Source organism: Triticum urartu, chromosome 5A (genome assembly GCF_056163025.1).
Source record: "Triticum urartu cultivar PI428250 chromosome 5A, HENAU_Tu73, whole genome shotgun sequence".
NCBI lineage: Eukaryota > Viridiplantae > Streptophyta > Magnoliopsida > Poales > Poaceae > Triticum > Triticum urartu.
Genome location: NC_141877.1, coordinates 146,726,147 through 146,870,325, shown reverse-complemented (window position 1 = coordinate 146,870,325; position 144,179 = coordinate 146,726,147). Strand labels below are relative to the sequence as shown.

Genomic DNA, 144,179 nt, shown 5'->3' with positions numbered 1-144,179 from the left:
GCATGCCAGTCTTATGCCAGGCTATATGACTTCAGTGTCAACCCGTATCAGTCCAGTTCCTTCCATTTTCCTTCCCTGTACTACCACATGTTTTCCGCAAGGAATATGTCTTAGTAAGTTGCAAACCGCTTTCCTGGTACACACCAAAAAGGAGAGGCCGTGATGATGGTTCCATGGCCCTGGATTAAAGCCAGTCATCCGGTCAGGGGGCATGGGTGTTTCCGGTTGGGACCGAGAGGGGGGCACCCCTTAGAGCGCGCGTATATAAATTTGATCCCATGCTATTCGAGATTGTGATCTCCCCGTCTCAAAAGTTTTTCTTGGATGATGTCTAGGGTGATTCCTAGCATCGAGAGGTAGGATGGGTGTGTACTGGTTAGCTGTGTTTTCTTCCGAAATACCGTAAACGGAACTAGTCCTTCGTGACTACGGAAATCCGTTGGCTGTGGGAAAATTTTGTACAAACTATGCAGAGTCATACATTCCTTTGAATCATCTATTCCATGTCCAAGTTCGGTATTATCTTATCCTGACAACTGTCAGTTTTGATGACAGAGACTCCGGTGAATCACAAGAGTGCTAAGTCCAGTTAAATGTTTATTCCTGTGGATGGACTAACCCGTTTATTCTCATGAATTGAATATTTATTATGAGTATTATTTACTTGTGAATAAAAGCCCTTTCTGCGATGTCGCTCAGACGTCCGACTGTGGCATTTCTTTTAAAGCCCTTTATGTGGCGTCGCTCAGACGCCCGACTGTGGCATTTCTTTTAAAGCCCTTTATGTGGCGTCGCTCAGATGCCCGACTATGGCATTTCTTTTAAAGGCCTTTATGTGGCGTCGCTCAGACGCCCGACTGTGGCATTTCTTTTAAAGCCCTTTATGTGGCGTCGCTCAGACGCCCGACTGTGGCATTTCTTTTAAAGCCCTTTATGTGGCGTCGCTCAGATGTCCGACTGTGGCATTTCTTTTAAAGCCCTTTATGTGGCGTCGCTCAGACGCCCGACTGTGGCATTTCTTTTAAAGCCCTTTTTGTGGCGTCGCTCAGACGCCCGACTGTGGCATTTCTTTTAAAGCCCTTTATGTGGTGTCGCCTAGACGCCCGACTGCGGCGTGCTTTATTTATTTATCTTCCTATCGAGGTGTCGCTTCAGACACCCGATTGGGTTTACAGTTATTTTGTTGGGTTTTCAAGCGGACTACCGCCGACCCCCTTTTTACCTGTCTTGTTTTTACGAATTAATAGGCCGCTGTTAAGATTAATCATGACGCATCCATGCATTGATTTGTTATATCTTACGTCCGAACTGTCTTGCGAGTACTTTCAAAGTACTCACCTGGCTTGTTGATTTGGCCAGATGCTGACGAAGGCGATCTCATGGATGAAGAATTTGATAGCGAGTCCGACGCCTAGAGGAATCCCAGTCAGTCTCGTGCGACCCTGGATTTGGTCACTGTATTATATCCGCTTCCGCTACCAAATAAATTCATCGAGCCTCACCTCGACGCTCAATGAGACGCCAGTTTTAGAGTCATGTATCTCACTCCCCGCTGTGTTTTTCCACCACCACCCTATCCTCGAGTCAGTAGTATGCCTCCACACCACTGTGTCATGTCCGCCATTATGTATAATTATTGGCGTGCTTGTAATAATTTGGTTGAGCAACCGTAGCTCGACCCTGTAATATATTTTATGCTACTGGCTTATTGTATCAAGAATTTGTCTACCGGTAAGGAGGACTTTTCTCATACTGGACTCAAAAGATTGGTTTCTCAATAAACATTTTTATTGGAAAACCGGCCGTGACACCTAGTTTCCGTCATACTGGTGTTATGTTCCTTGATTTTGCGTTCCTTACGCGGTTGGGTGTTATGGGAACCCCTTGATAGTTCGCTTTGAATAAAACTCCTCCAGCAAGGCCCAACCTTGGTTTTACATTTTCCTAACAACATATAACCTTCCCTTGGGTTTTCGCGAGCCCGAGGGTCATCTTTATTTAACCCCCCGGGCCAGTGCTTCTCTAAGTGTTGGTCCGAACCGAGCCGCCTACAGAGCCACCTCGGGGAAACTCGAGGTCTGCTTTTACTCGTAGCTTGTCTCATCCGGTGTTGCCCTGAGAACGAGATACGTGCGAATCCTATCGGGATTGTCGGCACATCGGGTGGCTTTGCTGGTCTTGTTTTACCATTGTCAAAATGTCTTGTAACCGGGATTCCGAGACTGATCGGGTCTTCCCGGGAGAAGGAATATCCTTCGTTGACCGTGAGAGCTTGTGATGGGCTAAGTTGGGACACCCCTGCAGGGTATAAACTTTCGAGAGCCGTGCCCGCAGTTATGTGGCAGATCGGAATTTGTTAATATCCGGTTGTAGAGAACTTGCACTTGACTTAATTAAAATGTATCAACCGCGTGTGTAGCCGTGATGGTCTCTTCTCGGCGGAGTCCGGCAAGTGAACACGGTTCTTGTGTTATGGTTGTGTGTAAGTAGTTTCAGGATCACTTCTTGAGCACTTCTAGCTTCACGACTGCAGCGTTGCTTCTCTCCTCGCTCTTATTTGCGTATGTTAGCCACCATACATGCTTAGTGCCTGCTGCAGCTCCACCTCACTAGCCTTCCTACCCATAAGCTTAAATAGTCTTGATCTCGCGGGTGTGAGATTGCTGAGTCCTCATGACTCACAGATACTTCCAAACAGTTGCAGGTGCCGATGATACCAGTGCAGGTGGCGCAACCGAGCTCAAGTGGGAGCTCGATGAAGGTCTTGATCATTGTTTTGTTTCTTTTCCGGTTGATTAGTAGTGGAGCCCAGTTGGTACGATCGGGGATCTAGCATTTGGGGTTCTCTTCTTTTATTTTGGTTTCGTAGTCGGACCTTTGATTGTACTTTGGATGATGTATGAATTATTTATGTATTGTGTGAAGTGGCGATTGTAAGCCAACTCTTTATCCCTTTCTTATTCAGTACATGGGATGTGTGAATATTACCCCTCTTGCGACAAGCCTACCATGCGGCTATGCCTCTAAGTCGTGCCCCGACACGTGGGAGATATAGCCGCATTGTGGGTGTTACAAGTTGGTATCAGAGCCATCCTCGACTTGGGAGCCCCCTGCTTGATAGAATCGCTGACGTTGTTGAGTCTAGAACAAAATGTTTTGAGTCTTAGGATTATATATATATCAGAGAGTAGGATTCTTTTTACTCCTCAGTCCCTTCGTCGCTCTGGTGAGGCCTCCTGACATAGAGTTTTGACTCTTCTCTCCTCAAATTTCACGAATTTTTTTTAGGATCACGCGGGTATCTTCGAATCGTTCTGATAGTTTTGTGACGAGAACATTGTTCTTGGTGCCTCCTGACATTTATGGGTTGTGGTAGTGTCCCAGGGAGTTGAGCTCTGAGGTGTTGTCGTCACAATTTTATCGTTGCAGTTCTGGAATACCTGAGTTTCCCCGACATCGAAAATCTCTTTTATACAGTTGTTGGTGAGAGAACCTCGACGCCACCCAGTACTGGGGTGGGAGTTTGGGAGTATTGCCATAACTTGTATAACGAATGCTTTTCAAAGGTTGAGGTACATGATTTCCGAAGGTTTCTTGGTTATGTGTTGAAGGATGGATACAACTGGATGTAGGTATTGTTAGTTTGGGTGATATATTATGCTTCCCCTGCATCCCCAACACCTGATTGCATAACCAGAAAGTTTTGGGAGTTTATAAGTGGGAATTCAAGTAGCTCCTATGATATATTTTCGACAGGTGTATGATATGAAATTGGGGTTCGACGTCTAGTGGTCCGCCTATCCACGGTTAGTTTTACAATGGTCTAGTTGTGTCTTAAAGAGTCCTTGGGTATGCTGACTCGGGGACGCTTCGTATGTCATGTGCACTGCCTTGTACATGATGGTACTGTACGATCGAGCCTGTGTGGGCCCCACCACGAAAACTTCGGACGAAATCTCTATCATATGTTTGTTCCGGCTTATTCTACAAGCCAAATCCTTTGTTTTGTTTTGAGTTGTGGTATTCGAGTTACTTCAATGTCAAGTGTTGATTCCATACCTTTCCTAAACGGTGTTCTCATATTTCTATGTGGCTGCTAATCCTTCTTGATCATTGAGGTTGTCATGTCAACTCTTTTCCAACCGACGTGCTTCTCTTCAAGTGCATCCGATCATTTCAACATTCGCGAGATCAAATTTCAGTTTTCTCAACGGTGTTTGTTTCATCCGTCCCCAAGTTTCCTTTGATTTCCTGCCCTCCCACCCTTTTTATTCAAGGACTCAGATATATTCAAACCAACTATCCATTTTGTTCACACGAAGTCTCTTCATTCTTTTCCTTCAATGTTCTTATCCGGTGATTCTCAGGAAGATACCGAGGAAGCTTCGAGTCTATAATTCTTCATTCTTTTTCTTCTCCGGTGGATTCAATTCAAGCTTTGTTAATCATATCCATTTCCTTGTTACAAATGTTTTCTCATGCCGGTGCACCTCTTAATCATCCACTTCTCGCTATTCAATTGTTCCGGAGTGCTCAAGATATCTCGAAGATTCATGTTTCCATTCTTATTCCGGTCAAGCTAGTTCGAGGTTGTTATCTCATTCAAGCCATTTATTTCAACCTGTGCAATCTTCTTTTGAAGTAATCGTTCAATGGTGTATCTTTTGAGTGGGCCCTAACCCACAGGTCTTTTCCCAGGATCTTACCTAACTCTTCTAATTTTCTTGAAGCTATTCTAAAATTCATTTCAAAGTTTGACGTAAGAATGAGTTATCATCAGTCAAATGTCTTTCTCCGAGATCTTTCAAATTCTTTTCATCGTTGGTTCAACCTTTCTATTATTCATTCCGGAGTGTCTCAACAATTCATGATGGTGTTTCTCGTCCTCATTCTTGGATTGTGAAGACCGAAGAAGAGTTTTTCCTCCAAATCTTATCCGTTCTTCCAAAGATACAAAGTTCAAGATTGATGCCATCCTCTCATAATTGTTGTCGATTGTGAGAAGTCTTTTCACCCTTCCAGAGAAATTCATGAGTCTTTTCAGTTTGATTCTTCGAAGGCCATCATTTCGGGTTTATTCATTCTCAGCTTTCAGCTCTCGCTCTCAAATCTTATCGATGCATCATTCAAGTATTCTCTGATCAGCTCGTGATCTCTTCGTTCTCTTGTATCAAATTCTCTCAAGTATCTTCGTTCATTTTCAATCCTACCGGTGGATCGTTGAAGACCTTCCCAAGTTTGCGCCATGTCTATCTTTATCCTTTCTACGAGAATAAGTAGTATGCCAAATCCATTGCTTGTCATCAATTTAATTGGTGAAGGATGGGCATAATGTAATTCTTATTCTTGTTTCATCGAGTAAATTCAATTCCTTATTCCGGAGGTTCATCAAAATTCTTGATTTCATTTGTTCATCTTTTTTTTGGAGTTCCAAGTTTTCTCGGTTATATAATTTCAAAGATTCATCTAATCATTGCAAGGCTTCTCCCGCAGTTCTTTTCAACTTTCCTTTTGTTTGATCATTCTTTTATTACCAGAGTTCTTCATGGAGGCTCTACATGGTGGTTCGTCAAGGATTCTTGTCATTTTTCAATTGTTCTTCAGGATATCTCTTGAAGTTAAGATCCGCCAAGCTATACTCTAAAATAAACATGGTTTTCAGCACATGTTTTGTTTTGAGGAGTTCAAGTATTCTTCTTCCCGCATTCCAAAGTGCAATTCTTTCTACCTTATCTTTTGAGGTGGTGTTATGTCATTCTTGACAATTTCCCTTCGTGTTTCATGATTGCAAGTTGTCACGGATGAGATATGTAAACCCATCATTTTCTTTTCGTTCAGGAGATCCTTTGCAATCCATTAATCTCTTCGTTGGAGTTATCTTGGGTTATATTTCACCTAAAGCCTTCCCTAAGGATTGTTGCTATTTATGGTGCTCATAAATGACCCAAGTTCTTCATTTATCCTCCCGGTGAAATAAGCTTCTCGTCTCCTTGTTCATATCAATCCAACCTATTGTTTTCAGTGGCAGAATTCCACCTCAGTTTTGAGATGTTTCCTATAAGCCCACTACAAGTTTATCCGTTTTGTTGTTGGTTTTTTCCAACAACTTCTTGGAAGGGTGTTTTCCAGGCTCATTTGTGGCAGAAGTTGTCATTTTCTTCTCAATTCTTTCCTTCCCAGCGATCCAACTTCTATTCTTTCGTTCCGGAGGCATTGTGATGTTGCCCTCTTCAACCATCATCCCATTTTTGTCAAAGATCATGCCCTTTCCTTTTTTGTGAAGGTAAAGATAGTAGGAATGGTTCCTACTGCATATATATTAAAGAAACTATAGAGCTATTACATGGTGGTAATTACAAAAAAAGGGGGGGTGTTCAGAGCTATAATGCACAACTATAGAGAGTCCTGTTGTAAATTTTGCAAGATAGAAGAGACCACATGTCTCTTATGCTCAGGCAGTCTATATTGGATGTTACTAAAGTCACATTTGAACCGATCCCACCACGAGGCCACTGAAGGTGCAATATGTCTAAAGTGGTTATTGTTGTGTTCCTTCCATAGACTCCAAGCAGCAACTAGGAAGATGTCCATGATTATTTTGCGAGGATGATGTGCCTTCAGTTGTCCCACAAGATCCAGCCTGTTCCCAACAGCAGCCCAGCGGATGTTCAAGCACCGCCAGCACTCCTTGCTAAAGGTGCAGTGGAAAAACAGATGTTCCACCATTTCTTCTACGTGTAGACCACAGAGCAAGCAGTCGAGGTTTGAGCCAATGTTGCAATGCCTCCTTTTTAGCATGTTTCGTGTATTGAGGCGATCCGATAACAAGAACCAACCAAAGACTTTAATTTTTGGGGTGCACTTGGTGTGCCAAAGCGATCGGAAGGCCATATGAGCGACCACGTCACGAAAGAAGAATTGATAGTATGTGGCTGTTTTGAACACGGTCGCACCCTAGCAGTATGACCAAGCATCGTCATGCCCCTCAAAAGTCACAATCGTGACATCCAGTTGCAGCAGTTTGAGCTCCTCATGGGCTTGCATGGAGAACGGAAGTTGAAAGGGTTCATGCAGGGTGGTGGCTATCAAAAAGTCACGGACCGATAAATCTTCATTGTTGGGGTACGAAAAAGCTCTCGGGTACTTGTCAGCGTAGATAGCATTATTCCAGTCATCCTTCCAAAAAAGTGCAGATGTCCCTTGCTTTATTTGGACATGAGTGATCCCGCGGTAAATTGGCATTAAATGAACAAGATCGCGCCACCAGAAGCAACCGCATATCTCACTAGCATGGGGGATCGAGTCAACATAGTATGTTTCCCAAACCAACTGCACCCAGGGGATGTCCATTTTGTTGAAAAACTTATGAAGGAATTTCAGAAGCAAACCTTCATTTTGAACTTTTAAATCAAGAACCCCGAGGCCACCACTAGATTTAGGTCGACATACCATGGGCCAAGCAGCTAGCGAGTTATGTTTAACGCCATCCGCAATTTTTTTGTTCCAGAGGCAATGTCTTCGGATTTTGTCCAGCTGAGCAAGGATTTTTGGGGATAGTTGCATGGTGCCCATCGGATAGATAGCGAGCGATGTAATGAGCGAATTGAGTGAGGCCAACCTTCCAACATGTGACATGAGGGACATGGCCATAGTGATCTTTCTCCCAGCTTTGCACACAAAAGGTGTCATACCAAGAACCGAAGGGCGAGTGGTTCCTAATGGCAAGCCCAGGTAAGTAAATGGCACATTGGCTTGAGCACAACCAAAGAGAGTGGCCAGATCATTGCATGTGCCCGCCAATGTGTTAATAGGCACGAGAGTGGATTTGCGAAAGTTGATCTTAAGTCCAATGAAGGTGGTGTAGTCTTCAAGAATTTGTTTCATCTTAGCCTCTTGAAGAAGACACGCCGGCAAGACAATGATAGTATCGTCCGCATATTGGATCACCGGTGTCGGTGTCAAAACCGGCGGATCTCGGGTAGGGGGTCCCGAACTGTGCGTCTAGGCCGGATGGTAACAGGAGGCAGGGGACACGATGTTTTACCCAGGTTCGGGCCCTCTTGATGGAGGTAAAACCCTACGTCCTGCTTGATTGATATTGATGATATGGGTAGTACAAGAGTAGATCTACCACGAGATCAGAGAGGCTAAACCCTAGAAGCTAGCCTATGGTATGATTGTATGTTGTGGTTTTTGTCCTATGGACTAAAACCCTTCGGTTTATATAGACACCGGAGAGGGTTAAGGTTACACAAGGTCAGTTACAAAGGAGGAGATATCCATATCCGTATTGCCTAGCTTGCCTTCCACGCCAAGTAGAGTCCCATCCAGACACGAGACGAAGTCTTCAATCTTGTATCTTCATAGTCTAACAGTCCGGCCAATGGAGATAGTCCGGCTGTCCGGAGACCCCCTAATCCAGGACTCCCTCAGTAGCCCCTGTACCAGGCTTCAATGACGATGAGTCCGGCGCGCAGTATTGTCTTCGGCATTGCAAGGCGGGTTCCTTCTCCGAATACATCATAGAAGAATTTGAATACGAGGATAGTGTCCAACCCTGCAAAATAAGTTCCACATTCCACCGTAGAGAGAATAATATTTTCGCAGATATAATTTGCTGGCTTGTTTTGGCAGCATGACGTTACGTCATGGCCCGGTGATTATTCGAACCGTTTCTTTTAACCAGCCCCGCACATAACGCGAGGCAGTTTTTCGACACGTCTTGTCAAAGCAGAGATCGTGTCCCCTTATTACGGGATTCTCATCAATACGGGTGTGGGTAACCCAACCGCGCCATCAATTGCGGCGCTTGGGGGATAAGCAAGTTTTACCACGCAAGTGGGGACGCTTAGTTTTGTCCGCCCATATAACGGGATAAGGATTCACCTTTCTATCCACGCCTTCTTCCTCCCTTACTCATCCGTTTTCGCACACTCGAGCTCTAGCGCCCAGGTCCACACTTCCCACCTCAACCTTCTCCAACCATGTCCGGAGCGGGAGGCAGGTGGATGGTCTCCTCCGTCATGGATGGAGACATAAAGAAACTGAGGAGAGTCGGATACCTGCCCGACGACATCGCGCACCGGCTCCCAGATGAGGGGCGGCTCATCCCCACCCCCAGGCCCCATGAGAGGGTAGTATTCCTCACCCATTTCCTCCGCGGACTGGGATTCCCTCTCCATCCCTTCGTCCGGGGGCTCATGTTTTATTGCGGCCTGGATTTCCATGATCTGGCCCCGGACTTCATCCTCAACATCTCAGCGTTTATCGTCGTGTGCGAGGCCTTCCTCCGCATCAAGCCCCACTTCGGCTTATGGCTGAAGACCTTCAATGTCAAGCCGAAGGTGGTGGGCGGCCGCCAGGCGGAGTGCGGAGGCACCATGGTGGGCAAGATTCCCAACGTAACATGGCTCAAGGGCTCCTTTGTGGAAACCATAAAGGGGTGGCAATCGGGGTGGTTCTACATCATCGAGCCACGCGACCCTGCATGGGCAGCGGCCCCCGAGTTCCGATCTGGCATCCCCACGCGGCTCACCTCCTGGAAAGAGAAGGGCCTGTCCTGGGGTAGTTCGAAAGAGCTGACCGGACTCCAAACATGTATTCAAAACATGGTGAACAAGAAGCTCAAGCTTGTCAACATAGTCCAAGTTATGCTCATCCGCCGGATACTCCTGTGCCAACAACGGGAGTTCAACTTGTGGGAGTTCGATCCGGCGCAGCACCGAACTCTGAATAGGCTCTTCGACACGACTCATGAAGACGCCTGGAGGGTGCTGTTCAAAAGTGCCGAGGTCCCCCCCCTATTACTGAGGGTTGCGGATTCAGCGCGAAGCGCCAAGCCAGTGCGGTAAGCTGCTTTACCTTTCACAGGATACTTATTTTTTTATATAGATTGACTCTATGCTGGATCTAAACTCCCGCACCTTTGACAAGACTGGCAGAAGATGGCCGGACAGATCGACTGTCCGACTCCTTTGCCCGAAGGCCCCGCAGACGCTCTTCTGGCGAAGATGTTGACTCCGACCCCTTATACGGTGCCGGAGAAGACCAAGAAGGCCAAGGGAACCCAAAAGAGTTCCCGACGCCAGGCGTCGTCGGACTCACCGTTCGATGACTCTGCGGCGCAATCTTCCCCCGAAGACGAGGAAGAAGAAGAAGAAGATGCTCCCCCATCGACTGGGGGAGACAATAAAAGGAAGGCCGCCCCAACTGGGGAGGCCGGAGGGTCCTAGAAGGGAAGGACTCTCCTTCTGGACGGTTCCACCGCCGCCGACGAAGGCGAAGACGAGTGGTTGCCCAGGGTTAAGCCCCCGGGGAGATCGTAAGTATTCGGATACCAGAGTAACTCATAGGATTCCTTTGTCGCACTGATTTCCCTAACACCGAACACAATTATGCAGGCCACCACGAGCCAGTATCGATGTATCATCGGACGGCTCCTTGGGCTTGTCGGACATGGATAGCGATCCAGTCCCGACCGCCACCTCCCCTCATCCTGCCGACGACGCCGAGGTGTTGTCTCAAGAGGCACCGGATTGAGGGGAGATAGTCCCGGAGGCACCTCAAGGCGACCTTCCAGACTCCGGGAGCCGAGGGGACAGGGCCCTTGAGAGCTCTGAGTTCGGCCCTCAGCCGAACACCGCGCCAGAACCTCCAGCGGTTCCAGGCTCGGGCAGGCGGCCTCCTTCTAGAGGGGCAAGACGCCTGTGCCAGTGACCTCTGTCCATCCAGAGGCGCCGGACAATCTTCTGGAAGCGCTTCGCAGCGCTTCCATCGACGAGGAGCACCGCACTATCATGAGTGCGGTGATCCAGAAGGTTCAGTCCGCCAAGAGCGGATTGACTGAAGCCTGTGCCAGCCTTCTAACAGTCGAGGTAAGTGTTTTAAAATGTAGTAGAAATATTACCGCATAGACAGTAGCCCCTGATGCTTTGTTCGGTGTTCACAAAGAAAAGCCGAACAGAGGATCAAATAATATCACAGGAGTCTAATATAAGTATGTCAATATGCATATGCAGGCTTCACTGCTGGCGTCCGCCGCACTAACTGCGGAGGTCGCCGTACTGAAGCAGGACCTCGAGGGGTCCAGGAAAGAGCTCGGCCTTGCCAAGAGGCAGCTCGAGGAGAACAAGGGTAAGTAATACCCTGTCTTATGTATATATATAAAAGAGGACGCGATTGCAAAATGACAGGATCATCGTATATTTGCCAGGGGCCACGACCGAGGTGGTGACCCTGAAGCAAGCGCTAACCAAAGCCGAAGATACAGCGGACAAGGAGCGCACCGAGCGAGAGAAGCACGAGGCTCGGGTGGGCGAGGTGCAGCAAGAGCTCCAGGCTCTTGTGGCGAAGCACGAGGCGTTGGAGCTTGACTCCAAGACGCGGGAGTCTGAGCTTGCCGCGGCCCTCGAGAGTGTAAAAAGTGCCAAGGCCGAAGCCCAAAAGGCCCTCCAAGAGATCGACGCGATGAAGAAGATAGTGGCGGGTAAGGCTTTCTATATGCAAATCAAGCATGTAAAAGTAAATTACCGATTACTTACCCGGATCCGGAGCTCTTCAGGAGCATTCGCATATTTTCCCCGCAGTGTGTCCGATGCCGCACAATTTTACCAGGCCGAGGACGGAAGCTCGACGGAGAAGCTGTTCTAGTCTCAGTATGCTGAGGCCGAACATCCGGTGCCAATGAGCGACCAGCTGAAGAAGATGGTCGAGCTACATAAGGCGGCCGATCAGGCCATGAAGAGCTTTATAGTCCGACTGTGGCCCGGCGACGCCCTTCCGAACAGCTTCTTCGACCTGGTGAGGCGGCTTGTGGATGCCTGCCTGCGGCTGGTGGTCGTCAAGTGGTCTGTCTGCATTGAAGGTGCACGTCGGGCTTTCGCCCGTGTGAAATTGCAGTGGGTCAAGCTAGACGCCGTGAAGCTGATCAAGGAGGGGCTGCCATAGGGCAAGGAGCACCGCCACCCCAAGATGTACTACGAGGGTGTTCTGCCGGGTGCCCGTCTCATCGCGGACGAGTGTTCAAAAGATGTAATATTTGAATGAGACTTGCTCGTTTTATCCTGTATGTATGAAAACTTGTTTCATATGCGCTATGCAACGCTTGTTGGAATTTAAAATATTACCTTCTGTTTGGTTGTTTATCCAATCTGAGAGATGGCTAGTCCTCGGCTTCTGTCCCCATGCCAAAAGTGCTGGGGTGTTCGGGATAAACCTGAGCACTCTCGTTCCCATGTTTGGGTCCTTCGAGGGAGGTGCTCAGCACAACGAACAAGGCAACCGGACTAATGATGCTTTATCACTCTCACTTAGCCATAGAATTCTATAATTTTAAATTTCGGCGAAGCCCCTGGTATTCGGAAGGCTGAATTCGGGGCGCAATACACACCTTTAAGCCGGACAGGGTCGGCCCCTCGCTCTAAGCGGCATAACTCTTTAGGGACTTGAAAACCTCGCCAAACAGCGACCAGTCTCTCGCCTTATCATGACAGTCAGTTTTAGCTTTCTCTACTGAGGTGCTGAACCCAGCAGAACCGGGGCACAATCACAGTAGTTCTCCTAGCGCTACCTTAGCCGATAGAGCGGAACGTAAGGTACCAAAACATAGGAGCCAGGCAAACCCAACATTTGACCAAAGACATGATTCGGAGCTGATGCATATAATGCTATAAGTTCGGGGTGCCGCACTTGTGAAAGTGTTCGGACTTTTCACACCGCATTGTGGGGTACGTAAGCCCTTGGTGTATTGGCCGTACCATAGTGTACGGTTGCAAGGCGTCATTAATGAACACACACATACACACACACATATATATATAACAAGAATGCAATAATAGTCGTAATGTCATGCATTGTTTATTAAAAAATTGCGTTAAAGCAGAGTGATACAGATAGTGCGATAAGCAAAGAGTAGGACTATGTGCCTTCCAAGGGCAAGCTAAGGAATGATGTTAAATTGAATATTTCACTCGTTACTGTAATCAACCTGGGAATTCCGTGGTATAACGTAGCTGTCTGCCTCCTTGGTTGCTGCATCATGTGTTCGGCAATAGTGCTGCCGGACAGTGTTTCCAGAGATTAAGGTCCTGAAAGAAAAAGAAAAATAACCGAACGGGAAGCCCCTAGTGCGGTTTAGGCCGCGTCTTGGGGCGTGCCGCAGTTGTGCCCCCTCCCCACCTATGCCCATGGTATTTTTAATGCGTAATTATGTACGCGCGGCACGAGTTTCGCCGCTGGGCTGGGATTGGGGTGGCCGCCGTATTTCTACGCGAGCTCAGATCGTGCCAGGCGGTCTATTTGCCGATTGCCCCGAGTGCGCTTGAAGGTGTCCGGCCTGTGAAGCGCCGAACTGGTTGATTGCCTTGAGAGGCTGCTTTGCGTTTCTGCCGCGAGGGCTGCGGTGTGCTCCTCTGTTCGGAGAGAGCGCTCTGTGTTTCCATTGACTGTAATAACTCCACGAGGTCCTGGCATCTTGATCTTGAGGTATGCATAATGCGGTACCGCATTGAATCTAGCAAATGCGGTTCGCCCGAGCAGCGCGTGATAACCACTGCGAAACGGGACTATATCGAAGATTAACTCTTCGCTTCGGAAGTTATCCGGGGATCCGAAGACCACTTCCAGTGTAATTGAGCCTGTGCAATGGGCCTCTACACCTGGAATGACGCCCTTAAAGGTCGTTTTTGTGGGTTTGATCCTTGAGGGGTCTATAACCATTTTGCGCACTGTGTCCTGATAAAGCAGGTTCAGGCTGCTGCCGCCGTCCATAAGGACTCGAGTGAGGTGAAATCCGTCGATGATTGGGTCTAGGACCAGTGCGGTGAATCCGCCATGACGGATACTAGTGGGGTGGTCCCTGCGATCGAAGGTGATCGGACAGGAGGACCAAGGGTTAAACTTTGGGGCGACTGGCTCCAATGCATATACGTCCCTAAGCGCACGCTTCCGCTCCCTCTTGGGGATGTGGGTTGCATATATCATGTTCACCGTCCGCACTTGCGGGGGAAACCTCTTATGTCCTCCAGTGTGCGGCTGTCGGGGCTCCTCCTCGTCATCGCTATGCGGCCCCTTGTCCTTGTTTTCGGCAATTAACTTGCCGGCCTGCTTGAACACCCAACAATCCCTGTTGCTGTGGTTGGCTGGCTTGTCTGGGGTGCCGTGTATTTGACACGAGCGATCGAGTATACTGTCCAAGATGGACGGACCCGGCGTAGTTTGTTTGAATGGCTTTTTCCGCTGATCGGGTTCAGAGCCTTTGAATCCGGCATTGACTGCCGTATCCTCAGTATTTTCGCTGTTAATGCGGCGCTTATGCTTGTTGCGACGTGACCTGCTATTGCCGTCCTTGGTATCTGAGGTACCATGGTTCTTTGATATGTTATTACTGCGAGCCAGCCAGCTGTCTTCTCCCGCACAAAAGCGGGTCATGAGCGTCGTGAGAGCTGCCATAGATTTCGGCTTTTCCTGACCAAGGTGCCGGGCTAGCCACTCGTCTCGGATGTTGTGCTTGAAAGCAGCTAAGGCCTCCGCATCCGGACAGTCGACGATTTGATTTTTCTTTGTAAGGAACCAAGTCCAGAATTGCCTGGCCGACTCTTCTGGCTGCTGAATTATGTGGCTCAAATCATCGGCGTCTGGTGGTCGCACATAAGTGCCCTGAAAGTTGTCGAGGAATGCGGCTTCCAGATCTTCCCAACAGCTAATGGAGTCCACTGGCAAGCTGTTAAGCCAATGACGCGCTGGTCCTTTGAGCTTTAGTGGGAGGTATTTGATGGCGTGTAAGTCATCGCCACGGGCCATGTGGATGTGGAGGAGGAAGTCCTCAATCCATATTGCGGGATCTGTTGTGCCGTCGTATGATTCAATATTTATAGGTTTGAAACCTTCTGGGAATTGATGTTCCATTACTTCGTCTGTGAAGCATAAGGGGTGTGCGGCGCCTCTGTATTGGGCTATATCGCGACGCAGCTCGAATGGGTCTTGCCCGCTGTGTTCGGCCTGGCCGGATTTGCTTTTACTGTATCCGGCGTGACGTTTGTCGTCTCGCAGAGTGGTGCACCCTCGTGATCCGTAGATCGATCTTGAATGCTTTGCCTTGTCCTCCAATATGTCTCGTAGGTCTGGCGTATCTCCCCATGCCTTTTTATTTGAATGGCGTTGTGGTGGAGGCTGAGCTTTTGGCTGGAATGCCTCTCTATCACGGCCACGAGGTGGCCGATCAGCCATATCATACGCTTCTTCCTCCAATCGGGGTAGTAATCTGTGCCTTGGGTAACTCTTAGAGGGGCGCTCGAGTTTATATTTCTCGGCCGCGAGGACTTCAGTCCATTTGTCAGCTAGCAGATCTTGATCAGCTTGAAGCTGCTGCTGCTTTTTCTTCAGGCTATTTGCCGTGGCCATAAGCCGACGCTTGAAGCGCTCTTGTTCGACGGGATCCTCTGGTACGGCGAATTCATTGTCGCTGAGGCTTGCCTCGTCTTCGGAGGGGGGCATGTGATTGTCATCCTCCTCCTCTCCGTCTGCCGCTCTCTCAGGAGAGCTGGCTCCTCCATCCTCCTGCTCTAAATCTTGCTGGAGGGGTTTATTGTTTTCTTCGGCACTATCTGGAGTGTTATTATTTCCTGTGCCGGTATCACCACTTTTTCTTTGGCGGGACTTAGAGCGGCGCCGCTGTCGTCGGCGTTTGGGTTGCTTCTTGGAGGGGTCATCCTCCGCTATCCCGTCGCCATTGCCTTCTTTGGGTGTATCCACCATGTATATGTCATATGACGAGGTGGCTTTCCAGTGCCCTATAGGTGCTGGTTCATGTTCGTCTCCTACATCGTCGTCCATACCGTCGATGTCTTCGAAGTCGAAGTCGAGCATGTCAGTTAAATCATCGACAGTGGCTACGAAGTGGGTGGTGGGTGGTCGTCGAATTTCTTCATTGTCCGCATCCCAATCCTATTGGCCATAATCCGGCCAGGGCTCTCCTGACAAAGAGAGAGACCTTAGTGAATTCAGAATGTCGCTAAAGGGTGAGTGCTGAAAGATATCCGCGGCGGTGAATTCCATGATCGGCGCCCAATCGGATTTGATTGGCAGGGGCGCGGATGGTTCGGAGTCCGGAAAAGAGTCCGACACCTTGGAGTCATAGGCTGCGCAGAGGGTTAGGCTGGTGTTCGGCTTGATCGCTGTTGAGACTGCAGCCCCTGAGGCGGTGTCTAACCACCCGTCCTCGACTGGCACAGTTGGCTCCGAGCTAAGGGTTGGAGCTGATGCGGGCGCAACCTTTGGGTACTGTTTGGCGGCAGAGCTAGGTCATACCCATCGCGACAGTGCGGCGCGCCCGGCTGTGGCTCGAATCCGTCGAAGATCAAGTCTCCGCGGATGTTGGCCGTGTAGTTCAAACTTCCAAATCTGACCTGATGGCCAGGGGCGTAGCTTTGAATCTGCTCCAGATGGCCAAGCGAATTAGCCCGCAGTGCAAAGCCGCCGAATACGAAGATCTGTCCGGGGAGACAAGTCTCACCCTGGACTGCATCTCTATCGATGATAGTAGGAGCCATCAAGCCTAACAGCGACGACACAGAGGAACTCTCAATGAAAGCACCAATGTCGGTGTCAAAACCGGCGGATCTCGGGTAGGGGGTCCCGAACTGTGTGTCTAGGCCGGATGGTAACAGGAGGCAGGGGACATGAAGTTTTACCCAGGTTCGGGCCCTCTTGATGGAGGTAAAACCCTACGTCCTGCTTGATTAATATTGATGATATGGGTAGTACAAGAGTAGATCTACCACGAGATCGGAGAGGGTAAACCATAGAATCTAGCCTATGGTATGATTGTTGTTGTCTATATATTGTCCTACGGACTAAAACCCTCCGGTTTATATAGACACCGGAGAGGGTTAGGGTTACACAAGGTCGGTTACAAAGGAGGAGATATCCATATCCGTATTGCCTAGCTTGCCTTCCATGCCAAGTAGAGTCCCATCCGGACATGAGACGAAGTCTTCAATCTTGTATCTTCATAGTCTAACAGTCCGGCCAATGGAGATAGTCCGGCTGTCCGGAGACCCCCTAATCTAGGACTCCCTCAACCGGGTACTTGGCATTGCCCTTGGGAGGGATGGGGTGTTTGAGCAGACCTTGATCAAGTGCTTCATTAATGGCAGACTGCAAGAGATCGGCTGCAATGACAAAAATGAGGGGAGCCATGGGATCTCCTTGACGCATGCCACATTTGCAACGAAATTGCCGACCAGGTACGCCATTCAAGAGCACAGAAGACTTGCTGGAAGAGAAGATACTTTCCACCCAATCGAGCCATTTAGGTGGGAATCCCAATTTTCTCATGATGAGGAGCATTGCAGAATGTTCAATGGTATCGAAGGCTTTGTCAAAGTCTAGTTTCAGGAGGACAATTTCTTTCTTGGAAGCTTGACATTGGTGTATGCATTCGAAGGCCCAGGCCAAACAATCGTGAATGGATCTTCCATGAAGAAAGCCATATTGGTTTTGATGCACCACTTTAAGGATAATGTTTTGAAGGCGATTGGCCAGGAGTTTAGTGATCAGCTTCAGGCAGCAGTTCAGGAGAGTGATGGGCCGGAAATCATTGACAGTGTCAGGCGAGTTGGTTTTTGGGATCAGTGTGATATAGCCCGCATTGATGCTCTCCAGATTTAGGCCACCCCGATGAAACTCCTCACATAAAAGATAAAAATCCTCTTTGAGGATGGGCCAACATGCTTTCAAGAACGCCTCATTGAAGCCGTCAGGGCCAGGGCACGGTCAGGTGGCATAGCTACCACCACGTCATCAATCTCTTTATGTGTGAATGGAACCACAAGGTTGGTGAAGATCGCATCATCTTTGAGCAGATTGTCTAAGTTGAATTTCATGGGCAAAGGGTTAGCTTGTCCCATTCTAGACTTAAAGGCCTCAAAAAGTATAGATTCTTTTCCAACATGATCCTCCACAATCTCTCCATCGGCAGTTTTAAGAGAACTAATGCAATTCCTCCTATAATGTTCAATAGCTACAGTCTGAAAAAATTTCAAGTTCTCATCGCCAAACTAAGTCCATCGGATGGTGCATCGTTTCCTCCAGTAATCTTTTTGGCATTGAAGGAGTCTCAGAAGGTGCTTTTTGAGAATATTGTGGAAGTTTCTCTCAGGAGTAGTAATATGTCGGTGATCTTCAATGTTATCCAATTCTAGGAGGCTTTGTTAGTGTTCTCAATGGCAACAGTGAGGCAGGAGATTTTCTTACTCCAATGTTTGAGTGCATATCTCATAGCCTTGAGTTTTTGTTCAGTTTTCGCAGCCTGGTTGGAACGTTTATTGTGTTTAATGGGTTTGTTCCAAGCCTGTTCCACCACCTCCATGAAACCAGGATGAGCGATCCAATATGATTCAAACCTGAAAAGTTTACTTTTTGGGATCGTTGTTTGGATGATCACAGAGCAGGGAGTATGATCAGAGACGGGTTTCCCTAGCGGGTTCACCATTGTATTTGGAAAAGAAAGAGTCCAGTGGAGCGTGGTGAAAAACCAATCAAGCTGTTCAAGTAGTGGTTGTTGTTGCATATTGGACCAAGTGTACGCTCTGCCCTTGATTGGCAATTCAGTAAGGTTTTGCTCACGAATGAAATCGTTAAAGGTGAACATATCTTGAACATCGCCACCTGGCTTGTTGCGATTGTCAGGCGATCGGATGTAGTTAAAATCGCTAAGAATAAGCCAGTCTTCGGAACTAGGGATATTCAAGTCAAATAACCAGCTGGTAAAAGCAACTCGAGGCTCACCTTGACAAGGGCCGTACAAATTGACGAGTTTCCAACAGTGATTAGATTGCGTGGAAGTGAACTCTACTCCTAACGCAAAATTCTCAGACAAAAAGAGCATGCCCGTGAAAATGCTGGTATTCCAAATCGTAATGATGCCACCAGAAGCGCCATGTGAAGGAATAAACGCAAACTGATCAAAACGTCGGGGACATAAAGATTTTAGGGTAGCAGCATCAAAAGAGGGCATTTTGGCCTCCTGTAAGCAAATCACAGCGCATCCACTAGTCCGGATCGCATTACCAAGTGCTAAATGTTTCTCAGGCGCATTAAGACCGCGAACATTCCAGCAGAGTACATTCCAGTCGCGCAAAAGCATCGAGGAAATAAAAAGTTCAGATAACTGCAGAAACGCTAGAAAAAACCCACCTACTCTTCAGACAAAGCTGAAGTAGTAAGCTCTTCAGCAGGTACGGCGCAGAGATTAGTACCAATGGCCTGCAGAGTGGCAATGGGTGTTGGAGGGGGCAAAGCTGTAGCTGCATCATCATTGCTGGAGGCAACAGGTGTAGGTGCAGCAGGGTTGGCATCTTCAGAGATCTCCAGAGCAGCAGGTATAACACGAGGCTTGACCTTGGACTTGACTGGGCGCGCGTCCGAAGTATTAGTGACCCGGAACCCATCATATTTGTTGGTTCTATTGCTCCGACGCAGGGTAGCAGTGTCGATCGGGGCAAGCACCTTACCTTTGCGCTGTTTCAGAGCTTGAGCAGAGGTTGGTTGAGAGCTCGATCCCGCCTCAGGCAGTAGTAGAGGAACTTTAGCGGGTAGGGGCAGAGAAGCCTCAGCAGGTAGTGTCAGAGAATCCTTAGCAGGCAGTGACAAAGATGTCAACATGGGTTCAGACACAACAGTCTCCATTGGGGCAGGAGGTGGGAGTGCAACAGTAAGGTTCACATCATCAGAGCTGGTGATTTCCTCCAAGTGTGCAGATGACTCTGTAGGGAGTGAAGTCACCGCAGACTGCAAAATCATTGGCAGTGGAGTGTGTGCAGCAATCAGACTTGCCTTATCAGTAGAGGTCACCACTTGAGCCTGAGAAAGCTGAATGATTCCACCTGAAAGGGCCACTTGTATTTCCACCTGAACAGGTTCCTGTATGAAACCAAGACCTGAGGCCAATGGTCCAAACGCAGCCACTAGCAGGCGCAGAGCAGAGAACAGAGCCATATTAAGTTGTTGGCAAGGGACTGGGTTAGTCAGCAAGAGAGACATGAGCATATCACCTTGTGCGGACATCCCAAAGCGCAGACCCTGACTGTGAACTTCAACAGAAACTGTGAGAACATCATCATGAGTCTGAGAAACGTCCGGTTCATTGATCACAATCTTATCCACCGAATGCACTGAGTCAGAGTCCTCAGAGCTCGTGATTGAGTCGTGCGAAGCTTGCAACGCATTATCTGTGACATTGTTGTCAGGGACAATGCCATCCTACACTTGCAATCCCTGAGCCACGAGCCAAGCCTGAAAGTTCATGAGAAAAGGCGGTAGTTGAGGCAATGGTGGTGCTGGAGGCGCTGTCCATTCTCCCCATCCTCCATTATCTTGATTGTGCTGAGCTGTTGGTCCATTCGGTGCGCCATTGGGGGGAGCTGCGTTCTGCACTAGCCAGTTGTGCACCTGTTGCTGGTACAGTTGCTCCGCTGTTAGATGGGGCCAAACTGAGGATGTGGGTTTCTGTCAGGTGGCGATGGTTCCTCTAGAGCGAGATGGCGTCTCCCACCTCTCCTCTCCTCTCCCTCCCATCCTCCACCTGCTCCACCAACAACCATGGCGATCTCTAATCTGATTCAAGATGGAAGGACTCTTACATTGGGACTTTGCCCCTGGCTTAACCCTGGCGGATCAGGTGAGAAGGAAGTTCGGTTCCACGGTGCATTTCTCCCCCTCTCGAGACCCCAAGGAGTTCTTTCTTGTGGTTACGTTTTCGTGGGCCTCCTTCCCACTCACAGAAGAATCTGTGGGTCTTGCTCTCCAATGTTGTATTGGGGGGATTAGCGTGGGATTCAAAGTGCATAAGATTAATCCCCGAGCTTTTCGTTTCTCGGTGGCCAACAACAAGGTGGGACATTTCATCTACGGCCTTAAGGACCACATTTGGCCAGATTTCATTTACCACTTTCATCTGTTCAATGGTCATTTCAATCGTGTCCCCTCGTCTACTTTGAGTTGGCATGCAGATGAATTTTTATCGGAGTTAACTGCCAGACATCCTTTGGCTATTAAATCAAATTTGGAGTTTTTGAAATCGGGTTCCTTGGTATCTACCTCTTCTATGATTGAGCTAAACAAATTTGCTTTGAAGCCTATTGATCATATGGTTTTCTCCAATTCTCATGCTCATGAGGCTTCGTCATCCTCTGGTCCAGAAAACAATCATGGAATTCAAATTCAATTTGGCTCTTTTTTGGCAACGGACAAATTGCCCCCGATTATTGAGGAATCATCTTCATTATCCTTAATGGAGAAATATGCCCGTCAAGCGCAATTGGAGGATGCAAGAGATATAGAGTTTCTCTGTTTGGGCAGCTTTAATTGCCCCATTAATAGGTCCTATCCTCAACCGCCACAATGTTTTTTAAAATCGGCCTTCACGTATGCCCCAGCCCATTCTCATTGGCCGCCTTGTCTATCGGCCCATTATAAGATGGATTGGGCCCAGGCTGGATATACCGAGGAAGATATTGATCTGATTGACAAAAATTGGGCAGTTTTATGTTCACGTTGCCTACAATGGGGGCACCCGAAGACCATTGTCCGACTCGGGTGATTTGTATTCGTTTCTCCACTCCTAATCACAAGGCAAGAAATTGCCCGACCTGGATTCCTACAGCATATCTTGGACCAAATAAGGCAGCGAACCCGCCCGTTATCAATTCCTCCAGCTTTCCTGCGGCCGCTGTGTTGCACCAAAGGAAACCCAAAAATAAATCTAACGTTCGTTGTGTGGCTTGTGGGCACTATGGCCACGTGGCACAATCCTGTAGACGGAAGCAGTGGCTCGCGCGATGGAAATGGATCCCCAAAAATCCCTCTAATACCAAAAATACCCCTCACGCTTTCGCTTCTGCTCGATTTCCTCAATCGCCACCGCCCCGTGCCTGCCATTCGCCACCTCTGTCACACCCGCCACCCAAGACGCTCTCCCTCTGCTCCTCCGCCATGGCGAACTATCCCCTCAACCCTGTGCCATTCCTGCCGCCAGGCTTCGCCGTTGAACCGGGGCCGGCCGATCGTGTCGTCCGCAGCGGGATGGTGGTTGGCCCCATTCCATCGCTCAACCACGACTATCTGGCCATTGCGGAGACCAGTGAGTACGTTCCTCTCCATCGCCATGCTGCTATCCGTCAGGCAATCCAAGGTCTGCTCCACGAGGCCCAGCTTTTCACCATTGAAGTAAGTGACCACCCCTTTGGAATCGAAAATTTTGGATTTGTGGATTCCTTCATCCGCGATATTGTTGTTGCCACACCATTAGAACTTGAGGATGAAGATCTTCTTATCGCTTCCGTACCCCACCATGAAGCACTCAATCGTCGTACCACCACTTTTGAACCTGAGATTTGGTTGATGCACTTTGGATTTCCTTACGATTACCAAACTGATTATTACATCAACAAGTCCCTTGGTGGGTTTGGTGCTCTGGTCTCTTGGTACAATCCTCGCCAAGATCGCCGTTTCATGCTGATTAAGGCAAGAGTTCTGAACGTGCTTCTTTTGCCCAAAAGTTTTGTTGTTTGGCAACTTGGCGGTGCGAGATATTGCTGGACTGTACAGATTACGATCCTCAGGAGCAATGATTGGAATGGGCTCCTTCCCGAGGTGATGTCCTTTCCTTTTGCTTATCCATTCAACCGGAGTGTCGTGTCCTTCATTCAAGTTCTTTCCTCTTATCAAGTTTTGCCTCCCTTCTCAACCGGAGTGTTGTCTGGAATCTTTCTTACCCCTTGTGCCATTCTTTCAATAGTTCCGGAGGCAGTGTGTTTTTGATTTCATCAAGTATCCTCTCATATTGTCAAGATCATGTTCGATTCCTTCCATTTACAGTCGGAGTGCTGCCCAAATTATATCATTCTTATTCCTTCTCTATCTTGTTTCAACCGGAGTGTTGTTGTAATTGATCTTTATCGTTCCTTGTACATCTCGTTTCAACCAGAGTGCTTGCATGTACTTATTGTACATTGCAACCTTTTTCTTATGTCTTTCAACCTACACGGTTCTAGTAATGTTCCTTGTTCCTCTTTCCTAACGGAGTGTTTTCAATTTTGTTCATCTTCGTTGTATTTATTCTTTAAATTTGTTCAACCTCGCAAGGTTCTTTCACTTCACTCGTTTGTACAAAGAAGCAACTTAGTTTTACCTCTTCCCCTTCCTCTTCCGTTTCCCTCCGGTGCCATCCTAGATCTCGGGACAAGATCCTCGAGTAGTGGTGGAGTGTTGTAACGCCCCGAGACTGTTGCGCCAGGTGTCTTCCAGTTATTCGTTGTTGTTGCCTTGTCTTTCGCTTGCGTGTTGCATCTTGCCATGTCATCATCCGCATTGCATCATCATGTTTTTAAAACTTGCATCCGTCCTAGTCTCCTCGTTCTTTTCGTTGTCCGCTCTGAGCCCAGACACACTTGGACGCGCCCACGACATGTCCAAAGTAGTATTTTATAAGTGGCCGGAAAATGTTCTCGGAATGGGTTAAAACTTGGCATGCGGTGTTGTTTTAGTGTAGATAGGCCGCCTGCCAAGTTTCATAGCATTCGGAGTCCGTTTGACGCCCCAACGGATAACTATAGCGGCAATAGTAGTCGGTCCATCGTCGGATGTTTCCGGTCTCCGGAAATGGTTGCCGGCTTGCATTCCTCTTCTCTCTTCTCAGTCCAACCACACACTTGACCTTGTTCGCCTAACACCTCTTTGCACATCGCATAGACCCCTTTTGCGCATCCGAAACTCCCCCGAACCCAACCCGGACAGTCGTCACCATTGGGTCCGGATCATCCCCAAACATCTATAAAACATCCCCGTTTTCTTAATTGGACTCCCTAGCCTATTTTTTCTCAGCCGCCCGATTACGATCGTAGGGATGTGATAGCCCCTACCCTAATCTCTTTGCAATATAAATAGTGGATAACCCTAAAACCTTGGGACCTTGTCCCACCCATCCAATCCCTCCACCGTCGCCGCCAGTTTGTCCCTCCTCGTTTTTTTCGCTGCCCAACCGGTGCCCTCCACCTCTCAGCCAACCACCGAGACCACAGCCACCTCCTCCCACCTCGGGATCCTCCCAGATCCCCATCTTCAAACACACACATCTCGCCGATCTTCGCTACCTCGGCCGTGTGACCCCGCCAAGCCGCGCCATCCTCCTACCTACGCCCACGCCGAGCTTGTCCTCAAGCACGACGCCACCCTGTTGACCGCCGTCGACCAGGCCAGACCTCCCCTGCTCCTTTCCTTCTCCTTCCCTGCCTCTACTCCCTCCTCTCACATCTCTCTCTCCCAGTTCGTGCAACAGGAGCTCTGCCTCGACGCCATGGCCGCCGCCCCGCTTCTTCGAGACCACCCGCCGACGGCCTCGCCGGAGCAGCGCCACTGCATCAGGCCAGGGCCCTCACCACCGTACCGTTCGTCTTCCTACAGAAGCGCTACACCACCCCAAGCTGCTCCGCCTCCGCGCCATGGATGGCCCCGACAGCCGCCTGGAGCTCGCCTGCGCTGCGCCCCTCGCTGGACGTCCCCTGTTTCGCCTCCCACGCCGAGCTCCTCAAGTCCCGCGCCCGCCGTTTCCTTGGAGCACATCGGCGTCGTCCTCTCCTCCCTACAGGAACCAAACATCGCCGCCGCCCATGGAACTCCTCTGCCATGGACGCCTAGTCCCAAGGTCGCTGCGCCCGTCCTCATGGTACCCCGCAGCTTCTATGTCGTTTCGGAGCTCCTCGTCATCATTCGCGTTGGCGCCATGTCCGCCACCCCGTTGCGTTCGCTTCGATCCGGTAGGAAACGGGACCCGAAGACCTCTCGCGCTTGGATCCGGACGCCACCAAGCTCCCGCACCGACCCCTCCCCATCATGTCGCTCGCGGAGTCCTCAGCGCCGCCGTGCCTGCTGCTTGCTTCGTCGACCCAGCCGCCAAGTCCCACGCTGCCGCTGCTCTTCTTCCTGTCGAGAAGAGGAGGATGGCGCCTCTGTCTCGAGTCATTCGAGCGCACGCCACGCTCGTTGACTGCTCGCTGACCGCGCCTGGGCCTGCCTCGCGCGTCTAGATCCAGCTCCTCTTCGCCAGATCCAGCGGGCCTTGGCCCATGGTGGGTTGCCCCGCGCCCCTCCTTTTTTCCCTCCTGTTGGGCTAGCCTGGCTGTTTTGGCCCATAGACGTTTTTTTCGTTCTGCGAATTTATCTATTTTCCTGTGCATGCATAATTACAGAAAATGCCCTTGTTTCAAATTGTTAATAACTAAATAACCGTGCATCAGATTAAAGTGATCTATATATGTAAAATGCTTAGAATTTCATCTAGTTTCATGCCATGCAACTTTCAACCATGTTTAAAATGTTTAAAATGATGTTTGCATCTAATTTGCCTATTACCATGTTAAAATGCTTTATTTCATAACTGAACAACCATAACTCCAAATTTAATAAACTTTATATGTAAATGGGGTAGAAAAATGCGTAGATTAACATGGTGGCATTACTTTGCATGTTTGAAAACTCTAAAATATAGTTTAGGGAAGAACAGTACCAACTCTAAAATTTGCATATAAGGATTTTCCGGATTTGTTGTTTGTTGTTCCGGCCACATTTAAACTTGCCCAGATAGGTAGTTTTCATATGCTTCACCTCTTGCCATGTTTAACAACATTTAATATTGTTGGGGTACATAAATGGGAGAGAACTAAATATTTGATGTGGTGTTCCGTCAGTATGCAACTCGTTGCATATTGAGCTCCACTTAACTTGTAGTTTTGCTTGTGCACTTCGCCATGCCATGCATATGTAAATCGGACATGCATCATACTTGATTGTGCATCATACCATGTTTATGTGATGGTTGTTTACTATGTTGTTTGCTTCTTTTCGGGTTGCTTCTCTCGTTAGCTTCGGTTTCGTTTCAGGGTTGTGAGGATCCGTTCGACTACCTCTGTTTGTCTTCTTCATGGACTCGTTCTTCTTCCTTGCGGGATCTCAGGCAAGATGACCATACCCTCGAAATCACTTCTATCTTTGCTTGCTAGTTGTCTGCTCTATTGCTATGTCGCGCTACCTACCACTTGTTATATCATGCCTCCCATATTGCCATGTCAAGCCTCTAACCCACCTTTCCTAGCAAACCGTTGTTTGGCTATGTGACCGCTTTTGCTCATCCCCTCTTATAGCGTTGCTAATTGCAGGTGAAGATGAAGTTTATTCCATGTTGGAACATGGATATGTTGGGATATCACAATATCTCTTATTTAATTAATGCATCTATATACTTGGTAAAGGGTGGAAGGCTCGGCCTTATGCCTAGTGTTTTGTTCCACTCTTGCTGCCCTAGTTTCCGTCATACTGGTGTTATGTTCCTTCATTTTGCATTCCTTACACGGTTGGGTGTTATCACTACAAAAAAAAGACACATCTATGACATTTTGGGCCGAACGAATTTTTTTTCTGTCGTACATATGACACTTCTATGACGATAATTGTGACAAAACCCGGTATCATCATAGATGTGGTGGGCTCCTACTTCTATGACAAAAAATCTTGACAGAAAATGGGCTTTCGTCCTGGGCGGGCCGGAGACGCAGCTGCATGACATTCTTTGGGCCGTCCATGACGGAAAAAACCATTGTAGAAGCGAGGGCGAGGAAAATTTCGTGCAGTTCCCGGTTACGGTGGTAAGTCGGGGGACGAGCGATGCGCGTTTCTCTCATACACATACGCGCGTGTGTGCGAGGCGTTGGCTCTAACTGAACCCGAGCGAGGCGTTGGGCTCTAACTGAACCCGAGTGATTGCACTGCAGGCTACGCGTTACTGAACCCGAGCGATCGATCGATGGCTGTTAACTGAACCCGATCGAGTGATTCCTTCGCTACTGCTGCTAACTGAAGCCGATCGATTGGATGAACAGTGAGCGTTGCGGGGGGGGGGGGGGTGGATGAACAGTGAGCGGTGGCGCTGCCTCTGGATGAATAGGACCCCGTGGTGTGGTGGAGGGTTGGATGAACAGTAGACGGTGGAGGGGTGCCCGTGGAGGGGTGGTTGAACAGGACCCCGTGGTGTGGAGGGCTGGATGAACAGTAGACGGTGGAGGGGTGCCCGTGGAGGGGTGGTTGAACAGTAGCTGGTGGAGTAGCGCGCGGTGGAGGCTGGATGAACAGGAGCCCGTGGAGGCTGGAGGAGGTCGACGATAGCCCGTGGAGGCTGGAGGAGGTCGACGGTGGAGATGAACATTATCCCGTGGAGTCCCGTTTTGCGGTACGCCACACCCCTCCCGATGAACAGGACCCCCGTTTCGACTGTAGGAGGTCCGTTTCATCGGTTTTGTGGTACGCCACACCCCTCCCAATCAACAGGACCCCCGTTTCGACCGTAGGAGGTCCGTTTCCTTCGTTTTGCGGTACGCCCCACCCCTCCCGATCAACAGGACCCCCGTTTCGACCGTAGGAGGCCCGTTTCCTCCGTTTTGCGGTACGCCAGACCCCTCCCGATCAACAGGACCCCGTTCCGAATGTAGGAGGTCCGTTTCCTCCGTTGTGCGGTACGCCAGGCCTCATTTTCATCGCTTGTTCCGTCCAAGCCCTCCCGATGAACACGACCATGCATTCCATTCCGACCCAGCCGGATGGATCCCACGCGTTCCGTTGCCTCCTGATGAACACGACGCATTCCGTTGCCTCCCCATGAACACGACGCATTCTGTTGCCTCCCCATGAACACGACGACGACGTTGTTTCTCTGGTCCGACCCAGCCATGTACACGAGCCCTGGCCGTACGTATGCGCGAGTAGGCGTTCGAGACCCCGCCCGTATGTACACATACGTGGCCGTATTTTCTTTCTTGCACCCTGGCCGCTGTACGTACGTGTACATGCTACGTGCGCGCCTCTACTACGACACGTACACGCCTCTACTACGACACGTGCGTGCCTCTACATCCACCAGTATATATATACGTACACGTTCGCGACCAGAATGACAACGCTACGTACGCTTTGACCAGGTGGGTCCCGACTGTCAGGCACTTCCTTGCCTGCGAAGGTGTAGCTGGTGGGTCCCAGCAGTCAGGGGGGCGAATCATTTTTTTGTCCGGATGCACTTCCTTGCGTGCGAAGATGTAGCTGGTGGGTCCCATCAGTCAGGGGCAAACTTTTTTTTTCGTGAAATACGGTGGCCCGTCCGGTGGGTCCCCGCTGTCAGGTGGAGGAATAATTATTTTGCACGTAATAAGGAGGCACTTCCTTGCTGCGGTCATGGACCCAGCTGTCAGAATCTCCACGTACAGTCCACGTCCGATGGAAGCCGTTCCTTGACCATGTTGACCACGCCGCGCCGAGAGCACCAGAGCGGTGGACGACGGCAAGGCCTAGGAAGGGGACGACGCGGAGCCGGGGAAGACATGGCAGTGGATGCCCATGCGTAGAGGAGTACGAGGGTTCACTGGTTCGCTGTGGTGTGAGGCTGCCGTCGCCGCAGAATAACAGGGGGTGTGGGTGAGTAGAGGGATGTCCTGGCCAGCGGTGGGAGTAGTAGGGGGCGGTGAGGCCTCCACCGCATCGCAGCCGGCCACGGGAGGCAGGAGCACGAGGCACGACCGGCGCTGGTTTGGGCGGCTGGATCAAGAAGAATAGAGGTTGAATAAGCACTACGGCCGTTGGATGGACATCGTACGGTCACTGGAGCTAGAATCGTGCATATTGACTAAGTTGACAAAGCCCTCCGTCCCCGTCAACTTAGTAGGCCCTCAAGTCAGCCTGCCACTATACTCGGTCCCAGCTAATGGGGGGAGTATTCATTTTTCTTGTGCGTAATAAGGAGGCACTTCCTTGCGTGCGAAGATATAGCTGGTGGGTCCGAGATGTCAGCGGTGGTAACATTTTTTCGTGAAATACAAAGGCCCTTTTGGTGGGTCCCTGATGTCAGGTGGAGGAATCATTATTTTGCGCGTAATAAGGAGGCATTTCCTTGCTTGCGGCCATGGACCCAGCTGTCGGCCTCTCCACGTACAGTCCACTTCAGATGCATGTCGGTCATTGACCACGTTGATCAGGCCGCGCCGAGAGCACCAGGGTGGTGGACGACAACGAGGCCTAGGAAGGGAATGACACGGAGGCAGGGAAGACTCGGCAGTTGTTTCCCACGCGGAGGGGAGTACGACTGTACGAGGGTTTACTGGTTCGTCTGCCGTCGCCGGAGAATAACAGCAGGTGTGGGTGAGTAGAGGGATGGCTAGGCCAGCGATGGAAGTATGGTGGGACGGTGAGGCCTGCGCGGTAGCACAGCCGGCCGCGGGGAGGAGGGAGCAGGCTGTCCCGCCGGCGCTTGTTTGAGCGGCTGGAGCAGGAAGAGCAGAGATTGAAGAAGCACGACGGCCGTTCGATGGACATCCAACAGTCACTGCTTGTGCGTCAACCTTTTTTTAGGAAAGCCTCAAATCTGTGGAAAACAGCATACAACCCACCTGCCATTATTTCTAATAATTTACAGCCCATTTGCTAATTCTTAAGGTTTTTTTTGGAGCCCATATTCTTTTTGTTAGCATTACAACCCATATTGTGCGGTCCGAACTGTTTTTAATCCCGAAATTTCGACTCACATTCAAACTGATTTTAAAAATAGATGTATATCAATATAAAATCCAAAAAATTCTCCACGCATAAAAATTAATGTAATTTAAATCTCGAAATAAAAAAAGATATTTGAAACTAATTGTCGGTTTGATGTGTTTTAAAAATGTACAGCCCATTTCTCATTACTGATGGGCCATTTTCTCGGCCAGCCGAATGAAGGCTCTCCTCGTCTTGAAAGATTTGCAGCCCAACAGGCCTGACAAAGCGACTTACTTGGCAAATCACAAAAAAACTGGGTTGTGGCCGTGGACCCAGCTGTCAGCCTCTCCACGTACAGTACACTTCCGATGGAAGTCGTTCCTTGACCACATTGACCACGCCGCGTGGAGAGCACCATGGCGGTGGACGATGGCAAGGCCTATGAAAGGGACGACGCGGAGCCAGGGAAGACGCGGTAGTGGAAGCCCGCACGAAGAGGAGTACGAGGGTTCACTGGTTCGGCTGCGGTGTGAGGCTGCCGTCACCGCAGGGCCTGGCCAGCGGTGTGAATAGTAGGGGGCGGTGAGGCCTCCACGGCAGCACAGCCGGCCACGGGAGGCAGGAGCATGCGGCACGACCGGCGCTGCTTTGGGCGGCTGGAGCAAGAAGACCAGAGGTTGAAGAAGCACTACAGCCGTTGGATGGACATGGTACGGTCACTGGAGCTAGAATTGTTCATATTGACTAAGTTGACAAAGCCCTCCGTCCCCGTCAACTTAGTAGGCCCACAAGTCAGCCTCCCACAATGGTGGGTCCAAGCTAGCAGGGGAGTATTCATTTTTTTGTGCGTAATAAGGAGGCACTTCCTTGCGTGCGAAGATATAGCTGGTGGGTCCGACATGTCAGCGGGGGGAACGTTTTTTCGCGAAATACAGAGGCCCTTCCGGTGGGTCCCAGCTGCCAGGTGGAGGAATCATTATTTTGTGCGTACAGTCCATGGCCGATGGATGTCGTTCGTTGACCATGTTGACCAGGCCGCGCCGAGAGCACCATGGTGGTGGAAGACAACGAGGCCTAGGAAGGGAACGGCACGGAGCCGGGGAAGACTCGACAATGGTTGCCCACGTGGTGGGGAGTACGAGGGTTTACTGGTCCGGCTGCCGTCGCCGGAAAATAACTGGAGGTGTGGGTGAGTAGAGGAATGGCCTGGCCAGCAATGAAGTAGGGTGGGGCGGTGCGGCCTGTGCGGCAGCACAGCCGGCCACGGGAGGCGGGAGCAGGCAGTCCCACCGGAGCTGGTTTGGGCGGCTGGAGCAAGAAGATCAGCTATTGAAGAAGCTGCACGGCCGTTGGATTAACATCCAACGGTCACTGCTGCTAGAATTGTTTGTGGACTAAGTTGACAAAGCCAAAGTACACGTCAACCTAGTAGACCCACAAGTGAGCCTCCAAATCTGTCCCAAACAGCACACAGCCCGAAATTTCTAGCCAGATTCAAATTAATTTTAAATCTAAATATACCTTAATTTAAATTCAATGAAATTTTACCCGCACAAAAACAATGAAATTTAAAATATAAAAATCCGAAAGAAAACAGTATTTTGGAACTAATTGCATGTTTGCTGTATTTTTTCATTTTACAACCCATTTATTATTACTTATAGCCCATTTTCTGGGCAAAATGCATCCCTCCTCGTCTTGAAAGATTTCCGGCCCAGCAGGGCGTAGAAAAGCAAGTAGGCCTACATTAGTTATTCTGCAAAAAAACAAAATAGCCGGCTAGCCATTTTCAGAAAGGAAAAAACAAACTGGGCTGGTCATGTGCTAAACATATGAAATAAAAGCCTGGGCTAGACGGGCCACGGGTCCCGCACAACCCAGTTGATACCCTTCTCCGTCCCAAAAAAACAAAATTACTGCGCGCGCTGCTGGGTCCCTACTGTCATCCTCACCATGTACAGCCATCTCCTTTTTACTCTCGGTTGTTGACCATGTTGACAACACCGGAGGGCGGTGCCACGGTGAGTGAACCAAGGCGGAGGACGATGGTGAGGCCTCAGACGGGAACGAACAGGAGGCGGGGAAGATCACAGCCAGCCGTGGGAGGCGGGAGCAGGCAGTCCCGCCGGCGCTGGTTTGGCTTTGGCGGCTCGAGGAAGAAGAGACTGAAGAAACGCGACAGACGTTGAATGTCAATCCAACGGTCAAGGTTGGCACAATCGTTTGTTGACTAAGCAGACACCAAGTATCATACTTTTTTATATATAGAAAGAAAATCAAAGACTTGGGAAGGCATATAGAACAAGATAGTGTACCAGTAAACAGACGTTGCCGAGTTTTAGAAAAAAGAAAGACGTGCTCCTGTAGCTGGTTCAAATCCAAACCTAGACTATGACTATATATGGTGCTATGCTACTCTGCAAGTAATGAAACTGACATATCCAACGTTCGCTTCTCCTCTTCTCTACTTACTCTGCCTAGCATCAGAACCTCTGGCTGCAGCAACCATGTCCGCTGGCTGCTCGTCCACCTGCTCTTCAGCAGGCAACAACCAGATATGCGCCAAGTCGCCACCCATACCATCGCCTGTGGGTCTCATCACACCCCCGCCGGCACGCGCACTACAGCCGATCGCTCATCGCAACCCGCTGCCGTTGGTGTGGTGCCACTGCTGCAAATCACGCAGAGTCATTCGTCGCGTCTCAACCACAATCCGCAACCCTGGCCGAGTCTTCTACAAATGCCCGAATCATGGGGTAATAATATGTTTAAGTGTTGTTCTGCTGCTTTCAGTTGCTGATTTTTTTAATAGCTTGGTTGATGATCTTCCAATTTGATTCGTGCAGAAAAGGGAAGATTCGTGTGATTTGTATTTCTGGGAAGTTGCTGATGTGGGGGAATGCAACTACGCTGATTATTTGATTAGCCGAGGAATCCCAATACCAGCAGGTTGGGGTGTTGGACAAGTAACTGAAGGAACGGCAGAAGAGGAAGATGCAGAGCAGAAGGTTAAAGATGCAGTTCCTCTGATCATGGCCAAGCAACAGCTGCTGAACGACCTTGACAGCAATGAGGAGATGAAAGAGCTTGTGAAGATAATGGGAAAAATTGATGTTCTCCGTAGGATGATTGTCTCTTTATTTGCAGTGTATGTAGCACTCGTGATGTATTCAGTGGCTACGACATGAGCACTTTGCTGAAACTATTAATGAATGAAACCTGTGTAGCAGGCTGGGCGTAGTGTTGTGAACATCTAATGATTTCTATTAACGAAAATCAGGGGGTATCCCCTTTTGCTCATATAAATAAATAAATAGTAGAGGCCCTGTTGGGTCAGCTTTGTTGTCATTCGAAGACGTCGAGCAAATTGCAGCCCAACAACAAACTATGTCATCAAATTCAAGTTTCACAGCCAAATATGAGTACAACTAAACAACAATGTCATCATGTTTTAGTTTTCATACAATCACCAAACACAAATCAGCATACATAACAAGTGATGTCCTCACAGCAGAATACTAAACAACATGTTCATCAGGTTTCAGTTGTCATAGCAAACACAATTTCACATAGTAGATAAAAACGTCTTCTGACAGGCAAATACGACAAAAGCAATGTAATCACCATCCGCAACAGCAGTGTCAACATCTTCGCCATGTGTATCACTCTGAATCGTAATTCCCCATGGTGTCATCTTCTTCTTCGTCCTCGACGTCCTCGAACGTTGGCTTCTTCTTGGTCAACTCTTGTATGTCCACAGCACGACAGGCAATCTTTTCGCCGGCGTCATTGACATGATGGTTCTCAAAGATATTAGGAACATATGTGTTATCTTGTACATCAGGAGTCGTGTAAGCATCATCTTGTTGTGCAACTTCATTAAACGAATTCCTCTACTCAAACCTTTGCAATACTCTCCAGTCATCGCTACGTGCAAATGTGTCTTCCAATAAAAATATCTGTGTTGCTTGATTTGCCAAAATAAAAGGCTCGTTGGTGTAACATCCCAAAATTCTAAATTTTGGAATGTTATATTCAATAAATATTTATGATTGTTTGTTTGTTTGATTATTGTGTGACTGATTGTGTGCAATTGAGTGGCATTTGGAAATTTCAGAGGCATTTGAATTTTATTTGAATTTGGATTCAACTTGACATTCGAAATTTATTTCATATACCCCTGACAAATACTTGTTTAAAAGTATGAGAGGAGCTAATATGACACTCCAAAAAGTCAGGAGAAATTAATGCCAAAAGTTTTTGAATTCAAATTGGAGTTTATTTGGAATTTATAAAAAAATGATTTCTCCTAGTTTGGATTTTGCCTATGGAAAAATGTTCACGTTGTAGGGTTTATTTTTCTGATTTTTTTTGATATATATGTAATATATAAAAATATTATAGATTTATCTTATTTTAGATTTTTTTCCTCTGCCTTATTTCAAAAAAAAATCCGAACTGGCCAGGCCGACGGCCCAGCCAGCGAAGCCGCAGCCCACCAGCGCCCAGGGCCGCCAGCCCAGCGCGCCGCACGCCCGCACCCGCTAGGCCTCGGTCGCCCGATCCCTCTCGTCTCTCCCTCTCTCACTGGAGCACCGACCCCACCCCGTCTGCCTCCTCCCGCAAGCCACGCCCGCGCATCTCACTCACGCCCAATGCCCTCGACGTCCGCGCTCTCCTCAAAACCATAGCCCGACTCGACCTCCTCCCCAAGAAAGATGTCCTATAAATACCTATGCCTCTCCTCTCTCGATCCCCCTAAAACCCTAACCCTGAAACCCACCACCGCCCACGCCCTCGCCGAACGCATCTCGCCGCCGTCGCCTCGGTTCACCGCCACTCCCGACGCCGGTGAGCCCTCTCCGCCCCTCCCTGCACCTTCACCCGAACCTCCACCTCCTCCCGCACCTCTTTGACATCCTCTCCTCGCCCAGGGATCGCCGGAGCCGCCGCCTTGAGCATCACCGCCCGTCGCCGGAGTTGGAGCTCACCAGGAGCTCTGTCGAGCTCGTGCCGCTTGCTACCGTCACCATCGATCGCCACTGAGATCACCACCACCTCCGCCTCGCTCCACCGCATCTCCCCGACGTCACCGCCGTCGCCCCGGACCACCGGAGCCACTGCGCCGTCGCCGCCCGAGTCACCGTCGTCCGTCGTCGCCGACGAGTTCGCTGTAAGCCGCCAGACCTCCTCTCCAACGTTTGATCTACAGTCTACGGTGTAGATTAGAAGTAGTGAAGGGTTAGTTTGTTTATTAGACCGATTTTAGTTGGGTTTTGTTCCGGTTTAGTTACCTGGTTTAGTTGGATCGAACCGGTCGGTTTTTTGTTATTAAGCGCGTGTACGGTTTAGTTTATATATCACCGAGCGCTGTTTAGTTTCCGATCGCTCACCTTTTGGCACAGTAGCGCCCGATAGTTTCTTTTAGTTTTTTTTCGTTTCTGTTTTTAAAACAGAATAGTTCTGTTCTTGTAAAATCTATATCTTTTAGGTTGTTTAATATTTTTAGTTGATTCTTTTTTTGTTAGTTTAGAAATTTCTTGTAGTTTCTGTACAAAATAATTCCGGCCATGTTTGTAGTTTTAAAAATTGTGTTATTTAAGTTTTAGTCAGATTAGTATTTCTGCTATAAAGTGAGCTAGGATTAAATTTTTTAGTGTTTCTTTTTTACTACTTTGTTTTGACCTTGCCTAGTAGTAGGATTAAATTGGGCATTTATAGATTTTTTATAAAATTAGTTTATCACAAAAACAAGCCTGTTTTAGTTTAATTCATTTTGTTGCTGTTTTCTGTTGTTTTTATTACTTTCAATATTGTTTCCACCTCTGTTTTATTTTATTTCTGATTATTTTCTGTAGTTATAGAGGCTTGACCGTCTGAGGTCGGGTCACTACAGACATGGTATCAGAGCACATGTTGACTGTAGGACGTGACCCTAGAAATCAGAAAGCCCTAGGACAGGAAATCTCTGAAACTTTATTTTCAAAAGAATCTATTACTTCTCATCTTTTCTGATTTTATCAAATAACCTCTCTTACTTCAAATAGTTAGAATATACCCCTTTCCCTTTTGACCACACGGAGGATCAACTAAAGCCGCTCCAAGAGGGACAAGATATCGGACAACCGATGACCATTTCGGAGTAAAGAGGATTTCACCATGCATTAGAAGAGTTAAAGCTACAACAGTTGAAGACTCCGAAGACTTGAAGAATCTGACGAATTATTTGACCTTTAGAAGACCAAACCCATGTTATATACTTATGTTAGATGCGGCGATTTGTGAGCTATCATTTGTTTGATGTTTTTCCAACAGCCACAAAATAAAACTCATTTCTTCAAAACTATTGATTGTATTGTGTATATTCCTCCCACCTCTCTCTTATCTCACCCTAAAACCCTTGGACCCAGTAGATGATGAATGAAGTTGGACTGGTATTCTCTGGACCGAAAACCCAGCCGGAGGCAGAGCTATGGATTCAGAACATGGAGAATCACTTCGGGAGCAATTTGGTTTCAAGGAAGAATGAAGTATCGTATGCTCTTCAGTACTTTGAAGGAAGTGCTGCAACATGGTGGCATATGCATCAAGCTATACAGGGATGGAATAGAGCAAGGACTTGGGAAGAATTCAAGAAGACTCTGACAAGATCACGTCTTATCTGGAAGCAGCATGATACCCCAAGAAATAAACCTTCTAGCTGCAAGATTTGCGGAGAAATAGGACACACCCAGGAGAAACACAAGGATGGATGCCCTCATTGTAAGGAGAAACACCCAACTGAGGAATGCCCAACTAGTCAGGTGACTTGTTTCTTGCGTGAAGGAACTACCCACTACCCAGCTCAGTGTGACATTTACCCCACGGTGCAACAAACTATTCAGAAGCAGGAAGAAGGAATGAAAGAAGCCCTCCGAGAAGTTATGAAAGAACATATGATTAAGGGAAGTGTTGAAGACCCTAATGGAGAAAGCCTCAACAGATTTTACTCCAATGTCTGTTATTCATGTGGAGAAGAAGGACATTTTTCACAATATTGCACCAAGGAAAGAAAAGAGTATCTGGGATACTTCCCGACAGAAGCAGTGGAGTTTAATCCATAGGGAATAGAACGTTTGATCAGAACAAAGAAAACCAAGAAGAGAAAACAAAGACACCCTCGGAACAACCCAATTTCTGCAAAGAGGGACAAGAGTCATATTACCTGTTTTGAATGTAAGGGCGTCGGGCATTATGCCAATGATTGTCTTGAAAGGAAGCATGGTACTCAAGGAGCAGGCACCATCACCAAGAAGCCTCGAGACATGCCGAAAGTTATTTGTTTCCGTTGCAAGGAAGCAGGACATTTTTGCTAGGGATTGTTCAAATCATGAGAAAGCTAGAGCTGAGTAGTGGAGATGTTGATATCAGTAATAAGGGTAGTAAGGAAAACACTTTTTCATGAGAATGCGGGGTTGAGTTAATGTAATAGATTACTCAGATATTGTAAAAATTCATGACTCAATAAAGTTGATATTTCATATGCTGAAAGGCTTTAAGGAGTTGTTATGTTTTATCATGGAAATTAATATTCTGGGTGAACATGGAAGAAAATGAGTTGTGATGCATAAACTGGATATTGGAAATTGAGTTTGAAGTTCTGTTTGGATGATATGAATGTGTACCCAAGGAGATATGTACCTTATTCTGAGCACCATTTTTGTTTTACAACTGCAGATGACGACCCTTTATGAGTCTTTCCTTAAAGGTCCGGAAACGATCATGACCCTGACAAGTGATCATGATTACCCGAAGATCCTAAAGGACATGATGAAGCATATTCACCTTGAAGGAGATGCAGTCTACAAAGGCTACCCCTTCATGCAAAAGGGAGTGGAACTTTGGTATGTGGAGGTACACCTCCACCGTATGAAAGGAGTTTTTCCAAGGATGATGGGGCAGTACTTTTTCATCTCACGTGTACCACAAGCAACTTTCTTCGACGCTGTTCGTGAAGCAGCCATGGAAGCCATACGCCAGATCGGAGAAATACTTGAAGCAAGACTCCGTTATACTCAGGAATACCTAAGAGAAGTGCATGCAGAGATGATGGAAATGAAGCTCAAGGCCACCATGATGAAACAGAAGATTGAAGATTTCAAGGCGCATGTCGCACAATTCCAGTGGGACTGAAGAATCCTCAAGGAGGAAAAATGAATAAAGTAGGAAGTAATGCCTGACCATACCAAACCATGTGGGTGGCAGCATTTGTAACAAAGTACTTTTTGGAATTTGGATTTACGAAAAATGGTTAAGGATGTAATAAAAGATTTGATATGAAAATAATATGATTTATGGATAAACTAGTGCATTTTTTTGGTGTGGTAGTACTCCGTAAAGCCACAAGATCAATGAAGAAAGAAATGTGTTATTCATGACGGTCCATAGAAGGGAGCGGGACCAAATAAGTTGGAGTTTTGTATGATCGTCACCACAAGGGTATGAAGGAAGAAGTACTATTGGATTTAAAGGAGATGTAATGTTGGAATAAGGAATGATAATCCTCGAAAGGATGAGTTAAATTTTACAAGAGTTTAAGTGGGCCATAACCCACAGGCCCCGGAGTTAATAAGAAGCAAGCACACTCTTGCTGAAGGAAGATATTTTGGAAGAAAACTCTGAGTTAATCAACCGACATTTTTAGGAGGATACGAAAACCCGAGAGATGTCTTGTTCAGCTTGCAGAAACAATGGATTTATTCGAACTCAGTTCATCAACAAGAGAAATTCTGCAATGCTTGTGAGTATGCCCAAGTGTTAGAATACGTGATTCGATGTCTGCATATGTAGTAATGGTTCAAGTACGGGGTGGATTGGCCCCCATACCGGAGATTTCTATCATGAACTATCATATGTTGATGGAAAATCAAAGAGCCTTGAATACCTTAGAAGAGTGTCGACACGTCAAGCCATAAAACCATAGAATGGTAGGATGATTGATCCATGTACCAGGCACCCGTTGCCAATCGTAGGATAGACGGTGAGATTCAACCAAACCCATTTTTCTGCAGGAGAAACCATACATGGTTGACCACCATGAGAATTTCGATAGTTATTTAGTATTGGCGACAGACCAGTCAGCTACGAAGACCCAGACTCGGAAGAACGTCACCAGGATGAAAGGACACGTGTTTGAGGAAAAGGTTATGCCCCGACCGGAACAACACCCGTGAAAGAGCTATTCCGGAGTATATGAGAACACCGACACCAGCAACCCAAAATGATGAAGTACATGAGTTTTGTCTGAACCATACCCATGTTTTTTAAGTGTGGTAGCACACTAGACCCTTCCGACCAAAATATTTGCTAGAAGACCCCAAACCCTAACCTTTTCTTGCTAGCCTCTTCGAATCTCGAGGACGAGATTCATTTTAAGTGCGGTAGGTTTGTAACATCCCAATATTCGAAATTTTGGAATGTTATATTAAATAAATATTTATGATTGTTTGTTTGATTATCATGTGACTTATTGTGTGAAATTGAGTGGCATTTGGAAATTTCAGAGGCATTTGAATTTTATTTGAATTTGGATTCAACTTGGCATTCGAAATTTATTTCATATACCCCTGACAAATACTTGTTTAAAAGTATGAGAGGAGCTAACATGACACTCCAAAAAGTCAGGAGAAATTAATGCCAAAAGTTTTTGAATTCAAATTGGAGTTTATTTGGAATTTATAAAAAAATGATTTTTTTCTAGTTTGGATTTTGCCTATGGAAAAATGTTCACGTTGTAGGGTTTATTTTTCTGATTTTATATATATATGTATTATATAAAAATATTATAGATTTATCTTATTTTAGTTTTTTCCTCTGCCTTATTTCAGAAAAAAAATCCGAACTGGCCAGGCCGACGGCCCAGCCAGTGAAGCCGCAGCCCACCAGCGCCCACGGCCGCCAGCCCAGCGCGCCGCACGCCCGCACCCGCTAGGCCTCGGTCGCCCGATCCCTCTCGTCTCTCCCTCTCTCATTGGAGCACCGACCCCACCCCATCTGCCTCCTCCCGCAAGCCGCGCCCGCGCATCTCGCTCGCGCCCGATGCCCTCGACGTCCGCGCTCTCCTCAAAACCCTAGCCCGACTCGACCTCCTCCCCAAGAAAGATGTCCTATAAATACCTATGCCTCTCCTCTCTCGATCCCCCTAAAACCCTAACCCCAAAACCCACCACCGCCCACACCCTCGCCGAACGCATCTCACCGCCGTCGCCTCGGTTCACCGCCACTCCCAACGCCGGTGAGCCCTCTCCGCCCCTCCCAGCACCTTCACCCGAACCTCCACCTCCTCCCGCACCTCTTTGACATCCTCTCCTCACCCAGGGATCGCCGGAGCCGCCGCCTTGAGCATCGCCGCCCGTTGCCGGAGTTGGAGCTCACCAAGAGCTCTGTTGATCTCGTGCCGCTCGCTACCGTCACCCTCGATCGCCACTGAGATCACCACCACCTCCGCCTCGCTCCACCGCATCTCCCCGACGTCACCGCCGTCGCCCCGGACCACCAGAGCCACTGCGTCGTTGCCGCCCGAGTCGCCGTCGTCCGTCGTCGCCGATGAGTTCGCTGTAAGACGCCAGACCTCCTCTCCACCGTTCGATCTACAGTCTACGGTGTAGATTAGAAGTAGTGAAGGGTTAGTTTTGTTTATTAGACCGATTTTAGTTGGGTTTTGTTCCGGTTTAGTTACCTGGTTTAGTTAGATCGAACCGGTCGGTTTTTTGTTATTAAGCGCGTGTACGGTTTAGTTTATATATCGCCCGAGCGCTGTTTAGTTTCCGATCGCTCACCTTTTGGCCCAGTAGCGCCCGATAGTTTCTTTTAGTTTTTTTTCGTTTCTGTTTTTAAAACAGAATAGTTCTGTTCTTGTAAAATCTATATCTTTTAGGTTGTTAATATTTTTAGTTGATTCTTTTTTTGTTAGTTTACAAATTTCTTGTAGTTTCTGTATAAAATAATTTTGGCCATGTTTGTAGTTTTAAAAATTGTCATTTAAGTTTTAGTCAGATTAGTATTTCTGCTATAAAGTGAGCTAGGATTAATTTTTTTTAGTGTTTCTTTTTTTACTGCTTTGTTTTGACCTTGCCTAGCAGTAGGATTAAATTGGGCATTTATAGATTTTTTATAAAATTAGTTTATCACAAAAACAAGCCTGTTTTAGTTTAATTCATTTTGTTGCTGTTTTCTGTTGTTTTTATTACTTTAAATATTGTTTCCACCTCTGTTTTATTTTATTTCTGATTATTTTCTGTAGTTATAGAGGGTGAACTTTTATTTACAGAAAAATATAATGTTTATTTCTTTTTCTTGTTTTGTTTTAATCATAACTAGAGTTTAAAAAAATAGTTTTTAGCTATTTCTTTTTGCTAGTAAAAGTTTATGTAAAATACCTTCTGTTATTTTAATAAACACTATATTTCCTTTCCGTTAATTTACTTTAGTGTTTTAATTGCTATTAAGTTTTACTTAGAGCAAAACTATATTAGTTGTTTGTAGTAAAATTTTAGACTTTCCCTAGTAGTTTTCTATGTAGTTTTATTCGAGGGTTCTTTGGAATTTGTTTGAGTTTTATTATTGAGTTTCCTTGTTGTTTTGATTGTTATTTTGAGTGGTAGAATGATTGCTTATGTGAATGCCATGTTTATTATTATAGATTTCATCGGAGAGTTGCGTATAGTCTTATCAAGTTTCTGAGAGCGTTATTATTCTTCATCAACTTACCAGGCAAGTTCACTTTGACCATGTTTTCCATACCTATGTTTATTTGCATTTAGTATCACCCTTTTAACAGTCTCTCCAGTAGTGTTATTGAATCTTGTAGTTGAGTAGAATGCATGAGGTAGGAACCCATGTCCCTGTTACCAAACCCGGGAAGTTATATATTTTTAATGCTACGCTATAGTAGACGGGGTTTGGTATGGGTGCATGAGAGTGGTGTGAAGAAGGAGGACTCTACGTCAATGGCGACAACTTCATGATGGCACCGGCCAAGACTGCATATTCAGGACTCCTCAAGATTTCGAGACTCGAGACAAGAATTCAATACACACTACTGGGTGAAGGACGGTTGACGGGCACCCTGGAGAAACCAGTGGTTGGCCGGGATGCATGGAGAAGCGTCATGACATCTTGCGGAAAGCTTCACCTAGACTCAAAGAGACGCAAGGATACTTCATGCCCGGAAGCTTACCTGTGCAACTGCAAGTCACTATGGGCTCTGGCTTGGTTAACCTTAGTGGTGACTCTGGCTGGGACGGTGCTAGCAGATGTAGAACTACGGTAGGATTGGATGAGCACCGGACAGTGGTCAGAGGAACTCTTTGGAAGACCATGTTTCGGCCATCTTGTTCTCAAACACCCTGAAGTGCGAGAATGTAAAGAGAGGGATCGAGTCTTGCGGGTAAAGTGTACAAACCTCTACAGAGGGTTAAAACCTAATTAATTAGCCGTGTCCCCAGTTACGGACAATTTGAGTCTCTGGACTTGGATCTATCTTGGAACTCTCAACACCGGACTGATAATTTAATTGTGAGCAACTTATGATGATTTGGGTATGGGACATCGGTTGGCGGAACCATGTCATGATAGAAAACTCCGTAGTACAAACTCCTGATATTCCTTTGTTGTAGGGAAAATAAAACCAGCTTTTGCGCAAAAACTTCAGACACAGAGCCACAAAGCCATATTGCATATAGAATAGTTTTATCATCTGCTTTCCTCATATTGTGATCTTGCCGGTACATTCAATGTACTGACCTACACGGCTGCAACGTCTCATGTTGCAGATATGTTTCTTCCGACGAGTAAGAGTTACGTCATAGGGTTACGGTCTACACTCAACCTGCCGATGGCGTTGATGGGACTCCACATCCGATTGTTTGTTTCCGCTGAGACTTATGAGGTATATATATCAGTTTTACGTTATTTATACTTGTGATTGCACTTTGATATATACATTGATGTACTGTGTGTGCCAGCATACCGATCTAGGGATGGCACAGATACACAGAGGCTTGACCGTCTGAGGTCGGGTCGCTACAGTTGGTCTGGTACACTGCCTTGACATTGATGGATTTGAAATAATCATCAGCTCTGGGTTTTGTGATCCTGGAAAACAGGTTATACCAACGACAACACAACAGAACCACACACCAATGATCCTCGAAACTAGAGATATACTGCAACTGAACAATGTCTGTTATGTTAGCATACATTTTAGTTGTCTCTTTGTCATACGTATCCGTGCTCATGGTGGCACTGTTTTGTGTCTTCCTGCCTTCATCTCGTGCAAGGGTGTTGTAGCGCACATCTCCAACAACGCAAGATTCATAATGTCTTACCCGAGTATCAAGACCCATTGCTAGTGAGTAAAGGGCATCATCAACTGCCTGCCCATCCTCCCGCGTCTTCTTAACCTATGGTTAGAAAATAGACAAGCTGATCATCTTATGTACTCAATATATTAAAAAAACTGACAGTGCACTTCAAAAGCTTACATGGTTCTTGAACCATTTCGCAAATCCTGCCATAACTAGTTTGTCAATGTTTCTTGGATTTTGTGGCAGTAACTCCTCTTTATAGATGCTGCAAAACATAGTGATCGCGTCAAACATCTAAATATATAAGAATGTGCTGCAAGTTTAGTAGATTACGATGTATAAGCTGCAGTACTGCACTTACTTGATATAAGGTAGTATCTCAGGACAGTTATTCAACACATACCAAACCATTCTGTCCAAATCTTTAGGTTTGTCCTCTTGTCGACTCTTCCCTGCATCTCGAATAGAATAATCGAAAACATTGAGCCCGGGATTGTCTTCACCCACCTCTTTCCTAAGTTGATCAGCTGTTTCACTGTATTTTGAGCATAATGTCAATGCTTCTGTAGCAATGTAGGCCTCTGAAATGGAACCCTCGGGTCTAGCTCTGTTCCTAACATAGCCCTTGAAAGTGCCTATCCGCCTTTCAATAGGGTACATCCAGCCATACTGTACTGGACCTCTAAGTAGTGCCTCATCAGGTAGATGAACAGCCAAATGCACCATCACATCAAAGAAGGCTGGACGATATATCTTCTCAAGGTCGCATAGGATAGTTGGTATCTTGTCTCTAAGACGCTCCAAAGCATCTATCATGATATTCCTACTACAGAGTTCCCTGAAGAATTGTCCCAACTCTGCAACTGCTCTGTATAAGTCAGGGCGGCCCAATCCTCTAAGGATAACAGGTAAAACCCTTTGAAGTAGGATGTGGCAGTCATGCATTTTCAACCCTTGTACCTTGTTTCCATCTGCACTGACTCTCCTTTCAGGGTTGGAAGCAAATCCATGTGGGAATCTCACACGTGACAGGACCTCGCAGAATTCTTTTCTTTTTACCTTGTCCAAGACGTACACAGCTGGTGCCATATCCCGTGGTTTACCTTCATCTTGCACCTGCAAATCCTTTCTAATACCTAGGTGTGTCAAATCAATCCTAGATTTTAAGGTATCTTTCGTCTTGCCTTCAATATTAAGAAGTGTGCCGATAATGATGTCACATATATTTTTCTCGATGTGCATCACATCAATATTATGCCGCAGATCCAAATCTTTCCGATACTCCAAGTCCCACAAAGTGGACCTGCGGGTAAACAATAATCTCTCTTCTACCCTGCCACACTTCCTTTTCCCGCTACCATTACCAGGATGGTTTCCTGGTGTAATATGCCTGACCTTCTCTAATTCCACTTGCAACTCATCAGCGGTGAGCCTCTTTGGCACATCACGGTTTTCATGCTTTGCATTGAACACATGTCTTCGGTATTTTCTAGGACACGGCTTGTCCTTAGCAAGGAAATGGCAGTGTCCAATGTAACAGATCTTACTAAGTATTGCGTATGACAACGGATTCCTGTCACAGCGAACACATGCATTGTAACCATGTGTCGTTCACCCTAACATAGTGCCCAAAGCCGGATAATCATGAATGCACCAAATTATAACAGCACGCAGAAAGAAATCAGCTGGTGGGCTGCTATATAGGTCTCGAGTGAGAACACCCTTCCATAGTTGTTGAAGTTCCTCCACAAGAGGCTCCATGAACAAATCAAAATCCTTTCCAGGACTTTCTGGACCTGGGATGAGCAAGGCCATCATGTAGTTTGATTCTTTGGTGCAGACATTTGGAGGCATGTTGTAAGGGATAACAAGCACTGGCCACATGCTATATGTGGCGCTCTGGTGGCCAAATGGGTTAAATCCATCTGAAGCTAAGCCAAGTCTAATGTTTCTCGGGTCAACAGCAAACTCTTTGTGTTTATCATTGAAGCTTTTCCACTCACTACCATGAGATGGATGGCTCATTACATTCTGATCTCTGTACTCCTGGTTCCTAGAATGCCACAGTACATCCTCTCTTGTTTCAGCATCATGAAACAACCTCTGCAATCTTGGTGTAATTGGAAAATGTCTCAGAACATTATGAGAATCCTCTTCACAGCATCGCCATCTTTCCATCCTGATGATTTGCATTTCGGGCATTCACTTAAGTTGGCATAATCCTTCCGGAATAGAAAACAATTATTCTTACAAACATGGATCATATCATATCCAATTCCAACTGCACGAAGGAAATTCTTCATTTTACTGTAGGTGTGTGGCAGCTCAGACACATCTGGGAAAGATTTGCGGAAAGCAGCCAACATCGCATCGAATGATTTGTTGGTCATCCGCTCAGATGTCTTCACCTGAAGAATGGTGACCATAGCTGAGAATACTGATAGCTTATTTACTGGGGTGACAGCAACCTTGCATTGTTCCAACATGCGGGCCCACCATTTTTCTTCTGTAGGTGAAAGTTCACGGAATGCACGAGCATTTCGTAGCATTGTTTCAATGCTGGTCAAACTCACTGGCTCCGCCACCACCACCTCCTCCTCCTCTTCCACCTGAGCATCGGGCAGATAAAGATGGTGATCTGCTGCTTCCACGTAGTCAATAACATTGACGTTCACAGCATCACCATGATGAACCCACCTAGTATATGTGAACGACATCCCATACAAGTGTAGATGATTTTGCACAGTTGACTGGGGTCTTGTAACTGAATTCATACAACTGCTACACGGGCAGAGCACATCTGATTTTGGACCACCGAACTCAGTTCTGATAAAGTTCATGAAGTTTTCAACCCCCTCGACATATGCAGCGGAGAATCTTCGAGCAGAAGTTATCCAAGTCATGTCCATCTGTTAGACATAGAAATTAGTTCTTCTACTAGATATTACAGGAAAAACATATATGCTTTTTTATGAAGTCCAGAAAAAATACCTAGGTCGATGTCTAAAGCTATGGCAAGATATTTGGACGAGCAGATCTAAGTAACGAAATATATGTAAAGCTAATTCAGCAAACACATTTGAGTGCCAAATTATGGCAGGTTGTTTCAGCAGTCAATGAAGCCGAGCACACAACCATCGAACTATCGAAGGCCATCATAGCAACAAAGATCGAGTATAAAACGGTGTAGAGCTATTTCACGGTTTCACCTAACAGATTGGCTACTAGACCATGGCAATCTACGTCACAATAAATATATGGCAGGATATTTTAGCAACTAACCGGCCTTGGCATGCCATCTCAGCTAAGCAGATTGTGTGCAGAACAGGGCAAGGAAGCTTCTCAAGCAGAGCATATTGACAGTAAACTACTTCGGCAAATAGTGAGATTAACAACGTCTATCAGCTAACATTCAGCGCTACACCGACATGAACGGGGCCTCAGTCTAGAATGCGCGTACCGTGGGAGAAGCTGACCGTCGTGCGTCTCCACACGAACGTCGCCAGCGGTGGCGGCGCTGACCGCCGTGCGCCTCCACAAGAATGTAGCCAGAGGTGGCGGTGCGGCTAGAGGACGACAGTCTACGAGAGCGTACTGTGGGAGCGAGAGGATCATCGAACCGCGACGCCGACGTATCGGCGCGGCGGGGAGGGCGGCTTTGGCGGAGCGAATGGAGTGGAGGGGGACAGGGGGGAGGGGGGTTTGGGGAATATTATTGGCTAGTTGGCCGAAGGGCGGTTGAATCAGATTTGGGGGAAATTTTTGGGTGTGGGGGGGGGGGGATTTTCACGCGGTGGGCGGGGGGAGTTTGGCGCATGGTCGGTTTCTCCAAGTGCAGTCCCACATGTCAGTGAAGAGGCAAGCCGAAGCGCGTTCCGTTTGCGTGAGCCGTGTGCAGGACCGAACGTGTGTGGGGTGCAATGCGACCGCGACAGGAGTGTTGTGAGTGTACCGCCTTTTTTCCTTTTAAACTAGGTGCTTTGCCCCCTCAAAAAAAATTGTTGCTTCGCGCGATCCATCGATACTACTACTAGTAATCCGGTAATCCCGACTAAAACGGCGTGGCCGGGTCTTTTCCCGCGCGATATGCTGGGAGGTTGGCTTAGTTGGGTTTTTTAGGACGAGTAATGCTACACCTATGTAATCCCAGTTGCATAATTAACGTAATGTGAAACGTGTGAGCTGTTGATTATAGATTGGGGGGAGGGAGGGGACCACCACCATGAAAATTAGGGGAGGAGAGAGAGGCAATTTACGTTAACCCTTTCGTAGGTTCCCGTAGATGTAGAAAGATGTGAAATGCGTGAATGTGTAGTGGACGTACTATTGTAGTGCCTAAGATAATTTGTGTATGTATAGACCCTATGTGTTTATTTTACTTCGCATGTTAGATTTGTCCCAGTTCATTAAAAAGCAGAGTTGGTGATGTTGGTGTGCCTGTCATCCTGCAATATAGGCCGTCCGATCTATATCTAACGGATAGGAAGGAAACTACGACAATTTACCCGCACTCCTCTCCACATTTGCAGATAAGGCTTTCCCTCGTTCATCCTTTGCTCCCACAAGATCTTGATCTTCCGTGCAACGCACGGGCATCTTGCTAGTACTCCTACAATATGTATATTATTGTGAAAGTTCATATACACCGGCCGAGATTAATGCAAACACGGCCGATTTTCATTACATTTTGAACTTTTATAGGACAGAAAAATAAAAGAAACCCGACCCTAAACCTATTCTACGGCGGTGACCGACGTCCTCCATCTGCGATCTCTATGTACGGGGGCGGGGTTCAAGACCCGTGAAGTGAAGGTGCGGTCTCCGGCGAGGAAGAGTAGAACACGGGATACGGACCGACCAGTTGGCACACCATGCCCTGCCGCCTCCCATGACCTACTCATCCTCGGAGGAGTCCCCGACCTCGGCGGTGCCGGACGTTGGACGGAGGCAAGTAGGACGCGTGGCTGATGGTGCTCCCGTCCTCATCCGCTAGTGTGGCCACCGCTTGTGCGGTCGCGTCTGCGTCCGGCTACGCCGCTATTGCGTCGCAAGAGGCGACTTGAGCAAGGGCGGCGACCTCGAGCTTCATCCCCGAAGACAAGCTCTCCCGCAGAGCGTTCGCACTTGCGGTCATGGTGGATGTGGTGCCAGGTAGGAGGATGATGCGCTATGGTGTGGAGGTTAGCTGGGCGTTGCCGCTTTAAGTAGCGCATTCCGGTGAGGCCAAGCGTCCGGGTGCGTCATTAAGTCGCCGGAGTTGGTTCCTCGGGCACCGAGCCTCTTAACGACGACATACGAACGGATGTCATGAATGCGGGCAGCTGGCGCCGGCTGGGAACGCACCGCGCGACGGTGCGAGGGACGAGGGTTTTGGTGTGCCAGGGTAGTCAGCTACGGTCGTGGCAACGTTGGAGATGCTCTTTGCTCACATGCGATCCCCGCATGTCATTGAAAAAGCAAAGACGACCCGACATGGTCTCAGGTCCAGAGGATGCAGTTGGCCACGCTACACCACTCCGCGACGCGTCGCGGCACCCCGTGCATCCTCGACGAGCCGGGTGTTGGGGTGTGTTTGGATTGTGGCCAAAGTGCACCTTACCAAAATTTTGGTCATGGCCCAAAGATTGGTCTTTGTTTGGATGGTTGCCATTTTTTTGGCATAACAATGAACTCTAGACAACTCTAGTTCATTTTTCTTGCCAATGTCAACCAATCATGGGCAACCAATACCTCAACCAAAATTTTGGTCATGACCCAAAGATTGGTCTTTGTTTGGATGGTTGCCATTTCTTTGGCATGCCAATGAACTCTAGCCAACTCTAGTTCATTTTTCTTGCCAATGTCGGCCAAATCATGGGCTACCAATACCTCAACCAAAATTATGGCTACCCAATGCTTTGATGGGGCAATCTTGGGAACAAACCAAACATACCGTTGGTCGTGCCACAACACTAACGCCACCCTCGGCACACTGAAACCGACTGTGTCTAGCTACGATATGAGCGTGTCGCTCACCGCGGTCGCCGTGTCCAGAGGCGGTGCTGGAGCTGCGCCCTGTTGTTGGCCCCAACGACCTACATGAACGGTTGTCGGTGGCGAGGAGGTCGTGGGCCAGATCCTCCATTGGACTAGTCTGCCCCACATGTCGGTTTCCCTGTTTTCCCGGCCATATTCGAGCGTCAGTGCTCCGTGTTGCGCATTAGGCCTTTCACTATGTAGGCCAAGCGAGACAACTTATTGTTTATTTGAGCCGTTCAAGTATAATCATGTGGCGTTTGCTTATTTCTCATTCCTCTCCAACCCTCTTCTCCATCGATCATGTCGCCCTCCAGTCAAGTTCATCCTCCCGCATGCCTCATTTGAACATTCCGCCGAGTATCATTCGCATGTACCAACCCTAGTCCTCTTTCAATAGATCTCCGGACCCTGAGATGAAATCGAGAGGGAACGAGTGGGGGCACGTGATACCTAAGGTGGATTCAAAATTTTGAACCCGTGATCATAGCATCCGCAAATCATATATAAAGGGTATTCAATGTTCGTTTCATTTTTGAACGTACAATATACTCCCTCCTATCCTTTCTAGTTTACATATAAGTTTTATGTGTAGTCAAAGTATCTCTACTTTGATCAAAAAGGTATCAACATTCAACAACACCCAATCAATATTGTTAGATTCGTACGTACTCCTAGATTTGTACTCGAGATGGTTTCCAATTTGACTATTGACAAGATTAATAGTACATGAGATGTATAATGTGAAAATTATATCATTGGAAACTCCTTTCACATACGAATTTGACCGTATGCTTTGTGTAAGTTGCATGTCATATATTATTACTCTAACATTTGGTCAAAGTTAGCCTCGAAAAACGCATTAGACCCTGTATGCTTTGTGTAAGTTGCATGTCATATGTTATTACTCTAACATTTGTGTAAGTTGCATGTCATATATTATTACTCTAACATTTGGTCAAAATAGTATAGTGGAAGTGGATCCTCTGACGTAGGTATCCCTGCCTTACCCTCCCTTCTGGTCACTTACTGGCGGACCCCATGCTTGCTAGGCCCCGCATGTCAGTTACTCAATGGGTTCGGCCACGTCAGGGGATCCTCATCCGTAGTATACTCCCTCTGTTTTTATTTACACCGCATCAAACGGAGGGAGTGGTGGTATAATAAATGACGCGGGCGGGGGAGGGGGAGAGACGTCGGTTTGCTCTCAACTGCAGTCCCACAAGCGAGCGAAAACGCAAGACGAAGCGCGCTCCATTCGGTGAGCGACGTGGAGGGTCCAGCGTGCCGGGCTGCAACGCGAACGCGACAAGAGCGATGTACAGTCAAAACCGATTGTCCGGTCATCACCGGAACCACTATTCACACCAGAACCTTCGCTGCTCGGCCTACGCCAGCCACTGCCCTAAAACCACACCAAATCTCCAGCCCATCCCCCCACCTTTCGATCCCCTAGCCCGCATCAAGCATCCCCTAGTTTGCCAGAAAGCCATGGTGCGCCGCAAGATCACTTACTACAAGATGCTGACGCTGGAGCGCCGCGCAGAAATCGCGGCGACAGTCGGCGCCACAGACCTCATTTCCCAAGCTTGCTTTGCGACGGGCCAATCCCCGAGTTCTCTGGAGCCAAGCTAGGAGGAGGAGCAAGTCGATCCAATGTTCATGGCGGAGGTCGCGGCGCAGAAGGCCCCCAATGGGGATGAGACGATGGACGTCGACTTCATGCCGGCGTCCGAGTCCCCCATGGTGTAGGCGGACCAGCGGTTCAACATGGCGATACTAAAGGAGGACCGGGAGGCAGAGGCTCAACTCGACGCGGAGTGCGCGCATGCCGCTGCCATCAAGGCTCTCCTGCAGGCGGAACCGGATGTCGTGGATGTGAACCGGGCGGCGGAGGCTCAACTTGAGGCGAAGCGCGCGGATGCCGCTGCCATCGAGGCCCTCCTGCAGGTGGAACCGGACGTCCTGGACTTGAACCAGGTGGCAGAGGCTCGACTCGACGCAGAGCGCGCGGATGCCGCTCTCATCGACGCCCTCCTGCAGGCAGAACCAGCCGTCCTGGACTTGAACCGGGCGGCGGAGGCTCGACTCAACGCGGAGCACGCAGATGCCGCTGCCATCGAGGCCCTCCTGCAGGCGGAACCCGACGTCGTCGAATTGAACCGGGCTGTGCTCTCGTCCGTGCAGAGCACCCGCACGCTCCGCTTGAACGAGTAGCTGGAGGCCGAGGACAACCACGGTGCGGAGACACACGTCAGCAGCGACGGTTGGTTCGCGCCGGCAGCCAAAAACGACGAGGCCGTCTCTTTCCGCGAGCAGTGATAGTTTTTCTTTATGTTGTTGTTTTTATGGATCTTTTGCTGTGTAAAAACATATATTTGTTATGCAAGTCGCCTGACTTGGGATAGTCTACCATTTCAGGCGGTTGGATGAATATCTTACATCTCCTAAACCTTCTTTCCTTCTTCCTCACCTCTTCTTCTTCCCCAACAGACCACCGCACGGGCCGTACGGATACTCCCCAACATGCGGTTGGATAAACATACTCTATGAACAAAAAATATGTGTCAGCGATAGGATGGCTGAGTTTGGTTTGTTCACATGCGAAAGCACGTGTCAGTGAGGGTGCGTTCCCTTGGTTGGGTTTGCGGCGTGCAGGAGCGACTGTGTGAGGGTGCGGTGCGACCGCGATAGCCGTGCACAAGTGTACCTCCTTCTCATTTTGAAAACTTTAGGCATGCTTGGCAAAAATGTGTGGCGAAGTTTGGCAATGCAAGGCCTAGACCCAAACAGGATAAGTACGTACGTACTAGGAGTACTAGTGTTAAAAAAGAAAGGCGGGGTTTTCCTTCGCGGGATTTAATCGATACAAATCCCCGTTTCACGTGTCAATTAATGCGTATTTTTCCCTCCAAAGACCAAAGAGCTAACCATCTCATTCCTCATCGCTTGATTAATGCAGCGCCATGCAAACCAACCTTCTCACTTCCGCATGCATGCATGTCGTCTCTCTCTCTCCCCTGTCCATCTCTCTGCATGCATGCGCCTCTCGCTCTCTCTCCTGTTTCTGCATGCAAGCAGCTCTCTCTGCCTTGGGAAGATGCGAAGCACATGGGAAAGAGAGATGGGATTACTGCAGGCACGCATGCGGTGGAAAGGGATGGAGGGCCCGGTTGGAAAGAGCAGCGAAAAAATGCCAATGCGCAGAGCATTGCGGGGAAACGAAATTTTCTTAGACGCAGACAAAAAAGGACCGGAGGGAGTACTACTAGGAGTACTAGTGCGGTGAGATGGTTTCTCGAAGAATACGATGGAGAAGCAGAGTCAGCGAAGAATGAAATGATGGTTGCTTCATCCGTGCTTTTGTGATTTGACGCCCACTGCTTTGTGATTTGTGATAGAAGGGATAGGGGAGTAGACTCTGTGCTCTATACTATACTACATGCGTCCAAGCATGGGAGAAAGAGGAGACACGTTGCATTTTTCTATTCCTTCAATCAATCAATTAGGAAGCTTCGGTTCCATCTTTTTGGCTTGGCAACACCGTCCACAATGGTTCCCACGATGCCAAAAGCTATTTTCACATTTGGCTACACATTGTGGATGCCCTTAACCGTACCTCTTGATTTTGCTCATGTGTGCTATCTATACAAATCTCAATTATATTGATCTAAAAAATTATAGAATCAAGATTAGTAAAAAGGAGGTGATTTTGCCGTGCGGATGGCGGGGGAGGTTTCTTATTTGAGCAATGCTACATCCATGTAATGGTTTACATAAAGTTACAAACTGATGTGATGTGGGACTATTTGATTGGATTAAAGGAGAGGATTAGGCCCACCCCACCTGAAAATCAGGGGGGCATATATAGATTAGATGGAAAGTATATGTAGCAGCTACGTAGCCCTTTGTAAGTCTAGGATTAGGCTTCTTATTTTCGGAGGACATTGTCCTCGCGGTTTGCTAACATGCGGTCCCACGTGTCAGTGCTTTACCAAGCCGATCCGCGTCCCACATGAGGCAGAACAACGGCAGAAGCAACACGTGGTTAAGTTGAAGAAGATGAGGGAGAAGCGGATTCAGCAACGAGTGAAATGATGGTTGCTTCGTCCCTCCAACTTAACTGCGGGAAAGGTGCAGCTTTGTGATTTGATGCCTCATTGCTCATTACTACGCCGACGCCATGACTGGGGTGCTTCACCCCGGCTGCTCTGCACTGTATTCCGGTATGGCACGTGGACCTGGTAGCTTGATGTCCCACATGTCGGCGAAAGGGACTAGAAGATTTATGAAAGCGAGCGCTCCACTCTTACGACGGAGGAGTAGACGACACGACGGCCCAGTGAATTGTCACTTGTACTGTATAGTACTATAGTTTTGCTATTCGCACGATCCATCGATACAAACCCGATTAAACGGGAAAGGGCGGGATTTTTCCCGCGCGGTAGATGATACTGACCATACATTTCAAAGGCAATTTTAATGTATGCAAACGGAATAATTATAAGTAACAATATGATATCTAGTAAAACTAAAAACACATATGATTTATTATGTTAGAGTGTAGTAGTGGTGTTGTATTGCATACTTGTTAGATGTAACATGCGAGAACGTGTAGAGATGTAGTTTTGGAGGGCCTACAGAGAGAAAAGCGTAATACGGTCACCGAACTTCAGAATAAGCTGATTACGGTCACGATATACATTTTGCGGTGATTATACGGTCACTTGCTCACAGTTCAGCATCGGATTGCACTCTGTTGACCGGCCAAATAGTCTGAGTGGCGCCATGTTGACTAGTTAAATTGACCACGTTCCTTGTGGGTCCCACCTGTTAGTTCGCATAGGCAAAAGGTCAGATAAACACAAATTTACGCAGGCGCGGCAAGGCTCCAACCCGTGCGTGGGAATCACCTGGTTGTGTATGTGTCTGTCAGGGCCTGATGTGTGCGCATGCACGTGTAGGTTGAGCACTTGAGTGTGAGAGTGTGTGTTGGTCGTGTGGTGTACTGGTGTGTGCATGCATGCGTGCGTGCGTGCGTGTGAGTGTTGTGTGCGTGTGTACGTGTGAGTGTTGCGTGCGTGTGTGGCAGCATGTGTTGCGTGGATGCAGTTCGTGTGCATGCGTGCGTGTGTGTATAATCACCACACCAGCTCCTGTGTGTTAAAACAGACGGCTCGGCATACCAATACAAGGCCACCTTGTCCGCTGTGCCAGCGGTCATGACTTCGAAGCACCGTCCAAATATTTTTTTGTCGTTTATTTTCATTCTTACTAGCAAGATGAACGAGGGAAGGCCTTATTTGCAAATGTGGAGAGGTGTGTGGGTACCTTTTTGCAAAATTGCCATAGTTTCTTTCCTATCCGTCAGATATAAATCGGACGGCCTATATTGCAGGATGGCAGGTGTCGGTGTCAAAACCGGCGGATCTCGGGTAGGGGGTCCCGAACTGTGCATCTAGGCCGGATGGTAACAGGAGGCAGGAGACACGAAGTTTTACCCAGGTTCGGGCCCTCTTGATGGAGGTAAAACCCTACGTCCTGCTTGATTAATATTGATGATATGGGTAGTACAAGAGTAGATCTACCACGAGATCGGAGAGGGTAAACCCTAGAACCTAGCCTATGGTATGATTGTTGTTGTCTATATATTGTCCTACGGACTAAAACCCTCCGGTTTATATAGACACCAGAGAGGCTTAGGGTTACACAAAGTCGGTTACAATGGTAGGAGATCTGTATATCCGTATCGCCAAGCTTGCCTTCCACGCCAAGGAAAGTCCCTTCCGGACACGGGACGAAGTCTTCAATCTTGTATCTTCATAGTCCAGGAGTCCGGCTGAAGGTATAGTTCCGCTATCCAAACACCCCCTAATCCAGGACTCCCTCAGTAGCCCCCGAACCAGGCTTCAATGACGATGAGTCCGGTGCGCAGATTGTCTTCGGCATTGCAAGGCGGGTTCTCCTCCAAATTCCGTGTACCTGCTGAATAAAGTCTGGTTTCTTGTAAATGTTGCGCTCCTCGGCTTCTACGCCCAATAATGGCCGTCTCCCACGTGTCAAACGAATATGAAAAGTTTGAGTGTTTTTACATTGACACCCCTAGCCGCGTAAATGAGCCGCCCATTTAAGGGGACGAGGATTTAGATCCAAACCACATCTTCCTCCCTTCGCGAGTGTTCATCAGAGCGCATCCGACAAAGGTCCATTCCACCATGGCCAGCCATCGCGACTCCTCCTTTCGCCCTTCCAGCCCTCAGCCTGGATATTGGGAGAGATGCTCCGTCCCGCATAGCGAGCTAGTAATGCTCCAGACCAAGGGATTTCTCCCCCCGGCCTATATGATCCCGGTCCGAGCCGGTCTTGCCACCTATAACGGCGGAGAGCAAGCGGAGAGTGCCCCTAATCCCTCCAAAGGCGAGCGGGTATGCCTTGTCCCTTATCTAATAAGAGGGCTCGGATTTCCAATCCATCCATTTCTCTGGGGGATCCTGGAGTTCTACGGCCTCCAGCTACACAATCTCACGCCTGCCTCCGTATTGCATATCGCGGGCTTCGTAGCCCTCTGCGAGCTGTTTTTGGGCGTTGAGGCTCATTTCGGGCTGTGGAAAAGGCTATTCTGCCTCGTGCCCCGCTCTAAGAAGGGGTCAATATATCAAGTGGGCGGAGCCGAAGTGTGGCGCATCGCCGGGACCGGATATCTGAACCCCAAAGAAGGCATCCGAAGACTGGCCTTCAGAATGGTTTTACATAGAGGACGTCCCGCTGCCGGATCCTGTCCGGACCGACCTCCCTGAGTTCAGCAGTGCTCCCCTAAAGAAGCGCTTAAGTTGGCGTCCACGGAGCCCTCGGAGGGAAAGTGACAGGGATGTCATTTACCTGATGGGCCGGATAAGATTGCTAGCCCATTCCGGACTGACCATGATCGGGGTTATGGCTGAATGCATCATGCGGGGGGTCCAACCGCTTCAGTATAGAGGCCACCCCATGTGGGACTTCAACAGGGAGGACGACGCCACCCGCTACGGCCGTAAGGGGCCGGATTCAGCTGCCGCTCTACTGAAGATCTTGTCCACTTTGTACAAGGGAGAAGAGGAGGAATTTCTTCGCATCAACCCACAGGGTGGATTCTCTATGTACAATCCCCCAAGCTGGGTAAATGGTCACATTTACTCGCCCATCCGTTTTATATTCCCATTGTTAAATATTTAGTCTAACGACTTCAACGCAGGAACTACGCCAGGCTGTTAAGGAAATAAACAGCCCTCCTCCACAACTCGAGGACCTAGGACGGTCCCTTGACCCGGCCTCTCAAGAGGATCCGGACATATCAGTGGAGCTGATTAATGGAGTGTTCCATCAATTGAGCAAGGACAACGCCTTGGTGGCCATTACGGCCGATTACCCAGGGTTAACCCCGACCTCCCAGGTAACTGCGATCAAAGTCCCAGTACCCCGAATAGGGGTCTGCCCTCTCGTGTTCTCGGTTTCCTGATTACAATCGAGCTTTGCAGGGGAGGTTTTTGAGGCGGAAGGCCGAACCTGCGGCGACAAGCCAACGAGGGGCCGCAGGGCCCCGTGGGCAGAAAAGAAGTGCAGTCCGGACCGAGGCGTCAGTGCAAAGGTATGGCGTGTCCCCTTATCCCAGGTGTTATACCTTCGAGGCATATTAACACTCGTGCTCTCTTCAGGACAAAGAGACCTCGCCGGACTATATCCGGAGAGGCTGCCAATCGCGCCTCCACCAGCCAGGCTCCAAAGCCTGGTCCGGAGGCGGAGGCGAACACAAGGCGCGCGCCAGACGCTCCTCCGACGGAGGATGTGGACGGGTTGTCTGCCACCAACTCTGAGGTGGAGAGTGCCATGAACCACAGGTGTCGTCGGACAATTCTTCGTGATGCTTGTTTCTCCTGAGAGGCGTTAGATGCCTTCAATTCGGGAGATGCATTCCTCCATGCCGCTCAAAATGGTCTAGCCAGAGCCACGGAGCAATATGTAAAAGACATACGGGTAAGAAAATTTTGGTAATTATATATATATACCAATAGCCCCCAAGACTTGAAACAGTTAGAATAACTGATTTAAGGATCATTTGTTATGCAGGTTCTTACAGAAAAGAATTCCCTACTGTACAAGGAGCTGGAAGAGTGCAAAGCCCAACTTGAGGCCGCACTAGCCACGGCAGGGGAGCCCAAGGAGACCCCCTCTGGTAATATACACTTCGAAAAGTAAGTATTTTGCGAAGCGCGGCATGGGTGCGAATCTGACAAATGAAATTGCAGATGGTGCCGGATTAAATCCGGAAAGGCAGCACCTCCTACGTCAGCTAAAGGCTGGTGAGAAGGTGCTAACAAAGGTGAGGCGGGAGAAGAACAATCTCCAAGATGCCAACACCAAGCTGGGCGTCGAGCTGAAAGATGTTCGTGCCCAGCTGTTAGACTCCGTTAAGGAGAATCAGCGGCTTCGGCGCGACATATTTAGTAAGTGCTTGAACGAACCTTTGAAAGAAAGTTCGGCGGGGAAGTCGACTAACAGAGCAATGTATGTAGGTGTGCTAACAGGTCATCCTGCAGAGGAGATGCCCGGTTCCACGGGTGACCTTCTTCCCGAGCTCTCGCAACTGCTCGATCGAGTTAAGCAGGCGATGCAAGGCGTCGCCCAGGCCCTGTGGCCATCCATCTCCATGCCCAAAGGTCTTGGAGAGCTTGCGGAGAAGCTAAAGGGAGCACGGCGGCGCTTCCGATTGTGGAAGATATCGGCCTGCCGTCAAGGCGCTAGGGAGGCTTGGGCTATGGTGAAGACGTGGTACACAAAGGCTGACCCCAACCACATGGCTGAGGTCGGTCCTATGGGGCCAGATGGGAAGGAGATCCCTGTAAGCTTAGTATACGGCCAAGTAGAATTGGCCGCAAAGTATTCCCAGCAGGACTGTAAATTAGACAGCCTGTTAGATGGTATTGAAGAGGAATACAATCAGTCAAAATGACTATGTAATTTAATTGACATTTATAATTCCTTCTAGCCGGATTGTAGATCGTTTGTCATGGTCGACCTTTTTGCTTCAGCCTCGGGACCTGACGGTCCGGAGTGTGTCCGAATTCCCATGTGGTTATATAAGAACCGGGGAATGCATGGAGACCAGGCGTAGGGGTCATTAGTGCGTGAGCAGACAAGTGCCCGACTAGTTATATTATATTACATGGTTAGTAAGAAACATCTTCCAGGGAGAATAGTTCCGTTAGGGGTTCTTTCCCTGGGAGGCATGCCCTAAAGTGCATGGCTGTGCTGCGAAAAGAAACGCAGGAAAAACATCTGGGGGCATATAGATAAAATGAAAAAAGATCATCTTTAGTTCACCGACCGAATATTCCCTTAAGAACGCTAGCTTTCGGCTTCACCTAGTCTGAGGTACACATCCGGCTGACTCGGCAGTAACAATCGCAGAGGTGCTCCCTTTACCACCTAGCCGAACAATCGGGAACGTAGGGGTAAGCACAGGAGCCAGGCAACCCAGCTTGGCCAAAACTTAAGTCATATCGATGCATATAATGGTGAATAAAAGGTACATGCAGAAGTGTGACACATGTGTTGGGCATGAAGCCCGTATAAATAAGCTTCTGTTTAAAGAAGCCCCCAGGTTTAATGAGCGCGGATAGCACGTCACTTTATGAGCCTTTAAAGGCTATAAGAGAGAGAGAGAGAAGAAGAGAAATGTAAGACAGAAGTATATAAAAAATGGACAGAGGAAGGAGACGAACACAGAGTCCGGCGCTAGGCATAGAATCTTCGGAAACGGGCTGCGTTCCATGGGTTCGGCTCGAGTCGGTTATCCGATGCATCTCGCAGGCGATACGCTCCACCAGTCAGGACTTGGTCAATTATGAAGGGACCTTCCCACTTGGGCTTGAGTTTGTCCTTTTTCTTGTCCGGTAGTCGTAGAACTAATTCGCCAACATTGTAATTTTTTTGGCCCGTACTTCTCTGCTTTGGTATCTTCTAGCCTGCTGTTGATAGAATGCGGAACGGGCTTTTGCCACGTCACGTTCCTCCTCCAATGCGTCCAAGATGTCCTGCCGATCGAGCTCGGCTTCTCTTTCTTTGTACATGCACACTTGAGGTGAGTCATGAATTATGTCGCAAGGCAAAACTGCCTCTACGCCGTACACCATAAAGAATGGTGTGTATCCGGTGGTGCGATTCGGCGTGGTCCGCAGCCTCCAGAGTACGGAGTTGAGCTCCTCTACCCAGTGTGTGTTAAATTCCTTGAGGGACCACACTAATCTGGGTTTGACGCCGCTCATGATAAGACCATTTGCACGTTCGACCTGGCCGTTAGTTTATGGGTGATAGACGGAAGCGTAATCGAGCTTGATGCCCATGTTTTTGCACCAGAGTTTTACCTCGTCGGCCGTAAAGTTCGTGCCGTTATCAGTGATGATGCTGTGGGGGACGCCGTAACGGTGTACAACCCCGGATATAAAGTCTATCACCGGTCCAGATTCGGCCGTCTTAACAGGCTTGGCTTCTATCCATTTGGTGAACTTATCCACCATGACCAGTAAGTATTTTTGCTTGTGGGTTCCGCCTTTAAGGGGTCCAACCATGTCAAGCCCCCAGGACGCAAAGGGCCAAGTGATGGGGATAGTTTGGAGGGTGGTGGGTGGCATATGGCTTTGGTTTGCAAAGAGCTGGCAACCGGTGCATCGTTGGACTAAGTCCTGGGCGTCTGCCCGGGCCGTCGGCCAATAAAAGCCTGTACGGAAGGCCTTGCTTACGAGGGACCGAGCTGTCGCGTGATGACCGCCGAGTCCGGCATGAATTTCAGCCAGGAGGTTCCGCCCTTCCTCTTCGGAGATGCACCTTTGAAGGACTCCGGTAGTGCTTTTCTTATAAAGCTCTCCCTCGTGAACTTTGTAGGCTTTGGATCGCCGCACTATGCAGCGTACCTCATTTTGGTCCTCGGGGAGTTCCTGCCTAGTAAGGTAGGCGAGGAATGGTTCTGTCCACGGGGCGACGACGGCCATTATTACGTGGGTTGAAGGTGTTATTTCATTGGCAGAGCTGCCGATTGTGTCAGAATGTTCGGTGTCGGGCAGTGCGGTTGGGTCCGGGCTGTTGTTGTTCGGCTCCCCTTCCCATACTACGGATGGCTTGAACAGCATTTCCAAGAAGATGTTGGGGGGGACTACATCGCGTTTTGCGCCGATGCGTGCCAAGACATCTGCCGCCTGATTATTTTTCCGGGCTATATGGTGAAATTCAAGCCCTTCGAACCGAGCTGACATTTTTAGGACGGCGTTGCGGTAAGCTGCCATCTTTGGATCCTTCGCATCGAAGTCTCCATTTATTTGGGATATTGCGAGGTTCGAGTCCCTGCGCACCTCTAGGCGTTGAATGCCCATGGATACTGCCATCCGGAGACCATGTAAAAGGGCCTCATATTCGGCTGCATTGTTGGAGTCCGTGTACATAATCTGGAGTACGTATTGAACTGTGTCTCCTGTGGGGGACGTCAAAACGATGCCAGCCCCTAGTCCGGCCAACATCTTGGAGCCGTCGAAATGCATGATCCAATTTGAATATGTGCCGTACTCTTTAGGGAGTTCGGCCTCTGTCCATTCTGCGACGAAGTCGGCCAAGACCTGCGACTTGATGGCTCGCTGAGGTTTATAGGTTATGTCGAACGGGAGGAGCTCAATGGCCCATTTTGGGATCCGGCCCGTTGCGTCACGGTTGTTTATAATATCGTTAAGTGGTACTTCCGAGGCTACTGTGATTGAACACTCTTGAAAGTAGTGTCGTAGCTTCCGGGATGCCATGAATACCGTGTACGCAATCTTTTGATAATGCGGGTACCGTGATTTGCACGGTGTGAGGACAGTGGACACATAGTAGACCGGCTTTTGAAGGGGGAATTTGTGTCCGCCCGTTTCTCTTTCGACGACGAGCACTGCGCTTACAACCTGATGTGTTGCTGCAATGTACAATAGCATTGGTTCGCCAATGTTTGGCGCGACCAGGACTGGGTTTGTTGCCAATATGGCTTTTATTTCATTGAGTCCGGCCGTGGCTGCATCCGTCCATTCGAAGTGTTTGGTGCGCCGAAGTAGGCGGTAAAGGGGTAGAGCCTTTTCTCCCAAGCGGGAGATAAAGCGGCTTAGAGCCGCCATGCATCCGGTTAACTTTTGTATTTGTTTGATGTCCTTTGGGATATCCAGTTGCGATAGAGCTTGGATCTTGGCTGGATTTGCTTCAATTCCTCTACCGGATACAATGAAGCCCAAGAGCTTTCTGGCTGGAACGCCGAAAATGCATTTTTCCGGGTTGAGCTTGATGTCGTATGTTCGGAGGTTATCAAATGTGAGCCTCAAGTCGTCTACTAGAGATTCGACATGTTTTGTTTTGACGACCACATCATCTACATATGCCTCCACTGTTTGCCGATCTGGTTTGCCAGACATGTCTGAATCATGCGCTGATATGTTGCGCCGGCGTTTTTGAGCCCGAAGGGCATTGTGTTGAAGCAGAATGGGCCGTATGGTGTGATAAATATCGTTGCGGCTTGGTCTGATTCTGCCATCTTGATTTGATGGTAGCCGAAATATGCGTCGAGGAAACACAACGAATCGTGTCCTGCGGTAGCGTCGATAATTTGATCGATGCAGGGGAGGGGGAAGGGATCCTTTGGGCAAGCCTTGTTAAGGTCTTCAAAATCAATGCACAGGCGCCAGGATTTGTCCTTCTTTGGTACCATCACCAGGTTTGCTAGCCAATCCGGATGTTTTATATCTCTGATGAATCCGAGCTCCAATAGCTTTGCTAGCTCCTCTCCCATGGCATGTCTCTTAGGTTCGGAAAAACGCCGAAGAGCTTGTTTGACAGGTTTGCATCCTTTTAGGATATTTAAGCTGTGCTCGCCAGCCTGCGTGGGATTCCTGGCATGTCTGAAGGGTGCCAGGCGAAAATGTCCCAGTTCTCTCGTAGGAACTCTCGCAGTGCGGCGTCTACATCAGGGTCTAAATGTGCCCCGATGGAAGCTGTTTTATTGGGGTCCGTTGGATGGACCTGGAATTTGACTATTTCGTCCGCCGGTTTAAAGGAGGTGGACTTGGATCTTTTGTCGAGTACCACATCGTCCCTATTCACCGTAGAGCGCAGCGCAGTCAGTTCCTCGGCCACTAGGGCTTCGGATAGTGCCTCAAGGGCCAGTGCGGCTGTCTTGTTTTCGGCGTGGAGTGCTACGTCCGGATCACTAGCGAGAGTGATGATCCCGTTAGGCCCGGGCATTTTGAGCTTCATGTACCCGTAATGGGGTATTGCTTGGAAGATTGTAGACGCTTCCCGCCCTAGCAGAGCGTGATAACCGCTGCTGAATGGAGCCACATGGAACGTGACCTCTTCGGACCTGTAATTATCCGGCGTGCCGAACACCACATCTAGTGTGATTTTTCCTGTACAGCGCGCTTGTCGACTGGGGATTATTCCTCTAAAGGTTGTTCTGCTTCGCTCAATGCGGTTCCAGTCTATTTCCATTTTTTGAAGGGTTTCCTCATAAATGAGGTTTAATCAGCTGCCGCCGTCCATGAGTACCTTGGTAAGACGAAAACCGTCCACTATTGGACTGATGACCAATGCGGCTGGTGCTCGGGCTGTTCGGAATTTAGGTTCATCACTGGCGTTAAAGGTAATAGTCGTGTCACTCCATGGGTTTATTGTTGCTACTTGGTAGACTTTGGCAAGGCTGCGGAGTGTCCTTTTTCGCATATTATTTGATGCAGAAGTCTCAAAGACTGTTAATACCGTATTGGTGTCTCTGGGGTGGCTTTCTGTGGCCTCCGGAATTAGGAGATCTTCGCCAATTTTGGCCACTTGCCGGAGTATCCAACATGCTCTAAGGCTGTGAGTTGGTGTGGCATCCTCTGTACAGTGAATTTTACAGGGTCCATTAAGCCATCCTTCCAGTACGGTTCCATGCCTTGTAGAGGGTTTTTTCTTTTTGGAGTTTGACCCGGGTGTCTGGCGATGATGCACCCTTTTATTTCGGACTGGGTTTGTAATCAGGGCCGCATCATCCCAAAATTTTATTTCGGTTTTCCAGGCGCTTTCCATCGCACAGTATTTTCGTACAATGGACGTCAAGTCAGCGAAGCGTGTAATATCACGGTGACTTATGGCGTTGAGGATTCCCTTGTCCGTGCAATTATCGCAGAAGATTGAGATTGCGTCTTCCTCGCGGCAGTCCCTTATCATGTTCTTAACCAGGAGGAATCTGGCCCAGTAATGATGTACTGTTTCATCGGGCTCTTGCCTGATTTGGGATAGATCGCTTGTGTTCGGGTGGGTGGGTGGAATTAAATCTGAAGCCTCACCCCATCTGAGACTCAGAGGCCGAGGAATTTCCGAACTCGAAAATTTGGGTTCCTGGATGTTGTCCAATGAATCTAGCCCGTCGCCTGACTCTAAGTTCAGGTCTTGAGTGATATCATCCCCTCCGTGGGTATCCGGCTTGGAGGGATCGGTAATCCGGACGTAGCGCGTCCTTAAGATAGATGAAGGGTCGCTGCACTGCCCCTCTACCATGACAACGTGATGGGTGACTTGGGGAGAGTTAATCTCTCTCAGATCGGGTTAAGGCCCAATCTGGTCGTAATCCGTAGCGACTCCCAGGGCGGCGATGCGATCCGAGAGCTCGTTTATGGAGGAGAGATCCATTGGATCTAACTGCTCGACGAGTTCCGAGCTGACTTGAAGATTGTTTTCGATGGCTCGAGAGGTCATCATCAGCGCAGAAGCCGAACAGGCGGTCATAAGAAAACCACCTAGCCGGAGGGTTTGGCCGACAGCCAAAGCTCCCTTAGCAACGGTACCGTCTTTAAAGATGGGGCGAGGCATCCTTCCTGATGGCGACGACACAGAGGAACTCTCAATGAAAGCACCAATGTCGGTGTCAAAACCGGCGGATCTCGGGTAGGGGGTCCCGAACTGTGCGTCTAGACCAGATGGTAATAGGAGGCAGGGGACATGAAGTTTTACCCAGGTTCGGGCCCTCTTGATGGAGGTAAAACCCTACGTCCTGCTTGATTAATATTGATGATATGGGTAGTACAAGAGTAGATCTACCATGAGATCAGAGAGGCTAAACCCTAGAAGCTAGCCTATGGTATGATTGTTGTTGTCTATATATTGTCCTACGGACTAAAACCCTTCGGTTTATATAGACACCGGAGAGGGTTAGGGTTACACAAAGTTGGCTACAATGGTAGGAGATCTGTATATCCGTATCGCCAAGCTTGCCTTCCACGCCAAGGAAAGTCCCTTTCGGACATAGGACGAAGTCTTCAATCTTGTATCTTCATAGTTCAGGAGTCCGGCTGAAGGTATAGTCCGGCTATCCGAACACCCCCTAATCCAGGACTCCCTCAGCAGGCACACCATCATCACCAACTCTGTTTTTTATAAGAGTGTATTTTATGTATTTTATAAGAGTGTAGATGTAGAGTAGATACAAGTCGACAGGTGGGCACGATGGTAGTGAGATAATGTGATGTAACACTAGAGGTGCCACGTGGAGCGTTTAACTGTTCAACTAGTCATCTCATGAGCAAATACAGAGTTGTACGGTGAGCTCGTGACTGTATAATAACCACTAAACGTAAATGGTGACCGTAATGAGTGGATTCTGAAGTCCAATGTACGTATCGTGCTTTCGCTTCAAATACAATGATCGTCATTGCATATATCGCGAGAGAAAGATGAAACATGTGTGAATTTTATGGGGGCTTACTTTTAGAGGACCTGGAGATAGTTTTGTGTGCATACGTGAAAGGGACGTACAGGGGGGTATGTGATGGAGAGAGATATGCTCTTCATTTCTCTTTATTATGACTAACTTTGTATATAGTAAAAAAATATACAAATTCACAGTGCGGAATAAATATCATTCTGGGCACCATGCAATGCAAATTAGCATTCGTACTCCTCCATATAACTTTGTAATGTTGTATATATGTAGAAACTCTAAAATAATTTTTTGGACACACTTCATTCAAAAGGAATGTTGTATGTGAAATAAACATGAAGAGAGGGCTTTTTAGATCAATGGGGTACATGAGGGCATTTGGCAAGGCCTAGAGAGGTATGTGTGTGTATTACGTATTCGAGAGAGGCATGGATAGAGGGGCCGACGAGGGGGCATGGGAGAGATAGCACGAGAAATGAGAGTGGTCTAGAGAGACAGACAAATATGACGTCACGACAAGCGATTCCATTCCCTTGAGTGTGTATATGCAAGGGGGGAGGGAATAGAGGCACCAGGAGAAATTTTCTGTGTGTGTGGTGTTTGTGTTGGTATGTGTGGGTGTGAGAAGATAATGAGACGTGGGGGCAGAGGGTGTGTCACCGCGTGAGGTCCGGTGGGTCGAGGTGAGGCCCTTCGTTCGGTTCCGTCCTGCGCCACATTGGTCGACCCGGGACGCATTTAGGAAGACCCATGGATGACTAGTCGTACAAGACAAAAATAGCAGAATTGTGAAGGACTCTGTGTCCACTGAAAAAGCCGGCTAGGATTTGTAACCCTAGGTTCTCGGACTAAGGTAACCCCTTTATCTCTGATATTACTATTCATCCAACCTAACTTTAAGGGGCATCCTACAGAATGCTCTGCTAGAATCATACTCGTCGATTAGGAAGAGAGGTGTGAGACAATGCGTGAGAGACAGGCGTAAAGATAATGTGCGTACATGAGACACGTAGGCAGGTCCATGTATATAGAAAGGGTCGATGAGGATTGTGCGTGTGTATGTTTGCGAGAGGAAGAGTGCTTGTGATAAAGGTTAGTGGAAACAGTTGTAAATGGTTACGAGAGGGAGGGAGGGTTATATCTAGAGCATGTGTGCGAGAAAGACACCTCGGGAGAGAGTGTGTGAGCATGTGTGAGAGACCACCGATGGAGAGTGAAACTACATGTAAAAGACTGCTCTACACATTGATTAAAGATATAAATTGTATCCAAATATTAGGATGGGATCATGATATTTGCAATTCATGTAAGGAGCGGTCATTGATCCATCAGACATCTAGATTCTATCGAATTTGAGCATGTCTATGTTATTATTCGACACAATTGATCCACATAGTTAGTATTTTGAACTCCAGACGATGCATCGCTTTAGCAATCGAATATAAACGTGAGTATAGTTCATGTTGTGTGTGTAAAGCACATTATACATACGAAAGTTACACAATGGACATTATAAATAGCTACCTATGAACTAGCATACATTTGAATTCAACTTAAGGTGGTTTAAAAAATCGAATTCAACATGAAGTCCATTCAATTATTTGAATTTGATATCATGGCATTTGTAAACCATACCTAAATTATGGGGTCACCAATCTTTGCTCTGATTTTGTACATAATAGCATATGTAGTCGTGTACAAAATAGATTCAAATTTAGCTCCTCCATTCCAACATAATCGTAGTTATAGGATTTTCAAGTGTCAAAATTTCAAAAAGAAGTGGATAATTTAATGAGGTTTTCAACCATACAAGGTCAAATATAACGTTGTCTATTTAGGTCAATCCTAATAGTTCAAGAGTACTCTAAACGTGAATGCTTGTGTTTCAAAATTTCGAACGAAGCGCCAAAAGAGCCTCTACTCGCCCGAAACCACGTGAGACCAATGTTTGGTAGTACAAGGAAATTACTTTTCTAATAACTCCGACCCGTGAAACCTACCGGCCCGACGTCCAAAGGTCTAAACCGGGGTAGGTTTGTAGCTTCATCTAGACGCCACGCAACCACATCCGAAAAACATTCATACAAAATGGCCGCCTAAGCACACATGCGCGCAGCCGAAATCGCTCCCGCCCACTATTTGGGACACCTAGGATTACCATCCTACCCCCGACCCGCAGTAGGTCCGAAATTTAAGAGGGGGGCAAAGTTTGTACTTTCCCCAAATTTCAAACAAGCGCGTCCCATCTGTTCAAAAAAGCCAAAAACAAGCGCGTCCCAGACCGAAACATGGTTCCCCCCCACCCGCCCGATTCCCCATTCATACTCCGTGGGCGCCAAAACTACCTCTCCACCAGCTGCGAAACCCTAGCGTCCTCCATCCGCCACCCCATCCCACCCATCAACCGCCGCCCTCCTCCATCACGCCGGAGCCGATACCCCAACGTCGTCATCCACTGCAACCTCAACCGCAACGCCCTCCACAGCTAGTAGTTGAAGCCAAGGCCAAGCCGTCCGTACCCGAGCCAGTTCAACCACGCCGTCCTGCGCCTCACCGCTACCGCTCCAACTTCGCCACCCTCCACCACACCGGAGCTGTTCCTGCTACGCCGTCCTTCGCCGCCTCGGATCTGCTTCCCCTCCACCGACATACGGCCATGGCAACACAGTCGACAATTTGTCCATGGGTTCGTCCAAGCCTGCACCCTCTGGAACATCGGTTTCCCCGGTAAAAAGAAGAAGATCGGCGCGACATGTGGAGGTGACCACACAGGCAACCAAAAAAGGTAGTCCTCTTCCCTTATTCGTGCAAATCTTGCTTCTCTGCTTGCATGGTATTCATCCCACAGAAGACACTAGTTGACCGCTTCTTCTTGATACTAGATGTTCCTAGTAACTCGCGATGCACAAGGTTTCTCCTCATATACTATTTCACCTTAGCTAGAGGTCCGTCGCCCCCCTGAATTTCAATTTCTGGCTAGTTGATTCCCAATTAACAGAAGCATTCCCCAGCGTAACAGGCGCTAGTACACCGGGGAAGCAACGCCTTGGTATTTATCTTAGGGGCGTGTGCGGCCTAGAGCTACTGGCATCCGATCTGGAGGTCGACCAGGATTAAAGGGATGGCCTGGGGGTGCTGCCAAGCACGGCGGTGGTGTGAGGTCGATGGGAGGGCGGGGTGGCGGAGGCAGGGGTCTGGGCCAGTGGTCGCTGGCGGTTCGAGAAAGATCGTCAACAGTGACTGGCGGGAGGTAGACAAAGGCCATCTGCCCGTTCCTTATAGATCGGACGGTTCATTAAAAAAATCGACTGACCTATTTATTTTCAGTCGGCTGTTATCTTAGATATGACCACATGTGGTGGTGTGCTGGAGGAGTACCTGCATTTCCTGTGCTCATATATTACAAAATCATACGGAGTAGAATCTAATTTTGTTTGCCATGCAATGCTGTAGAGCTATCATATGTCTCCTGTCATTTATTTTTCAGCCACCTGCTATCTGCTACTTTTACAATGCACTAGTTCTGCACACACTTCACCCTTACTCTCGTTATTGTGTTTTATGCAAGGGTATTTCAGACTCTGCTGCCATGAGAGAAGCCAAAAAGAAAAGAGAGAAGTCGCTCCAGCTTCGTATGCGGGTAGGCAAGAGACGTTACAGCTCTATAAAGGGTGTAGTGTCAGCAGATGGAGATGGTAAACGTAGCTCTAGAGTTGATGACCTCGCTCGCGATGAACCACCATCCCAGGTGCTTGCTTTAACTTCGCGGTGTCATATGTGGTTGCATGTTCCATATGGTGTCTAGCTTGTATTCAAAAGGCCGAAGTCGGTAAGATAAGGAAAGATATTTTTTTACATGAACCACCATCCCATGAGCACCAGAAGACAAATAGCTAGTCAGGGCACTGGCCGAGCCAGTGACAAACCCAGCAAAGATAGGCATCACCTGGAAGCCAACTAAAAAGCTGCGATGGTGGCGAAGCAGCCCGCCTCCCACCAGGCTCTCAGGTCCTAGATGATCATGCTCACCACTCCAGCCGGATGTCTAGCTTGTATTGCTTCCAATTTGGTTAAATTGCATCTGCTTAGCTTACACATTATACCTTTGAATATGACACGCCTTTCTGTTTTTGGTACATACTAGTACATCTGTGTATTAACCATGTTCTTACATCAAACTAATGTTCTTGTGTATCCCTCATCAATCACTTATGACGAGGCAAGCAGGCAAGGGGACTACTCCTCATTTAAACTGCATGTGCTAGTCTGCTTAGCTTATACATTATACATGTTAATGTGACATGCCTTCCTGTATTTAGTACATAGTACATCTGTCTATTAAGCATGTCCTTACATAAAACTATTATTTTTTTGTATCCCGCATCAATCAACATGACGAGACACCTTTAGTATATGCAATGCGATATTAGTTGCATATTTCATATGATTTATAGCATGCGCTGCTTCTAATTTGTTGAAATTCCATTTATGATGGGACGCTTTTAACTTGGCAGAGTCATATTGGTTGCATCTTTCATGTGGTGTCTAGCTTGCATTGCTTCTTATTTGATGGAATGGTTTCTGCTTAGTTTACACAAACAGTTGTGAACATGCCATTCCATCCTGTTTTTCGTACATATTCCATCCTGGTATCATGTGTTTGCCTTACATCAAAGTAGTGATTGTCAGTATCATGCATGAATGAGTTCTGAAGAGAGAATTTTATTGCTTTTTCTTGTCGGTTTTACTTGACAATTCAAAATCAATAAAGCGGAAGGAAGTTAGCAAGGCAGCGGATAAAGGTGCTCCTTCTGAACGGAGGGCCTCTACAGTTTCTACTCCTCCACACCCCCAAGATGATTTCCAAGACAACACATGCATAGACACTCAACAAAGCTGTGTTTATGATGAGCACGTCTCCCCTAGTGCAGCATCAGCGGTGCTCCCTCTAACTTGGCACTGTTATATGTGGTTGCATGTTATGTGTGATGTCTAGCTTGTATTGCTTCTAATTTTGTTGAATTCCATCTGCTTACTTTACACATTATACTTGAATAAGACACGTGTTCCTGTTTCTAGAACATACAATATTTGTTTATCACACCATGTTCTTACATCAAATTACTACTGTTGTGTAACCTGCAACAATCACTTATCATAAGACACGTTTGACTTCGGAGTGTGATATAGGTTACATCTCACATTCTTTTCTAGCTTGTACTACTAATTTGTTGAAATGGCACTTATGATGAGACAGTTTTAACTTGGTAGAGTGATATTTGTTGCATCTTTCATATGGTGTCTAGCTTTCATTGCTTCTAATTTGTTGAAATGCCTTCTCCTTAGTTTACACATCATAAGCTGTGAATATCCAATGCTGAGAATATGCAATGGCACTAATGACGAGAGACCTCTAACATGGTAGTGTGATGTTGTTTGCATCTTGCATATGATTTATTTCTTGTACTGCTTCACATTTGTTTAAACGCCATTTATGATGAGACACTATTAACTTGGCAGAGCGATATTTGTAGCATCTTTCATATGGTGTCTACCTTCCAATGCATTGCTTCTAATTTGGTGAAATGTCTTCTTCTTAGTTTACACATCATAGTTCCGGTTATCTCTTCCGTCCTGTTTTTCATACATATTACATCCTCCTATCATGTGGTTGTCTAACATCAAAGTTCAGTTCGTCTGTATCACGCATCAATTTGTTCTGAAGAACTAAATTGTTATTCGTTTTTCTTGTCGGCTTGACTTAACATGGCATAGAGAAAGAGGAAGAAACACAGAATGGCAGGGAATGAGAAGCGAATGAATCCTGCAGATTCTGCTGGTACTGATGGTGCAATAGAAGGTCAAAGTCCAGCGGAAAATTCTACAAACACGACATCCCATGCTACACGAGTTGCAAAAAAAGCCAAACAGAAACAAATAGCTGCCACCAAACAAGCAGACACAGCCCTAGTTCTTGCAACACCTACCACAGTACTACCAGCTGCACGACTTACTCGTGCGTCAACTGAGCTAGCAGCACGTTCCCAAGCTCCCTTGCCACCTAACACAACTTCCCAAGCACTCTTGACACAAGACGAGTTGGCAATATCAGATGAACCTTGTGAGCTTCAACAGCAAGAAGGTAGTTGCTGGAGTCAAGTTACAGTTGCATGCTTCTTTATATGTAGTCTCACAGTTTGATGTACACTAACACTTCCTATGTTCGTTGTTGGACTAGCACCTAGGCGCAAGAGGAAACAAACATCATGGATAATGCTCGATAGGTTAACTAAATCTAGAGGGGGGAGAATGCAGAACCGTTTTGAGGCAGGTTTAAAAAGGCCATGTGATGCTACAGAGTCAGCCAAGTTAGTATCAGAGGCAGCAGTTGTTGTTAGGTGTCATGTACGTATCCTCCCTACATGGATTCAGTACAGGAATGACAAAGACGAAACCCAGTTCAACACCTTCCTCGACCATTTATCTGTAAGTATGGTTATGTATGGAAAGTAGTAATATCGTCTTGCTTTGTTCCATACTTTCTAGGTTCCTGATAATGAGACTCCCATAATTTTCAACAGATGAGGTTCAAGTTGGATAGCCAAGATGATGCAACCAGACAAGCTTGCACCCATGTTTTCAAGTCTGCTCTGCGACAGTATCGGTATAACTTGAGGAAAACTCACTTTGAAGGCAAGGCTAACTGTGAACTTTCCCAAACATCTCCAGTGGAAAATATCTCGGATGAAGACTGGAGGGGCCTTGTTAAACACTGGTCTGATCCGAAGTATTAGGTACATTATATATATGTGATCAGATCACATGTTGAAGTCCTATTTACGCATGTGCCACACAAATCTATCTTCTTGTATGTGAACTGTTCAAAGAACAAGGCCAACTGTACGAAAGTGAAATTCCAACAGACAACAGGATCTCGTAGCTATATTGCACACTGTGAGGCTCTTGTAATTAGCTGTTGTTTCACTCTTTTCGATGTACCATATTATCAGATCTATATTGACTTGTTCGAAATGCAGAGGAAAGCCCGCAAGGACCAAAAAGTACCTGAACCAAATGCTGTGGAAATCTTCAAGGACTGTCACACCAGCAAGAAGAAGGGCATGACTACACCAGTCAAAGCCGCTATTGTAAGTCCTTAATCCTCATGCCTTTTAACTACTACTTACTCTAACTTGTGCCTTGAACTTCATGGTTTGCAGCCAATGTCTATTACTCTTTTCAATTTTATACACAATTGTCTTAGCGTATCATTGCACCTTACAAGGTTTAAAAGAGAGGAGTGATGTTCCTTTGATCTTGACCCGTAATCTAGTTCTGTGCTGGACTTGCCCACACAACGTTACAATTGCCTGTTTGTTTGTTCTCAGTTGTTTTGTGATATGAATGATGTCATACTATGCTTACCGTATTATAAACTTCGTCTCTTTATCCTTAGCCCTCAATACAATGTGAAGAAATAGACAATACATTAGTGATGGTACATGGTCATATGTTTGGAACCTGGTTTTATTATGTACTTTGCAATAAAATACAACTAATATTTTACATGGGTTCACCAGAATAAGTTCTGTATATAGACCAAAGCTATTTTGTTTGGTTTTGATGCCTCCTTAATATCTTCTGTTCTGGTACTACTAATGTAAAACCTCAACTTTTCAGCGAGCTATGGAAAAAATGGTGGAACCGCCACCTTCTGAAGGTGGCGAGGCAACTATAACCGCAATGTCAACTCTTGCTGCAGTGGGTCAGTACCTGTCCACTAACAGTGCCAAAAGCACGTTCCTGCATAATGCTGGGTTGGTTGTTAAGGCAATATCGTCCAAACTGCCTCATGATCAAGATATGCAAGCTCAAAGCAATGTTGTATCTGCGCTCCAGACATAAGTCCATTCCCTAACAGAGACCCTTTGTGAAACAAGGAGAAACATTGCTCAATGTCGTCAAGATATGCATGGTTTTGAAACCAGACTATCAGACATTTGCTATGTTGTTCAGGAGCCTAGGGGAAATGAAGGCGAGGGTTATGGTGCTCCATCGGACAATACAACATGAAAACGTAACAGTCAGGTCAAATGAACTGAGCTTATGAATGCTTGGTGGTGCATTTATCTGCTAGACTGTTAAGTTTTATGGTAACCTTCCTTGTTTTATATAGTTGTAATTTGTTTTGGTGCGATACAAAATTTATTCTTAAGGTGCAGCCACCGGCTGAAGAAAACAGCAAGCCATTTTTGTATAGTGTAGGTTGTTCCCTATATTTGCACTGGTGGTGATCTTTGATGCCGAGTGGATGTAATCTGTGCAATCGCCTTAATAGCCTAGCATTAGTTTCGGCCTTATTTATTTCGTAGTCTTCTTTTCCCCTGGTTTGCTAGTGGCCGCAACTACCATGGGCCATATACGAGCCGTAGGATCCATGGGTCTTCTACGGGCCGTCGATAAATGGGCCTATAATCGGTGGGCCTCGGGCCATCGGATAAATGGGTCTACATGGGCCGTAATCGGGCGTAATTGGTATCGGTCCAGCACAGTAACAGGCCATTAACAGGCCGTAGGACAGCAAAGGCTTAATTCTGTCATAGGCATAACGGGTCGGTAATGGGCCAGAATATAGGACGGGCTGGAAATGGCGCAACGGGTTAACAGGCCAGAAATGGGCCGACTCTTGGCATGGGCCGAATTTGGCCCATTAGGGTAACAAGCCAGTAACGGGACGACTCTTGCCATGGGCTGAATTTGGCCCATTAGGGGAACATGCCAGTAACGGCCCGACTCTTGCCATGGGCCGAATTTGGCCCATTAGGGGAACATGCCAGTAACGGGCCGGAAGTAATCGAGGGCCGAAAAGGAGCCCAAGAACGTATGGGCCATCAATAGGCCGAAAGCTAACATGGGCTGGAAACGGCCCATGTAAATCATAGGCCGTTAACGGGCATAAAGAAAATTACTGTTCATTATGGGCTAGAGTCACTGTGGTCCTGTAAAGGGCCGAAAGATACGAAGGCCTCATATGGGCCGAAAGACGTCGTGGGCCATACATGGGCCGAAAGTGAAATGGGCTGGTGTTATATTCGACGGCCCACATGACGTTGTTGGGCCGATTTCCTTTAGGGCCTAACGGGCCGTGAGTTAACGGGCCGTAAAATGGGCTATTTGCGAAGAGACCGTTAACAGGCTTTTCATGGGCCAGCCCGTTAACTTTTGACCAAGTAAAATGGGCCGGCTTTGTAAGCCAAATGGGCCAGTGGTGGGCCGTGGCACGTGTCGACATATCATAGGCGCCTATCTGACCCACTGACGAGCTAACACGTGTTTCATCCGGCCAATAAGAATTTTACATGTGGAAATTTCCCATTGCTCGGGGCTGTTAACGGGTTATCGGATCCAAAACCCGACCCGATAGCTTAACGGCGTTCCGTTACGGTGGATGCCACGTGTCAGTCACCCTTGACGAAAGCACTTCTGTGACGCGCGAGTTATCGTCATGGAAGTGGACACTTCCGTGATGATAATTTTGGTAATGTCATGGAACACTTCTACGACAGCACAGGTATGACTATCTTGATTCTGTCATAAATTTGTCATGGATGTACATGCATGACAAAAAACGCGACCTACTGTGACAAACACGTATCATCACGGAAGTGTATTTTTTTGTAGTGTATGGGAACCCCTTGACAGTTCGCTTTGAATAAAACTCCTCCAGCAAGGCCCAACCTTGGTTTTACATTTGCCTAACAACCTATAACCTTCCCTTGGGTTTTCGCAAGCCCGAGGCTCATCTTTATTTAACCCCCCTGGCCAGTGCTTCTCTAAGTGTTGGTCCGAACCAAGCCGCCTGCGGGGCCACCTCGGGGAAACTCGAGGTCTGGTTTTACTCGTAGCTTGTCTCATCCGGTGTTGCCCTGAGAATGAGATACGTGCAACTCCTATCGGGATTGTCGGCACATCGGGTGGCTTTGCTGGTCTTGTTTTACCATTGTCGAAATGTCTTGTAACCGGGATTCCGAGACTGATCGAGTCTTCCCGGGAGAAGGAATATCCTTCGTTGACCGTGAGAGCTTGTGATGGGCTAAGTTGGGACACCCCTGCAGGGTATAAACTTTCGATAGCCGTGCCCACGGTTATGTGGCAGATGGGAATTTGTTAATATCCGGTTGTAGAGAACTTGACACTTGACTTCATTAAAATGTATCAACTGCGTGTGTAGCCGTGATGGTCTCTTCTCGGCGGAGTCCGGGAAGTGAACACGGTTCTTGTGTTATGGTTGTGCGTAAGTAGTTTCAGGATCACTTCTTGATCACTTCTGGCTTCACGACCGCAGTGTTGCTTCTCTTCTCGCTCTTTTTTGCGCATGTTAGCCACCATACATGCTTAGTGCTTGCTGCAACTCCACCTCACTACCCTTTCCTACCCATAAGTTTAATAGTCTTGATCTCGCGGGTGTGAGATTGCTGAGTCCTTGTGACTCACAGATACTTCTAAACAGTTGCAGGTGCCGATGATACCAGTGCAGGTGGCGCAACCGAGCTCAAGTGGGAGCTCGATGAAGATCTTGATCATTGTTTTGTTTCTTTTTCGGTTGATCAGTAGTGTAGCCCAGTTGGGACGATCGGGGATCTAGCATTTGGGGTTGTCTTCTTTTATTTTGGTTCCGTAGTCAGACCTTTGATTATACTTTGGATGATGTATGAATTATTTATGTATTGTGTGAAGTGGCGATTGTAAGCCAACTCTTTATCCCTTTCTTATTCAGTAGATGGGATGTGTGAAGATTACCCCTCTTGCGACAGGCCTACCATGCGGCTATGCCTCTAAGTCGTTCCCCGACACATGGGAGATATAGCCGCATTGTGGGTGTTACACAAGTGTTCAAGCATATCAGCATTGCGTTTTAATTCTCTACCAAAATAAGCATTGAAGTTTTCTTGTTTAACCATAAAGTCATCAAACTCATCCAAGCATGGGCTAGCAAACTTAGTAAATGTGATTTCAGCTTTATCATATCTATAGAGAGAATTTACCTTTACTACCTGTGTCAGTTATCAAGACCATGTATTTCTTCAATAGGCGGTAAATTAAGACCATGTATTTCTCCAATAGGAGGTAAATTCTTAACATCTTTAGTATTAATACCTTTTTCTTTCATAGGTTTCTTTGCCTCTTTCATATCTTCAGGACTGAGAAATAGAATACCCCTTTTCTTCGGAGTTGGCTTAAGAGTTGGATCAGGAATTGGATCAGGAAGTGTCCAATTATTTTCATTAGTCAACATATTATTCAGTAGTGTTTCAGCTTCATCTGGTGTTCTTTCCCTGAAAACACAACTAGCACAACTATCCAGGTGGTCTCTAGAAGCATCAGTTAGTCCATTATAAAAGATATCAAGTATTTCATTTTTCTTAAGAGGATGATCAGACAAAGCATTAAGTAACTGGAGAAGCCTCCCCCAAGCTTGTGGGAGACTCTCTTCTTCAATTTGCACAAAATTATATATTTCCCTTAAAGCATGTTGTTTCTTATGAGCGGGGAAATATTTAGCAGAGAAGCAATAAATCATATCCTGGGGACTACGCACACAACCAGGATCAAGAGAATTAAACCATATCTTAGCATCACCCTTTAATGAGAACAGAAATAATTTAAGGATATAATAGTAGCGAGTTTTCTCATCATTAGTGAACAGGGTGGCTATATCATTTAATTTAGTAAGATGTGCCACAACAGTTTCAGATTCATAGCCATAGAAAGGATCAGATTTAACTAAAGTAATTATCTCAAGGTCAACAGAGAATTCATAATCCTTATCAGTAACAAAGATTAGTGAAGTAGCATAAGCAGGATCATATTTCATTCTAGCATTCAGAGTTTTTTGTTTCAGCTTAGCTAATAATTTCTTAAGATCACTCCTATCATTGCAAGCAAGAAAGTCTCTAGCAGTTTCTTCACCCATAACATAGCCCTCAGGCACAACAGGTAATTCATATCTAGAGGGATAGTCTTCATCATCACTTTCATCAATATTATCAGTTTCAATAATTTCATTCTCTCTAGCCCTATCAAGTTGTTCATCAAGAAATTCACCAAGTGGCACAGTAGTATCAAGCATAGAAGTAGTTTCATCATAAGTATCATGCATATCAGAAGTGGCATCATCAATAACATGCGACATATCAGAATTAATAGCAGAAGAAGGTATAGGTGTTGCAAGCTTACTCAAAACAGAAGGTGAATCAAGTGTAGATCTAGATGTCATTTCCTTACCTCCCCTCGTAGCTAAGGGATAAATGTAACACCCACGATGCGGCTATATCTCCCACGTGTCGGGGCACGACTTAGAGGCATAGCCGCATGGTAGGTTTGTCGCAAGAGGGATAATCTTCACACAATCCCATGTACTGAATAAGAAAGGGATAACGAGTTGGCTTACAATCTCCACTTCACACAAATACAAGTTAACCATACATCATCCATAATACAATCAAGGTCCGACTACGGAACCAAAGTAAAAGAAGACAACCCCAAATGCTAGATCCTCGATCGTCCCAACTGGGCACCACTACTGATCAACCGAAAATGAAACATAGAAACAATCAAAGGTCCTCATCGAGCTCCCACTTGAGCTTGGTTGCGTCACCTGCACTGGTATCATCGACACCTGCAACTGTTTGGAAGTATCTGTGAGCCACGAGGACTCAGCAATCTCACACCCACGAGATCAAGACTATTTAAGCTTATGGGTAGGAGAAGGTAGTGAGGTGGAGCTGCAACAAGCACTAAGCATATATGGTGGCTAACATACGCAAATAAGAGTGAGAAGAGAAGCAACGCAACGGTCGAGAAGCTAGAAGTGATCAAGAAGTGATCCTGAAACTACTTATGTTCAAGCATAACACAAGAACCGTGTTTACTTCCCGGACTCCGCCGGAAAGAGACCATCACGGCTACACACGCGGTTGATGCATTTTAATTAAGTTAAGTGTCAAGTTATATATAACCGGACATTAACAAATTCCCATCTGCCACATAACCGCGGGCACGGCTCTCGAAATTTTATACCCTGCAGGGGTGTCCCAACTTAGCCCATCACAAGCTCTCACGGTCAACGAAGGATATTCCTTCTCCCAGGAAGACCCGATCAGACTCGGAATCCCGGTTACAAGACATTTGGACAATGGTAAAACAAGACCAGCAAAGCCGCCCGAATGTGCCGACAAATCCCGATAGGAGCTGCACATATCTCGTTCTAAGGGCACACCGAATTGTCCAAACTTCCGGTAGGCCAGCCCAGAGTTGCCCCTGGTGGCCACTGGCGGCTGACAGGTTGGACCAACACTCAAAGGAGCATTGGCCCGAGGGTTAAAATAAAGATGACCCTCAGGAGCGTGACTCCCAAGGGAAAAAGGCTTAGGCGGCAAATGTAAAACCAAACTTGGGCCTTGCTGGAGGAGTTTTATTCAAAGCAAACTGTCAAGGGGTTCCCATAACACCCAACTGCGTAAGGAATGCAAAATCAAGGAACATAACACCGGTATGACGGAAACTAGGGCGACAAGAGTGGAACAAAACACCAGGCATAAGGCCGAGCCTTCCACCCTTTACCAAGTATATAGATGCATTAATTAAACAATAGACATAGTGATATCCCAACATATCCATGTTCCAACATGGAACAAACTTTAGCTTCTCCTGCAACTAGCAACCGTATAAGAGGGGCTGAGCAAAAGCGGTAACTTAGCCAAACAACGGTTTGCTAGGAAATGTGGGTTAGAGGCTTGACATGGCAATATGGGAGGCATGATATAACAAGTGGTAGGTAGCGCGACATAGCGATAGAACGAACAACTAGCAAGCAAAGATAGAAGTGATTTCGAGGGTATGATCATCTTGCCTGAGATCCCGCAAGGAAGAAGAACGAGTCCATGAAGAAGACAAAGGGACCTAGTCGAACAGATCCTCACAACTCCAAAACCGGAGCTAACGAGAGAAGCAACCCGGAAAGAAGCAAACAACATAGTAAACAATAATCACATAAGCATGGCATGAGGCACAACCAAGTATGATGCATGTCCGGTTTAATGAGGCATGGCATGGAAAAGTGCACAAATAATACTACAAATTAAGTGGAGCTCAATATGCAACGAGTTGCATATTGACGAAACACCACAACAATTATTTTGTTCTCTCCCATTTAAGTACTCAACAAAATTAAATGTTGGTTAGCATGGCAATGGGTGAAGCATAATAAAACTACTTAAATAGGCAAGTTTAAATGAGGCCGGAACAACAAACAACAAGTCCAGAAAATCCTCATATGCAATTTATGGGTTTGGTACTGTTCTTCCCTAAAACATATTTTTGAGTTGGTAAACATGCAAAGTAGTGCTACCATGTTAATCTATGCATTTTTCTACCCCATTTACATATAAAGTTTATTAAATTCGGAGCTACGGTTAATTAGTTATGAAATAAATCATTTTAACATGGCATTATGCAAAATAAACATAAACAACAATTTAAACATTTTAAACATGCATGAAAGTTGGATATTATGGAACTAGATGAAATTCTAAGCATTTTTCATATTTAAAACATTTTAATCCGATGCACCATTTGTGAGTTATTAAATGCATGATCTAGGGGGACTTTTCTGTAAAACTGCAAAACACTGGATAAATAACAAATTCGTTCGGCAGGAAAAAATAGGACACAAGCCGAAACTGAAAGGTGCACTGGGGTGCTCACCATGGGCCACATGGGCCGGTGGTGGAGATGGGCTAGACACCGAGTGAAGGGAGGATGGCGCTGGGCCATGGCGCCCTCGTGGCCCACGCACGGGGCGACGAAGTCAACGGGCACGGCGAGCGGGATTTGGAGCTGCGTGCGTTCCAGGAAGACGAGTGGTGGCGGCGCTGGTGCTTCCCGGCGACGGTAGACGGCAGGACGACCACCAGAGGCGGGGCGAGATCGAGGGGAACCGATCCCCGGCGGTGGGAGGCGGGTCCGGCGAGGCAAGGTCTTGGCGGCGGCAATCTTGCCGGCGTCGGGGACGAGGTGCAGGAGAGCCGAGGGCCTACGAGCATCAGCGTAGTGAAGTAGATCCCGACGCGGGTCTTCAGCGGCCGAAAGCGGGGCGGGAGGGCAGTTTCGTCCAGGAACAAGGCAGAGGCGAGATGGGCGTCGAGGCACTGCTGTCGGCGAAGCTCCATGCCTCGGGCGGCCATGGTGGTCTCCTGTTGCTGCGGGTTACAGAGAGAGATGGAGATCTTAGGAGACAGGGAGAAGAAGGAAAAGAGAGATGGACAGAGTAGGGAGCAGGGGCGCAGCAGAGGCGGTGGTCCAGCGATCTGGCAGTGCTCCGACGTGGACGAGGCGGCGGAGGGGACTCGATCAGGAGCTCAGGATCGAGCTCCTCCCGAACTAGATCGAGGAGGGAACGAGAGACTCGGTTGCGGGTCGCCTGGTGGCCGTCGGATCTCCATCTGGCGGTCCCAGATGGATTGATCGGTGGTTGTGGATCTGGATCGAGGAATTTTGCAAGGAGGCGGCGGGATCGAGGGAGGGGATCCCGAGATGGATGCGGGAGAGTGGCGGCGGTAGGTGAGGGAACGGATGGATGGGACAACTAGGGGTTAGGGTTGGACTATATATGTGATAAAGAGGGGAGTTTGGATCATCTGATCGAAATCCGACGAACGAGAATGAATAGGCTAGGGAGTCCAAATACGAAACCGAAGATGTTTTATAGATGTTTGGGGATGATCCAGACCCAACGGTGATGACTGCCCGGGTCGGGTCCGGGACAGCTTTCAGACGCGCGCGCGAGGAGAGTTGCGGGCTGACGAGAGAGGTTATGTTGGGCCTGGCGGTAGGTACTGGACTGTGTAGACGGTCCAGGCAGTTAAGAGAGGGAAAACCCGGCAACAGTTTTCGGAGACCGAAAACGTCCGAGGATTTGACCGACTATGTTGTCGCTATAGTTATCCGTTGGGGCGTCAAATGGACTCCGAATGCGATGAAACTTGGCAGGCGGCCTACCTACACTATAACAACACCGCATGCCAACTTTCAACCCATTCCGAGAACATTTTTCGTCCACTTATAAAAATACTATTTCAGACATGCTGCAGGCGCGTGCGAGTGTGGTTGGGCTCAGAACGGACAATGAAGAGAACGGGGAGACCGGGACGGATGCAAGTTTTGAAAACATGATGATGCAATGCACATGATGACATGATGAAATGCAACACGTAAGCAAAAGACAAGGCAATAACAGCGAATAACTGGAAGACACCTGGTGCATCAGTCTCGGGCCGTTACAATAAATCTTGGTTTTAGTGTCTTTCAGGTTCTTCATAATGATAAGCAGATATAAATCCCAAGTAACTCACAGAATAGAGCTATGCTCCTCAACAACGGTGCGAGAAATAGTCTTGATAACCCACAAGTATAGGGTATCGCAACAGTTTTCGAGGGTAGAGTATTCAACCCAAATTTATTGATTCGACACAAGGGGAGCCAAAGAATATTCTCAAGTATTAGCAGCTGAGTTGTCAATTCAACCACACCTGAAAACTTAATATCTACAGCAAGGTATTTAGTAGCAAAGTAATATGATAGTAGTAGTAAAGATAGCAAAAGTAATAGTAGCAAAAGTAGTGTTTTTTGTTTTTTGTAGTGATGATAACAATAGCAACGGAAAAGTAAATAAGCTAAGAACAATATATGGAAAGCTCGTAGGCAATGGATCGAGGATGGAGAATTATGCTGGATGCGGTTCATCATGTAACAGTCATAACCTAGGGTGACACAAAACTAGCTCGAGTTCATCAATGTAATGTAGGCATGTATTCCGAATATAGTCATACATGCTTATGGAAAAGAACTTGCATGAAATCTTTTGTCCTACCCCCCCGTGGCAGCGGGGTCCTATTGGAAACTAAGGGATATTAAGGCCTCCTTTTAATAGAGTACCTGAACAAAGCATTAACACATAGTGAATACATGAACTCCTCAAACTACTGTCATCACCGGTAAGTATCCCGATTATTGTCACTTCGGGGTTAACAGATCATAACACATAATAGGTGACTATAGACTTGCAAGATAGGATCAAGAACTCTCATATATTGATGAAAACATAATAGGCTCAGATCTGAAATCATGGCACTCGGGCCCTAGTGACAAGCATTAAGCATAGCAAAGTCATAGCAACATCAATCTCAGAACATAGTGGATACTAGGGATCAAACCCTAACAAAACTAACTCGATTACATGATAAATCTCATCCAACCCATCACCGTCCAGCAAGCCTATGATGGAATTATTCACGCACGGCGGTGAGCATCATGAAATTGGTGATGGAGGATGGTTGATGATGACGATGGCGACGGATTCCCCTCTGGAGCCCCGAACGGTCTCCAGATCAGCCCTCCCGAGAGAGTTTAGGGCTTGGCAGCGGCTTCATATCGTAAAACATGATGAATCCTTCTTCTTTGGTTTTTCTCCCCGAAAGTGAATATATGGAATACAGGTTGAGGTCGGTGGAGCGTCAGGGGGCCCACGAGGCTGGGGGCGAGCCCCCACCCTCCTGGACAGGTGGGACACCCCCTGACGTGGATCTTCCTTCCAATATTCATTATATATTCCATAATAACTCTCCGTTGATTTTCAGGTCATTCTGAGAATTTTTATTTCTGCACAAAAATAACATCATGGCAATTCTGCTGAAAATAGCGTCAGTCCGGGTTAGTTCCATTCAAATCATGCAAGTTAGAGTCCAAAATAAGGGCAAAAGTGTTTGGAAAAGTAGATACGGCGGAGACGTATCAGGGATGAACACGACCCTCTCACCAGGCTCCAGAGTAGGAATGACCTGATCTTTGTCAGGGGTCCTATGTGCGATATCCACAGACAGATAGCCCATGCTCCGGAGATCCTTGACGTCCTTTTCGGTGACGGAGGCCTCCCACTTGCCCTTGGAACCGGACCCGACCATTGCTGAGGAGAGTGGCAGCGGAGGTAAATATCGGAGTTGCGGGCGCTGGAGCTTGGAGGTTGGAGGACAGGAGCTAGAGGAGCTAGAGGAAGGAGTGGGGAAAAAGGAGGGATCTTTGTCCTCTTATAGGCGATGAAAATACCAAACGTCCCCCTCTCAAGCCATAAATCTCGCCTGTTCCCAACGAGATCGTGCGTAATGCACGGTTGGGTTACCCAAACCATATTGATGAGAATCCCGTAATGTGCGGGCACGATCTCTGTTTTGACGAGACGTGCCAATGGAGGTTAGACCTCGAAACGCAAAATGGGAGGTGTGAAAATGGTTCAAAATATTGAAGAGTCAAGTGTGACGCTTCGCCAAAAAAGTTGTCAGTAAAAGACACTGTTCCTATTTTGATGTCTTGCCTTCATGGCTAAGGGTTGTATTGATTACAGAGCCATACACAGTTCCTTTATGCAGGAAGCTAACTTAAAATATTCAGGAGGAGGAACGTGCCTTGCAATGCCGAAGATAATCCGCTTGCCGAACACATCATCAGCGAAGACTGGTTTATGGGCTACTGAGGGAGTCCTGGATTCGGGGGTCCTTAGGTGTCTAACTTATCCGATATGGGCCAGACTGATGAACCGTGAAGATAAAACAGAAGACCTTCCCCCGTGTCTGGGTAGGACTCCTATATGCGTGGACGGCAAGTTTGGTGTCCGGATGTACTACTTCCTTCCTCTGCAAACCAACTCTGTACAACCCTAGGCCCCACTGGTGTGTATATAAATCGGAGGGTTTAGTCCGTAGAGGCTATCAGAATAAATATAGGCTAGACAACTAGGGTTTGGCCATTACGATCTCAAGGTAGATCAACTCTTGTAACCCCTATATTCATCGAATACAATCAAGCATGACATATGGTTTTACCTCCTTTAAGAGGGACCAAACTTGGGTAAATATTGTGTCCCTATTGTCCCTTATCACCATCGATCCTCAGACACACAGCTTGGGGCCCCCTACCCGAGATCTGCCGGATTTGACATCGACAACCACCTCATATATGTAATATATGAAGTAAGTATTCGTAGTACGCAATTATAGAAATGGGTGAGAGTTGGCTTTTGTCCGACATGAAGCCTTAGAAAAATGGTTTGAATGCTTTGAGGAATATTCACTGCTACTTTCAGTTAAAAAAGTAAGTTTATGAGTTTCAATAGGAAGTTCCATATGGTTCGCCGAGCTTCTCAATTGCATTTGTCCCTTGGGCTAGCTTCTCAGCTATGCAACACCTCCTGATGGCCTCCATTTGCTATATAACCGGATGGTGTATCTGATGTATCTTCCTGGAGAGTGTGGGCCTAGACATCTGGCGTAACATACATGCTCTTAGGTCGGCACTAACGTGACTACTAGTTTGACAACACTATTTCAAAAAAGGACGTCTAATTAACGCAATACTTAACAAGCAGTACTCAACGATTTTAGCAACCACACATATTCATAAGACAAGACTTAACATACAATACTTCGCAATCAACATTTGATCAAAGCAATGCTAATGACTGAGGGAGTCCTGGACTAGGGGGTGCTCGGGTGTCCAGGCTATTTGATATGGGCCGGACTGATGGGCCGTGAAGATACAAGCAGAAGACCTTTTCTCCGTGTCCGGGCAGGACTTCTGTATGCGCAGACAGCAAGGTTGGTGTCCGGATATGTTGTTTCCTTCCCCCACGAACCGAGTCTGTACAAACCTAGCCCCCAATGTGTATATAAACCGGAGGGTTTAGTCCGTAGGGGCTATTAGAATTCTCATAGGCTAGACGGCTAGGTTTTAGCCATTACAATCCCGAGGTAGATCAACTCTTGTAACCCCTATACTCATCGAATATAATCAAGCAGGAAGTAGGGTTTTACCTCCTTTAAGAGGGCCCGAACCTGGGTAAACATTGTGTCCCCTTTGTCCCTGTTGCCATTGATCCTCAGACGCACAGTTCGGGACCCCCTACCCGAGATCTGCCAGTTTTGACACTGACATTGGTGCTTTCACTGAGAGTTCCATTGTGTTGTCGATAGAAGGATCGATGGCCCGCCTTATCATCAATGATGATATCACTTCTGGAAGGGACCTAACTTCAGGGCAGGTCCTCCAGCTCGGTGGTTTCGTCGTGGGTGCACGCACGTCCGTTAAGCCAACGTCAGCCCATACAATCGCCAAACATCACCTCCACATCGACCTCGAACACTCCGGAAAGATGGATCCAGTGGAGATCTCGTCCTTGAATGAGCTGCTAGATGGCATCGCTGCCCTGGGGCTTGCAATAGACTATGATCGGGTTGGGCTCAAACTCGATCAGAGGGAAATCAAATCCCCACCGATCACCCATCTGGTAGCGGTCGTCGAGGAACGGCCCGAAAACACTTCTTCCACTAAGTTAATAACCAGCTATGTCCGGATCTCCGAGCCCCTCGAGGCGGACAGCCTCCCTCCGGATGGGACTTCACGTCCTCCGAACCCAGGGTCGGACATATAGCCCAGAAAGCGTCGGGATCTTCCCGGGCCCGAACTGGTGACCTCAGAGATTTTTCAAGCTCCAGATTCAATCTTGGGTCAGGATTCAGGTTTTTACCCACTCACCCACCACAATCAATACTCTCAAAGTAATTCAGGCCCTCCAGACATATGTGACCTAATGTATGTACGACAGCAACCTCGGGAAATAGTCCATCACTTCTGGGCCAGATTCCTCCTTGTTAAAAACAAGATCAAAGATTGTTGTGACGACGAAGCAATTTCGGTTTTTTATCATAATTGTACGAATGAGGGAATTCTGAATGCCCTCAACCACCGCCGCATACAGACCTTCACGGAATTATCACACTTAGTACAGAAGTACTGTGCGATGGAGAGCACATGGAAGGCCCAGAACGCCCGGTTGGAACCTGCTGCCTTTAAGCGGTCCACCACACGGGCAAAACTGATGCATCCCTACGAGGCATCCGACCATAAGCCTGTTGAAAAAAACAAACCCCTCAAGGGGCATAGAACAGTTCTTGACGAACTCTTCGATAAACCATGTCAGATACATGTGACGCCGAGTACCGAACCAACTCACAGCCTGCGGGCATGCTGGGTACTCCGGCAAGTGGCTAAAAGCGGTGAGGCTATCCTCACCAATATCACTCCAGAGAAGCATTCTTCGGAGGATGACGATCTCAACGTCTTTACGGTCTTCGAGACCTTCTCTTCAAATAATCGGCGCAAAAGGGCGCTCCGCGACCTCCTCGAAGTCAACCAAGTAACCGCAATGAACCCTTGGAACGACACGGCCATAACTTTCACCGCCGACGACAAACCAAGTGCCCGATCAGTCCGAGCACCAGTTGCCTTGGTCTTAAACCTGATTGTGGATGGCTTTCGACTCACCAAAGTGCTCATGGACGGTGGTAGCGGACTTAACCTCATCTATGAGGACACGCTCCAAAAACCTTTTGCTAGCCTTCACTTTGCACTAAGTATGATCACTACTTGTGCATCCAAAAACCTTAAAAACCAGTTTTGCCACATGAGTCCACTATATCTACCTATATGCGGTATTCTTTTGCCGTTCTAAGCAAATTTGCATGTGCCATCTCTATTTTTCAAAATAAACTTCTCTTTTGTGTGTTTGTTTCGCTCGCGGAGCGGTGAGGGGTGGCTAATATTTTCCATGCTAGATGTGTTATTCTCAAGATGAGTGTTTATTCACTTGTCATTGCACGAGAGTAAGGCAAAGGTATTAGGGATGCCCAGTCCTGAAATGCAAAAAAAATGAATTTACTTTATGTTGTCAAATAATAAATTCCTTGGAAAGTGTTGGTATGGAGGGCACCCGTGGATACAATTAGCCATGGAAAGTGAAAGTTATGGTGGAAAAAGGAATAAACTTTATTTTCTGTTTGGGAACCGCCTATGATACATCTATGCATGGAAAGTATTGGGAAGTCTAAGTCGTTTTCGTTGGTGGGATAGATACACCTACCAAAATGTTTTTATCTCTAAGTTTTTCACCTTGAGCTCTGGCACCTCTACAAATCCCTACTCCCCTCTGCGAAGGCCCCTTCTTTTACTTTATGCAATTTATATTTTGAGTCTCCATCTTCTCTTATAAAAGCACCAACTAGGAGGCAATATGATCGTACTTAAGCATTGGGTGTAGCTAATATTCGAGTGTGTTTCATGAATGGATCAATGTTTGAGCATGATGGGCTAGGGATAACTTATTTTAGCATTGATATTTTGAAACACATGGTTGCTTGTTGATATGCTTGAGTATCTAAATTATCATGTCAAAACTAGACTATTGCTTTGAATCACATAAAAAGTCCAAATGTCCATGCTATAAAGAAAAGAATATGATATGACATGTTAAACAACACTCCACATCAAAAATTCTGTTTTTATCACTTACCTACTCGAGGACGAGTAGGAGTTAAGCTTGGGGATGCTGATACGTCTCCAACGTATCTATAATTTTTATTGTTCCATGTTGTTTTATTATCAATATTGGATGTTTTATAATCATTTTATATCATTTTTTGGTACTAACCTATTGACATAGTGCCAAGTGCCAGTTCATGTTTTTTCCGTGTTTTTTACATCACAAAAAATCAATATCAGTTGGAGTCCAAATGCCACGAAACTTTACGGAGATTTTTTATGGACCAGAAGGAACATGTTGGGCCCTGGTTGCACCTGGGGGAGTCCTGAGGAGGGGACAACCCACCAGGGCGCACCAGGTGGCCCAAGCGCGCCCTGGTGGGTTGTGCCCACCTCGGGTGTCCCCCGGACCGCCTCTTTGCTCTATAAACACCCCAATATTCCAGAAACCCTAGGGGAGTCGACGAAATATTCATCCAGCCGCCGCAGAGTCCAGAACCACCAGATCCAATCTAGACATCATCTCGGATGGGGTTCACCACCTCCATTGGTGCCTCTCCGATGATGCGTGAGTAGTTCTTTGTAGACCTTCAGGTCCGTAGTTAGTAGCTAGATGGCTTCATCTCTCTCTCTTGATTCTCAATACAATGGTCTCTTCTCTTGGAGATCCATACAATGTAACTCTTTTTGCGGTGTGTTTGTTGGGATCCGATGAACTTTGAGTTTATGATCAGTCATATCTTTTTATATCCATGACAGTTATTTGAGTTTCTTTGATATCTTATATGCATGATCTCTTATAGACTCACATTTCTTCTCTGATATTTGGGTTTTGTTTGGCCAACTTGATCTATTTATCTTGCAATGGGAAGAGGTGCCCGGTAGTGGGTTCGATCTTATGGTGCTTGATCCCAGTGACAGAAAGGGAACCGACACGTATGTATCGTTGCTACTAAGGATAAAAAGAAGGGATCTATATCTACGCAATAGATAAAAGGATCTTGTCTACATCATGTCATCGTTCTTATTGCATTACTCCGTTTTCCATGAACTTAATACACTAGATGCATGCTGGATAGCGGTCGATGTGTGGAGTAATAGTAGTAGATGCAAGCAGGAGTTGGTCTACTAATCTTGGACGTGATGCCTATGTAATGATCATTGCCTGGATATCATCATAATTATTTGAGGTTCTATCAATTGCCCAACAGTAATTTTTTTACCCGCTGTTTGCTATCTTTCTTGAGAGAAGCCACCAGTGAAACCTACGACCCTAGGGTCTTCTTCCTCATATATTTGCTTGCGATCCACTTTTACTTTGCATTTTTATTTAGATCTATTAAAGAAAAAATACAAAATACTTTGCTGCACTTTATTTTATTTGCGATCTATTATTTCAATCTACTACAATTTTCTTGCATCGTTACCCGAAAGGGATTGACAACCCCTTTAACACGTCGGGTTGCGAGGTGTTGTTATTTGTGTGCAGGTGTTGTTTACGTTGTGTTGCTTGGTCCTCCTACTGGTTCGATAACCTTTGGTTTCTTCACTGAGGGAAATACCTACCGTTGTTGTGTTGCATCATCCCTTCCTCTTTGGGGAAATACCGACGTAGTCCTAGCAGACAGGAGCCTTTCTGGCGCTATAGTCAGAGAGCGATCAAAAGGAATTTATGGCACCGCTGCCGAGGAGGATCTTCTTCATAACCAGGTTCCTAATCACAAATCTCATCTCCTCGCAATTTACATTATTTGCCATTTGCCTCTTGTTTACCTCTCCCCAACTTCACAAAAATTTGTCGTTTTATTTGCCTCTCTTTCTCGTTTGCCGTTTTCTTGCCAGATCTGTTTTTGTGTGCATTCTTATTTGCGTAGTCATGATGCCTCAAAGAAAATATTATGATGTTCCTTACCCAAATATTATGCTTGAAATGGAGAAAAGTACGAAGGAGTATATGACTACACAACTTGAGCATAATAAGTATTTTACTAAAGAACTTAAGGAGCACTCCATTGTGCTTGATGCTATTACAAATCAACTTGATGATATCAGTAGAGAAGTTTTCAATGTCCAATCTAAGTATGATTTTTATGAAAGTTTGCTAGTAAAAATATCCGATGCACAAGCTACCTTAGTAAATCAAATGGCCGCTAAACCAATCTCATTAGAAGACAAAAGTGATGAAGATCTTAAAACGATTGGTGTTTATTCTATTGTTTCCTTGTTTAGTAAAGTTAATATTGATGAAAAAGGGACTAGAGAAGAGTCAACTTTAGGTATAAGGCATCCCAATATTTCGGAGGGCGAAAATCTTGTTGAAAAAATTGATGAAGGTGGGTTTGAAGAGGTCAAAACTTTAGCTAGTGATGTGCCCACTCTTTTGGATTACAAAGACTTTAATTATGATAATTTCTCTTTGACTGATTGTATTTATTTGTTGCAATCCATGATAAATTCACCCCATGCTTATGAACAAAATAAAGCTTTTACTAAACATATTGTTGATGCTATGATGAAAGCTCTTGAAGAAAAAAAGGAATTAGAAGTTTCAATTCCTAGAAAATTGCATGATGAATGGGAACCTACTATCAAAGTCAAGATTAAAAATTATGAGTGTTTTGCTCTGTGTGACTTGGGTGCTAGTGTTTCTACAATTCCGAAATCTTTATGTGATGTGCTTGGTCTTACCGATCTTGAATCATGCTCTTTAAATTTACACTTGGGGGATTCTACTATTAAAAAGCCTATGGGAAGATGTTATTATTCTTGCAAATAGGAATTATGTGCCCATAGATTTTACTATTCTTGATATTGATTGCAATCCATCTTGTTCAATTATTCTTGGTAGACCGTTTTAACGCACTACCGGTGCCGTGATTGATATGAAAGAAGGCAATATTAAGTTCCAATTTCCTTTGAGTAAGGGTATGGAACACTTTCCTAGAACTAGAGTTAAGCCACCATATGAATCAATCATGAGGGCATCTTATGGATCTCGAACCAAAGATGACAAAACTTAGATCCTTGCTTTATGCCTAGCTAAGGGCATAAAACTATAGCGCTTGTTGGGAGGCAACCCAATGAATAAAATTTATTTTTGCTTTTTGCTTCCTGTTCTTGTGTGTTAGCACAATTATGCTACTATTATGATTATGTTTTTATGAACTAGGGGCCGGTGTCATTTTGACATCCCCTATGGGGGACACAGTCCGCTACGTGCTGCAAATCATGTATACAAACTCCAATAATGCAGCCGAATAAGAGGCTCTTCTACACGGCCTCCGAATGGCTGTCTCCATGGCCATACAACACCTAGAGGTGCACAGGGATTCAAACCTCGCGATATCCCAAATAAATGGAGAGTTCGATGCAAAATATCCGAAAATGGCGGCATATCGAAATGACGTACTCAAAATATCGGCTCGGTTCAAGGGGCTCGAGTTCCATCATGTTGCTCGAGATAGTAACCAGGCAACGGACATCCTCGCTCAAATGGGCGCCAAGCGTGATCTCGTCCCGCCTAACACCTTTGTGGAAAGACTCTTTAAGCCATCCGTGGTATGGCAGGGCGAGAGTGGAAATACTAGTCCGACCCGATCATACCCCCAGCAACTGAACACAATACAGATATCATCGGGGGTTCGGCCACCAAAATAACACCTTCTGCCCTTGTAATCATGGGCGTTATTGCCCCATGGACCGAACCCTTCCTGGCCTACCTTAATAGGCAGGAGCTTCCCGATGATCAAAATGAGGCCCGTCGCATAGTTCGACGTTCTAAAGCCTATAAAGTTCACGAAGGTGAACTATCCAAGAAAAGTACTACTGGAGTCCTTCAAAGGTGCATCCCCGAAGAGGAGGGTGTTGGGGAACGTAGCATGCAATTTCAAAAAATTTCCTACGATCACTCAAGATCTATCTAGGAGATGCATAGCAACGAGAGGGGGAGAGTGTGTCCACGTACCCTCGTAGACCGAAAGCGGAAGCGTTAGCTTAACACGGTTGATGTAGTCGAACGTCTTCACGATCCAACCGATCAAGCACCAAACGTACGGCAGCTCCGAGTTCTGCACACGTTCAGCTCGATGACGTCCCTCAAACTCTTGACCCAACAAAGTGTCGAGGAGAGTTTCGTCAGCATGATGGCGTGGTGACGGTGATGGTGATGTGATCCATGCAGGGCTTCGCCTAAGCACTACGACAATATGACCGGAGGAGTAAACTATGGAGGGGGGCACCGCACACGGCTAAGAGAACAATTGATGTGCTTTGGGGTGCTCCCTGCCCCCATATATAAAGGAGGAGGGGAGGAGGCCGGCCTAAGGGGCGCGCCATGGGGGGGAACCGACTAGGACTCCTAGTCCAACTCGGCCCCCTTCCTTCTTTCGGAGGGGGAAAGGGGGAAGGAGAGGGAGAGGGGGAAGGAAAGGGGGGCCGCACCCCTCCCCTTGTTCAATTCGTACAACCAATGGGGGGGCGTCACCCCTTGTGGGCTCCCCTCTCTCTCCCCCGTGGCCCATGTTGGCCCATTACTTCCCCGGGGGGTTCCAGTAACCTCCCAGTACTCCTAAAAATACCCGAAACACTCCGGAACCATTCCGGTGTCCGAATACTATCATCCAATATATCAACCTTTACCCCTCAACCATTTTGAGACTCCTCATCATGTCCGTAATCTCATACGGGACTCAGAAAAATCTTAGGTCACCAAAACACATAACTCATAATACAAATCGTCATCGAACGTTAAGCGTGCGGACCCTACGGGTTCGAGAACTATGTAGACATGACCAAGACACATCTCTGAGCAATAGCCAACAACAGAACCTGGATGCTCATATTAGTTCCTACATATTCTACGAAGATCTTTATTGGTCAAACCGCAATGACAACATACGTCATTCCCTTTTTCATGGGTATGTTACTTGCTCGGGATTCGATCGTCGGTATCTTTATACCTAGTTCAATCTCGTTATCGGCAAGTCTCTTTACTTGTTCTGTAATGCATCATCAATATGCTTTGTTTTCGATCAACAATATGTCATCCACATATAATATCAGAAATGCTACGGAGCTCCCACTCACTTTCTTGTAAATACAGGCTTCTCCAAAAGTCTGTATAAAACCATATGCTTTGATCACACTATCAAAGCGTATATTCCAACTCCGAGATGCTTGCACCAGTCCATAAATGGATCGCTGGAGCTTGCACACTTTGTTAGCACCTTTTGGATCGACAAAACCTTCTGGTTGCACCATATACAACTCTTCTTTAAGATATCCATTAAGAAATGCAGTTTTGACATCCATTTGCCAAATTTCATAATCATAAAATGCGGCAATTGCTAACATGATGCGGATGGACTTAAGCATCGCTACGGGTGAGAAGGTCTCATCGTAGTCAACTCCTTGAACTTGTCGAAAACCTTTCGCAACAAGTCGAGCTTTGTAGACTGTAACATTACCATCAACATCAGTCTTCTTCTTGAAGATCCATTTATTCTCTGTGGCTTGCCGATCATCGGCAAGTCAACCAAAGTCCATACTTTGTTTTCATACATGGATCCCATCTCAGATTTCACGACCTCAAGCCATTTCGCAGAATCTGGGCTCATCGTCGCTTCCTCACAGTTTGTAGGTTCGTCATGGTCTAGTAACATGATTTTCAGAACATGATTACCGTACCACTCTGGTGCGGAACGTACTCTGGTTGACCTACGAGGTTCGAAAGTAACTTGATCTGAAGTTTCCTGATCATTATCATTAGCTTCCTCACTAATTGGTGCAGGCCTCACTAGAACTGATTTCTGTGATGAACTACTTGAAGCAAATATGCCCTAGAGGCTATAATAAAGTTGTTATTTATATTTCCTTATATCATGATAAATGTTTATTATTCATGCTAGAATTGTATTAACCGGAAACTTAGTACATGTGTGAATACATAGAGAAAACAGAGTGTCCCTAGTATGCCTCTACTTGACTAGCTCGTTAATCAAAGATGGTTAAGTTTCCTGACCATAGACATGTGTTGTCATTTGATGAACGGGATCACATCATTATGGGAATGATGTGATGGACAAGACCCATCCATTAGCTTGTCATAATGATCGTTTAGTTTTATTGGTGTTGCTTTCTTCATGACTTATACATGTTCCTTTGACTATGAGATTATGCAACTCCCAAATACCGGAGGAACACCTTGTGTGCTATCAAACATCACAATGTAACTAGGTGATTATAAAGATGCTCTACAGGTGTCTCCGATGGTTTTTGTTGAGTTGGCATAGATCGAGATTAGGATTTGTCACTCTGTGTATCGGAGAGGTATCTCTGGGCCCTCTCGGTAATGCACATCACTATGATCCTTGCAAGCAACATGATAGTCATGGAATGATGCATTACAGAACGAGTAAATATACTCGCCGGTGACGAGATTGAACTAGGTATGATGATACTGACGATCGAATCTTGGGCAAGTAACATACCGATGACAAAGGGAACAACGTATATTGTTATGCGGTTTGACCGATAAAGATCTTTGTAGAATATGTAGGAGCCAATATGAGCATCCAGGTTCCGCTAATGGTTATTGACCGGATATGTGTCTCGGTCATGTCTATATAGTTCTCGAACCCGTAGGGTCCACACGCTTAACATTTGATGACGATTTGTATTATGAGTTTCATGTTTTGATGAACCGAAGTTTGTTCGGAGTCCCGGATGAGATCACAGACATGATGAGGAGTCTCGAAATGGTCGAGACATAAAGATTCATATATTGGAAGGATACATCCGGACACCGGAATGGTTTGGGTCGTTTCAGATAAGTTTCAGAGTACCGGGGTTACCGAAACCCCCTCAGGAAGTTAATGGGCCATCATGGGCCTTAGTGGAGAAGAGAGAGGGCCGGCTAGAGGTGGCACGCGCCCCACCTTGCCCAATCCGAATTGGACAAGGGGAGGGGGTGGCGCCCCCCTCCTTCCTTCTCTTCTTTTGATTCGGCGGTATTGTTGGATGAAGCGGCCCAGACCGACATTACATGACCGCGTTCATGAGACTGGTTCTACCGACGTGCTTCGCACACAGGTGGCTAGCGGGTGTCTGTTTCTCCAGCTTTAGTTGAATCAAGTTTGACTACGCCAGGTCCTTGTTGAAGGTTAAAACAACACACTTGACGAAAAATCGTTGTGGTTTTGATGCGTACGTAAGAATGGTTCTTCCTAGAAGCACATAGCAGCCACGTAAAACTTGCAACAACAAAGTAGACGACATCTAACTTGTTTTTGCAGGGCTTGTTGTGATGTGAGGTGGTCAAGACGTGATGATATATAGATTGTTGTATGAGATGATCATGGTTTGTAACAGTTATTCGCAACTGGCAGGAGCCATATGGTTGTCGCTTTATTGTATGAAATGCAATCGCCATGTAATTGCTTTACTTTATCACTAAGCGGTAGCGATAGTCGTAGAAGCAATAGTTGGCGAGACGACAACGATGCTACGATGGAGATCAAGGTGTGAAGCCGGTGACGATGGTGATCATGACGGTGCTTTGGAGATGGAGATCGAAGGCACAAGATGATCATGGCCATATCATATCACTTATATTAATTGCATGTGATGTTTATCCTTTATGCATCTTATTTTTCTTAGTACGGCGGTAGCATTATAAGATGATCTCTCACTAAATTTCAAGGTACAAGTGTTCTCCCTGACTATGCACCATTGCTACAGCTCGTTGTTCTGAGACACCACGTGATGATCGGGTGTGATAAGCTCTACGTTCTCATACAATGGATGCAAGCCAGTTTTGCACAAGAAGAATACTCAGGATAAACTAGACGAGCCTAGCATATGCAGATATGGCCTCGGAACACTGAGACCGAAATGTCGAGCGTGAAGCATATAGTATATATGATCAACATAGTGATGTTCACCATTGAAAACTTCTCCATCTCACGTGATGACCAGGCATGGTTTAGTTGATATGGATCACGTGATCATTTAGATGACTAGAGGGATATCTATCTAAGTGGGAGTTCTTAAGTAATATGATTAATTGAACTTTAATTTATCATGAACTTAGTACTTGACAGTATTTTGCATGTCTATGTTGTTGTAGATAAATGGCCCGTGCTACTGTTCCTTTGAATTTTAATGTGTTCCTAGAGAAAGCTAAGTTGATAGATGATGGTAGGAACTACACGAACTGGGTTCATAACTTGAGGATTATCCTCATTGTTGCACAGAAGAATTACGTCGTGGAAGCACCACTAGGTGCAAAGCCCGTGATACGTCTCCAACGTATCTATAATTTACGAAGTATTCATGCTTTATTTTATCATTCTTGGGTGTTTTACAATCATTCTATAGCCACTTCATATCATTTTTTGGGACTAACCTATTGACCCAGTGCCCTTTGCCAGTTGTTGTTTTTTGCTTGTTTTTTTACATCGCAGAAAATCAATATCAAACGGAGTCCAGACACCACGAAACTTTACGGAGATTTTTTTTGACCAGAAGGAACCCATTGGGCCAGAGCTGCACCTGGGGATGCCACGAGGGGGCACAACCCACTAGGGCGCGCCAGGGCCCCCTGGCACGCCCAGGTGGGTTGTGCCCACCTCGGTGGCCTCCCGCACCCCTTCTTTGCACTATAAATTCCCAAATATTCTGAAACCCCTCGGGGTTAAACTAGATCAGAAGTTCCGCCGCCGCAGGGTTCCGTAGCCACCGAAAACCAATCGAGACTTGTTCTGGCACCCTGCCGGACGGGGGAGGGGGGGAATCATCTCCGGCGGCCATCTTCATCATCCCAGCGGCCACCGCGATGTGGAGGGAGTAGTCCACCCTCGGGGCTTAGGGTTTGTACCAGTAGCTATGTGATTAATCTCTCTCTCTCTCTCGTGATCTATATCACGGGCTTTGTTAATATAGTCGGATCATATGATGTTTCTCCCCTCTATACTCTTGTTGTGATGAATTGAATCTTTACCCTTTGAAGTTTTGTCATGTTGGATTGAATGTTCAAATTTGAGAACACATGATATATGTCTTGCGGTATGAATACTTGAGTTAACAATTGGGGTATCTTATTGATTCACTTGATATATGTTATGGCATTCAACTCGCAGATTCCCGCGGTGATATTGGGGTAATCTATGTGTAGGGGTTGATGCACGTTTTTATTATCTTTTCTCTGACGGAAACTTTGGGGTCTCTTTATAGTTCTTTGTGTGGATTGAGTATTATGAATATGAACTTGCTTTGGTGTTATTGTAGTACGAACTCTAGGATAGATCGAGCGGAAAGAATAGCTTTGTGTTATTCTAGTACGGACTCTTGAATAGATCGAACAGAAAGAATAGCTTTGAGGTGGTTTCGTACCCTACAAAAAATTCATATCTTTTGTTCTCCGCTAATAGGAACTCAGGAGTGATTCTTCGTTACACTTTGAGGGATAATCATATGATCCAACTATGTTAGCACTGTTGAGAGATAGCACTAGTGAAAATACGGACCCTAGGCCTTGTTTTTAAGCATTGCAATACCGTTTTTGTGCCCGTTTACTATTTGCTACCTTGCTGTTTTTATTTATTTAGATTATAAAAATATATTTCTACCATCCATATTACACTTTTATCACCATCTCTTTGCCGAACTAGTGCACCTATACAATTTGCCATTGTATTGGGTGTGTTGGGGACACAAGAGATTTCTTGTATTTGATTGCAGGTTCGTTTGAGAGAAACCATCTTTATCTTACACCTCTCACAGATAGATAAACCTTAGGTCATCCACTTGAGGGAAAATTGTTACTGTCCTACAAAACTCTACGCTTGGAGGCCCAACACGTGTCTACAAGAATAAAGTTGCATAGTAGACATCAAGCTCTTTTCTGGCGCCGTTGCCGGGGAGGTGAGTGCATGAAGGTATATCTTTAGATCTTTCAATCGAGTCTTTTAGTTTCTTGTTTTATCACTAGTTTGGTTTATTAAAAGAAAACTACAAAAAATGGAATTGAGGTTGCGTCATATTATTGATCATCTTTATAAGATCTTTCGTGAAAATGATGGTTCGGAAAATTGTGCTCAATTGTTAGAAGAAGAAGTCAATAAAATGTTTGGCACAAAATATTTGAATGATGAGCATGATTGCAATGTTGTTAGTATGAATTCTTTGAATACCTATGATGCTAATCATATGCAAAGCCATAAGCTTGGGGATGCTATATTTGATAAATATGATATTTTTAGTCCCCCAAGTTTTGATGATAAAATTTATTATGATGATTGCACACCTCCTATTTATGATGATTATAATGATGAAAGTGGATTCAGACAGGTCATGACTTTATTTAATGATCAATCCACTATTTTGGAAGAGGTTGGAATTGATTATGGCAACAAAGTTGCTATCTATGATGATTATGGTGATGACATGTATGCTATAACGAATAATAATAACCATGAAACTTGTAATCATGATTTTAATTTCCAATCACATGAGAATTATTTTGTTGAGTTCGCTCCCACAATTATTGATGAGAATAAATTTGCTTATGTGGAGAGTAATAAGTTTTCTATGCTTGTGGATTATGAAAAGAATGCTTTATGTGATAGCTATATTGTTGAATTAATTCATGATGCCATTGAAAATTATTATGAGAGAGGAACATATGCTTTTACATATTGCAATAATATCAAGTTTCCTCTCTATGTGTTGAAAATCTTAAAGTTATGCTTGTTTTACCTTCCTATGCTAGTTGATTCTTGTTCCCATAATGTTTTTGCTCACAAAATCCCTATGCATAGGAAGTGGGTTAGGCTTAAATTTTCTAGTCATATGCTTAATGATGCTCTCTTCATGTTTCAATTCTTATCTTTTATGCGAGCATCATTGAAATCATCATGCCTAGCTTAAAAGGCATAAAAGAAAAGCGCTTGTTGGGAGACAACCCAACACTTCTACCTACTGTTCTTGTGTGTTCACATGATTAGGCTACTGTATTAATCATGTTTTATTGCTTTTTTTCAATAAAGTGCCAAGTAAGACCTTTGGGATGGCTTACGGTGATAGTTGATTTGATCCTGCTGAAAAACAGGAACTTTTGTGCTCAGGAAAACAATTCTCATTTTTAACAGAAGCATGATAAAATGCTGATTCTTTTTGCAGAGGATTGATAGACAAATTTCTCAGGTTTTTCTAATTTTTCATAACTTTTGGAGTAGCAGAAGTATGGTTTGAGTACAGATTACTACAGACTGTTCTGTTTTTGACAGATTCTGTTTTCAATGCATAGTTTGCTTGTTTTCTAGTTTCCATGGCTTATATTGCTCAACATAAATTGTGAAAATGATATGCTACAGTAGGAATTGTGTGAGGACAATTATGAATCTTGTCTTTGACAGTACCAAAAGTGAAATGGTTTGCCCTTTATCATACTAACCTATCTCACAAAGTTCCGTTAAATTTTGTGTGATTGAAGTTTTCGTGTTTTGGGTGAGATATCGATATGAGGAGAATAAGGAGTGACAAGATGTCGGTGTCAAAACCGGCGGATCTCGGGTGGGGGGTCCTGAACAGTGTGTCTAGGATCAATGGTAACAGGAGACAGGGGACATAATGTTTACCCAGGTTCGGGCCCTCTCTATGCTGGTAATACCCTACGTCCTGCTTGATTGATATTGATGAATATGGGTGTTACAAGAGTTGATCTACCACGAAATCGTGATGGCTAAACTCTAGAAGTCTAGCCTATATGACTATGGTAATGAATGTATCCTTTCTGGACTATCCCCTCCGGTTTATATAGACATCGAGGGGATCTAGGGTTTACATAGAGTCGGTTACATAAGAAGGAATCTTCATAGTCGGTCGCCAAGCTTGCCTTCCACGCCAAGGAGAGTCCAATCCGGACTCAGGTATAGTCTTCGGCCTTCATGTCTTCACAGCCCATCAGTCCGGCCCATGGATAACAGGCCGGATGCTCGAGGACCCCTTTGTCCAGGACTCCCTCAGTAGCCCGTGAACCTAGCTTCAATGACGAGGAGTTCGGCGCATAGATTGTCTTCGGCATTGCAAGGCGGGTTCCCTTTTATCCGAACTTCAAGATAGTCTTCGGATGCGATGATAGTATCCGAACCTGTCACACACACCATACATAACCGTAGAGAGAATATATATTTTTACACGAGTCTAATCCGCTGACAGCTTTTACAATATGACATCACGTCTGTCCGGTCATAATTTCGGACCGTTTTTTGTCTGCCGCTCCATGTTTCGAGATGCAGTTTCCATTGGCACGTCTTGTCAAAGCAGAGATCGTGCCCCCTTATTACGGGATTCTCATCAATACGGGCGTGGGAACCCAACCATGCCATTTATACAGCCCTTGGGAATAGCCGAATCTTAAGGCGAGTGAGGAGGCGTTCAATATTCGTTGCCTTTATAAGGGGATAAGGATTCCCTCTTCCTCTCTCACGCCCTCTCTCTGTCTCTGCCTCTCCAATCTCGAGTTCCAACGCCCAAGGTCTCATCTCCTTCCCACCCAAGCAACCATGTCCGAATCCGGAGTTCAGGGCAAGTGGATGGTCTCCTCCGTCAAGGAGGAGAACATTACGGAGCTTCGGGCGGCCGGATACTTGGCGAAGGAGATAACTCACGGTGGAATGAGGATGGCTCTCCTCTCCTCTCCTCTCCCACCTGCTTCCACCACACGTTGACCAACGATGGTGATCTCTCACCTAGTTCATCATGGACGGCCTCCTACATTGGGATTTCTCCCCCGGCCTTGCGGTCGCAGCTCAGGTGCGTCAACGTTTTGGCTCCTCGGTGCACTTCTCTCCCTCTGGTTCGCTCAAAGAGTTCTTCTTGGTGGCACATTTCTCCTCGGCAAGTTTTCCCCTCAATGAAGATTCCGTGGCCATTGCTTTACAATGTTGCATTGGGGGGAACCCTTCGGGTCTTAAGGTTTTACATCTCTCTGGAATAAGATATATGTTCTCTATGGCCTCCAATAAGGTTGGACATTATATTTATGGTCTTAAGGTGTAACACCCCGGATGTAACTTTCCCAATTTGTACTCCAACTCTTGCCATTTCCGGCGTTAAGTTAATTTATTTTCTCGGGTTCGGGTCTTTGTCTCCGTGTGTTGTTATCGTTGTCATGCATCTCATATCATGTCATCATGTGCATTGCATTTGCATACGTGTTCGTCTCATGCATTCGAGCATTTTCCCCGTTGTCCGTTTTGCATTCCGGCGCTTCGTTCTCCTCCGGTGGTCATTTCTACCTTTCTTTCGTGTGTGGGGATTAAACATTTCCGTATTGGACCGAGACTTGCCAAGCGGCCTTGGTTTACTACCGGTAGACCGCCTGTCAAGTTTCATATCATTTGGACTTCGTTTGATACTCCAACGGTTAACCGAGGGACCGAAAAGGCCTCGTGTGTGTTGCAGCCCAACACCCTCCAATTTGGCCCAAAACCCACCTAAACCTGCTCCATCATCTAGAGCGTTCGATCACGATCGCGTGGCCGAAAACCGCACCTCATTTGGACTCTCCTAGCTCCCTCTAGGCCTATAAATAGGTCCTCCTCGAAAATCTCGGATCTCCCTCCCCGAAACCCTAAAAAAAATCCGTCTCCGCCGCCGCCGGACGTGTCCGGACGAAGCCGGACAACGTCCGGATCCCGTCGCCGCCAACCGCCGCGTGCCACGTGGCGCCCCGCCGCCTGTCCCGCCGTCGGCCCGGGCAAGCCCGAGTCGGGCCCCCGCACGGCCCGCGCGCTCCGCCGCCGATCCTCTCCGCCGCCACCGCGCCGCCCGGCCGCGCCGCCTCGCTGCCGATCCTCTCCGCCGCCGCACCATCGCCGCCCCGGGCCCACGCCCCTCGCCGCCCTCGGGAGCCGAGCTCCGCCGCCGACCTCCCCGGCTCCGGCCTCCTCCTTCTCCCAAGACGCGCCGGCAAGCTCCACCGATTCCGGCGCCGGTGAACAGTTCCCCGGCCATCCTCGTTTTCCGTGTCGCCCGATCCAGATCTGGAAAACCCTAGCCGGTTGACTTTTTGCCCGTCCTAGTTTTTTTTTTGCAATGTTCATAGCCTCGTAACTTTGCATCCGTAGCTCCGATTCATGCGTATAGCATATCAAAATGTTCATCTCAGAGAGTACATCTCATTCCATTGCATCATTTTCATTTGAGTTCATCTTGATGCCCGAAATGCTGTTAGAAGAGGGCTACTTGAGATAATTGTCAGATCTGCTGCTCCATTTAGCTTTTTGTCATTTTTGCCATGATTAATGTGTGCATGATATGCCCTGATGCTCTACATATGTTTTGTTAAGGGTTTTGTCATCTTTCCAGAGGTGCAACCCATGTATTTTTGTGATGTGTGTGGTTACTAGCACAAGCTTGCAAAGTGGTGCACTTGCAATTCCACCAAGTCCCTGATCTGTTTATCTCATATTGCCATATGTTCATGTTGTTTCCTAGTGATCCGTGCCTCTTTTGAGGATGATCAGTAAGGATGTTTTGTTAATATTGTAGTGCTCTATCCATCCATGTCTTTGTTCGCAATTATGGAGCACCCTAGCTTGAGTCAATCGAGCTCTACTTTTGCTACTTTGTGAATCTGGGCAGATTATCAACTTGTTTGCAATTTTGCCGATGATGTTGTAGTTGATCTGTGCATGCTATGCTATTGTTCTTGCCATGTCTAGCTTGCATTTTGTGTATTTTTGATGGGTGTATGCTTATCTTTTCATGACTTGCACCGTAGTGAGTGCATCGAGCTCGTAAACAAGCCTACTTGAGTTATGTTTCAGCATGTTCCAGTTTTCACTAAGTCTGAAAACTGATTATGTTTTTGCTATGTTCACATGCTTGCAATTGTATTTTCTGACCCCTTTTGGCTCAAGTTCACTAAGGGACTTTTGTTAAGCTCTTTGAGTAGCTCCATGCCATGCTTTACTTTGCCATGTTCAGGTCCTGTAGCATATAGTTTTGTTGCTCCGAAGAGTGCTACCTGATCTGAAATTCCAGACAAGTGTTAATTTCACTAAGTCTGAAACCTGTTTGCCATATGCATTTTTGCCATGCTTGTTTGAACCTGTTAATGGATGAATTGGCCGTAGCTCAGTGCTAGACTTTTGTTAAGCATCTTGAATGCATCCCTGCCATGTATTTTGTTGTCATGTTTGGGTGCTGTAGCATGTTCATTTCGTTGCATTTAGATGGCTACTTGCTGTAGATCGCAGACCGGTGTCATATTTGAATCGCTTGCCATTTCCAAACCGTAACTCCGATTCCGGCGTTCTTTATATCGTTTTCAAGCGATTTCATCTCATCTTCCCAGTGGCACACTTGGATTTCCATGTTGAGGCCAGGTTCTTGCATTTCCTATCATATCTTGCATATGCATCCCGCATCGCATCCCGCATAGCATACCATTTTTGCATCATATTCTTTGATCCTTGCACGTGGTTGATTGTGTCCTTGTTGCTTGTTTGTCTTGTTTGGGTAGAGCCGGGAGACGAGTTCACTAACGAGGAGCCCGTTGAGTTTGCTTTCGAGGATCCAGTCAACTCTGACAACTGTGCAGGCAAGATGATCATACCCACGAAATCACTACTATCTTTGCTATGCTAGTTTGCTCGCTCTTTTGCCATGCCATTGCTACGATGCCTACCATTTGCTTTCAAGCCTCCCAAATTTCCATGTCAAACCTCTAACCCACCATGTCCTAGCAAACCGTTGATTGGCTATGTTACCGCTTTGCTCAGCCCCTCTTATAGCGTTGCTAGTTGTAGGTGAAGATTGGAGGCCGTTCCTTGTTGGAACATTTATTTACTTGTTGGGATATCATTATATTATCTTGTTATCTTAATGCATCTATATACTTGGTAAAGGGTGGAAGGCTCGGCCTCTCGCCTAGTGTTTTGCTCCACTCTTGCCGCCCTAGTTTCCGTCATATCGGTGTTATGTTTCCAGATTTTGCGTTCCTCACGCGGTTGGGTTACAATGGGAACCCCTTGATAGTTCGCCTTGATTAAAGCTTGTCCAGTAATGCCCAACCTTGGTTTTACCATTTGCCACCTAGCCTCTTTTTTCCTTGGGTTTCCAGAGCCCGAGGGTCATCTTATTTTAACCCCCCCCCCCGGGCCAGTGCTCCTCTGAGTGTTGGTCCGAACTAGGCAGCCTGCGGGGCCACCTCGGGAAAACTCGAGGGTTGGTTTTACTCGTAGCTTGACCTATCTGAGTGTGCCCTGAGAACGAGATATGTGCAGCTCCTATCGGGATTTGTCGGCACATTCGGGCGGTGTTGCTGGTCTTGTTTTAACCTGTCGAAGTGTCTTGAAGAACCGAGATACCGAGTCTGATCGGAACATCTTGGGAGGAGGTCTATTCCTTCGTTGACCGTGAGAGCTTGTCATGGGCTAAGTTGGGACTCCCCTGCAGGGATTTGAACTTTCGAAAGCCGTGCCCGCGGTTATGGGCAGATGGGAATTTGTTAATGTCCGGTTGTAGACAACTTGAACCTTAATTTAATTAAAATGAATCAACTGAGTGTGTTACCGTGATGACCTCTTTTCGGCGGAGTCCGGGAAGTGGACACGGTGTTGGAGTAATGTTTGCGCAGGTTGCTCTCTAGTTTCTCGCTCGTGCCTTGCCTCCTCTTCTCGCTCTCTTTTGCGAATAAGTTAGCCACCATATTTGCTAGTCGCTTACCTATTAAGCTTAAATAGTCTTGATCGCGAGGGTGCGAGATTGCTGAGTCCCTGTGGCTCACAGATTACTATTATACCAGATGCAGGGCCTGATGATTCCGCTCCAGGAGACGCGCTTGAGCTCAAGTGGGAGTTCGACGAAGACTCTCAACGTTACTATGTTTCCTTTCCTGATGATCAGTAGTGGTGCCCAGTTGGGGGTGATCGGGACCGTGTCGCATGTTGGGTTATCTTTTATTTTGGCGTCGTAGTCGGGCCATGAGTGTTTGGTTGATGTAATGTTATTTATGTACTTGATTGACGTGGCGAGTGTAAGCCAACTATGTTATCTCCCCTTTTATTACATATATATTACATGGGATGTTGTGAAGATTGCCTAACTTGCGACATATGCCTTCAATGCGATTATGCCTCTAAGTCGTGCCTCGACACGTGGGAGATATAGTCGCATCAAGGGTGTTACAAGTTGGTAATCAGAGCCTTCCTCGACCTTAGGAGCCCCATTGCTTGATCGTTTTTAGCAGCCGAGTTGTGTCTAGAAAAATGTTTTGAGTCAATTAGGAATTATATATCGGAGAGTTTAGGAATTCTTTTTACTTCCCAGTCTCCTCATCGCTCTGGTAAGGCATCCTGACGTAGAGTTTTGACTCTTCTCTTCTCAAATTTCACAAAAAAAAAATTTAGGATCACGCGGGTATCTTGGAATCGTTCCGATGGTTTTATGATGAGAACATTGTCTTGGTGCCTCCTATCAAGGGTTTAGTGGAAGTGTCCCGGGGAGTTGAGCTCTGAGGTGTTGTCGTCATAATTTTATCGTTGCAGTTCTGGAATACCTGAGTTTAGTACGCCGACATCGAAAATCTCTTTTATGCAGTTCGTTGGTGAGATAACCTCGACGCCACCCAGTACTGGGGCGGGAGTTCGGGAGTATCGCCATAACTTGTATAACGGATGCTTTTCGAAGGTTGAGGTAGATGGTTTCCGAAGTTTTCTTGGTTATGTGTTGAAGGATGGATACAGCTGGATGTAGGATTTGCTAGATTTGGGTGAGATATTATGCTTCCCCTGTATCCCCAACACCTGATTGCATAACCGGAAAGGTTCGGGAGTTTCATAGGTGGGAATTCTTGTAGCTCTAGTTCTTCTTCCACGGATATTGGTTTGAGATTGGGATTTCTTACCGATTATTCGTTCTTGATCCGTACCTTGTTGATTTATTTCTCTACCTTAATTCTACGTGGCTTCTCAATTTATGGATATGTGACCATTTCAAGAGAAACGCATTCGTTCATTTTGTTCGGATGTCAAGACTATATGTTGCTATTTTCATTCCGTTGGATTCAGCTTCAATATTTGTCTATCTATGTGCTAATGGACGTCAACCTCTTCAGGATGGCTCCTCCAATGCGCACGACTTCGAATCCTGATCCGCCACCACCTCCACCTCCTCCGGAGGCATGGCAAGTTGTGATGGCCGCAACCAATGCAAACACACAGTTGATCATGCAAATTCTTCAAGAGCGCAATCAAGGCAACCAAGGGAACCAAGGCAACTATCAGAATCACTTTGCTACACTCAACCAGTTCCTTGTTAACGGGCCAAAGACTTTCAGCAATTGTGTTGAGGCAACCGATGCTGACGATTGGCTTGTAGATCTGTGCAAGCATTTCGAGTGTAGTAACGTCAGACCTGAGGACTTTGTTAGGTTCGCTTCCTTCCAACTCAAAGATCAAGCTGCAGAATGGTTCCAGCAGTACAAGGACTCCAGAGGTGGACGTGTTATCACTTGGGATGATTTCCGTCAAGATTTCCGAGCTCATCATATCCCTCAAAGCGTGGTTGAAAGCAAGCGTGAGGAATTCCGCAACCTGAAGCAAGGCTCTTTGTCTGTCTATGACTACAACAAGTTGTTCCAGAAGCTCGCCCGCTTTGCCAAGCAGGACGTCCCTGATGAGAAGAGCATGATATATCAGTTCAGGGGTGGTCTCAGAGAAGAAATTCAGCTCGCTCTTGTTCTCTTTGAGCCCTTGAGGTACGATGAGTTCTACAACATGGCGTTGAAGCAAAAGACTGCTCAGTTGAGGTGTGATGCTTCCAAGAAGCGAGTCAGAGATGTTACTCCTTCCTCTACTCAAGTGGCCAAGCAGCAGAAGTTTTGGCTTCCTCCTCCGCCGTTCCGTCAGCCGTATCAGCAGAAGAGCAAAGGTGGCAGTGGTTCTTCCCACCCACCCAACCCTGGCTTTTAGAACAAGACTTCGTCTCAAGCTCCAAGATTGAGTGCTCCGTATCACCGTCCGCTTTCAGAGGTCACGTGCAACAAGTGCCAACAGAAGGGTCACTATGCCAACAAGTGTTTCAACCAGAGGCGTCTTCCTCCTCCTCCTGTCAGATCGGCAAGTACAGCTGTGGTCAAGCATAACCCCAAGCACGCCAAGGTCAATTTGATGAAAGCAGCTCAGGCAGAGGACTCGTCAGATGTGATCATGGGTAACCTTCCTGTTAATGATATTTCAGCTAAAGTTCTTTTTGACACTGGTGCATCGCATTGTTTCATGTCAAAGCCATTTTTTACCAAGCATGAGTTCGTTTCTTCTCATTTGGGTAAACAAATGGATATCGTTTCTCCTGGCAAACGTTTGAGTGCAAGTCTGGAGGTGCCAGATGTTACTATCACATTGGGCGACTACAAGTTCCTTTCTTCCCCAGTGGTTCTTGGTAACTCGGATATTGATCTAATTCTCAGAATGGATTGGCTTTCTAAGAACAAGGCGCATCTTGATTGTGCAGCCAGGCAGATTCAATTAACTCATTCGTCTGAGGATATAATTGTCTTTGCCGCTCGTGATGATACAGTTCGTCTGTTTTCTCTCAATGAAAAGGGTGAACTCGATGCTATCTCGCAAATTCCAATCGTTTGCGAATATCAAGACGTCTTTCCAGAAGAGCTCCCAGGAATGCCTCCACACCGGCCAGTTGAATTCGTTATTGATCTTGAGCCCGGCACGGAACCTGTGTGCAAACGTCTTTACAAGCTCGAACCTGAAGAGTTGAAGGAGCTGAAGAAACAACTCGATATTCAAGAGAAAATGGGTCTCATCCGGCCTAGTTCTTCTCCGTGGGGTTGTGGTGTTCTTTTTGTGAAGAAGGATGGAACAGACCGACTTTGTGGATTACCGTCCATTGAACAAGAAGACCATCAAGAACAAATACCCACTTCCCAACATCAACGAGCTGTTCGAACAACTCAAAGGTGCCCAAATATTCTCCAAGCTTGATCTCCGTATGGGTTATCATCAGATTCGAATCCGTGAGTAAGATATTCCCAAGACGGCTTTCAGGACAAGCTATGGTTCATATGAATACACTGTCATGTCTTTTGGTCTCGTCAACGCTCCTCCGACGTTCTCTCGCATGATGAACTTCAACTTCAACGCCTACACCAATGACTTCGTTTTGGTCTATCTCGACGACATTCTGGTTTTCTCGAAGAACAAGGAAGATCATGCCAAGCACTTGCGTTTGGTACTCGATAAGTTGAGGGAACATCAGTTCTACGCCAAGTTCTCCAAGTGTGAATTTTGGCTCGATGAGGTTCTTTATCTTGGTCATATCATCTCTGCCAAGGGCATTGCCGTGAATCCTGAGAAGGTGTCTGCAATTGTGAATTGGGAACCTCCTCAGAACGTGAAGCAACTCCGTAGCTTCCTCGGTCTCGCAAGCTATTGCCGAAGATTCGTTGAAAACTTTTCTAAGATCGCGAAGCCTCTCTCAAATCTTCTTCAGAAGCACGTCAAGTACGTTTGGTCTCCGGAGTGTGACATTGCTTTCAACACTTTGAAAGAGAAATTGATCACTGCTCCAGTTCTGACTCCGCCTGATGAATCCAAGCCGTACGAGGTCTTTTGTGATGCCTCTCTCCAAGGTCTTGGCGCAGTATTGATGCAAGAGAAGAAAGTTGTTGCTTATACCTCTCGCCAGTTGAAGCCTAATGATAAGAACTACCCCACTCATGATCTCGAGTTGGCTGCAGTTGTGCATGCTCTTTTGACTTGGAGACATCTCTTATTGGGAAGAAAAGTGGACATTTTCACTGATCACAAGAGTCTCAAGTACATCTTCACTCAGCCTAATCTCAACCTCAGGAAAACTCAATGGGTCGAAATGATTCAAGAGTATAATCCGAGTATTGAGTATACTCCAGGCAAGGCCAATGATTGCTCACGCATTGAGCAGGAAAGCTTATTGTAACAGTCTGATTCTTAAGCCTTATCAACCCGAGCTTTGTGAAGCTTTCCGCAAACTTAATCTGCAAATTGTTCCTCAAGGTTTTCTCGCCAACCTTCTAGTCTCTCCTACCTTGGAAGACCAGATTCGCCAAACCCAGCTTCTTGATGCTATGGTGAAAAAGGTGAAGATTGGGATTGCCAAGAATCAACCCAAGTACAAGTGCTACCGCCTTGATGACAAGGATACTCTTTTCTTCGAGGATCGTATTGTTGTACCCAAAGGTGACCTCCGTAAAGTGATCATGAACGAGGCTCATAATTCTCTCCTCTCCATCCACCCTGGGAGCACGAAGATGTATCAGGACCTTAAGCAAGCTTATTGGTGGACTCGAATGAAGCACGAGATTGCTCAATTCGTGAATGAATGTGATGTCTGCAGAAGAGTGAAGGCAAAACACCAAAGGCCAGCTGGTCTCCTCCAACCTCTTGCCATTCCAGAATGGAAGTTTGACCACATTGAGATGGACTTCGTGACTGGGTTTCCAAAGTCCAAGCATGGCAGTGATGCTATATTCGTTGTCATCGACAAACTCACCAAAGTGGCTCATTTTCTGCCTATCAAAGAGTCGATCACTGCAGCTCAATTGGCGGAAGTCTATACCTCTCGGATTGTCTCTCTGCACGGTATTCCTCAAGTGATCTCTTCAGACCGTGGCAGCATCTTTACCTCCAAGTTTTGGGATTCTTTTCAGAAGGCCATGGGCACCAACATCCGCTTCAGCACAGCTTTCCATCCTCAAACTAGCGGTCAAGTCGAGCGTGTCAACCAGATTCTTGAAGATATGCTCAGGGCTTGTGTGATCTCCTTCGGCATGAAGTGGGAGGATTGTCTTCCTTATGCTGAATTCTCCTACAACAACAGTTTTCAAGCAAGTTCGGGCAAGGCCCCATTTGAAATTCTGTATGGCAGGAAGTGCCGTACCCCACTCAACTGGTCTGAAAATGGTGAACGTCAGCTTTTGGGTAATAACTTAATCACAGAGGCAGAGGAAATGTGCAAAGTCATTCGTGATAACCTCAAAGCAGCCCAATCCCGCCAGAAGAGCTACTATGATAGTAAGCACCGTGATTTGGCTTTCGAGATCGGAGATCATGTTTACCTCCGTGTCTCTCCTATGAAAGGTACTCGTCGCTTCGGTATCAAAGGGAAGCTTGCCCCTACATACGTGGGACCTTTCAAGATTGTCAGCAAGAGAGGCGACCTCGCCTATCAACTCGAGCTTCCTTCAAACTTTGCCAATGTTCATGACGTGTTCCATGTCTCTTAGCTTCGAAAGTGCTTCAAGACTCCTGACCGAACCGTCAACTTCGAGGACATTGAGCTCCAAGAAGATCTCTCTTATCGTGAGCACCCAGTTGCTATTCTTGAAGAGACTGAACGCAAGAGTCGCAACAAGTCAATCAAATTTCTCAAAGTCAACTGGTCACACCATTCCGACCGTGAAGCTACCTGGAAACGCGAGGATCACCTCCGTTTTGAATACCCGGCGTTCTTTCAGTCCTAGATCTCGGGACGAGATCCTTTCGTAGTGGTGGAGTGTTGTAACACCCCGGATGTAACTTTCCCAATTTGTACTCCAACTCTTGCCATTTCCGACGTTAAGTTAATTTATTTTCTCGGGTTCGGGTCTTTGTCTCCATGTGTTGTTATCATTGTCATGCATCTCATATCATGTCATCATGTGCATTGCATTTGCATACGTGTTCGTCTCATGCATTCGAGCATTTTCCCTGTTGTCCGTTTTGCATTCCGGCGCTTCGTTCTCCTCCGGTGGTCATTTCTACCTTTCTTTCGTGTGTGGGGATTAAACTTTCCGGATTGGACCGAGACTTGCCAAGCGGCCTTGGTTTACTACTGGTAGACCGTCTGTCAAGTTTCGTATCATTTGGACTTCGTTTGATACTCCAACGGTTAACCGAGGGACCGAAAAGGCCTCGTGTGTGTTGCAGCCCAACACCCTCCAATTTGGCCCAAAACCCACCTAAACCTGCTCCATCATCTAGAGCGTTCGATCACGATCGCGTGGCCGAAAATCGCACCTCATTTGGACTCTCCTAGCTTCCTCTAGGCCTATAAATAGGTCCTCGAAAATCTCGGATCCCCCTCCCCGAAACCCTAAAAAAATCCGTCTCCGCCGCCGCCGGACGTGTCCGGACGGAGCCAGACAACGTCCGGATCCCACCGCCGCCAACCGCCGCGTGCCACGTGGTGCCCCGCCGCCTGTCCCGCCGCCGGCCCGGGCGAGCCCGAGTCTGGCCCCCGCACGGCCCGCGCGCTCCGCCGCCAATCCTCTCCGCCGCCACCGCGCCGCCTCACCGCCCGGCCGCGCTGCCTCGCCGCCGATCCTCTCCGCCACCGCACCATCGCCGCCCCGGGCCCACGCCCCTCGCCGCCCTCGGGAGCCGAGCTCCGCCGCCGACCTCCCCGGCTCCGGCCTCCTCCTTCTCCCAAGACGCGCCGGCAAGCTCCACCGATTCCGGCGCCGGTGAGCAGTTCCCCGGCCATCCTCGTTTTCCGTGTCGCCCGATCCAGATCTGGAAAACCCTAGCCGGTTGACTTTTTGCCCGTCCTAGTTATTTTTTTTTTGCAATGTTCATAGCCTCGTAACTTTGCATCTGTAGCTCCGATTCATGCGTATAGCATATCAAAATGTTCATCTCAGAGAGTACATCATTTCATTCCATTGCATCATTTCTATTTGAGTTCATCTTGATGCCCGAAATGCTGTTAGAAGAGGGCTACTTGAGATAATTGTCAGATCTGCTGCTCCATTTAGCTTTTTGTCATTTTTGCCATGATTAATGTGTGCATGATATGCCCTGATGCTCTACATATGTTTTCTTAAGGGTTTTGTCATCTTTCCAGAGGTGCAACCCATGTATTTTTGTGATGTGTGTGGTGACTAGCACAACTTTGCAAAGTGGTGCACTTGCTAATTCTGTTTTCAGGGACTTAGCAATTCCACCAAGTCCTTGATCTGTTTATCTCATATTGCCATATGTTCATGTTGTTTCCTAGTGATCCGTACCTCTTTTGAGGATGATCAGTAAGGATGTTTTGTTAATCTTGTAGTGCTCTATCCATCCATGTCTTTGTTCGCAATTATGGAGCACCCTAGCTTGAGTCAATCGAGCTCTACTTTTGCTACTTTGTGAATCTGGGCAGATTATCAACTTGTTTGCAATTTTGCCGATGATGTTGTAGTTGATCTGTGCATGCTATGCTATTGTTCTTGCCATGTATAGCTTGAATTTTGTGTATTTTTGATGGGTGTATGCTTATCTTTTCATGACTTGCACCGTAGTGAGTGCATCGAGCTCGTAAACAAGCCTACTTGAGTTATGTTTCAGCATGTTCCAGTTTTCACTAAGTCTGAAAACTGATTATGTTTTTGCTATGTTCACATGCTTGCAATTGTATTTTCTGACCCCTTTTGGCTCAAGTTCACTAAGGGACTTTTGTTAAGCTCTTTGAGTAGCTCCATGCCATGCTTTACTTTGCCATGTTCAGGTCCTGTAGCATATAGTTTTGTTGCTCCGAAGAGTGCTACCTGATCTGAAATTCCAGACAAGTGTTAATTTCACTAAGTCTGAAACCTGTTTGCCATATGCATTTTTGCCATGCTTGTTTGAACCTGTTAATGGATGAATTGGCCGTAGCTCAGTGCTAGACTTTTGTTAAGCATCTTGAATGCATCCCTGCCATGTATTTTGTTGTCATGTTTGGGTGCTGTAGCATGTTCATTTCGTTGCATTTAGATGGCTACTTGCTGTAGATCGCAGACCGGTGTCCTATTTGAATCGCTTGCCATTTCCAAACCGTAACTCCGATTCCGGCGTTCTTTATATCGTTTTCAAGCGATTTCATCTCATATTCCCAGTGGCGCACTTGGATTTCCAAGTTGAGGCCAGGTTCTTGCATTTCCTGTCATATCTTGCATATGCATCCCGCATCGCATCCCGCATAGCATACCATTTTTGCATCATATTCTTTGATCCTTGCACGTGGTTGATTGTGTCCTTGTTGCTTGTTTGTCTTGTTTGGGTAGAGTCGGGAGATGAGTTCGCTAACGAGGAGCCCGTTGAGTTTGCTTTCGAGGATCCAGTAAACTCTGACAACTGTGCAGGCAAGATGATCATACCCTCGAAATCACTACTATCTTTGCTATGCTAGTTTGCTCGCTCTTTTGCCATGCCATTGCTACGATGCCTGCCATTTGCTTTCAAGCCTCCCAAATTGCCATGTCAAACCTCTAACCCACCATGTCCTAGCAAACCGTTGATTGGCTATGTTACCGCTTTGCTCAGCCCCTCTTATAGCGTTGCTAGTTGCAGGTGAAGATTGGAGGCCGTTCCTTGTTGGGACATTTATTTACTTGTTGGGATATCATTATATTATCTTGTTATCTTAATGCATCTATATACTTGGTAAAGGGTGGAAGGCTCGTCCTCTCGCCTAGTGTTTTGTTCCACTCTTGCCGCCCTAGTTTCCGTCATATCGGTGTTATGTTCCCGGATTTTGCGTTCCTCACGCGGTTGGGTTATAATGGGAACCCCTTGATAGTTCGCCTTGATTAAAGCTTGTCCAGCAATGCCCAACCTTGGTTTTACCATTTGCCACCTAGCCTATTTTTCCCTTGGGTTTCCGGAGCCCGAGGGTCTTTTGGTTAATTGGAACGTTTTATGCTGGAACATTCCCGGGTTAAATTCTGGCGACAAACATTTAGCTCTGTCTAATGCTATCGCTGCTAGTGGCTGTTCGGTTTTATGTCTGCAAGAAACTAAGAAACCAGTTACTGATCATGCGTTCATCAAATCATGTTGCCCTCGTCGTTTTGATCAGTTTGCTTTTGTTCCTTCGCGTGGGGCTTCTAGTGGGATTGTCACTATTTGGAATAGTGCTATTTTTACTGGTACGGTCATTGTTTCAGAGGAATTTGCCCTGGTCATCAGATTTCAATCCACACAATCCTCACAGTCCTGGACTCTTGTGAATATTTATGGACCCTGCCAGGGTGACCCACGTACAACTTATACCAATTGGTTGTTTTCCTTATCTATTCTGACAAATGAAGATTGGCTTCTCGTGGGGGACTTCAACTATATCCGCAGCCCAGATAACCGTAATAAACCGGGAGGGAACGTAAATGATATGATCACATTTAATGATTTCATACGATCACAAAGTTTGGTTGAATTACCAATCAAGGGCCGCACTTTTACATGGAGTAACATGCAACAAGATCCCCTCTTAGAACAGCTTGACTGGTTCTTTACTTCTTGTAATTGGACACATGCTTACCCTAATACCATTGTTAAACCTTTAGGTAAGCCTGTGTCAGACCACATCCCATGTGTTATCACAATTGAAACCACGATTCCACAGAGTAAACTTTTCCGATTCGAGCCGTACTGGATTGAGCACCCTGGTTTCATGGAAACTGTCCAAGCAGCTTGGGATAAGCCAGTCAGAGCGACCAACAGTGCAACTATCCTCTGCAGAAAATTCAAACACTTGCGTCACTGCCTGAAACGTTGGAGCAAGAACATCTCCCGCATATCCATTGCCATTACCAACTCCAATAAGGCTTTGTCTGATTTGGATGCAATTGAAAACAAAAGGAGTCTGACCATTCATGAGACCAATTTTTGAACTATCCTCAAAGCACACATTTTGCGACTTCTATCATACCAGAAACAATATTGGAAGAAAAGATGCACCACTCGCTGGGTTCGTTTTGGTGATGAGAACTCCAAGTTTTTTCAGGCCATGGCGTCAGAAAGATACAGAAGGAATAATATCGCCTCCCTCACCCTCCAAGATGGCACGGTTGCTGAAGATCATGCGAGCAAGGAGTCTGTTATCTTTCATTCCTTCAAAGAACGACTGGGTACCTCATCCAAGCATGAGATGAAATTTAATCTTGCTAGTATTATTAAGAGGATCGATGGTCTTGACGCTCTAACTGTACCATTCACAAGGCAGGAGATCGATCTTGTTATCAAAGAAATGCCGGCCGACAGGGCACCAGGACCAGATGGATTCAATGGCTCATTCCTCAAATCTTGTTGGCACATAATAAAAGAAGACTTCTATGCTTTATGTGATCAGTTCTTTGATGGAGGACTCAATCTTGAGAGCATTAATGATGGTTATATTACTCTCATTCCCAAGGTGTTCTTTGGGCTTCCAGAGGCCGACGGGGTCATATATTTGTGAATTATTAGTTAGGTCATATATTTTTTGATTTTATTATGAAAAACATCATATATAATTGTGTTGATCGGGTAGTTTTAAATGTGCAGTTGTTTCATCATTGCGAGGTTTGGTGTTTGACGACCTCGTCGTGCGTTTGACGAGCTCTGCCCCTTCGTTCATGGGTGAGCACAAATGACATGTCCTCCTCCCCCATTAATTATTTGCTCTATTCCGATGAAACTTGATAGCTAGCTATATATGTGTCTTGAATCATCAGTATGCGTAACCAATATGTGTCTCCCGTTCGAAAGCGTCATAGTTATAAATATGCATGCATTTGCATATTTATAACCTTGATTCTTTCGAATTGTCCAACGCTATCCATGGACAGCCCGAGTATATGTAGATTGGGTTCGTTTTCCCATATGCTTTGCTCTGGATCCGACGCATAAATTTCGTCAGTGCCTCCCCTGTTGTTCTCCGGGTACACATCCTCTCTGTTTATTGCAGAGACGTGTATCAGGAGAACAGCGGGGAGGTGCTGCCAAAATTCTGCGTCGGATCCGGAGCATAGCATGGGAAAATGGACCCAATCTACACATACTCGGGTGGGATTAGGACCTATCATTACCTATTAGAGTGTAGGTTGCATGTATGTAATAAAATAGACAAAGTAGATCAACTGATGAATATATACATGGTGAATTACATATATAATTGTTGTGTGTCCAGTAGCTCTGAAAGTAAGATGAGTGATCGTGCGTGGATGTATACCGATCACACTGGTCAGAACAAATGGAGCGCTGAATGGTTCACAAAAACCAAGGGGTTTGTGCAAGCCGCATTTGCAAATGGCCAGAGGAAAAACTGGTGCCCCTGTTTCCGGTGCGGCAATTGAGAAAAGAGGACAGAGGCTGAAATGGGCAAACACCTGCAGAAGAGTGGTTTTACGCCCGATTATACGGTGTGGACATTTCATGGTGAGTCTACCCAACGTGACCGAGCTGAGGTGGATCGTCGTCGCACCGACGAGCATGGTATCGTGATGGAAAACATGGTGCAAGACTACGATGATGCTCAGGATTCGGACGAGGAGATGGAGGAATCTGCAAAGGCCTTCAATGAAATGTTGGAGTCTTCAAAACGTCCGCTCCACGAGCACACTGAGCTTTGTCAGTTGGATGCCATCTCACAAGTATTGGCTTTGAAGGCTCAGTTGAGCGTTGTCAGTTGAGCTTTGTCAGTTGAGCTTTGTCAGTTGGCTCCACGAGCACATTGAGCTTTGTCAGTTGGCTCTGAAGGCTCAGTTAAACTTGGGCAGAGAATGCTATGACGCAATTATGACAGTATTTGGACGCTTTCTACCCAAAGGCCATGTAATGCCTGCAAACCTGTACCAGTCGGACAAAATCCTCCGTGCACTGAAGATGCCCTATGAGAAGATACATGCCTGTGAGAAAGGATGTGCCTTATTTAGGCTTGACTATGCGGACTTGAACTATTGTCCCATTTGCAAGTCTTCCAGGTATATTGTGGTAGACAACGGTATGGGTGAGAAGACACAGACCAAAATCCCCGTTAGTGTTCTTCGGTATATGCCAATCGTACCAAGACTTCAACGTCTTTTCATGGTCGAAGAGACGGCTAGACAGATGACATGGCACAAAACAGGCAAAAGAACCGAACTAGATGCAGATGGAATCTGATGATGGTATACACATCGGATGGTGTTGCGTGGAAAAGGTTTGATGAATTACATGCTGACAAAGCGGCAGATCCGAGGCATCCTCGAGTCGGCATCAGCACGGATGGGTTCAGTGTGTTTGGTATGACGGCAGCCCAATACAGTTGTTGGCCCGTATTTGTCTTTCCACTCAATCTCTCCCCCCCCCCCCCGGATAGATTATGCAAAGAAAGAAAATTTTCCGACGTTGATAATTCTAGGGCCCAACTATCCGAGAAAAAATATGAATGTGTACATGCAGCCGCTTAAGGACGAATTGCAAGAAGCCTGGGATAATGGGTTCAAGACATACGACGCCTATAGCAAACTGAACTTCATAATGCGTGTCTGGTACATGTACTCGACACATGACTTGCCGGCGTATGCGCTATTCGTTGGCTGGTGTGTGCATGGAAGGTTCCCGTGCCCCACATGCAAGGGAGCTCTTGAGTTTTGTTGGCTTCAGGCCGGTCGCAAGTTTTCTTGCTTCGACATGCATAGACAGTTCCTGGATCCTCGCCATAAGTTCAGGAAAGACAAGAAGAACTTCATCAGAGGTAGAGTTGTCAAAAACTCTGCACCACCTGCATTGACAGGCCAACAGACCCTGGATCAGTTAAACGCTCTTGAGCCAGATCCACATCGTGCAGGGTACTTCAAGGGGTATAATTCTAAGCACGCCTGTACTCACAAAACATGCTTATGGGATCTGCCTTACTTCAAAGACCTCCTTTGCCCACACAACATCGACGTGATGCACACTGAGAAGAATATCGCCGAGGCACTTTTTGGTACATTGTTCGGCATAGATGGGAAGTCAAAGGATAATACTAAGGCTAGAGTCGATCTGGAGGCGCTATGTGATAGGCCGTTACAAAACATGAAAGAACCGAAAAGAAAGCAGAACTGGCCGAAGCCAAAGGCATGGTTCAATCTTGGAAGGCCAGCTATGAGGGAAATTATCTTGTGGGTGCAACAGCAGTTGATGTTCCCCGATGGGTATGCAGCGAATCTAAAGAGGGGAGTGAATCTTGATAAATGGAAGATATTTGGTCTCAAGAGTCATGATTGGCACATATGGATTGAGTGGGTAATGCCGGTGATGTTGCGTGGCTTCATCCCTGAGGATGAATGGCTAGTACTAGCAGAACTCAGCTATTTCTTCCGTGTTCTTTGTGCGAAAGAACTATTGCCTGGCGTGCTAGAAGAAATGGAAGAGTTGGCGCCGGAGTTGATCTGCAAGTTAGAGAAGATCTTTCCACCGGGCTTCTTTAATCCAATGCAGCATTTGATTTTGCATCTCCCGACCGAGGCAAGATTGGGGGGGGCCGTGCAAAATCGTTGGTGCTACCCAACTGAGAGGATGCAGAAGACGCTTCGAGAAAAATGTAAAAATAAACGTAGAATTGAAGCATCGATGGCTGAGGCATTCATCACCGAGGAGGCGGCAAACTTCGTAACAGCACACTACAAAGCCAAAAATCGTTATTTGCATAATCTGAAGCCTCGGTACAATGCTGACGACCCTAAAAAGGGTGGATCCATCCTCAGCCTATTCAAAGGGAATCTCGCACCAGCCAGTGTTTCACATCCAGTATCTTTGGATAACGAAGAATGGCGGACCATTTTGTTGTATATCTTCAACAACCTGATAGAAGTGCGGCCGTACATCAAGTAAGTTCCTGGTACATTGTTTCGCAACTTCTATTTCCTTTGAACTGCTCTTATTCCTGGATATGTCATACAGTCGATACGTCGCCATATTCTCGTATGGAGCGGTGATCCAAAAGGATTCCGTCAAAGAGTATGAGCTTCTCCAAAGCAAGGAGGCGGCTATCCCGGTTTCATCTCTTGATTCAAACAAACGGTAATTTCTATTAGACAATTTCATTTCATTCGCTAATTTGTGCGTAATGCAACAATCCTTTCATAAACTTGTAGGCTAATTCAGAGTCTATGGACGCCGAATTGAGACAAGTCGCTAATGGTTTTGACTATAAGGTCCGTTCATTTGACAAGTACGACATCAACGAGTATCGCTTTCGTACCTATGGCAAAGAGCTATCTATGGCTGACTGAAAGTCTACAAATTGTTGTGTATCTACTATCGGCGAAGGAGGTACCGAGTATTATGGGAGAGTTGAAGCAATTTATGAACTTCTGTTCTATGGTGAAAACCCACCGAATGTCGTAGTCCTCAAATGTTATTGGTTTCAGCCGAAGGAGACTAGAAGGACTCATGAACATATAGGGCTAGTTGAAATCAACCAAAGCACCCATTTAGATGTTCCTGATGTCTATATTACGGGTCAGCAGGCGACCCAAGTATTCTATCTACCGTGGGCCTGCCAAACTAATCCAAATCTGAAAGGTTGGGATGTCGTTTATGAAGTGCCGCCACGTGCTAGACTTTCTCCCCCAAAGGAAGAGGATTATGAACCTCACATTAACCCAGACACATATGAAGGAGAATTCTTCCAAGAGACACGTCTTTCCAAAAAGCGTTTCAAGAACCACTATACTTCACCCCAAAACATTGAAGTAGACAGCGACAGTGAATCCGACATCACCCCAGAGGAGGAACAAGAAGAGCCGGAACAAGAAGAGGTTACTGCTGCGGATGACCTATCAATGCTTGACCGATTACGTCAAGGTGGCCTTGCACATGTTGATGCCACTGAACCCTATGAGCCCATCATTGATTATAGTGATGATGATTATGCATTTATTGATGATACTGATCGAGATTATTAGTAGTGTCAGGTATTCATTTTTTTGTGTTGTACTTGATGATGATACACTTAAGTGATATACATATTATTATTCATGTCTCGGTACTTTTTATGTTGTACTAATTTCGTTTATTCTTTGTCATGGTAGGTGTTGAAAGATGGTGGGCGCTGGTCGGGAGCGCGCCGAGGCCCCTTCTTCGTCGGCGCGTGGTGTGAGGTCTTCCATTCCACACGCACCTCTCCGCCGAGCGTTGCTGGACAGTATGGCGACACCGCCGGGCCCTTCTTCGTCGACTGCGGTGCCTAGCAGGGGACGATGTAAGAAGAAGAGAGGAGATGGAGCACGTGGTCGCGGGAGAGGAGGTAGGGTGACTGCTACGGCGCCTTCCTCGCCGCCACCCCCAGCTGTTTCACCTGAGCACATGACTGCTAGGGTGGACTCGTCCGAGGAGGAGGCTACACGGACACCGGTCCACGAGCCTCCGATCCACGGGTCTTCGGCCCACGAGCCTCGGGTCGACGGGCCTTCGGCCCACGAGACCCCGGAGGAGCACACGTCTGGATGGGGTACCTGGCCGGATCAGCCTGAGGAGCCGAGTGGCCATGCTGATGATGGCGGGGAGCCGACTGATATTAAGGAGGAGGGGGGCACCGCCTACCAGCGTGGTTGTACACGGCTCCCGTCCGTGCCGGCGACCCACGAGCAGAGGTGGTTGATTTTGCCTGATGGGGAGAGGTAAGTGCATTTATTATTTTTGTACCTTCTGCATTCATGTTTCTTCAAATAACTAATGCGTTGGCCTTGTCATGCTGCAGGGGTTGGGACCACCATCATAGTGTCCGCCGGCCCAACTCCATCCTTGGAGTTCTTTGTCGGCAAAACTTCCCGGGGTTTGTCATGTTGCCTGGTGAGGGTCGACTTCCAGAGCTTGGATTGAGTTGGGAGCACTACTTAGCTTCCTCGGCCCCGCCGGGTGAGATTATCGACGGTGTCTTGTGCAAGACGAGGGCAGGCGTGGTGATCAGAAAGTTCTGGGTAATTTCTCCTTTACACAATTAAAAATCTTCAACTAGCTAGTTATTAATTGTACTAATCAATATTGTCTCATTTGATTGCAGACATTCTACAGGTGTGAGGAGGGATACGAGGAGGAAGCGACAAATGTTATCGATAACGTCTGCAAGTGCCTACTACAAAACTTACGGCACGAGGCTCGGGTGCAAGCTGTTCGAGACTACTACGCCTCGCGTGGTATCAAGAAGACCAAGCCGGCGTGCCGCGATAAGTTCTTGAGTAAGGAGCAGTACATGAAGGTAATTCTTAAGGCCTTGTGCTTACTTCCTTCATTTAGTAATTCATAGCCGTAGCGCTCAAGTTTCTATTTGCTAACTTAGGCCCCTCCGAGATGGTGTGCGGATTGGATGGATTGTTGGGAGGTGTTGGTCAATGAGTGGTGCTCAAATGAATGGCTAGCCCTCCACAACGATGCCAAGGACAAACGTGCCCAAATGGAAGGTGTGCCACACCATCAAGGCAGCTCCAACTTATATCAGTTCAGGTGGAACTGGGTATGTGGTTTGCTTCATGATTGATGCAATTCATTCATCATGCTAGCTTGAGCCTTTTAATTACTAATTTACGTTGTTTTCTCTTCCAGGCACGCTACAATAAGGGGGATAAGGTGCCAGAGGTGTACGACCTCTATGCCATGGCCCATACTGCCTCTTACAATAAAGTCAAGGCATTCTCTCCGTCTGACCTCGATGATGCAAACAACTTCACCAACATCTCCTCCCACGACAAGCTCGTGAAATATAGAGATGAAGGGAAGTCGAGGAAATGGGAGGACTTTAACCCGAGCCAGGGTCCCATTGATCTAGAGCTGGTGATGATATCTGGTGGCGGGAGGTCCCATGGCTCCATAGCCATAGGAGATGGACTTATCCGTTGTCCTAGCACTCTCCCGGAGATCAAGACGCGCCAGTCGAGCTCCGCTCATGAGATAAGGCCTCATGAATGGCCAGTCCAACTCGCCATCAAGGTTAGTTATACGTACTTAACTATCTTTCTCCATTACATTGTGTGCGCTTCCATCAATGATTACAAATGGTCATGTGAGTGGTGTTGCAGGCTGCCATACAGAGTGAGAGAGATAGAACGGAGAAACTTCTGGCGGAGGCGGCGGAGAGGCAGCGGGAGTTGGAGGAGAAGACGACAAAGATGTTGGAGGAGGAGAGGGCACGGAATGACATGCAGGCAAGGGCCATGTACGAGCTCCTTGTGGTAAGTTTCTTCTGCAGATTACTTGCTAGTCTTAACATTTGAGTCTCATTACTAACTAGTATGACTCTGTTGTGAAAACCAAATGTGCAGTTTGTGTGCGAGAAGTCCGGTCAGACCGCTCCGCCGATGCCAGTGGTTGCTCCTGGGAGCACGGTGAGTTTAATTTGAATGGACATTACTTGCTAGTCTTAACATTTGAGTGTCATAATGCTAACGAGACATTGGAAATGATCTTTGGTGCAACTTAACTCCAGACACGCATTGCACGATCCTTCTTCAACTACCGGCACGAGCCAGCCCGCTCCTACACCTCTCTGATTACGGTAAGTTTCTCTAGTGTTTTGCTTAATAAATGCATAAAGACATAGACTTAGCTTTATTTCCTCCAATATGCTTACCATAATGACCTAGAGTTAGCTTATTTTCCTCCAAAATAACTTAATAAGCTTACTGACCTCATAAACCATCCATTTTACCTAAATTAGCTCTAAAACAATCTGTACTTAGCTTACTTATGTCAAAAATTGCATAATTAGCTTAATTAGCTCACAAACGATCCATTTTACCTAAGTTAGCTCTAAAATGACCCATTTTACCTTAGTTAGGTTATAAGTGATCCAATTTATTCAAGTTAGCTCTAAAATGACCCATTTTACCTAGATTAGCTCCATTTTACCTACGTTAGCTTTAAAATGACCCATTTCACCTAGGTTAGCTCCAAAATGACCCATTTCACCTAGGTTAGCTCCAAAATGACCCATTTTACCTAAGTTAGCTTATAAATGATCCAGTTTATCCAAATTAGCTCTAAAATGACCCAATTTACCTAGAATAGCTCCTAAACGATCCATTTCGCTTAAGTTAGCTAAAAATGATCAATTTCACCTAAATTAGCTCTTAAATGATACATTTTACCTAAGTTAGCTCAAAAACGATCCATTTCACCTTAGTTAGCTTAAAAACGATCCATTTCACCTTAGTTAGCTCATAAACGACCCATTTCAGCTCATAAATGATCTATTTCACCTAAGTTAGCTCAAAAACGACCCATTTCACCTTAGTTAGCTAAAAACGATCCATTTCACCTTAGTTAGCTCATAAACGACCCATTTCACCTAAGTTAACTCATAAATGATCCATTTCACCTAAGTTAGCTCATAAATGATCCATTTCACCTAAGTTAGCTCATAAACGATCCATTTCACCTAAGTTAGCTCAAAAACGATCAATTTCACCTTAGTTAGCTCAAAAACGATACATTTCACCTTAGTTATCTCAAAAACGACGCCCTTCACCTTAGTTAGCTCATAAACGACCCATTTCAACTAAGTTAGCTCATAAATGATCCATTTCAACTAAGTTAGCTCATAAACGGTCCATTTCAACTTAGTTAGCTCATATATGATCCATTTCACCTAAGTTAGCTCATAAATGACATATACTTCTTGTTCTGGTCTTCTTCTTCTAGTCACCTATTTCTAACTTTCTTATTTGTCATTTTGCAGATTTCATTCACTTCATGGAAGCTAGCTTGCCATGATGGAGTGCTTGCTTTTTCTTTGATGAAACTTTGCATTGTATCTAGCTTGCTATGATGGAACTTGCTACGTTGATGAAACTTTGCATTGTAATATGTATATGGATGGAACAATGTGTATGGATGGAACTTCATGAAACTTGCTTATGTATGAATGGATGAAACTTATGTGCTGGATATGTGATATGATTGCTGTTAAATAGCCCTGTGAAATATATCTATATATGTCATATATATTTGCTATGAAAATTGTTGAATTAAAAAAACAGAAAGAGACAATATGCAGGCTCTTTGCCGTCTGCCACCGACGGCAAAGGGCTCTTTGCCATCAGCAGCGGACGACAAAGAGGCCACGTGGCAGGCAACTGTGCTTCCTGGGAGGCTAACCAATTTGGTCAGTTTGCCTACAGTGGCTGACGGCAAAGGCTTTGCCATCCGCGGCAGATGGCAAAGAGCCTACATCAGCAGACGGCAAAGGCCTGCTGTGTAGTGACGTCCAGCTGACATCATCCGGCGAACGACAAAGGCCTGCCAAAATTTGCCGTCAGCGGTGGACGGCAAAGGCCCGCTGTCGTGGAATTGTCACAGCAGATGTCCTTAGTGTCAGGACTTAGTCGCGAGGCCAACGCATCTATGTGGTAGCTTGAGAGGGGTTGAGCGGGACGAGAGACGCGAGGTTTTACCCAGATTCGGCCCCTCACGGTAAAGGTAAAAGTCTACGTCCTGCTTCATTGATATTGATGATGATGATCACAGTTACAAGAGTGCTCTATTTTGAGAGCTATTATCTAAACCTAACTTGTCCAACTTGTCCATCTCGTCCCCCTTTGAGGAGCCCTGCCCCTCCTTATATAAGTTGAAGGGGCCGGTCTACATGTAGAGTCCTAGTAGGATTAGGACTAGTCTACCTTCTAATACAAACCGAATACAAGTCCGGGTCTTAACTCCTTGTAAAGGTAAATATTCCTCACGCCTTTCCTCTTAAACCGGCCCACCATTAACCTAAACCGGCCTGCTGGGCCTTGGGCCTTGTCATCCATCTGGAATATGCGTCGGGTCACCAATGAGTCTTCAGACTTGTGAATCGTCATAGCAATGAACCGCCAGACACGTAAACCGCCAATCCTCTAACGGTTTACCAATGAAACGCCTAGTCCGGCCGGGTTATACTTCCGGCCGATTTACGCCGCGGGGTATATCTCCGACATTAGCCCCCAAGTTTAGCTTGGATTTATCCATGGTAAACTTATGCTGCAAAATAAACACAAGAATAAATTTGACAGGTTATGCTCCGGGTTAAGAATTCTTGTAAACCGGTACCTGATCACCCTTAAGTCCTTGTTATTTCCTCCTTCTGGGAAGTCCGGGTCATAAGACCAGCTTCATAATCAATTTGCCGACATTGGTTTGTCACAGAGAAATATTATGAAGAATAACTCCTTTGACTCAGATCCCAAAGCGCCGGTTTAAGAAATATGGGTCTTGAAATACTTATCTGATATTCAACCGGTTTGAAGATGTAAAACTTGCCGGTTTAATATTACAAAATGGTCGGTTTATAAATATTGATGGCACAGGGTCATAATTGTTGTCGACACCGGGTTATGTAATTGATCTTCCTGATTTGCTCAAAACTGATAAAATGAAGATATTCCTCCTTTATATGCATAATACCTGTAGCCCCCAAGTCTTAAGAGGAGAATGGTGATAACTTAAGACTTGCTTCAATAAGTGTTTCAACCTTGAAGAAATCCGTTTTGTTCATCTCAATCATAGTCAGAATTGAGTATTCTACATATGTAGCCCCCAAGTGCCGGGTTGTCCTACTTGCAGCAACCTAGGACTTGAAATTGCCTTATTCTCATAAAAAACTTCAACTAGTGTAGCCCCAAGGGCCGGGTCAGTATGCAATAATGAGCAGGGACTTTGTAAATATAAGCATGTAGATTTTAGCAGTGATGTGTAGCCCCCAAGGGCCGGGTCATTAAGATAATACTGAACCGAGACTTGATATATACTTCAATGAAAATAACATCTTATAATGTAGCTTCCATCGTAGGGCTTGAACCCACGTCCACAAGTTTAAGAGCTTTGTGCTTTACCAACTGAGCAATGGATCCTTCAATATTATGGACGAAAACTTGTGTACCTTGAATTGTTGACAGGAGCAATTGATAGCCCCCAAGGGCCGGCTCATTATAATATGATGAGTCGGGTCTTTAATAAAACTAGTAAAGTGACTTTGCATTAGCCCCCAAGTATCATGATGCATGCTTGCAGCGACATGAGACTTGTAATCTCAACTGAAATAATATAGCCCCCAAGTGCCGGGTTATAAGCCTGGAGCGACTCGGGACTATTCCTTCCATTGTAGAATAAATCATATCCTTTAATAAAATAATAAACATTGTGCTAAAGCGACTTTGAAACCTCAATAATACCGGTTATTAATAACCATAAAAATCCAGCCATGTTGGCTATTCAAGATAATATAATCCGGTGAAAACCTTATTCATTCAATATCATAATGAAAATTCAGCCAAACTTGGCTATTTGAATAATATAACCCAATGATTTATAAGCGCATGATTCCAATGGCGCAATTCAAATATATATATATATTGACGACTTATAGTCCAAAGCCAGACCGGTATAACAAACCTGTTTCTGCATACAACAAGTTTAAAGTGTCCTGGCGGTTTACCGCCGGACGGGTCATAATGCCCAACATATAACCCGGATTTATAACCAAGGCTGCACTTAAGAATAATCAAATATGAAATATATGATACCTGTGACATTGAATCACATTGTTGGTTTTACCAACTTTTTGCAGTAAGGGTGATAACCCAAATCTTGAGTACTGATAACTACTTCCATATTGTGCCGGTTTATGATAAAATTGTGCCAGGTTGTGAAATACACCGAATTATCCATATATAATACTGGCGACTTGTAGTCAAAACCAGACCGGGTTGATAATCTCCGGATTATAACTTATCATATATTGACAATTTGTAGTTGAAAACCGAGCTGGGTCAAAGACACCGGTATGATGCATGCTATGATGATATAATGATGATGTATGATGTAATATATGATGATATATATGTATGATCAAGAGGGTTTAAGCTATGGCTCGGATATGACCAGAGCCCCCATGTAGTCATAATTATGGCTTTGCGCCGATCAAGAGGTGTAGCTATGGTTCGAATACGACCAAGCCCCCAAGTGATTTCCCTGGTGACCCTTATGCCTATCAAGAGGTGTAACTATGGTTCGAACCCATAGCCCCCAAGTGATTTCCCTGGTGGCCTTATGCCTATAAAGAGGTGTAGCTATGGTTCGGATACGACCAAGCCCCCAAATGATTTCCCTGATGACCCTTATGCCTATCAAGAGGTGTAGTTATGGTTCAAACATAGCCCCCAAATGATATTGTGAGCTGTGCTCAAGGGATACCCATGTTTGAGTTGTGCTGTGCAACAGACTCTCTTTGGCCCCTTATGATAATATTGTCTTGATAGCCGCATCAAGAGGGTAGTAACATCATGTTCTCTTTGGTGAATACACCTATGTTTGAACAGGAAGCCCCCAAGTAATCATATGAAGATGAGCCCATAAAACAGGACACCCATGTGTGAACCGCGCATCAGGGCAGCAGGTCCTCTTCGGGAACCTTTAACTTTTTTGCAAGAGATAAATTCTTCTCGAACTTGCGAGAGGTTAATTCCTTTTTGAACCGGAAATTCTTAAACCGGATTTGAGAGCTTCAGAGCTTCGTAGGGGAACAGATTTCCCTTGAACCGGATTTTAAACCGGCATTCTTCATTGTAGCCTCCGAGTCTCAAGGCGACTTGAGGAGTTGGCTTGAGATTCTTCATAATTAACCGTGATATAGACCGGTTTGAATCCTGCATGGGACAACTTGCAAACCGGAATAATTGCTTTTTTAAGAAAGCAATATATAATTTATAAAAATATGCTGAATGGATTTCACCTGATGCGTCAGGTCAGCAATTATCACCGTGGAGTTGATGATCACCGTTGTGTAACTGAAAACAATCGCGGCCAAGTCGGTCACGGGTGCTGACAGATTTTTCGGTCGCGGCGTTTTTAAACCGGTGTGGACGGGAGAGTCAGCAGTGGCGTTGTAAACTGGTGCGGTCGCGAGAGACGGCCACGACGCTGTAAGCCGGTGTGGTTGTTCGTTGAATAACGACGACCACCTGGGCCGAAAGATGTTGGCGTGCCTTCATCTCCGCGGTATAATATCACTTTTTGTCGCCCTGCATAAACAATATTGTAGACCAAGGCAAAGATAAACTTGTTTTTTGACAAAAACAACATGTGCTAATAAATCAAATTTGGATGGATATCACCTGATTTGTTTGGACGACGGATGATCCGTTTATCACGACAGAGGTGGCCTAGGCAGACCAGCTGCTCAATATAGCTCCGGCGGCTCAGGCAGACCAGCGACTTAATATAACCCCGGCGGCTCAAAGCGGTAAGGGCGGCTCAACGCGGCTCCGGCAGTTTGATGTAGATTAAGCTGCACGGGCGGTGATTTGCGCACATCTAATTTACTCGGTCGACCGATGACCAGTTCGTCGTGACAAAAACGGCTCAGGTAAACCGGCGACTCAATATATCCCGGCGGTTTGAGCAGACTGGAGTCTCCGGCGACTCAACACGGCAGAGGTGACTTAGCGCGGCGCGTCTGCGGTCGGTTCTGTTTAGTGGCACAGCACAAACGAACATCCCCTTTTCTCTTTCATATGACAACAAAACAAAACAATTGCAGCACCACGCTCCCCCTTGGTTGATGTCCTCGAACCAACACATACATGCATGTATGTACTGCTCCATTATCCTCCGGCCACAATTTTTTTCTTCTTTCACGCCTGTACCTCCACACGGGGCGAACCCGGCAGCCCAGAGGCCACAGGCACGGTGGCTCAAGAACTCAGCAGTGGACAATTTGACGCGACATCAACGGCAGTACAGCGGCTCAAGAGATGTAGCGGTAGCGTGCTAAGACGGCGGCGGCTCATTGTTGCTGCAGTTGATGCGGTGCGTGGCGTGGCGGTTTTGAGACGATTCAGAGGCAAACACGGGCGGCGGCTCTCAGGAGTGCACTGCTGCTGCGACGGATCCTACCGCCATTGATTCTTAATCCCGCGCCGTAGGTCCGCTGTGGTGGTGTGCTATTTTGACTTTCCATTGACCAGAAAATACACTGATGCGTACATGACCTGGAGCCAAGACGAACGTGGTATATGTGCATGAAACAAGGCACACCATTGAGAACCTCACGTGATCACCAAGTAGTACTTGTGGTTGATGAATTTATTTTTGGCCTTTACCCAACTTGTCGTTGCACCAGCCGCTTATGATTTGATGCCTCGGAGTTTTAAATCAGCAAAACAGTGCACCCTTTAATTAGGCAGCTATCCGATTTGTTTTTGTCTTGTTGGGCTGAGATCAACATCGAGTAGAATTCGGATCTGGTAGCCGATCCTAACGTAAAGCGCTCCTTCCTTTTCTTTGACAGGCAAACATCATTGCTGATTGTCTCTGAGCCTGTTGTCGCTGCTATGGACTTTCCTTGGGACTTGTAGCGTCGTAGTCGGAATTTCTTTCAACTCGGACTCGGCGGTTTTCCATGGTGTGTGCGGTGGTCGTATAGCACGTATAACCCTAGAATCTCTTACTCATAATCTTGCTCATGCTCAAACAGCCGGCTGCTCATCCACGATGTAGATTCAATTGCGCCGGTTCTTCTCCATCCGATTAATCGTGAGCTTCTCGATTCCTTAGAAAAATCCCTTCGAGACCTCAACACCATCGTGCGCGAGCCCCACGGTGGGCGCCAACTGTCATGGAATTGTCACAGCAGATGTCCTTAGTGTCAGAACTTAGTCGCGAGGCCAACGCATCTATGTGATAGCTTGAGAGGGGTTGAGCGGGACGAGAGACGCGAGGTTTTACCCAGGTTCGGCCCCTCACGGTGGAGGTAAAAGCCTAGGTCCTGCTTCATTGATATCGATGATGATGATCACGGTTACAAGAGTGCTCTATTTTGAGAGCTATTGTCTAAACCTAACTTGTCCAACTTATGGAACTTGTCCATCTCGTCCCCCTTTGAGGAGCCCTGCCCCTCCTTATATAAGTTAAAGGGCCGGCCTACATGTAGAGTCCTAGTAGGATTAGGACTAGTCTACCTTCTAATACAAACCGGATACAAGTCCGGATCTTAACTCCTTGTAAAGGTAAATATTCCTCACGCCTTTCCTCTTAAACCGGCCCACCATTAACCTAAACCGGCCTGCTGGGCCTTGGGCCTTGTCATCCATCTGGAATACGCGCCGGGTCACCAATGAGTCTTCAGGCTCGTGAATCGTCATACCAATGAACCGCCAGACACGTAAACCGCCAATCCTCTAGCGGTTTACCAATGAAACGCCTAGTCCGGCCGGGTTATACTTCCGGCCGGTTTACGCCGCGGGGTATATCCCCGACACCCGCCGTTAACCACCTAACGGAGTAACAACGCTATTGCCGTCTGCATTTTTTGCCGTCCGCTGTTGATGGCAAAGGCCCCTTTGCCGTCAGCCGCCCGAAGCAAACGGCAAAGTACCTCTTTGCCGGACCTTACTTTGCCATGACCTTTTGCCGTCCGCGGCAGACGGCAAAGACCTTTGCTGTCCGCCATCCATGCCTTTGCCGTCTGCCGTGGCAGATGGCAAAGTAGCTGATTCCTGGTTTTGGACACGATTCCTATTTTTGTATTCTTATGATTCTATTATACCAACTTTAATGTTGTTAAACAATTTTTAGATGACTACGAGGATAACCCGGATGAGGATTTTTGTGACAATGAGATGAATGCCACAAAATCAAGGGAATATGTTAGCGCAAGGGAGTACTATGCCTTCAAGCTGCAGGTCCGGAAAAAGCTTTTTAACATCATCTTGTTTGGGGGGCGCCTTTTTCAACAGTGGGCGGTTGACATGTACATCAAGATTGAGACAATGAGGCTTGACTGGTACTCAGAGCCAGCAAATCAAAAGGTCATACACGCTGACCTCTACCAGGTAACGTGCTTGTGTTTATACTATTAAATTGTATTACATATGCCACTCTTTGCTTCAACATGGTATATTAATTGGCGTCAAATATTGATTTATTATAGGGCCTTGTTGACATCGTCATCGCTGGCGAGTCACGTGGTGATCGTATTGGCAAGAGAATCGTGCTTCCACGTACCTTTCCTGGTGGTGACCGTGACATGCAACGCAGGTTCCTGGATGCAATGGCAATAGTTCAACGATGGGGTAAACCAGATTATTTTGTCACGATGACATGCAATCCCTACTGAGAGGAGATAACTATTGAATTATTGCCTGCACAGCTGCCACAAGACCGTCCAGACCTTGTGGCAAGAGTATACAGAGCTAAACAACAATCCGTGATGGACTTACTGATTAAGGGTAAGCATTTTGAAGAAGTTGCGGCTTATGTACATGTCACTGAGTTTCGGAAACGAGGCCTCCCTCATGAGCATATACTTCTAATCATGAAAGCTAAAAGTAAGTTAAGGACCCCGGATGACTATGATCGGGTGATATCGGCAGAGATACCCGACAAAAATAAATATCCTGTTCTCCATGATTTGGTGATCAAACACATGTTGCATGGTCCATGTGGCGCGCTCAAGAAAAGTTCCCCTTGCATGATAGATGGACAATGTCGATTTCATTACCCGCGAGATTTCTGTGATGCTACATTACAAGGGAAAGACTCATATCCCATCTATAGAAGGAGGGATGATGGGGTGAGAGTTAGGATCAGAGGAGCAGATTTGGACAATAGATGGGTGGTCCCTTGCAACCCATTTCTGCTGATGACATACAACTGTCACATTAATGTCGAAGCATGCTCGAGCATCAAGGCAGTGAAGTACTTATTCAAATACATCTACAAAGGGCATGATAAGGCATCATTTGCGTTCGAGCAAGATATTATCAATGATGGGGGAATCATCGATGAAATTCGACAATATAGGGATGCACGCTATATATCTCCCCCCAAAGCTATCTACAGGATTTTCGGTTTTAAAATGTTTGGTGTCAGCCCGGCTGTGTTGCAGCTCCAGCTTCATTTGCCAAACATGCATACAGTCGCATTTCAGGCTTATGAAAATCTGGAAGATGTTGTCACTCGGCCATCTTCTTCCAAATCCATGCTTACCGAGTACTTTGGGATGAACCAAAAGTATCCAGAGGCACGGAAATTGCTATACATAGAGTTCCCAGAGCATTATAGGTGGATAGCCGGTAATAAGAAGTGGCAACCGAGAAAAAATAAGAGATCAGAGATTGGAAGATTGGTGCATGCACACCCTGTTGAAGGAGAGAGGTACTACTTGCGGGTGCTCCTAAACCATGTCCGAGGTGCCACTTCATTTGATGATTTAAAAACAGTAAATGGCAAGGCATGCGGGTCCTTTAGAGAGGCGTGTGGGCAATTAGGCCTCATTGAGCATGACAGGACACTTGATGATTGCATGACGAAGGTAGCAACATTTCAAATGCCTATTACTCTTAGACGGTTGTTTGCGACTATATTTGTATTTTGTGAGGCAACGCAAATCCGTCGGTTATTTGACAAACATCTAGCATCCATGTCTGAATTTTATCGCCGTACTCAATCGAATGAGGCAACACTTGAGCAAATGGTCCTTAGGGATATCAAGGATCTGCTGCATCCATGGGAAAGGATATTAAACTCTATGGACTTCCAGATCTGGTTGACGCAGATGGTTCTTCTAACTTTGACAATACAGAGGTAACAGAGGAGAGACATGTCAAAGTGGACCAAGAACATCTAGATCTATTCAGCTGTTTGAACAATGAGCAACTAGCTGGTTTCAATAACATAATGGATTATGTGACAAACCAAAAAAGCCAGATATTCTTTGATCTTTGTTGATGGTCCAGGAGGCACTGGGAAGACGTACTTGTACAAGGCGTTGTTTGCAAAGGTCCGTTCGATGGGTCCAATAGCGATCGCAACTGCTACATCAGGTATCGCAGCGTTGATAATGCCTGGAGGCCGGACTGCACACTCTAGGTTCAAAATTCCAATCAAGCTCACTGACAACAGCATGTGTAGCTTCACAAAGCATAGTGGTACGGCAGAGTTGCCTAAACAGGCGCCCTTGATAATTTGGGATGAAGTTGCTATGACAAAGCGTCAAGCAGTCGAGACACTTGATAGATCGCTGCAGGATATAATGGAATGTTCTTTACCATTTGGTGGAAAGGTTGTCGTCTTTGGTGGTGATTTCAGGCAGGTCCTCCCCGTTGTGACCCGAGGGACAAGAGCACAAATCAATGATGCTACACTGTTGAGATCCTATCTGTGGCAGAAGATCCGCAAGATACACCTCACACACAATATGCGGGCACAGACAGACCCTTGGTTCTCGGAATACCTCCTACGGATCGGCAATGGGACGGAAGAAACAATTGGCGACAACTATGTGCATCTCCCTGAAGACATTGTGATTTCTTATACCGACGATGATGAACCTATTAACAAGCTTATCAAAGATGTCTTCCCATCCCTGCACACCAATGCTAGGTCGAGAGAGTACATGAGCACACGCGCAATTCTCTCAACCAAAAACGAGCATGTGGATGACCTGAATGACAAGATGATCTCCAGGTTTCCAGGCGAAGAAAAGGTGTACCATAGCTTTGACTATATCGAGGATGACTTCTAGAATAATTACACAATTGACTTCCTGAACTCGATCACACCAAATGGGTTGCCCCCGCATGTCTTGAGAGTAAAAATCAACTACCCGGTCATTTTGATACGAAACCTCAATCCTCGTAATGGGCTATGTAATGGAACACAGCTTATGATCAGGGCCTTCCAGGATAATGCAATCGATGTAGAGATTGTTGGTGGCCAGCATGCTGGAAAGAGGGTGTTCATACCTAGGATCCCTATGTCGCCCTTGGAGGACACCTCGCTTCCCGTCAAGCTTAAGAGAAAACAGTTCCCCATTCGCCTGAGTTTTGCGATGACCATTAACGAGGCACAGGGTCAAACCATCCCAAATGTCGGTATTTACCTTCCAGAACCTGTTTTCTCACATGGCCAACTATATGTTGCATTGTCTAGGGGTGTCTCAAGAAAGACGACACGGATTTTAGCCAAGCCTAACAAAGAGGTTGATAAATCTGGGAGAAGCACCAAAAACATTGTCTACAGAGATGTTTTAGAGGGGTGAGGTACGTGCAATAGTTTGTGTTTTCTTTGTACCTTTGATTTTGTACCTATATAACTAACTCTGAATCTAACACTTTTCTCTTGTTTTATTTGTAGGTTTTCATAACAGCGCGCTACATAATAGGCATGAAACACAAATGATGTCGATGTGACCTCCAACTCTTTATGTCAGAGTCGTTTATTAGTGTGATTTATTTGTAAAACTCGTTGACATATTAACTGTCCCGAAATGAAAAAGTACAAGCTTTAAATGTGTCACACTTGTTATTCCGTTCATGTTCTAATTACTTACATCATTCATTTGGGAACGTAGAAATTTCAATTTATTATGTCAATTCCAGAACATCAGATTGCTATACCAGCAAAATGTAAGCTGCTGGGATCATTCACAGAAATAATGAAATATTGCAATCTTATGATGGTTGTTTTTCTCTGAAGTGCATATGTGATTGTTCGACCTCAGTCTCAAATATAACCGGTTGAATTGCCAAGCGCACGTGAACTAACTAAATTGAAACGATCCATCTAACATATAAATGGAAGAAACAAGTGTCAATTTCAGTCTTGACTGGACGTGGTCATCATGGAGTACTAAGTATTCTCATTCCCTAACACTAACAACCGTCGATAATAATGTGTAAACACAAAACTTAAGACAGCATAAGCAACAATGAACAAAAAGAGACAAAGGGCCAAGAAAGCAATCAATTTTGCTGACCACACATGAGCAGCAATAATAATAAAACATAAGTACAGAACTCACCTTGATGGTTTCTTCATAAAATGGAAACCTATGATGTCACCAGTCCCAATAGCTTTGGGCTGTGGTACAATATTTGCAAGGTTACATGGTTTGATCTCAGTAATAGTGGATTATGCCGTTTTATCAAGCTCAGTCTTGAAACAACCGAAAACACTTCCTTGGCCCCTCCTATCAAACACGGCCATTGAGGGCACATAATTAACTAACTGCCAAGACAAAGGATACAAGAATTATATTTCTGTAGTACATAATAAAAAGGTAAGAGAAAGCACACAAAGAATAGATAAATGTTTTGATGAGCCGAACCCAATATTTCTGTATAAACATGTATTGCGAAAATAACTCAATTAATTCTATGTGCGTAGGGTATTAAAAAAGCAAAAAAAAACCATGCGTCCTGAGATAAATCAAAGGAGTTGCCAAAAAAAGATAGATCAAAGGAAAGCGTGGGGCCTGAGATAACAATCATGATTCCCTTGCCTCCTCATGCTATGGAAGTCCTTCCCCTGATTTCTGCCTTACATATTGCCTACAGCGAACGATCTTTCAATCAGGAGCCCACAGAAGCAACGGGTTTTGCACCATAGGGTTTCCTTCATCCTCTCTCGCGAAGGATTGCCGCCGCCTCACACCCCTCCGCCGCGCCGGCCTCCTCCACCGTAAGTCTGTCCATCTTGCCGTACACATGTGTCTGTGGTGAACTACCATTGTCCCCCCCATGTCTGCATCACAATCCCCGATGGCCTCTACGGATCAATCTGCTATCATCGTGGTAATAATGATATCTCTCTATAATTACATCCTATTCACGATTTCACATCTACAAGGCAACATAGTCGCTAGAGGTGATCCAACAAAGTGAATCAACATGCCTTGTGTTACCCCGCAAAGTTACAGAGATTTCATTATGTGACTTAGGAAATTCTTTGGGCAAGATCCACCTGATTACTAGAGAGAATAGTCACGCAAGTTAGTCTCGAAAAGTTTACTGAACAATTAAAAAACAAATAGATAATGAAATTTAGTTGCAAAGGATGTCCTGATACCACTATGTTAAGTAAACATGAGCAGATATGTGCATACAGTTTTGATGTACTCCCTACGACCCAACATATAAGATCGATTTTCAAGCTAACAAAACATAGGGGTTGAATGTGTATGACGTGATAATAATATATGCTTTGATTTTCAGGAAAACATCAACAAAGGAGCGAAGGACGAGCATACATAAAATATGCAGATTGAATCCATGATAACCAAAGATGAAGATATGAACACCGAGTCAACAAATGCAATAGAAGAACAAGGCATCATGGAAGATACAGAAAATATGCAGATTGATGAGGTGATATCCTAACACAAGCATACAAACCCCAAGCCGACAAAGGCGGTTTTTAATTTCACATGCCATTATTATTCTTCTTATTCAGGGGGTACAAAACAATATGTAATCTATAGTATAATAATATCATACCTACGATTCTTTATTCATCTTCATAATATTTGCTCTTCTATACGTACTGAAGAATATTATATTATTGTGTGTTTCAGTTACTAAGAGATCAAGAACCAGTAAGTACCGGGTAATATCATATTATGTGTGTTTCAGGTACGAAGCGAGGAAGAATCAAATGGAATAGACGACGACGATGAAGTACAGAAAAAGCACACAGGCCACAGATTGCGAAGTGGCAAAGGCATGCTTCCATTTCAGCTATCCCAAATATTTCTAATTCTCATTATATTATGATACTACATAGGGATTATTCTTTGTAATGTTGCTCTCAGGGATTAACCATCAAGGAAACAAGTGAAGAAATGCAGCCAGCTCAAGACAATGAATCTACACTACTATTTGACACCGAAGGGGCAGAAACTGTAGGGGACAAGCTTGCAGAATTAAATGGAATAGCCAACAAAGATGAAGTGGAGAAAAAGAAGAGCACGCGGTCCACAGATTCCGAGGTGACAGAGGCATATTTTCTTTTCCAACTATATGTCCCATATAGTTCTAATTCTAATTATATTAAACCCTGCATACTGATTGTTCTTTGTAATCTTGCTCTCAGGAATTAACCTTGAACGAAACAAGTGAAAAAAATGTAGTCAGCTCGGGATAGGGAATTAGCACAAACATTTGGCACCGAAGGGGCAGACACTATAGGGGACACAATGAGAGAATCAAATGGAACAACCGACAAAGAAGTGGAGAAAAAGCAGAGCACGCAGTCCAGTGATTCCGAAGACTCTGAAGTGACAGAGGTATCTTTTCTTTTCCAACTACTTTGTCCCAAATAGGTCTAATTATAAGTATATTATATCCTGCATACCCATTATTCTTTGCAATGTTGCCTCCAGGAATTAACCTTCAATGAAACAAGTGAACAAATGGATGCAACTGAGGACAGAGAATTAGAACTAACGTCTCGCATGGAAGGGGCACATACAAGGAAGCCTATCCGACTGCATAACAAACCTAAGAAAGCACACGACTACGTGGTGGCTCCAGAAGGCACGGACAAATCCTTCTATGCCCTGCTTTTGCTACATTTATTTTCTTTGTCATTAATAAATGGTGTTACTTACATCATGATAGATTACGCCTGCACTGGCGATGATTGGTCCGTGATTGAAAATATCATGTCTGAACCAAACGATAAAAGAAATTTAGTGAGCATCGATGACTCACATCTCCAAAGAAAATAGTTAGAACGTCTATTACTCCCCGAAGAATTTCTTGGCGACGAAGTAAGTATATGTAGCTTTCAGAAAAGACTATGTTGTTTTAACATGAGTTTCTATTCTCTCCTCTGACTAAGGTGTGCGCTTCATATTGCAGATCATATACGCATACATACATTGCATAAGTGCTAAAGAGCATCTACAGATGAGGTCAGGTGGAAGTGTGTTCTTAGAGAGTGCATGCATCTCTAAGATGATAAAGGAATTTAGCTCTATACGGGATGACGCACCAAGATGGGTATTAAACAGAGCTACAACTTATTTGGAACATGATATGGTGAGTCTCAGTTCCATATAAATGTTTGTATAGATGGGACCTAAACTAACAAAAACCCTATTTTCAGATATTCATTCCAGTTAACATTGAACACTTCCATTGGTACCTAGCAGTTATAAATGCCGGGCAGCGATGCATCCAGGTGCTCGACTCGTTAGGCCCAGGAATGAGCCGCAAAGACCTCACCGCTATGGTTAGTCATTAGTCCCACTACACCATCTTTTGATAAGACGATTTCTGTTATTTTTCGGTTGTGATGCTAATACTTTGTCATTTATTCATTCAACAGCTCAAAGGACTAGAAAATGTATTCGAATATGCATCGCTTCAAGTGGAACTAAAAACTGATAAGTGGAAAGACTTAAACATCTCATCATGGCCAAGGGAAGAGTGTATTAAGAGCAAACTGCAAAGAGACTGGTATACCTTCTAACTCAAAGGCTCAAAGTAATTGACTTCTGAAGACTCTGAATTTAGGCTTATTTTGACAGCAATCTGTAGGAGGAATTAGTTTAAATAAACATGGAGTAGTTTAACAATCTTGAAAGCAAGCTGCGCACGCATCTTACTGAATTTAGGCTCATCTTGAAAGCAAAGTTTTGATAGTTTTTTAGCTTTGACATACAATTTTGACAGTTTGGGGACAGATTTAGTCACTGAACCAATTATGACCAAAAAATCATTAAACTTTAGTCTCAATATTTGAATTTCTATCTCTGGACCATGTGTCGGCAAGCAAGCAAATTAAATTGGTAAACAGTACAGTGTCCAACTGATTCAGCACTAGAGGCTGACAGTGATAGCACCAAGTGAAATTCAGTAATTATGACCAGCAAATCATTAAACTTAGTCTGAATATCTCAATTCTATCTGTGGACCATGTGGCTGTAGGCAAGCAAATTAAATTGGTAAATAGTGCAATGCCTATCTCATTGAACACTGGGGCCTGAGAGCAACTAGATTCAGTCAAGCATGCAAGTGATTCTATCTCCGGTTCACTAAGTTTGTGAAAATTTTGTTTTCATCACGGCTTGTTTCAGTCATGATCATTTGATGATTATAAAAGTTGTTTTATACAAATATCTATAAATTTGATTAAAAATGATTGAGTTTATTCAAGTTTTATATTTGTAATCATGCAGGTCATCTTGTGGTCTGTGGATGGTAAATTTTATGGAGTACTTCACAAGAGATATGTTGTCTGACATTCCTACACAGGTATTTTTTACTGTGTATCATTATATTTATTCTATGTTGTATCACTATTTAACTCTCATTACTGTTTTAATAGGAACATATGACAGATTTTAGAACAAAACTAGCTGTCATTTTAGTGGACTCAGAATTGAATGATGATAATATAAGAAATCGAGACATGGAAGAGGACGATAACAACACAGATCCCACAGAATGTATGATTCTGGATAGACCCCCTGAGAATTTCAAAACATCAAATACATCAACAGAAGTTGAGCTCATCTCGCGGTCATTTATTCTTTCACCGTCTGTCAACCCAACAAACGATGATTTAATAGATGAACTTTGCTTGTTCATCAGTATGGTTGATGATGTCACTCTACTAGAGTAAGCCATATTTTTTATTTCATTTTGCATTCCAACAAATTACTCTGATGTCATTATAATTTACAGAATTTTGATTTTACAGGAGCGAATGGGTGAAAAGCTCTGATCCGTACCCTATTAGCTTAAATTTGAGACAAATTAAAAACATATTAAGCAATGATGAATACATGGATATTCATTGCTTTAATATGGCTGTGCGAATACTAGCGCGCCACGAAGTCTAGCTTCTCAGAGACATTCCATGTCACTATATGGATCTGAACTTTTGTGTAAGTTACTATAATCACGTACTACATATTTTTCTCATTGCACTAATATTTTCTCATTATTACTTTAGTCCATGTTCCACTATGCACGAGACTCAAGTCATCATGAACATATGGAAATTGCTACATTGAAACGGGTGTTTCATAGCTGGCCTGACAGTAATGACTATCATATCTCTCAATGTGATATGGTAAGATTTTTTTTTTCATTTGTAACAGTGCTTTACTTGGTCTTAATTAATATTCTATATATTTCTAAACTATTTCATCATTGCAGATTTTATTGCCTTAGTATATGTTTGGGTTATTTCTATTGTTTGTCTTGGATAAAAATAGAAAAGTTGTCTCAATTTTCGATCCGATACCAATACCTACTTTTGGAAAGAATGTACTTAAAACCGCGGTCGACAATCTAAACCTTGTGCTTGAAGTTGAAAACCCTACATTCAAGGATGATATCTCTAAATGGGAATGCATAGTTCCTGATGCTCCAACAAACTCACACTGGTATGAATCTTTTAAATGCATTACAATATTAACTGATTCATTCAACACACATTATGTGTTTATTTCATATATGCAGTGCCTTGTCTGGTTATTTGGTTTTTAATTACATGCACTCATTGTGCGATGGAAAGCTATATTTTCCCATACCCCAGGTGACTATTTACACCATGCTTATTTGTATACACATTGCACATACAACTTGTTATAACAATGTTGTATAACATTTAGTAGCGATGTGAATTTTCTGTAAAAATAATTTTAGTATTATATCATGTGAACATGTTTTGTTTGAGACGTGCGTTGCATGTGCATGCTTACTATTTTTCATTTTAGTCTTGACTCGACGTGGTCATCATAGAGTAAAAAGTATTCTCAGTCCCTAACACTAACAACCGTCGATAAAATAGTAATGTGTAAATAACGAATCATGTAACAGACTAACATGTTGGATAACCACAGTGGGCGAGAATACCTGTTCCAACATGCATCAAACCAGCTGGTGGGAACTCCCGAGAATACCACTTCTAACTTCTCCCATGGGGTGAATAAAACTGATTCCATTGAAAACATAGAAACAACTATCAACATTTCTTCCAAGTAAAATTTGCATGGTAAACATAAGCTGCAAGACTGCTATCACTCATGCTCAGACTGAGCTACATCTATTTGTCATTTCTAAACAACCAGAAAGAACGAATCTCCAGGTGAAAGACAAATAATGTTAAAAATAATAATGAATGTTATATTAACCGGAGAGACTAAAGAGACCCACAAAGCGTCAAAAGAGTTCACATATCCCAATTTGATGCTACTTCCATATAAAGGAACTAAAGAGAAGGCATGCTTTGTTACAAGCAACAGCATTCCATAGAAGATATGCAACAAAACATACTCTTCGAATCATACTTGTTGCTCCCATCCTCTTTCGACACCTCCTTCTTCTCCTTTGGGAAATCTGAACCATCAAGGGCTGCATCATGAATACAGCCACCAACTAAGCAGATGATTTCTCATATTACAGTCTTGAAAGGGAACATTCTAACAGAAAAACAAAATTTCTAAAGATTAAACGCGACGCTCATTATGGTTCCATTTTATAAAAATATTTCTCAGTTTTTATATTCAAATGTCATATCTGAATGCAGCATGCTTAAAAATTTGCATATGATACCTGATTAGATAGTGTAGGCATGAGAATTGCACTTCTTGTTCCATTTTATCTCTTGAGAACCACATGCCACTGAATTCCTCTTCAATAATAACTTATCCAACTTCCTTTCTTTTATTATATGAAGATAATGTATCATCTTTTAAAAAGATACTGCATCATGTTAACCCTTAGATCCATCCACAACCAGAAGGGGCAACAACCTAGAGCAAAATAATACTAAGTCAAATCAGTTTTTCTAACAAAGCCCTATAACAGAACAAATTATTTACAGTCTTGAAAAGGAATATACAAGGTGATTTCTCAGTGAGGTGATGCACCTGTGACTAACCGAATTGACGGGGGGGGGGGGGGGGGGGGGGGGGGGGAGCAGATGGCGGGGTTGGAGAGAGAGATTACCTGGGCCCGGACGATTGCGTGGAAGAGGGTGGAGAGGCTCATGGCGGCGACAGCGAGGGCATCAGGAGGATGGAGGGGCCCGACGTCGCCGGCGAGCATGACGAGCTCGAGCGCCTCCTCGAGCATTTCGGGGCCGGATTCGATGGAGCGGGGTAGAGTAGGGCGTGCGAGTCCGCGCCTCCGCATCCGCATCCGACAGTACCTAGAGCTGGCACGAGCATGCCAAGCTGGAGGGCCTCCTCGGCCACTTCCGCGGCCTGATTCGAAGGGGAGGGGCGGCCTGCCAGCGAGCGCCGACGCTGATGACGAAGGGGAGGGCAGCCTAACCAGGGAGCACCGACAGTTGTGACGAAGGGGAGGGGGCTGCCTGACCAGGGAGCACCGGCTGTGGAGAGAATGGGGAACGGGGGAGATTGTGATGTGGCGGTGGGGAACTATCCAGAGAAGAAATGTGAGGGGCAGTGGAGAGGATGACCGGTGGTTTTTTCTTAATACTATACTACACAGTGATGCGAGAGATTGTGAGTGATCGCTGTATTATCCGAACCAAAATTACATACTATACTCTGTATCTTCTTTTTACCGGCCATGTCCGATTCACCTCCCATTCTTTTTTAAAAACTCCATTCTTTTATAGTCATAATCATCTGATGCTTTAAAAGGATTTTTGTTTAAATACTATCTATAAAAGTTTTCTCGCAAAAAATATCTATAAAAGTTGATAAATATTTTACTGGTAAAAAACACATTTTTGATACATACATATACATATATATATATATATATATATATATATATATATATATATATAAATTTTGGTTGAGTAAATGAGTATTCGTAAATAAATTCAGACATGAAGCTAAAGCTTTGATATTTTGTTGATTATTAAGTAGAAGATTGTTCGATTAATCGTGAAAAACCACACAAGCTGATCTTCCATCACTATGGGAAAAGAAGTCATGAAGCATTCTCCCGAGGTAATGAAGAGATAAGCATTCCACATGACTGTAATAATTGCAACTCCACACGACACGAGGTCCATATCATCAAAGTTGAAAAGCTCACAGGGCCGCCTCCCCGACATCCATTGATCCAACACGCCTCGCGCACTCAAGTGGTACCGTTTTTGGAGTTATCACACCAACATGCCACTACAAATACGTGTGTTGCACGTGCACGATTACTAGTAAAAAGTAGGGACATAAAGTAGTGCTTACTAAATTCATCAACTTCATACTGTTCAAAAATGATTCATTAATAAGGTTGATCAAGTCTTATTAACAACCACTTTCGATTAGTATGAAACCAAAGAACTTTTGTAAATCACTAAGTTATCTCAATGGGGATATGCATTTCCCCAACAATAAGCATTTCATATTTCTTTTTGATAGTAGGTAGAGGTATTTGAAAACTTCCAATAGTGATTGTCGGAGATTTTTCAATAACATTAATACCATTCACTTGGAATTGTTTCTTCGAAAAGTGCACCGTATGCTCATTACCATTGATATGAAAAGTGACCTTGCTTTTATTGCAATCAATAACAGCTCCTGCAGTGTTCAAGAAGGGTCTACCAAGGATAATCGACATGTTGTCGTCCTCGGGCATCTCAAGTATAACAAAGTCAGTCAAAATAGTAATATTAGCAACAACAACGGGCACATCCTCACAGATACCGATAGGTATGGCAGTTGACTTGTCAGTCATTTGCAAAGATATTTCAGTAGGTGTGAATTTATTCAATTCAAGTCTTTTATATAAAGAGAAAGGCATAACACTAAGACCAACTCCTAAATCACAAAAAGCAGTTTTCACATAATTCTTTTTGATAGAGCAAGGTATAGTTGGTATTCCCGGATCTCCATGTTTTTTAGGTACTCCATCTTTAAAAGTATAATTAGCAAGCATAGCGGAGATTTCAGCTTCCGGTATTTTTCTCTTATTTGTGATGATGTCTTTCATATACTTTGCATAAGGAGGCATTTTCATGATATCAGTCAAGCGAGTACGCAAAAAGACTGGCCTCAGCATTTCAGCAAATCATTCAAATTCTTTATCATCATTCTTTTTAGTTGACTTGGGTGGAAAAGGCATAGGTTTTTGAACCCATGGTTCTCTTTCTTTACCGTGTTTCCTAGCCACAAAGTCTCTTTTATCATATCTTTTATTCTTAGGTTGTGGGTTATCAAGATCAACAGGTGGTTCTATCTCAACATCATTGTCTGGTTCTTTATCATTGGTTGGTTGAGAGTCTTCATGAACCTCATCATTATCTTTTTCATTAGGTGAATGTTCATTACCAGATTGATTTTCAGCATCTGAGTTAGAAGTTTCATTTTCATTATCAGGAGGTTTCTCTATTTCAGGTTCACTAGAAGCATGTGAAGTCCTATCATTTTTCATTTTTCTTTTTCTTTCTAGAAGGACTAGGTGCACTAGTGTTAGCTCTTTGTGAATCTTGTTCAATTCTTTTAGGGTGTCCCTCAGGATAAAGTGGTTCCTGATTCATTTTACCTCCTCTAGTTACAACTCTAACAGCAAAGTCATGCATATTATGATTCATTTTATCAAGCAATTCTCTTTGAGATTTAGCAACTTGTTCTAGTTGAGTTTGAACCATAGAAGCAAGTTTTCCAGCACCTCTAACATCATTTGATATTCTAAATAACAAGTCACTCAAGCGAGCAATCTTATCAGAATTATATTTCAATTGTTTCATAACATTTGCATTGAAGTGATCTTGTTTTCTAATGTAGTTTTCAAAATCATAAAGGCATTGACTAAGATGCATATTGTGAGGACTATCATTATCATTGAACTTCATAAGAGAATTTACCTCTACCACCTTAGGCATTGATGGTGTGTTAAGCCCATGTATTTCTTAAATAGGAGGTAAAATTTTAACATCCTCGGCTTTAATACCTTTTTCCTTCATAGATTTCTTTGCCTCTTGCATATCTTCAGGACTGAGATATAATATACCTCTCTTCTTCGGAGTGGGTTCAAGCGGTGGCTCAGGAATAGTCCAATTATCATAATTTTTCAATATGTTATTCAATAATTCTTCAGCTTGAAGAATAGTTCGTTCCCTGAAAACACAACCAGCACAACTATCTAGGAAGTCCCTAGAAGCATCGGTTAGTCCATTATAGAAGATATCAAGTATTTCATTTTTCTTAAGAGGATGATTAGGCAAAGCATTAAGTAACTAGAAAAGCCTCCCCCAAGCTTGTGGGAGACTCTCTTCTTTAGTTTGGACAAAGTTAAATATTTCATGTAAGGCAGCTTGTTTCATATGAGCAGGAAAATATTTTTCAGAGAAGTAATAAGTCATATCCTGGGGACTACACACACAACCAGGAGCAAGAGTATTGTACCAAGCTTTAGCATCACCCTTTAATGAGAAAGGAAATAATTTGAGAATAAAGTAATAACGAGTTTTCTCATCATGAGTAAAAAGGGTGGCTATATCATTCAACTTAGTAAGATGTGCCACAATAGTTTCAGTTTCATAACCATGGAAAGGATCAGATTCAACCAAAGTAATTAACTCTGGGTCGATAGAGAATTCATAATC

At 45.8% G+C, this 144,179-nt stretch overlaps 1 protein-coding gene across 15 annotated transcripts; it reads right to left on the bottom strand.

The window, feature by feature from the left end:
- Positions 1 to 77,097: 77,097 nt before the first annotated feature.
- LOC147970627 (uncharacterized) lies at positions 77,098 to 141,080 on the bottom strand. Of its 15 annotated transcripts, none has more exons than XR_015604139.1 (6): positions 140,603 to 141,080; positions 140,207 to 140,406; positions 139,928 to 140,005; positions 139,508 to 139,586; positions 123,909 to 133,865; positions 123,292 to 123,839 (listed from the first exon to the last, which is right to left on the bottom strand). XR_015604139.1 is itself a non-coding variant. In XM_087525693.1 (4 exons), exons 1-4 carry the CDS (start codon positions 140,792 to 140,794, stop codon positions 133,862 to 133,864), a joined length of 339 nt encoding a protein of 112 aa, XP_087381819.1. In that variant the 5' UTR covers positions 140,795 to 141,076; the 3' UTR covers positions 123,292 to 133,861. The 15 variants fall into 15 exon arrangements, 2 of the variants coding, with proteins under 2 accessions (XP_087381819.1, XP_087381817.1); XR_015604142.1 differs by adding an exon at positions 137,105 to 137,173 and having other exon boundaries at positions 123,292 to 133,865; positions 140,603 to 141,076; XR_015604140.1 differs by having other exon boundaries at positions 123,292 to 124,083; positions 133,660 to 133,865; positions 140,603 to 141,076.
- Between the last annotated feature and the right edge of the window lie 3,099 nt (positions 141,081 to 144,179).

Excerpts from the sequence above, each read along its gene's own strand:
- LOC147970627 (XM_087525691.1), bottom strand. The coding sequence starts at position 140,794 with ATGCGGATGCGGAGGCGCGGACTCGCACGCCCTACTCTACCCCGCTCC. Across the intron at positions 140,006-140,602 it reads ACGCAATCGTCCGGGCCCAG|CCCTTGATGGTTCAGATTTC; the intron begins GTAATCTCTCTC and ends TTCATGATGCAG. Across the intron at positions 139,587-139,941 it reads AAAGAGGATGGGAGCAACAA|TTTTATTCACCCCATGGGAG; the intron begins GTATGATTCGAA and ends CAATGGAATCAG.